Here is a 144,179-nt window from a genome sequence, read left to right on the forward strand (position 1 = left end):
AGAGTGAAGGTGACCCAAAGAAGATCGGAAAGAGAAAAGTATGTGTACCATAACAAAGAAAGAGTAAAAGAAAAATTGAGTAAGATTGTCAGAATGAAATGTTTTGATACTATTGATGAAGAAGAACAGCTGAGGAGCAAGGAGTATTACAATGCTCCTGGCAGTACTGCAGTAAACTGAATTCACACTAATCCCTGGAGTAGTGCAATAGCCTGCTCCAGCCAGGCCTGCAGAGGAACGATCTGACTTGCCAGTCACCACCCATTTCAATTCCCCTTTCCACTGCCTTTCCGACATGACCATCCTTGGCTCATCCATTGTCACGGCAAATCAGAACACAAATTGGAGGAGCAACATTTTATCTATGCTCTGGGCAGCCTACAGCCTGGAGTACTCAACATTGAGTACTCCAGTTTCAAATAACCTCCCCTCCCATCTCCTGACTCCCTTTCCAGCCCCTTCCATTCTTCTGATTAATCTTTCCTTCCAGCTACCAACTGGATTCATTCTCCCATCATACCCTCTACCTGTGTTCACCTATCCCTACCTCCCCGCCCAAAACCTTCCCTCACCCTTCGCTTTATCTGCACTCCCCTTACATCCACCTCCAGTCCTGAAGAAGGGTTTCACTCTAAAACATCAACTTCTCTGCCTTCTGATGCTGCCTGGCTTGCTGTGTTATTCCAGCCTCCTGCTTGTCTACCTCATTCTGATTCCAGCAAAAATGCAATAGTCCACACTCACACTGACACCAACCATTCTGCAGTAATTTGCATTAATTCCGATCTCAGCAGCACTGCAGAAATTTGGACTAACAATGATAGCAGCAACACTTGCACTAACCTGCATTCAATCTGATTTTGCACCGTTGGAACATGCACTCAGTCTGATCTCAGCAACACTGGAATAACGTTTTACTGATTCCAGCAGTAATCTAACATTCTACACTCACACTAATCCAAGCAGCACCAAAATCTGCACTCATACCAACACTGGAACACTGCAGTAATTTGCATCTACCCCATCTGTTAAGTTTTATGTTGGTTTCAATGAGATCACTTTTCATTATTTGTAATTCTTGAGAAAATCAGCCCATTTTTGCCCAATCTCTCTTCAAAGGTCAGATCTTCTATCCCAGGAACCAATTTGGGGAACATTTGTACTCCTTCAAGAACAAGAATATTCTTCTTCAGAGAACAGAAACAAAACTGCACGCAGCACTCTGGGTGCAGTATAACCAATAGCCTTCAGTAATCTGTTATTAAGGACACTCAGGTCCTTTAGCATATTTGCACTTTCTAAACTGTTGCCATTTCAAAAATACTCTGTACATTTGCTCTTCCAAATGAAGAGAATGACTTCTTTTTTTCACATCATGTATCATCCACCAGGTTTTTTGCACAATTACCAAGTTTGTCTAAGCCTTCTTGTATCTGCTTTCCACCTTCTTCATAGTACACATAGCCATCTAATTTTATGTCCTCTGCAAACTTGGAAAAACTTTATTTGTATCCCAAATCCAAAAGATTGACATATTCTGAAAAGTGAAGTGCAAATACTGATCCTCTCAGTATCCCACTAGTAACAATTGGCCAATACAAGAAAGACCCATTACTCCTATTCTCAGATTGGGTACAGATTACTGCATTGCTGCTAGGATCAGAGTGTTTGCAGATTATTGCATTGCTGATGGACTCTGAATAAATGCAGATTAATACATTGATGCTGGGATTAGCATGAGGGCAGATTTTTTCACTTTGCTGGGATTACTGTTAATGCAAATTCCTGTAGTTTAGCTGGGATCAGTGTAAATATTGACTACAACTGGGATCATAGGAATAGGAGTAAGCCATTCAGCCCATCACGACTGCTGTTATTCAATGTGATCATGGCTAATCATCCAGTTCCATATCATATTCCCACACTATCCCACATCCCAGGATGTCATTTGAATTTAGAAATCTGCCAGTCTTGATTGAAAACATCTTCAATGACTAAGCTCCCATAACCCTCAGGTAGTGAATTCCAAATGTTTACCACCTTCTGAGTAAAAATATTTTCCTCATCTTAGCCCTAAATAATTTTCCCATGATTGTGAAATTGTGTCCCCTTACTGTAGAAATCCACTGGAGTAATCTGTGCTCATGCTAATGATCCCTGCAAAGTTGCAGTATTCCCTACAATAATGCTGTAATCTCCAACTGCACAGTTGCCAGCAATTTTGCCGTACTCTGCTCGGTCACTAATCTCAGCAGCACCGCTATCATCTGGATTTATTCTAATCCCAACAGTACTGCAGTAATCACAGTGAATATTGGAGCACTGCAGATTACCATACCCACACTGATCTAGCAGCGTTGCAATCATCCAGATTCAGTTTAATACAGGCCATTATCAGCAGTCACACAGAACGTAGGAGCACTGCAGTTTGATGCCAGCAGTGCTGTAATTAATTACATTCACACTGATCCCTGCAGTTTAGAACTATTCTGAATTTACACTGAGTTATCTTCATTCACGTTGACCCCAGCAACATTACCATATTCAGCAAACGTTCTGATCCTACTAAAATGCAATAACTCCTGATCTCAGCAGGACTGTAGCAATCTGCATATAGAACTCAGCAACAATGCAGTAACTCTCTCTCATCCTGCTACCAACAGCACTGCAATAGATTGTATTCACTTTAAACTCAGCAACAATGCAGTAACCTGTATTCACAATGTTAGTAGCAGCACAGCATTAGTGCACTCAAATTAATCGCAACATTATTGGAGCCTTCTATTCCACTGCAGTTGACCACACTTGCACTAATTCCAACCATGTGCATTTAAAGAAATATCAAACATCCTGAGAGGCAATTTTTTTTTATTGCAGTGGGTGATGCATGTATGGAATGAGATGTCAAAGGAAGTGATGGAGGCTAGCACAATTTCAACATTTAAAGACATCTGGATGGGTACATGAGAAAGAAGGGATAAGAGGGATATGGGCCAAATGCTGCCAAAAGGGACTAGATTAATTCTGGATATTGATTGGCATGGATGAGTTGGACTGAACAGTCTGTTTCCATGTTGTACATCTCTATGATTGTATGACTATGGCTCTTGTTCTGTTGGCATTGACTATTCTTCTTCTCCTCCTCCTCTTTAACCTCAGCAATACAAGTGCAGCTGCTCATTTAAGTTGTTCAAACATTGGCATGGAAGTACCAATATATGAAGAAATATCTGGGATGCATTGGTGTTTTCTATGTGAGGTCTTGGGGCTCTTATTCCTTTCCTAGTACATCTAATTGCCCCATTATTGCCCTCACTCTAAAAATGCAGCTCCCACTCTTCCTTTTCATCCCAATCACCATGACTCTCTGGATTCCAATTTCTTCTCCCCTTTCCCTAGGATTCCTCCAGACAGTGAGCCATTGCAGTGTTTGCACAAAGGAATTATATGGTTATCCCTGGTGGTTTAGTGGTTAGGATTCAGCGCTTTCACCGCCGCGATTGGAGTTTGATTCCCGGTCAGGGAATCTGGGTTTATTGGGGTGGCACGGTGGCTCAGAGGTTAGCACTGCTGCCTCACAGTGCCAGGGACCCAGGTTCGATTCCAGTCTCGGGGGACTGTCTGTGTGGAATTTGTACTTTCTCCCCATGTCTGTGTGGGTTTACTCTGGGTGCTCCAGTTTCTTCCCATAATGCAAAGATGCGCAGGTTTGGTGAATTGGCCATGCTAAATTGTCCATTGTGTTCAGGGATGTGTTGGTTAGGTGCATTAGTCAGGAGTAAATGTAGAGTAATAGGGTAAGGGAATAGGTTTGGATTGGATACTCTTTGGAGAGTCAGTGTGCACTTGTTGGGCCGAAGAGCCTGTTTCCACACTGTAGGGATTCTGTAGGTTATGGAAGGAGCCAGGTTTATGAAGAAGTCTGTACCCACTACAGCTTGGAGGAAGAACTCTAGCCTGCCACATACATGTATACAGCTGGTTTGTGAACACACATGTTTACTGTTCATAACCAAACAAGATTGCTTGTGAACAAATTCCCATGGGCTGGGGTGCTAAAGTGTAGTCATGGAATGCTAATGAAAAGTAAAAAGCTGAGAATTTAATATCAAAATTTTAATCCACCATTGGGAACTGAATTATTGCCTCCTGTCCAATTAGATTCCTCCACCTGTCCTTCTAAAAGCTCCAAGGAGTTCTGGAAGATTCTGTCCATGATCATTATCACTGCGACCAGCTTTATATTCAGATTATTCATTAACAGAATTTAAATGTTACCAGGTGCCATTTAAACCCATGTCTCTGAGCATTAACTGCAGTCTCTTGATTACTAACCAACTGACAATAACACTATCCTACCACTTTCCCTTAAATGGGATGTTCTGTGATTTGGAGCAGACATGGAGTTGGTGATGTTTTCATGCGTATGCCAAGTTTGACCTCTGAGTCAGCAAACATTTGGAATGTGCTGTCAGAGGAGTCTTGTGGAGTCACTGCAGTCCATCTTGTGGACAGTACACTCAGCTCACAAAGGCGGAAGAAGTCAATGTTTAAGGTGGTAAATGAGGTATCAATCAAGCCACTACTTTGTCCGAGATGAAGTCAAATTTCTTGAGTATCGCTGGAGCTGCACCCATCAGCTGTATGATGAGATTTCCATCACACTCCTGACTTGTAACTGAGAGATGGTGGACAGGCTTTGGGGAATAAGGAGATACGTTACCTACTGCAGAATTCTCAGTCTCTGACCTGGTTCTGAAGCCATGATATTTAGATATCTGTTAAGTTAAATTTATGGTCTATGGTGAGCCCCCAGGTTGTTAACACTACTGAAATTCACCAATGGTAATGTTATTGGATGTCAAGAAGTAATTTTTGATCATATTGATATAACTATTGGGAGAACTGGTCAAATGCCTGCTGTTTTGGGCTCCAGTTTGCTGAATAGGATCCTGTAATCTCTGTAAGCTCAAGACAGTGCTCGAAGGCTTTTGAAAAATCAATAGAGTGTTAGGATGTGTTCATGATTACATACAAAAGTGAAGTTTCAACCTATCTATCCAAAAGGTCTTCGTTACATCACATCTAAAGCAATGTGAACTATTTAAAACTCCTCAGTTGGTGTGTGATAAAGATATCTTAGAAAAGACTTTGAGGAAGCAATATATAATCGGCTCACAACCTATTATTACGATCAGCTTCAAGGACTGTGGACTTCTACCCTGGAAAATGTGAAGATTGAGGAGTTAAATGAAAAATGCTGATTGGAAGGAACAGATGAGAGGTAACTGACCTGGGATGTTAAATATGTTTTGCTGTGCACAGCCTGAGCTGCTGAGTAGTTCTAGAATTTTCTGTTTTTATTTCAGATTTTTAGCATTGCAGTCTTTTGCTTTCATAGAATTTAAGGCAGTTTGATTTATGTTTCTGAGGATATGATTTAAGGAATTAGATTTTGCCCATCCATCATAAATTATTGAGTTTGATAGGTTAAGAAGGTTCAAAGGACCAGGGACCCAAGCATCCTTCACTTCTACTCTCAACTTTCTGTCACTCAGCCAAATTTGTATTTATGTTGCCACTTTCCTTTTTTTGCAACTTTGTTGTCAACTTTGATATTCAGTATATGTTATCAAAGGAGTCCTGCAGTGATTGATGATTGGTGGCTCATTTGGGCAGCATTTTCACTTCTGAGTCAACTAGTTTAGGGATTCAAGTCCCACTTAAGTGATTTGAACTCAAAATCTATCCCAAATAAAATGTGAAAGAACTGCGGATGTTGGAAATCAGAACCAAAGCCAGAAATTGCTGGAAAAGCTCAGCAAGGCTGGCAACATCTGTGGAGAGCAATCAGAATTAAGTTTCAGGTCGAGTGACCCTTCATTAGAACCCTGGGAGATGAAGAGATCAGTCTTGAAACATGGACTCTCCTGCTCCTCGGTTGCTGCCTGACCAGCTGTGTTTTACCAGTGCCACACTTTTTGACCCTTCATCAGAACTCTGTTCAGTAAAGTTTGTGTTCGTGTTTAAGGTTCTGAGGAAGGTCACTAGACCCAGAATGTTAACTCTTATTTCTCTCCACAGATGGTACTAGACTTGCTGAGGTTTTTCAGTTATTTCTGTTTTGTTTGAAAATCTAGGCTGACCCTCTGGAACTGTAACAAAGAGGTGCTGCATTGTTGGAGCTGCTGTATAGTGGTTAAAATATTAAATTGAGGCCAGATGTATAATTCAGCTGATTACAAATGATCTTCCAAAGGAATAACAGGAGAACAATTCATCAAATGTTCCTAGCCAATATTTAAACCTCAACCCTTATCACACAGAGAGGTGTACTGTTCATTACCTTATTGCTCCTTGTGGGAGTTTGCTGTGCACAAATGGTTTGCTGTGTTTCCAACATTACATCAGTGATTATACTACAAAAATACTTTATTGGATTTAAAGTGCTTTGGCATGTTGTCAGGTCAACAAAGATGCTGGATACATTCCAGTCCTTTCGTTATGTCAGCATAGAGCCAGTTTAAATGTCAGGGTGGATTTATTTTTATGCAGACTCACTAATCTATGGAACAAGATGGTGCCTCGTGCAGTGAATTTGGACTGGTTGCAAACATGCAGAAGAGAGCTTAATGCATTCCCACGTGTTTCCAATATAACCAAGTACAAGATAGAACTGGGGTTGAATGTTGAGTGATGTGTCTTCCAGCCATTGTGAATGCCTAGAACTTTAAAATTGTTTTTCAAGACAAGAGAGGAAATTTACAAGTTTTTTGTTTAGCCAGCTACAAAAGTATGGCCATAGGGAACTGCTGCACCACCACTTGCAGAAAACGATTGTGTTTTAAATTGGAAAATCTTTCGACTATTATGATGGTTAAATCATTAGTTAGCCATTGCAGATATGATGGGCTGAATGGCCTCCTTCTGAATCATAACAGTTCTGTGATTCTGTTATTCCTTCCTGGTTAAGGAAGCATGAGGGAAAAAAACATTTCTATTGTATTGTGTTTTTCACATTGCCCAAAGGAGTTGGCAGCCGATGAATTGTTTTGGAGTGCAATCACTACATGGAAATGATAAATGTTACGGTATAATTGTGTATTGTAAGACTTAAAAACATTGAAACAGAATTAAGGGATTTTGTGGTGTGGTGTTAGTAGAGCAGGATGTCAGATCCAGATTATTGTCTGCGACATGAGTTGAAACCCAGTAATGTTCTTGAGACCTAGGTTTAAATTCTGCCATGGCAAATGGTGGAATTTAAATTCAATAAAAATCTAGAGTTAAGAGTCTAATGGTGTCCACTGCCAATTGTCGGAAAAAACCCATCTGATTCCCTCTTGTCCTTTCGGCAAGGAAAATGGTCTGGTCTACATATGACTATAGTCCCACAGCAATGTAGTTGACTCTTAATGCTGGCTTAACCAGAGATGCCCTCATCCTGTGAATGAATAAAGTGCAGTTTGTACATCTTAAATGTAATTAATAACTGAAAACTAGTCTTCGTTCTGATGACAGTGAGTCTATTATGTTGTAAAAGCCTATATAGTTCACTAATGTCTTCTAGGAAAGGAAATTTGCTGTCCTGTCCCATTCTGGGACTCCAGACCCACAGCAATAAGGTTATGTCTTTCTGAACTGCTCTTAACTGCTTTCTGAAATGGCTTTGCCAGCAGTCAGTTTAAGGGATGGGCAACAAATGCTAGTGATGCCCACAACCCATGGAGGCACGAAGAAGCATTAAAATGGTCAGTAAAATTGTTAGTGGTGAACTTGGGTTTGGGGATAAATACTGGGCAGAAAACCGAGGAAAACTCCTCGTCTGTACAATTTCCTGACAGACAATAATATCATATACACTTTGCAATAAACAGGGGTTGCTCTGGAAAACGTTGCCCGCGAATGATGTCATTGTGATGGAAAGAAGTGACTGAGCTGAGCTCCCTCTCGCTGCAGATGGGAGGACCGAGGGGCTCCCGTGGGACAAACTTTCCTGAGATTTCCAAAGCGAAATAATGTCGCTCTTTACCGCGACAACTTAGACGTCTCAACGCTACCTGATTGCCACAGATGTACTTTTGAAGTACAGTAATCGAGGAGGGCTTGCTAAGGAAGCCAGAGTTGGGAACATATCCTCAAAATTCCGAGGTGTACTGTTCACAGCCTAATGCAGGAATTGAGAATTCCCCCTTCAAACCCTCCACTTGATTTTGTCTCCATAAATAGCCTCTTGCTGTTGAGGTTATTTCTGTTTTTTTGGAGGGTTTCCCTATTTTGCGTCATTAGAATTGAAGGGAATCCCCTCCCACATCTATTCTCTGTGTGCAATTTGGCGGATCAGAGATGCCCCATTTGTCTGCATCAGGGCGAGCTCGCGGTGGACGGAAGTCGCGGGGACAGATTTGCCGTTGCACAGTTGGGAATAGGTTCTATCCGCGGTGCGGAGCGGAAACCGGACGCGGGGGGGGAACTATATGAGTGCGACGCCAAGCGGGGCGGAAGTGGCTCTTGGCGTGGGTTCCAGGTGGAGGTTTGGAGCGAAACTGTAAGAGTTTTTGAGAAGGGAGAGAAAGGGAGGGAGAGACAGAAAGATAGATTGAAAGAGAGAAGTGGAGTGGAGAGGTGGGAAAGAAAAGCAGAGCGGAGGAGGAAGGAAAGGAGGGGTGGAGAGAGAAATGAGGGAATGGAGATACAGTAAGGAGTGTGGAGATACAAGGAGAGGGGAGTGGGAAGCAGAGATGTGGAATTAGAACAGTGGGTACTGATTGTAAAAGGTTGCAGGGTAAATCTTAACTAATTTGATAACGATGCAAGTGCACAATGACAGCTTTAAATCTGGGAGGATGATGGATTGGGCCATACTTACTCTGGATTAGAGTGGTGCTGGAAATTCAACATTACCTGGTGTTTGTCTGGAGCTTCGCTCTGGCTTTGGCATTCCCACCACATTCTTTTTAGAGGAAGAGGGCGCGTGCTGAGAAAGTTCATGATTTGCTGGCCCCTGTTTTCTCTTGGCCGGCTGACCTTTGTGTTTTTGCCCTTTCAACAGTCACCCCCACCAGGAGGCACGGCTGTGAATGATTGTCTCCAATTGACAGTATCTGCCATCTCACTTGCAAGTATGGACACTCAGGAAGTTGTGACCCAGCGTGGTTGAATCAGCACTGACTTTGTTGCCTTACCACTGAGTGTATGCTTGAGGAATTAGGATACTCCAAAACCTCTTGAGTTGGTGACCTTGTTCTGCCAAAAGATCCAGCATATACATCAGACACAGCAGAAGTGGAAACTATTCAGCCTTTGCTCTGCCAAGTATGTCTTGTCTAGGTTTGATAAATATAGAGGACTGTACTAAGGATATAGATTTAGTAGACTTGAAGTTTCATGTTCTCACGATGCTTTACCACACTATCTCATTCAGATTATACAGAACAGTTGCAGCTTTTGTGATGTGTGTTGATTTCAGCATTAGGTGACAGATTGCTAGTGATCATGGAATCTTGATACTAAAGCTTTAGTACTGCACTGTCAATAGCAGTGTAGCAACGTCTTGGACAGTGGTAGTAGCCTTCCTGATGCTGATGGTCTAACTAAACCCTCACAGGTGTGACAGTATCTACTGACAGGTAGTCACCACCATCCGAAAGTAGAACGTTCCCAGGAAATCTTTCACCAGCCGGAAATGGTGTAAAGCAAAGGTGCATGATTTATATGGGAAAAAGTATTGCTGTTTTTTGTAAAAGCGAAAATCCTCTTTGGATTTACGAAAACAGGTACTAATGTAGCTCTTTCGTAAAAGTGAATTTGTGTAAAGCGAACGTTTGAAAAGCGAGGGATGCCTGTATTTGCTGCTGAGGATGTTTCTCAATATGAAATGCTTATGCAGCATAGTCAGTGTGGGGCAACTCCCTGCTGAAGACTTGGTGTACTTTAGTCTTGGATCTTGGGTGAGGCAGGTTGAACAAATCTCTGTCAGCTCTGGTGTACATACACCCTCTGTAAGTTACCTGGCGACATATGACAGCAGCAAAGAGGAGGCTATGCCAGAAGTGTGAGTGCCAGAACACAATCCTGTTTGAATACACTCGGAATCTTTAAAGTTTCTTTTCTTGATGACGTTTTGTATCATGTTGCAATGCACACAGAAGATCACATTGATGGGTACCCAGTGTTCAGCAATAGCTTACGTCGACCACCTTAACTCATGTAGTTAATTGCCTTTGTGAGCTTACTGTGGAAATGCACACTGGTCTCCTCTGTCCTTGACGTTTCATCTTGCAACTCTGAACTGGAGAGAACATGCCAATTCTATATTTTCTAGTTCTGATACAACACTGGGATTCCGGTTGGATGTCTTCTGCCCTCTGACAACGGCAACATAAACAAATACTTCACCCGTGATGCACAACAAAGGGGACAACTCGATCGTTGTTGGAATCACATGGTTGTCCTTATATAGAGTCATAATTGTTGAAGCATGCAAATTCTTGTGGTATTGCCCCCTCCCTCCAGAAGAGTTTGTACAGATGCTGCAGGAGTGCTGGTTTCTCCTGCTAGATGAGGTTGGATGTTTTGGCATCAGTACCTTGAGCTATGCCAGTGGTAAGTGAGTCAATAATTTTGCTAATTTCTTCAATTGTGGGTTCAATATCCAGTTTCAGTGTCCAAAGCACCCTTTTTTAAAAATGTCAGTCTGGGCTTATCTCTTGTAACTACTGCATCATGTTAATGCTGTGCAGTGAAACTGGAGTGTCCTTTCTGGGACACCATCCAGAGCAAAATCTATGTAGGCCCTAGGCTGCCCAAAATGCCAGGGTACACTTCATGACCTCCCTTAGTTTATTCAGAATTAATGCTTAGCATCAGCTAATTGCAGGAATTGCCAGAAGGCAGCATATCTAGACGTTAATATGGGTTTTTTCCACATTTGTGAGCTCAGCATCAACTCTCCCAAGGTATCCACATCCGGCAGAGTTACTTCCCTGTAGTTGGGGTTTGAGTCATGAATTTCTGGGCCTATCCACATGCAGACCTACAAACTACATCTAGGCGTCAGACCTCCGTCGAGTTTCTCTGAAGATTTCAGCCTGGAGTTGTGAGGGACTCAGTTCCCATGTGTTGCCAGAAGGAGGCACTAGTTAATGGGAGAGGCTGTGTTATTCGTAGGAAATGACAAACACATTTGGCTGACCTTTCACATTACAACTAGGCAGCAGTGTAGGCTGAAAATGAGAAACAAACTAGTATGCACAAGGTGAAAGCATGTTAAATTTCTTCATCCACATACAAGACATCGCGTGCATGCATTGGACACAACTGTAGGAGAGGTAGGCATTTGGAGACTGGAGCAAAGCACAATGGGAACATGCAATACACGGGCCAGGAACAGTACAGAGAGCTGAAACAGGAGAGAGAGACACTGATGTGTGCTGCTGCCTTTAGTTGTGCCTTTTCCATCCTTGACATTTCTTGCTCCACTTTTATTCATACTTGTAATTTTTTTCCTGCCAAAATGAGCTTACCTAAGATGAGGATAGCAGAATGAATGGTCTGGGATGGGTTAGATCAAAGCAAGTGTTTTCTCTCTGAAATGTGCTGATGCTTCTCTTTCTCTCTCCTTAATTGAACATATACATTTGCTCTTGGTACAGATTAGTCATGTTGTATCTTTAAATCGATCCCACTGGCCAGGTAACTACTCATCCCTCCCTCCCTCAGGTGGGTTTTTGATTTTCATGCTGAAAGATTGACTCCTGTCCAGTTCAGGGCTCAGCGTAGGCTGGAAGACCTGACGTGGATCAGGGCTGAATACTGGACTCTGGACTGTGTGTGTGTGTGTCAGTGAGCGACCACTCTCTTTATCAGATGTTGATTTCAGTTGTGGGTTTTGAGCAGTTGCAAAGTCAATGGAATGGACCATTGGTTCCAGAGTGCAGGGATTTCTAAACAAAGTTCCAGATGACCTTCTTTTATGTTTAAAGATTGCAGAGTGATGGTAACAAAGAACAGCTTCCAGTCTTTTATTCAGCAGTTTATAACAGTTAAGAAGAAGGTATTAGTCGTGTCTTATCATTAGGTCTCTTGCCTCAAAATCAAGAAGGTCACAATGCAGAGGTTTGAGTCCAGACTGACACTGCAACGTGGAACTGATACAGTGCTACATTGTTAGAGATACCATTTCTGAGATCAGATGTTAACCCATGGTTCTGCCTGGCCCGTCACATCATCCTATTTCAAAGAAAAGCAGGAGAATACCTAGCTTTGTGGTAAATATTACTGTGCCACACAGATTTAGAAGGTGTTGGTTCTGATCTCTGGTCTCTGCTGAGCTAGTTATTTATGGGTTTTTTTTGGCCTTTTTGCATCCAAGGTGATGAATGGTGAGATGGTAAATGAACCAGTGTTTACTTTGCTCCCACTCACCTGATTGCAGTCAAAGCCACATTCCCTGATGGTTTGGGTGGACAGCAGATTGAGTCGAGAGAAGGTTAGGCAATGGAAACTCATGCAGTGAAAGATCTGTTGCTACTCACAGCTTGGATTAATGGGTAAATAATGGCCAGTGACCCTGGGTCTGCACTTGCCAATGGATGGCACCCAAGGCAGCAGCTGGAAATCAGTAAGTGCTGATCACTGTTCCCTGTGATAAGGGTCGGAAGAATGGGATGTTGGATAACTGGTTAGGCCCCAACTGTTGTGTTGTATGTCCAATTTTAGGCTTTGGAGAGAGTGGAAAGTAGATTCATTGGCCTGAGTGACTGCAATTTTGTGGAGGGATTTGAGAATCTAGGGTTGTTTGCCACAGAGAAGACTGGTGTAAGATTTAGTGAAGGGCTTCAGAATTGAGTGGTTTGATAGAGTAGACATGGTTGAAACCATTTCGTGTGGTGGCAGTGTTGGTAATCAGAAGTAGTTATTGAAAGAACCAGAGGAGGGGAATGATAATTTTATTTTAGGCAGTGACTTGTTTTGATCTGCAAGGGTTCAAAGGGTTGATGAAATAAGTTCAATGGTAACTGTCAAAAAGGAATTGGATCAGTCCTCAAAAAGGAAATGTTTGCAGTACTGTGGAGAAAAAGGCAGCGCATGGGATGAATTGAGAGCTCTTTCAAATAACTCTCATTGGCCTAATGGGTTCCCATGTTGGGCACTTGCTACTCAGTGAAATCGCAGCTTAGAAATGTGTTGTTGGAAATGACTTATCTCTGACATGTACCTTCAAATGCAGTGAGGCTGACTGGACCACTGTCCCATTTACAGGACAACCCAAACCGAGAAGGATGCTGGGTAGGCCGAAGCCTGGAGAATCGGAGGATGATCTCCTTCGGTTCCAGCAACAGTTCCTCGCAGCGGGAACATCTCCAGCTGCCAAGATTGTAAACAAGAGGAAGGTGCAATCACAGAATACTGACGGAGGTCCAGTCAATGCAGGCCCACGGGACACGGTCACATTGGAAGGTTTGAATTGGAATTCGTAATTTAACCTTACTGTGGGAATCAGATGCTTGGATCTAATATAGTGATGTGGGAAATGTAAAGAAGTAAGCCATTTTTTTTTCTCCCCTTCTGTAGGAACCTGGAGTATTGGGACAATTTTGTTTATTAATTGAAATAATAAGAGCAATGAATACAAATTGGGTAGGTGAATCAGTCCTTGCAGCTGTAACACCACTCAATTAAAACATAGCCTATTACCAAATCAAACTCATTGCCCTGTTACAGCTCCACATTCTGTGATTTTGTTGCCTAACAACTAACAATCTATCTCAGCTTTGAAAGCTCCAGTTGATCCATAGTCTTCAGGCGGAGGGTTGAGAATTCCAGATTTCCACTACCCTTTGTGTGTTTCCCCTGAATGACAAACTCATAAGGTTACCTTTCCAACACCTTTGTTCTGGGTTCTCCGACCAGAGGAAATGGTTTCTCTCTATTAAATTGCTTCTAACAGTTGAAGTATCTTGATCAGATTGCCTCTCAATCTTCAAAACCTAAAGGCTAATCAGATGAGATTGAACAAATTGAGGACCAAGGTTGTCAAACTGTTATTGAGTTTGTCTAAAGCAGAATGCTGTGTTGGAACATTATGCTTTGGTTTTGACTTAAGAGATATACTCTCTCTTGTTTTTTTTTAACCCGCTGTTCATAGCAAACCACTCTGGGATTTCTGTGCATTTCCCATTGCTGCAATATTGTTAGTCTTAATAATGGACCTATGCTTTATCTCTGAATATTGGGAATCCCATGCCTGCCCAGGAGTCAAGACAGGCATCAGTCTCTTCAGCTTATGTCCCTTTTGACATTATTATAAGGACATAGAGGCATTGGGGAGGTGTGGAGAAGATTTAAACAATGCATTATATTATAGAAATCGTTACTATTATGAAGAGTTTTAAAAGAAGGTTTAAAGAGAGTGTCTCACTTGTAGGCAAGAACATAACTAGACACTATCAATATGAGATAATTACCTAAAAATCCTTTAGGGAATTCTTTCACCTCAGTGTGATGGGAATGTGGAACTTGCTAATACAGGGGGTGGTTGAAATAAATGGCATTGAGGCATTTATTATGAGACAAACTTATGAAGGAGATGTGACGATTGAGTTACAATGATAAGCTTAGAAGATGGATGTAAGGCAGATTGGCCCCTAAACATCAGCATGGATATGTTGAACTGAGCAGTCTATTCCCGTACAGTGTATCCCATGTAACTCTACATTGTTTATTCCCTTCTCCCAGAGTTCTCCTTTAAATTTTTAGGAAGATGTATATTAGAAGTGATTTCAGTAATTCAGTAACCTCTCCTCACTGTTTACGTACTTTTTACTATTTAAGGTGACGCCAACGCTGTGGGTTCAATTTTCGCACCATCTGAGGTCACCATGAGTGTCCTGCCTTCTCAACCTCATCCCTTACCTGAGACATGGTGACCTCAGGTTAAACTCGTCTCCAGCCATCCATCCCGAATGAGAGAGCAGCCTTTTGGTCTTCTGGGGCCATGGCAACTTTACCTTTTACGGCATACTCCATATTGACATTTTTTTCTATTTCTGATTGGGCACCTTTGAGACGTCAGTTTGAAACATAATAGCAAGATTTTATGAAAGACAACTCTAGTAGGGTAGATAAAGGAGAACTAGTAAACATGGCCCAGTTTTCTATACTTAACACAAATTACTATTCATTACAAATAAATCAATTATAACGACAGGTAAACAGCTATAAACTGGTAAGCCTATCACTTCATTCGTTAAACTCTAACCCCCAGGCTAACTGCCCCAACTAATTGCTCTTTACATGTGCACACAAAACAATTAGTGTTATGGGTGGAAGGATAAAATTCTTGGGAAGCAATTTACTGACTCCTTTTTCTAATAGTTTGTTGAGATGGTCAAATGTTAGTATTACAGGTGTGGTCTAACTAGAACATGGTGTGACTGTGGCGGAGCTTGTTCACCTCTGTATTCTTAACCACTTGTTAAAAAAGGTTAGCATTGCATTCGTATTTTTGATTAGTTTTGGATCTGCCTAGTATACTTTACTATTCTTGTGTATGAATCGTTCCATCTTTTTGACCTTCCTCCACTGTTCCTAGCTTGCCACCAATTAAAACTACTTAGTAGTTTTGGTGACTGAAGGGTCGCCCGACCCGAAACGTTAACTCTGATTTCTCTCCACAGATGCTGCTTGACCTGCTGAGGTTTTCCAGCGATTTCTGTTTTTGTCTCTAAAACTACTTCATGCCTTTTAAAAATCAAAAATGGATGAATTTTGTATTACATTAAGATGACCACATTTCAAAAGGCTTGGTACTCTGACAACACCAATATGAAATCTTGGCACACATTTGAGTGCAGTACTGAGGGAGTGCTGCACTGTTGGATGTGCAGATTTTCGAATCTTAAATTATGTCTCACCTCATGTTGATTAAGTGCTATTGGAAGAAGGGGTTGGGTGTTCTCCTTGACCTTCCAGCCAATACTCAAATCCTCACTAAAGATAATGACCTGAATATGACCTTCAGTGCTGATTGTGGGACCTTGCAGTTACAGACAGAAACCAACAGCCTCTCTATTTTGTTTTAGCTCTTCCTGACCTTCCTCCATCATTAATGCCAGCTCCGCCAAAAAAGTCCAAAGCAGGCCATGTTAAATTCCAAGGAGATGATAGCGAGGAACAGATGGATCTACAGGATCGACATATCACTGCTGTCCTGTCAAAGATCATTGTAAGTTTTAGTACAAATATGAGGTATGCTCACATTTTGATGCTCCTGTGCTTATTTGTGAAAAGGTTGCAGACAGCCTGGATGTCTTATTCTCTGTGTTGTTCTGTTGCTGCATCAGATACACAATCACAGCATGTTAATAAATATTTGACACCACTCAATAGGCTGGTGATCCCTCCACTGTCATTGGGCATTGCATGACCAAGTTCCTTTTGGCTTAGTTGCTGGTACTGTCACCTTTAGAGACAGAAGGTTTTGTGTTCAATCCCAATTCGGAGTCTTGAATATGAAAACTAGGTGTGCCCTCCAGTGTAGCCTCAAAGGAGGTTTTTTGTGGCATTTTGAGCTGTTAAACTAATATGCTGTCCATCCACCTTTTAAGATTGCATGACCCTGATTTTGAAGAACAGTTATTCCAAGGCTGTGCAGGTTAGATGGATTGGCCATGCTAAATTACCCATAGTGTCCAGTGATGTGCGGATGAGGTGGATTAGCCATGGGAAATGCAGGGTAACATGGATAGGTTGAGGGGTGAGGAATGAGTCTGGGTCATTTCTTTAGAGGGTAGATGTGGACTCGGTGGACTGAATGGCCTCCTTCCACACTGTAGAGATTTTATGATTCTGTTCTAAGAATAAGTCAAGTGGCCACTATTTCTCACTCAAGTTGTTATTAAACAAATTATCTAGTCGTTATCACATTGATGTTTTTTGGATCTTGCAGTGTGTGCTCATGGTTGCTGTATTTTCTATCTTAAAACTGATTGATTGTAATTCAAGAAGAATTTATTGGCTGTAATACACTTTGGGTAATTCTGGGGTTGTGAAGTGTGTGATTTAAATGCAATTTCTTTATTTTTGTCATTGTTATGCTGAACAAAGTTTTAATTTTTGGATCAGCACCTTCGAGCACTTCGAGGCTCATCACTCTCCCACAGCTTTTCCTATAGAATCAGTTCATTCAGTAGATCTGTATTGCATGGAACAGGACAATTATAAGATTTTGAATATTGAAACTGAATGGTTGAAGGAACTTTTGTATTTGTTTGGATTGTTTAGATTATGATAATTTCTGTTTCTGTAAAATATCTCATGGCGCCAGTACAGATGATTGGATTGTTATTATCAAGCTAACTTGTAGGAATTTGTGTCCAAATTTGACTGCTGTGGTTTTTACATTAGACTAGAAACAATACTAGAAAAATATTTAAAGTGCTGAGGGAAGTCCTGAAAACCATTAAAAGCAAGACTTTGTCAAAAAGTCCTATAGAACGGATACAGGCTGTTCAGCACTAATTGGTCCATGCCAACGAAATTGTCCATCTACGCTAATCCCATTTCCCTAGGAAAAAGACAGTGTATTCACCCTATCCATTTTTCTCATGATCTTATACACTTCGATAAAGGTCCCCCCTCAGTCTCCTATGCTCTAAAGAAATAAATCCTAGCTTGTCTGACCATTCCTTATAAATGAGACTGTTGAGTTCTGGCAACATGCTTGCAAATTTCTTTTGCACTCTTTCTCATTTAATAACATCCTTCCGATAGCAAGGTGTGTGGCCTCACCAACGTTCTGTACAACTGCAACATAACTTCCCAACTTCTGTACTCAGTGCCCTGACTGATGAAAGCCAGTGTGCCTTCTTCACTGCCCTTTCTACCTGTGACTCCATTTTCAGAGAACCGTGCACCTGAACTCCAGGGTCCCTCTGTTCCACTACACTCCAGATGCTGCTTGTCCTTTTGATTTCCTTCTTTTTTTCTCCTTTCTCCTTTCTCCTGATGGAGCTTGGTCCCACATGATCTTGACCTCCCAGTCATCACCTCCAAATTTCAGGGTTTTCGTCACTGTATTTTCATAAGATTCACAAACAAGTTATTTCGTACGACCAGAAGAGGAAATATATTCAGCCACTTGAAAAGTAGGTAAGAACATTTTGGTGCTGTAACCGCTACAATTTCTATACATTGAATCAGCTGATATCTGATAACAAAACCTTATGTTGATAGCAATAATTTCTTCTTTTTAACCATAATCCTTCTTCATTTTCAGCAGTTCTGTCAATCTCGTGATCGCCTTCTCTGTTGTCAGAACAATCTCACTGCTTCTATATTCTTCACACGAGGGAAGGTCCATTTTAGAAGATTTTTAACAGATTGTGAAGTTTGTCACTTTACTAATTTCTTTGTTGTGTATTTTTCTTGCAGGAGAGAGACACAAGGGCATCTCCAGTATCCCTCCCTGTATCGACAGGTCTAGCCTTCCCAAAGGTCTTTCATAGGTCAGAAGTACAGAGTGAGGTAGTGCTTTGTTTTTACATATTGGTTTTTCTCAATTGTGTGAAAGTAGGGACTTAATAACTCATCTTTTAGCATCTGCTACAGATGAAAAAAAGATTTAAGATGCATCTTGGATTTTTGTGTTGCGAAAAAGGCAATGGAAGTATGGAGAAAGTGCCATAAAGATTTAGTGGAACAATGTCAGAACTGAGAGATTGTCCCCACCAGGACAGATTAAACAGCATGTGTAGATAAAAAAAAATCCAGGAATTTTGATGGATAGGTTAAAGGTTATAAAGGTGTAGAGTGGCCATGGATAAACTGTTTCCACGTGTGGGGTGGGCCCAGATGTAGGGGACCAGATTTATAAGACTGAGGAGACAGTGCCATAATATGATGGACTAGTAACCCAGAGGTGTAGGCTGTATTGTGGAACACAGGTTTAAATCCCACCATAGCAGCTGGTGAAACTTAAATTCAATTAATAAATCTGGAATTGAAAACACAATCATGAAAATATAATCGATTGTTGTTAAAACCCTATCTGGTTCATGGATGTCCTTTAGGCAATTCTGCCATTCCTACCTGAGCTGGCCTTGATGTGACTCCAAAACCACTGGAATGTGTTTGATTCTAAACTCCCTTTGAAATGTCCTAGCAAGTCACTCCGTTCAAGACATTTAGGGATACAATCATAGAATCCCTACAGTGTGGAAACAGGCCCTTCAGCCCAAAAGGTCCACACCGACTGTCTGAAGAGTAACCCACCCAGATCTATTCCCCTATTACTCGACATTTACCCTGACTAATGCTTCTAACCTACACATCCCTGAACACTACAGGACGATTTCCCATGGCCAAGTCACCCGAACCTGCACATTTTTGGACTGTGGAAGGAAACTGGAACACACGGAGGAAACCCATGCAGACACGGGGAGAATGTGCAAACTCCACACAGATAGTTACCTGAAGCTGGAATTGAACCCGAGTCCTGGTGCTGTGAGGCAGCAGTGCTAACCACTGAGCCACCGTGCCATCCCTACAATGTCATTGAGTATCACATGTTGGCTTTGCCAGTGACATCCATATTGCAAGACAGAATGAAGGCAAAATAAAAAGAGCCCCTTTGTTTGGGGTCTATAAGTACTCCTCTGTCAAAGTTATGGTTTTGTTTCTGAGAATTGCCACTTATAAGTGAAAGAACTTAAAGTGGGTCATGAGTTTCTATTGGAATCAATGTTAAACCAGATTCTGCAGGACCTTTCCAAAGCAAAATTAAAACATTATCTCTTAAATAGAAATACTTAACATTGCTCAATTCTTGCATTTCTAAATTAAATAGCTATGAAAATAAAATAAATTTTAAAATGTAAAACAAAAATGCCGTGTTCTACTTACCCCTGAACTTTCACACACCTGAGCTCCAAGAGATGATCTTAACCAAATTGAAGCAGAAAACATTTTCATTTGGTTCTGGTGATGTTTGTTAGGCTAGGATGTCTAATATTAAGAATTAATCATGGGAATTGCCTTCTATGTTAAGAAAATTACATTCTAATGCCTCTTCCTGGGGGTAGGCATCAGGGCTAGGTTTGCGTTTGTCGATTGCACCCCAAATAGGCATTTCCCACTACTGAATCCATTGGCCCCAGCCCCAAATTCTCCTGTCACCCTGTGAGTAACAGGGTTTGACTGATCCTGATCCCCACACACTGTTTCCAGCAGTGATCACTGGATGTGGTCAGAACCCTGCTTCTTTGGCTTTGTTTGTATTATCCATCTCCATGTTTACTATGCGACAACTATTACATCACACACCAGTTGAGAAAATTGCATTTGTGAATTGTTCATGTATATTTTTTTAGATTACTTAGTGTGGAAACAGGCCCTTTGGCCCAACATGTCCACACCGACCCTCCGAAGAGTAACCCACCCAGAACCATTCCTCTACATTTACCCCTTCACCTAACACTACGGGCAATTTAGCATGGCCAATTCACCTAACCTGCACGTTTTTCGACTGTGGGAGGAAACTGGAGTACCCGGTGGAATCCCACACAGACACTGGGAGAATGTGCATACTCCACACAGACAGTTGCCTGAGGTGGGAATTGAACCCGGGTCTCTGGCGCTGTGAGGCAGCAGTGCTAACCACCGTGCCACCTGGCACAATATGGAGGCACATTGATACAGCTGCTGCTGCTGTCCCTCACTGGCACTGCTTATTTCCAGAATCCTTGATCACAATTAGACCTCCAGCATCGCACCAGATCAGGGAAAGGAGTGAGTTGCATCGGAGTGGCTAGCATCTCAACTTGATAAGTACACAGTAAAAAACACCAAGGTTTTGCTGATGGGGTTTGGTGAATGTACACTGGCATTCGCCATTTGCATTGAATGACCGGTTTCAGCACAGAACCAGACCCTTCAGGACAACAAGTCCATGGCAAACATAATTCCAAACTAAACTAATCTCAACTGCCTGTGCTGGCCCATATCCCTCATAATTTGAAACAATAATTTGGGACAAACTTAACAAATCATTTGAGGAAATGGATGTTAATTAAGGAAATAGGGCACAGCTTTGTTCAGGGCAAATGAAGTTTAACTAACTTGGCTGAGATTTCTGATGAGGTAACAGAAGGTTGAAGGTAATGGGGTTGATTTGGTGGAGATGGGCTTCCACAAGAGATTTGATGAAGTGCCACACAAGAGACCTGTGAGTAAAATTCAGTTTAAAAGGACAGTAACATCATGGATACCAAATTGCCTGAGTAACAGGGGATAGAGCAATGGTGAGCGGTTGTTTTATGGACCATTATGCTGGAGCTCTCCAGAGATTGATGTTAGGATTTCTTCTCTTCTTGATATGTATTAATGACCGAGACCTTGGTATACAGGGCACTATTTCAAAATTTGCAGATAATATGAAACTCTGAAGTCCTGAGGCTCCAAAATTTCAGCATGTTCCACTGAGATGAGCAACATCTGTGTTTAACTGTCATTCTATCTGAGATTCCTAAGAAGGACACAGAACAGTCAGTCTCACTGGTGGTCAACATGATGAACAAGCTATATGGACGTTCAGTGGCCAACCAGTTTCAGTTTAACTGCTGGTAACTTAATAACCGCAGGGAGACAGTGAGGTCTGCAGATGCTGGAGATCAGAGTTGAGACTGTGTTGCTGGAAAAGCACAGCAGGTCAGGCAGCATCCGAGGAGCAGGAAAATCGGTGTTTCGGGCTGGAGCCCTTCTTCAAGATTGTGGCCTGACCTGCTGTGCTTTTCCAGCAACACGCTGTCAACCTAAAGAACCACATCTCCGTGCTGCATTGTCAGAATTGAGTATAGTAGTTGGGAAGTCGTGTTGAGGTTGTACAAGACAATGAGGTTTCTTCCGGAGTACCGTGTCCAGTTCTGATCACCCTGTTATAGAAAGGATATTATCAAGCTAGACAGGGTTCAGAAAAGATTTGCCAGGATTTTGATAGAATGGAAGGTTTGAGTTATAAGGAGAAGCTGGATAGGCTGGAACTTTTTCACTGGAGGTTGAGAGTTGACCTTATAGGGTTTTTAAAAAAAATTCTGAGGGATATGGGCCAGCACAGGCAGATGAGATTAGTTTAGTTTGGAATTAGGTTTGCCATGGACTTGTCCTGAAGGGTCTGCTTCTGTGCTGGATGACTGTATAAATGCTGTGTTTTGATGAGCAATTTAACTAAAGCTCCCTTCTACCCTTCCAAATGGTTAAAAATCCAATTGTATTATTTTGCAGGCAACGTGCAAGTCCTCACAGTGTCCTGACCAATGTCTATCCCTCAAACAAAATCTTAATTTAAAAAAAAAGGCAGATTATTACAATATTGATTGTGGGATCTTGCTGTGTACTGATTATTGGCTGTATTTCTCACAACAGTGACCACACTTCAATTAAAAGACTCAGCTGCTTTGGGACATCTGAATTTTCCTGTCTGGACAAGCAACTGGAAAACAATTTGTGTAGCTTTTTAGAAGCTCATTCTACTTTTGCAACATCTAGTGGAGGATCAATAGATACGTTGCTGACATCTCTTGCTCGATACCTCTTATGTCAATATTTGGAATCTGTTGGTTAGGTAGGGGAAAAATCAACACGACTTGAGATTGTGACTGCTGGTGTCCCTGGTCGGATGTGGGTTGGAACAGGACTGGTACATCAAAGTTCTTGCTCAGATTCACAGTTGAACAGGAAGGGGATCCCAGGTGGATGTGGCACCCTAAAATTATTTAAAAGCTAATTAGAATTTAAGGCCAACCTAGATGAATGAATCAGATGAATCCAATGGCCCTTCTCACTTGCCAACATTCTGCAGTCATAGTCATAGAGATGTACAGCATGGAAACAGACCCTTCGGTCCAACTCGTCCATGCCAACCAGATATCCCAACCCAATCTAGTCCCACCTGCCAGCACCCAGCCCATATCCTTCCAAACCCTTCCTATTCATATGCCTCCTAAATGTTGCAATTGTACCAGCCTCCACCACATCCTCTGGCAGCTCATTCCATACACATACCACCCTCTGCATGAAAAATTTGCCCCTTATGTCTCTTTTATATCTTTCCCCTCTCACCCTAAACCTATGCCCTCCAGTTCTGGACTCCCCGACCCCAGGGAAAAGACTTTGTCTATTTATCCTATCCATGCCCCTCATAATTTTGTAAACCTCTATAAGGTCACCCCTCAGCCTCTGACGCTTCGGGGAAAACAGCTCCAGCCTGTTCAGCCTCTCCCTGTAGCTCAGATTCTCCAACCCTGGCAACATCCTTGTAAATCTTTTCTGAACCCTTTCAAGTTTCACAACATCTTTCCAATAGGAAGGAGACCAGAACTGCATGCAATATTTCAACAGTGGCTTAACCAATATCCTGTACAGCCACACACCATGACCTCCCAACTCCTGTACTCAATACTCTGACCAATAAAGGAAAGCATATCAAACGCCACCTTCACTATCCTATCTACCTGCGACTCCACTTTCAAGGAGCTATGAACCTGCACTCCAAGGTCTCTTTGTTCAGCAACACTCCCTAGGACCTTACCATTAAGTGTATGAGTCCTGCTAAGATTTGCTTTCCCAAAATGCAGCACCTCTCATTTATCTGGATTAAACTCCATCTGCCACTTCTCAGCCCGTTGGCCCATCTGGTCCAGATCTTGTTGCAATCTGAGGTAACCCTCTTTGCTGTCCACTACACCTCCAATTTTGGTGTCATCTGCAAACTTACTAACTGTACCTTTTATGCTCGCATCCAAATCATTTCTGTAAATGACAAAAAGTAGAGGACCCAGCACCGATCCTTGTGGCACTGCACTGGCCACAGGCCTCCAGTCTGAAAAACAACCCTCCACCACCACCCTCTGTCTTCAACCTTTGAGCCAGTTCTGTATCCAAATGGCTAGTTCTCCCTGTATTCCGTGAGATCTAACCTTGCTCATCAGTCCCCCATGGGGAACCTTGATTAATTGTGTGTATTGCACAAGTACCTGACATGCTTTTTGTGTGTTTGTCTTTTTATTTTGTAACAGGTGAAGCTGATTTCAGGAAAGAAAAGTATCTTTGCCCAGAAACTTGCTGCAAAGAAGGCATCCGAAGCGACTCGGGCAGTGCCTTCAGTGAGTGGGGTCAGCCCCCCCACTGGGATCCCACAGGAGCAAAGATCAGCTTCGACTCGAGTTATAGAGATATCGGAAAAGGAGCAATCATCAGGTGAATTTGTGGGAAAAGCCTTTATTATTGTAGACATGTTGAGGAATTAAGTAGGAATGGCGAGTGAGTCTGCGCCATTCTCAGCTCTGAATCCTCTCATGGGATGGCAGGGGTGCTTAGACTGCTCCTGAGATTGAATCCTCTGACAGCAACAGCAGGGACAGTCTGTTCTGTGAAAGCCCTATATCTTAGACTGGGCAACTCACCAATATGACTGCTTCAGCAATATGATGAACAGAATTAACAGAGACAGAGTGAGAGAGCTATGCCCCTGGTTGATTACTTAAATTGGAAGTTTAAATTGGAAGTGTGCAGGTACACCTGCTGAACATTTCCGTTAAGTCAAGGTACAGTTTGGTCATGATCTCATGGAATGACAGAACAGACACGTGGGGCTGAATGGAGTGCTTCTAAAACTGATTGTGAAGTTTGTTAGACCCTAATTGAGAGAATTTGTTTTTGTATGGATTATGATATTTCATCTTTAACTGGTTGCAGATAGTAGATCTGGAGGGAGACTGGGTGGGGAATTAAGCCCTCAAGAATTACAAAGGATTCATGAGGAGAATGTCTCCAGACTGCAGGCCATGTCTAAAGAGGAGATTGAGGAGGAGCGCAATAATTTGCTGGCTCGCTTAGGTGAGTAATTGTATCACTGCAATAAACCGCTAAAACTTGGCTTTCTTCATTCCAGTTTCTTTCTCCAGCTTTCTCCTCTCCTCCTGAAGGCCTGAAATCAATAAGTGCTGAGTGTCCAACAATGTCACTGTCTTAGTATTCCCCTGTGAAGGGTATCATTTTCCCTACTATCTGGTATGGATCATCGAATGACAGTCAAAAACAGATGTCTTTTGCTCCTGCCTTTATCTCATCCCTCCTTTGGCCAAATGCAAAGGCCAAACTGCCTGCTGCTGCAACTCACAAACTAAGTTTAGTGAATTCTGGCCCATATTTATGCCTGAACCAATTGTCCAGTCATTATCTCATTGTTGTTTAAGAGCTTGCTTTGCATGCACTGTCTGTTGTGTTTCCTAAATTACAACAGTGATTTTACGTAAAATGCACTTAATTGGCTATAAAATACTTTGAGATATCCTGAGGTAATGAAAAGCATTATATTAATGTAAGTCAATCTTTCCCTCTGTTGCCCTAAGTTCAGTTGTGTTCTACTACTACCTTGTCTGATATTAACCAACTAACTAAGCATGAAAGGAGTCAAATGTGGGGCTTTTTGATGGTGATACCTCATCATGTATGAAAGGCACTGAACAATGATATATGTAATCCTATGTGCTCGCAAAGTTACTTCATGAATACTATGGCCAGGTCAGAGCAGGTCAGAGGGTGGGATTTAGTGATGTGGACCTCCCCTCTTGACTCCCTAAACCCTGTTCCCTATCTACAAGGCTAAAGTCAGGAGTGTGATGGATACTTCCTACTTGCCTGGATGAGTGCAGCTTCAAAAGCACATGAAAAGCTTGCCACCATCCTGGGCAAACAACCCACTTGATCATTACCTCATCCACAAGCTTGAACAGTTGTTCCCTTCACCACTGGCATATAGTGGCAGCAGTGTGTACCGTCTGCAAGATGCTCTGTAATAAATCACCAAGACTCCTTCTAAATTAGTGACCTTTACGATCAAGAAGGACAAAGACAGCAGATACATGGGGACATCCACTGCATCCTCTCCAAGCCATTCACTTTCCTGACTTGGAACTATGTTGTTGCTCCCTTGCTGTTGTTGGATTAAAATCCTGGAACTCTTTCTACAGCAGCAATGTGTATGTCTTTACTGAGGACTGCTGTGGTTCAGCAAGATAGCTTGTCACCACTGTTGCAAGGGCAATCTACATTATAGGAAGGATGTGATAGTGCTAGAGAGGGTTCAAATGAGATTCATCATGATGTTGCCTGGACTGGAGAGTTTCACTTGTGAAGAGAGATTGGACAGACTGGGGTTGTTTTCTTGGTGCAGAGGAGATTGAGAGGGATGTGATTGAGATGTACAAAATAAAGAAGAGCACACATAGTCCCACTGCTTCAGAGGTGTATAATAACATCTCTGAACGGGTCTCTTCAAAATAAACGAAAACAGAAATTGCTGGAGAAAATTGGCAGGTATGGCAGCATCTGTGGAGAGAAAGCAGAGTTAGTTTTGATCCAGTGACCTTTCTCTGGCTAGAAAAACATTGCTATATATTCCTGAAGATGGGGTTGGAGGTAGTAGAGGTGAGATGGACGCCAGAGAGAGAGAGAGTTGTGCAGACAGATGAATGAATAGCTGCTACTGTTTTTCATCATCTACATAAATGATTTGGATGTGAACATAAGAAGTGTAATTAGTAAGTTTGCAGATGACACCAAAATTGGAGGTGTCGTGGACAGTGAAAAAGGTTACCTCAGAGTACAAGGTGTCTTGATCAGGTGGGCCAATGGCTGAGGAGTGGCAGATGGAGTTTAATTTAGATAAATGCGAGGTGCTGCATTTTGGCAAAACAAATCAAAACAGGACTTACTTTTAAGTGTATAAGTCCTGGGGAGTGTTGCTGAACAAAGGGAGCTTGGAGTGCAGATTCATAGTTCCTTGAAAGTAGAGTTGCAGGTAGGTAGGATAGTGAAGAAGACTTTTAGTATGCTCTCCTTTATTGGTTAGGGCATTGAGTATAGAAGTTGGGAGGTCATGTTGCAGCTGTACAGGACATTGGTTAGGACTTCTAAAATATTGTGTGCAATTCTGGTCTTCTTCATATTGAAAGCATGTTGTGAAACTTGAAAGGGTTCAGAACAGATTGACAAGGATGTTTCTGGGGTTGGAGGGTTTGACCTGTAGGAAGAAGTTGAATAGGCTGAGGCTGTTTTCCCTGGAGTGTCAGAGGCTGGGAGGTGACCTTATAGAGGTTTATAAAGTCATAAAGGGCATGAATAGGATAAATAGACAATGTCTTTTCCCTGGGGTATGAGAGTCCAGAACTAGAAGGCATAGATTTAGTGTGAGAGGGGAAAGATTTAAAAGGGACCTAAGGGGCAACTTTTTCACACAGAGCATGGTATGTGTTTGGAATAAGTTGCCAGAGAAAGTGGTAGAGGCTGTTGCAATTACAACACTTAAAAGGCATCTCGATGGGTATATGAATAGGAAGGGTTTAGAGGGATATGGGCCGAGTGCTGGCAAATGGGAGTAGGTTAGGTTAGCATATCTGGTCGGCATGGACGGGTTGGACTGAAGGGTCTGTTTCTATGCTGTACAGCTCTATGACTCTATGATGGGTTTGTAACTGTTGGGTTGGGTAGGAAAATGGGAGAAGATGCTCAAGCTGTGAAACTGTTGAACTCACTATTGGGTTCAGAAGGCTGCAGTGTTCCCTTATTGCTGGTTAATCCTTTCAGAGAGCTGTATGTATAACACTGGCGACACTGATGTTGTTACTTGTTTATTGGACTGGAATTACATGTGGCAATGATAGTTTTTAATATGTAATGACACAAGAACAATTTTTCATTTGTTTATAACTTGTTGAGATTTATTAATTGATTATCATATGTTTCAGCTTCATTGGACATTAGATTTTGTGATGAGCCATCAGTGAACAAATCGCACCAATGTATGTTGTTAGTCATTGAGTTTTACATAAATGATTTGGATGCGAGCATAAGAGGTACAGTTAGTAAGTTTGCAGATGACACCAAAATTGGAGGTGTAGTGGACAGTGAAGAGGGTTACCTCAGATTACAACAGGATCTGGACCAGATGGGCCAATGGGCTGAGAGGTGGCAGATGGAGTTTAATTCAGATAAATGCGAGTTGCTGCATTTTGGGAAAGCAAATCTTAGCAGGACTCATACACTTAATGGTAAGGTCCTAGGGAGTGTTGCTGAACAAAGAGACCTTGAAGTGCAGGTTCATAGCTCCTTGAAAGTGGAGTCACAGGTAGATAGTATAGTGAAGTAGGCATTTGGTATGCTTTCCTTTATTGGTCAGAGTATTGAGTACAGGAGTTGGGAGGTCATGTTGCAGCTGGACAGGACATTGGTTAGGTCACTGTTGGAATATTGCATGCAATTCTGGTCTCCTTCCTATTGGAAAGATGTTGTGAAACTTGAAAGGGTTCAGAAAAGATTTACAAGGATGTTGCCAGGGTTGGAGGATCTGTGCTACAGGGAGAGGCTGACCAGGCTGAAGCTGTTTTCCCTGGAGCATTGGAGGCTGAGGGGTGACTTTATAGAGGTTTACAAAATTAAGAGGGCCATGGATAGGATAAATAGACAAAGTCTTTTCCCTGGGGTCGGGGAGTCCAGAACTAGAGGGCATAGGTTTAGGGTGAGAGGGGAAAGATATAAAAGAGACCTAAGGGGCAACTTCTTTTATGCAGAGAGTGGTACGTGTATGGAATGAGCTGCCAGAGGATGTGATGGAGGCTGGTATAATTGTAACATTTAAGAGGCATTTGGATGGGTATATGAATAGGAAGGGTTTGGAGGGATATGGGCTGTGTGCTGGCAGGTGGGACGAGATTGGGTTGGGATATCTGGTTGGCATGGACGGGTTGGACCGAAGGGTCTGTTTTCATGTTGTACATCTTTATGACTCTATTACATTTTGATGCAGTTTATTAGTGGCAATTGTGTTTGAACACTATTTATTCATTGGACATTACATGATGTTATTTGCTCATTGCAACATTGCTCGTTGATGTTTGGGTACTAATTGTTGTTTATTGTGTATTGGACATGGCCATCTGTAGTTAGTTCATTGAGCTGTGCACTGAGCTATTTCAGTTTTTAACCTTGACACAGTTCATTCGTGAAGATGCTTGGCAGTTTCCGACTGTGACTGCTACAGCTCCCACTTACTGACATTATGTTATGATAAAAACACCAGAAAACACTATCATTTGTTTCATTACAAAAGCAAACAAGTGACTTGTCCTTCCTCCTGCAGGCATGTGTTTAACTTCATTTTGTCTTTCCACTTCCTGTTTAACTAGATCCAAGTTTGGTTGCTTTTCTCAAATCAAGGAAATCTGCAGTGAGTTGCTGTGAAGACACCAAAGATAAAATGGAATCATGTGAAACAGAGAAGCCCCACAAAGAGGATCAGATACATTCTCGTTTAGCTCGAGAATCTAAGACCAACCCAGCCAAGGAAGAACCAATGGATCAGAAGCCTACAGGTAAAAACCCACCTAACCCTGAGCTTGACATTGTCCCTCAGAATGCAGCATCTAAAGGTGGATGTTTTAGATGATGGGGAGTTTGGGATGATACGTCACATATCTGAGAATTGGAGTGATTTATGAGTAATGCAATTGGATGGAAAGGTACTGTAATGTTACTGAATTCCAGGACAAAATTTGAACTCACTTGAAACTCATTCACTTTCACAGAGTTAAAATTAGACACAACATATTTGCCACAGAAACTGAACTCAGCTGATAGCATTATATCAACAGACACCCCGGTGGTCAAATCACAGTCTTAGGATAGTTGGAAACACCCTTCCAACTGCACAGTCAGGAACCAGCTCTGTGTAAAATAATATGAAGAATAAGAAACAATGCAGTAAGTTTATTTTTGTGGAGTAGGATTTTGCAATCTGCTGCTCAATTACATCTCTTCTGAAATGGCCATGTCCCAGTTTTCACATTTGACTATTTGTTCTCAGTTAAATAATTTTTTTGCCAGTTTATACATTCACACGTTCTGAGCAGCACTGGCTGGGCTAGCATTGACGCCCATGGCTAATTGCCTTTAGGAGGATGGGGGTGACCTGCAGCATTGAATTGCTGCACTCTGTTGGGCAACTATGCACACAATGCTGTCTAGGAGTGAGTTTGAGGGTTTTGACATTGCGATAAACGAAGACAGGTTGATACAATTCCAATTCAGGAGGGTGAGTGGCTTGGAGCGGAGCTTGTAGTTGGTGACGTTCCTATGTATCTGCTGCCCATGTCCTTCTAGATGTTAGCAGTCACTGGTTTGGGAGGTGCAGTTGCAGGAGCCTTGATGAGTTGCTGCAGTGCAGTTTGTCAGTGATACACATAGACACTCCTTTGTGCTTGTGGGAAGGGAATGAATACTGAAGGTGGTAATTGGGATGGATAAATGGACTGTTTTTTCCTGGATGCTGTTGGAGCTGCATTCATTCAGGCAGGGTGGCTAATGGTCCTTCTCCATGTATTCCAGTGACTTTACCTGATAGCTTTTACCCGTTTTATGTATTTTAAAATAGTTCCTTTTGACAACATGCTGTATTCCTAATTTTCAACTTGTTTCTTTCACTTGAGCCAGCTCTCTAAAATGCCCTTCATAATCTTGAAAGTTTTATTTCATTTATGTCAAAGTTGCAGCCAAGTGCATAAACTCAACTTGATATCTCTGTGTATATTTAACTCATGCTACTAAGAGAGATGTGATGGCTCAGGTTTGAACACAACCTAGGGCACCAGTGCTACTGTTGTATTGATAAGCAAGACTATAAAAGATATGTGTTTTACATGTAGAAGGAATCACAGATGAGACCTCTTAACTTCTGAGATACCTCGCAGCTAATATCCCAACTCGAATGACCTGCAATTGGTACAAGTAATTGTGGGAGCTTTCAGCTCATAAAAAAGGAAAGTACATGTCTGGAGTGCGCTCAAAATTCTGACAAAATACAGTATGTCCAGAAAAAGCTGTAAAGAGTATTTTCACTACTTATGGGAACTGATAGCCATGAAATGGTCCAAGCCTCAAATTTAATCCATCGTTACTCATTGTGCAGCATTTTATATTTTACTATGTAATCCCTTTCAAGTGTTTTTCCTCCCCATTGAAAACTCTGTCTGAGGTTGCATGGAGTCATGTTTGCCCATCATACTGAGCCTTGTGACATACTTCCACTCAAACATTGTCTTGTTTTTAAAACTCTGCTCCTCATTCACTTGTTTTCATTTTGCTCTCTAATCTCTGAGTCTTACGGCCCTCTGCATCCCTGCATCCATCTGGGCTCGAATGCATTCCCTTTTGTTTTGCTCTGTCATTATGATTCAGCTGCCTTGGACATAATGTCTGGAATTTCCTCATTAAAGCTTTCTTCATGTAAACACCTCTTTTCTCCTTCAAGCTGTTCCACCTATGAACAAGGATTCGTTCACTTCTAATATCTCCTTGTGTGACTCTGCCATATTTTGTCTGATGTTGCTTCTGCACAATGTCTAGAGACATTGTTATCATGTTAAAGATGTTCTGTAAAGGCAAGATTTTGCCATGAGTATTGGTAATTCCTGTTGAAATTCTGCCACTAATGTTTGGTTAAGACATAGCAGAGTTTCCATTCCCAGCAGTGTCTGATTCAAGCAGTAAGGTTGCTGTAGTTTCAGGTTTCTCTATGTCAGTGTTTGCTCATCACCTGCCAGTATTTTGGGGTTCAGACTAATATTTTAAACATTAGCTATAGTGTTATAACCATGTCAAGCCAGTTTGTCCCCAGAGTTGGAACTGTGAGGTTGAGACACTGATGGGTATTGATTGGGCCAGTCTTGCTAAAATCAATTAGAATGAATGATATTGCTGAGGGTATCAAGTAGTTAATAACAATGCTGCAGAAGATCCTGACACTTGGGCATCCAGCCAGCAAGCCTGCAGTCCTGTGCCTGATTTTGTAATGTGACCTGTGCTCAAATTACTTTTTGTTTTGGGAGGCTTTTCTTGAATGTAGACTTTACTTAGCAGTGAGCTCAGTTATAGGGTTCTTGAATTCTACATTATAATTCTCTGGTTCTTGAAGTTTCAGCGAACATCTGTATTCCCAGAGTGGGACTGACCCAGAACACCCAGCAAGATTCCAAATTGACCTGTGCTGGTCTTTCTCAGGGTAGATTGCTACAATAGGTTCCAATGAGTGGAAAAGGGCAATGCCAGCAGCAACCTTATTATAGTAAATATCCCTAGCTGCATAACACATGTATCATCAGACAAAATTTGATAATGAACCACATTATGATACAGTTGGGGCAGGTGGCTGAAAATTTGTCAAAGAACTAGATTCCACAGGGCATCTTAAAAGGGAGAGGCAGAGGGGTTTAGTTGGTGGGAACCTTCAACTCATTTATAAGGATCCTGGCTCTGCGTGTGAAGCACTTTAACTTAGAATGCCACAGACCAGAGGCTGGGAAATGAGATTAAGATGGGTGGCTGGTTTGTTCAGCCACAAAATAAACAAGACCTTTCTGACATGTAACTTTTCTGAGTTTCAAAAGGAAGTTTCCGAAATTGGGGGCAAGGCAACAAAGGGCACATTTATTTAAAATAGTAACATTTATTAATGCTAAAATTGGGAGGAGTGTGGATATCTCAGCTGTTTGTTGGGCTGGAGGAGGTTACAGAGATTGGGAGGGGCAAAGCCGTGGAGGCATTTGTAAACAATGGTCGAAATGTTAACGTTCAGGAAGTGTTGTCAGGGAAGGAGTCTGTGCAGGACACTAAAGCACAGAGTGGGGGTTAGCATTCAGGCAGTGAACAGGCAGCAGAGTTTTGGATGGTTGTGGGTTTATGGGGAGTGGAAGATGGTGATCATGAATCTTTTGGATTAATTAAATCTAGAGGTAACAAAACCAGGGATGAGGGTTTCACCACTGGGCTGAGACAGGACAATATTATACAAGTGGAAGTAGATGATCTTAGCATGGGAATCTGGTCAGGAGTTTTCCTTGGAATTAAAAATGACACCAAGGTGAAGATCAGTCTGTTCGCTCTAATTACTAGGAAGAATTATAGGATTGCTAGCTCTGGAATGTAGTTTGTATGAGGGACTAAAGACAGAGGCTTTGGTCTTCCCCATTTAACTAGAGGCAGTTGCTGCTTATCCTACTAGAAGAAGTCAGAAGTAGTGTGCTCAGTCAGAGTCAGAGAATGAATGAAGGGAGATGGTGATGAAATAGATTTTGGTGTCACCAGCATACATGTGGAAAATGATGCTGTATTTTCAGTTGGGGAGGATGTCGGTGCTGAGCAGGAACAGGAAGAGAAGTCATTAGAAACGGTTCTTTGATTGCAATGATATAAGAATCGAGTCAGGCGAGTGCAGTCCCACCTACCAGAGTCAGGGTGGAGGGAGGAATTGGAATTTAAATTGACTGATGTCATCCGCTGTGTCAAAGACTGCGAGAAGGATGATTTGAGAAGATGATGAAGGACATTTCACGCCATCAGATATAGGATAGAATAATGGGCATCAGATTGGGGGTGGAGGGGGTGAGGGGAGACAGTTGAGAGCAGGAATGGGGAGGGAGCAAACAAGGGGCACAGAGGAGTGTGGCATGGTTGGATTGAAAAGCTAGGATAAGAATTTTAAAATTATGGTGTTATCCAGCAGCCAATGTAGGACAATGAACACCGAGGTTATTGTTAAATGTTCGGACAAACTCAAATGGGGGAGCAGCAGTCACAACTTGTGAGCAGTTGTGAGGTGAGAAATTTCACAGTTGAACATTCCAGTATGAATGAATCCCTGTGATCAGAAGAGGCTGAATTGGGGTTTCTCTAATTTGTATAGATGATGTAAGTCCTATCAAGTGGCCAGTGTCTGCAGGCTCCTGGTACCAGAATGCATGAAGAACCAATAGTGGATAGTGCTGCTTTAATGCTTGAACCTTTCATGGATGACAGCACCTCCCATTGCCTCTGGGAAAGTCCATTGTGTGAGGAGAAGATTGAGGCTTCTGAAAATAAAAATCCACAGAGTACGGGACAGAGAAGAGAAAAGAGATTGCACTATTTTGGAGGTGTACAGAAATCAATCTTGATTTGAAACCTTTGGCTAAGGTCCTGTCCAGTTCCCATCCACCTCTGTACTGGACAGACAGGAGAGTTGTATGTTGTACATCCTTGGATAATTGAGGGTTAATAATCAAACTTCTTTGTACTTTGGAGTTCTGAGCTTTCCAAGATAGGATGACCTTGAGAAAAATCATTGCTTGTCTAAGGCTTTTAGTGTTTGAGCATTATATGTGAAAAGTGGTTGTGCAGGGAAATAAGTGATAGTAATGACTGAGTGATTAAGGCATAACATTAGTAATGAACGTGGGTGGCAGGCTCCATTAATACTGTACGGAAGGTTTGATGGTTAATACATCTACACAGTCACAAAGATGTGCGGTTCAGGTGAATTGGCCATGCTAAATTGCCCGTAGTGTTAGGTAGGGGGTAAATGTATGGGTATGGGTGGGTTGCGCTTCGGCGGGTCGGTGTGGACTTGTTGGGCCGAAGGGCCTGTTTCCACACTGTAAGTAATCTAAAAGAATCTAAAAAACTACATTGGACTTGAGCAATTAAATTTGGAAGACTTTTATTTGAGAAAAGTATGTTTGAAGTAAACAATTACGTCTGTTCACAGATGGATTTTAAAGGATTCTGGAACAGGTATATCTGAAGGCATGTCTTAGCTTTGGAAAAAATAAGGAACATGATGGGGCCTAGTTTTTAACAGTTATCTTGAAGGTTTGAAGGATAAAATCAGAAACCGAAAGCCACTCTCTGTGTATAGTTAGATTGATCATGTGTTGTACCTGAATGAAGTCTGTTCTGTATACTTCTCTATCAAGTGCTTTCTCAAAGAATGCCATTGTGAATCATGAAGGGAAGGAGGTTGACTAACAGTTAATCTTGAACATTCTTGCTTCATTCACTCATCACATCCTGGCTAAGGAAGCTACAAAGAGCCACCCCTCTGCTTAGCTTAGTATTAATGGGAACTTAATTGGGTTTCACCTGATAAATGATTTGGTAGACCACAGTGTGGGGATTTGTGGTTAGTGATCTCTACAGCTGAGCATTATTCTGGTCTTGCTAATTGCCGAATCTGAGATCATTTCAGCATTTATGCGTGTATGATTATAATACACCACTGCCTAAACATCACTGAAATAACTCCACGAAGGCTGGTATCCCATTGCTGAGTCACCTTTTATCTACATATATATACTACAAGATACTGACCCAGTTAACACAGAGCTGGTTCCTAGAGTGAGCAGAATCCCTGACACTCCTGTTTATATATTTTCTTTTGGTTGTTATATACTTCGGGCAATTTAACTGTACAGAGTGTAGTTGCTTCCAAAATAAAAATCAAACAGTCAGCTTCATGAAACAGATTGTCCCAATAGTCAAGTTACTCCTGCACTTTTATGATTGCTTCTTTAATTTCTATCCTAAGCAAGGCCTCTGCCCTTTCTATCTCACTGGATGCTGCTGATAGTTCAGCATTGGCTTTGCCCAGATTAGCCTATGCAGCTGTTAAGTCAAATTCATCCAGAGCCATTGCTTTGTCAGCCAGGAGCATTCACTGTGACAGAATTATGGCACACACAATATTTTGTTTGTACACCTTCTTCATCATACACTGTTAGAACCACAGGTTTTAGTACTTGCAATGTGATTACGTGGGCAAGGAGAATACCAAAGCTTCCAGTCAACTTGTTCACGTTAGCTTCATTATAAAACACCTCAGTGGGATTTGTGAGTGTGAAAGACATCTTGGTGGCTGCAGCTGCACTGCTTTTGCATAGCGCTTGACGAGTAACCCCTGCTGGGGTTACTTGACAGGTGCAGCCTGTCAGGGCAGACTTTGGAACACATAGCTGTGGTGAACTTGGTGCAAATTGACGACTCCCTCAATAACCAACCCGCAACTCGACAAGGACAAGCCAGCACCCAGCCTGTCCTACTGCTCTGTGTATGTGCGGAGACGTGCCCGACATGTTAATCTCCTGTTTATGTCTGTCAGCTAGGACTCCCCTATTGCACCAGGTTAACAGCCCCTCATATTCTGTGAGATCCACCTGGCAAACATTGCTCCGATCACTAAGTGAATAGTTCCCAATTGAAATCCTGTCAAACTTTTTGTCAGCATCTTAGCTCCTTGACCATAATATATGAGAAATTTCCTGGCTTATTGTCCTGTTAGGCAGTTCCATCCTTTTATATTTTGAGCGTATAAAGCACCTACTCCCTTCATTGACTTTGGTTCCCTCCTGCATATGACCACTCATTGTGTGCTCATTTCAAAATTTAAGCACTGGATTTGGTGAAAACCACAATAGTCACCATTTTTCTGCTAGCAATCAGTGCAGGAATTGATTCCATGGATAAATCTCTTGCTGCATTAGAATGTAGTCAAGGCGTTGAATCTTTGAACCTCCTGAAGTTCTGAAAATGGAATATTTCCTATTTATTGCCGATGATGAGATGTCAGTAACGAACAGTGTGGAAATAGCTGTGGTCTGCACTGGATTGCACTATTTGACTGATGCACGCTGCTGTAAAGTGTGATGGAAGTTGAAATGTGATGATGGGCAAGTGTTGTTGAGATGAGGCTACTTGGATTGCAGGTTCCTCTTTCTCAAAGTTACAGGAGATTTGTTGAACATTCCATCCTAACTAGAATGTATGACTCAATGTGTACAGTCACGTAGTGTTTATACAAAGGAAAAACCAAAACAAACCTTTCATTTATGCAGGTAAAAAATGAGGTCTGCAGATGCTGGAGATCACAGCTGAAAATGTGTTGCTGGTCAAAGCACAGCAGGCCAGGCAGCATCTCAGGAATAGGGAATTCGACGTTTCGAGCATAAGCCCTTCATCAGGAATGAGAGAGAGTAGCCAAGCAGGCTAAGATAAAAGGTAGGGAGGAGGGACTTGGGGGAGGGGCGATGGAGGTGGGATAGGTGGAAGGAGGTCAAGGTGAGGGTGATAGGCCGGAGTGGGGTGGGGGCGGAGAGGTCAGGAAGGAGATTGCAGGTTAGGAGGGCGGTGCTGAGTTGAGGGAACCGACTGAGACAAGGTGGGGGGAGGGGAAATGAGGAAACTGGAGAAATCTGAATTCATACCTTGTGGTTGGAGGGTTCCCAGGCGGAAGATGAGGCGCTCCTCCTCCAGCCGTCGTGTTGTTATGTTCTGCCGGTGGAGGAGTCCAAGGACCTGCATGTCCTCGGTGGAGTGGGAGGGAGAGTTAAAGTGTTGAGCCACGGGGTGGTTGGGTTGGTTGGTCCGGGCGGCCTAGAGGTGTTCTCTGAAGCGTTCCGCAAGTAAGCGGCCTGTCTCCTCAATATAGAGGAGGCCACATCGGGTGCAGCGGATGCAATAGATGATGTGTGTGGAGGTACAGGTGAACTTGTGGCAGATATGGAAGGATCCCTTGGGGCCTTGGAGGGAAGTGAGTGTGGAGGTGTGGGCGCAAGTTTTACATTTCCTGCGGTTGCAGGGGAAAGTGCCGGGGGTGGAGGTTGGGTTGGTGGGGGGGTGTGGATCTGACGAGGGAGTCACGAAGGGAGTGGTCCTTGCGGAACGCTAATAGGGGAGGGGAGGGAAATATATCCTTGGTGGTGGGGTCCGTTTGGAGGTGGCGGAAATGACGGCGGATGATACGTTGTATGCGGAGGTTGGTGGGGTGGTAGGTGAGAACCAGTGGGGTTCTGTCTTGGTGGCGGTTGGAGGAGCGGGGCTCAAGGGCGGAGGAGCGGGAAGTGGAGGAGATGCGGTGGAGGGCATCGTCGATCACGTCTGGGGGGAATCTGCGGTCCTTGAAGAAGGAGGCCATCTGGGCTGTGCGGTGTTGGAACTGGTCCTCCTGGGAGCAGATGCGGCGGAGACGAAGGAATTGGGAATATGGGATGGAGTTTTTGCAGGGGGCAGGGTGGGAGGAGGTGTAGTCCAGGTAGCTGTGGGAGTCAGTCGGTTTATAGTAGATGTCTGTGTTGAGTCGGTCGCCCGAGATAGAGATGGAAAGGTCTAGGAAGGGGAGGGAGGAGTCTGAGACAGTCCAGGTGAACTTAAGGTCGGGATGGAAGGTGTTGGTAAAGTTGATGAACTGTTCAACAGCACATTTACAACTTCAGATCATTTCAACAGCTGATGAAATTCATTTGAAGCTTCGATTTTGATGTGATTTCTTCTAGTCAGTTACTGATGTAATATGATAAACTTGACAGCCAATCCTGGTATAGCAAGCTTCCACAGACAGTGGTAATGACCTGATAATCTGATTCAGTGATCTTGATTGGTGTATAAACATTGTCCAAAATATTAGGAAGGAATAATGCCACAAAGTAATTTATGTTCACCTAGGCAGACTGGCAGAGTGTAAGGTTTCAAGTGGAGACTAGCACCTTTAAATGTTCAGCTTTCCCTCTTTGTGCACTGTCATATAAGCATGGATTCAGTTGGCTTCATAGTGATGCAGAGTGACACCAACAGATCGGGTTTGATTCCACATCAGCTGAGGTTACCAAGACGGCTGTCCCTTGCCCAAGACGTGGTGATCCTCAGGTTAAAACTCAACACCAGATGAGAGAGAGACCAGTCCTATGGTGACTTTAACTTGCATTGCTGTATAAATAATGTAAAGGTGCTGCATATTGAAAAGGTGAGTTGCACGTCGTAACTGAAACTTTACAGAAAGCATTTACCACCCCCCCCCCACACCCCCGCCCCCGCCCCGGTTCCATTTCAATTGGACCTCAAGTGTTACAGAGAGTTAAAGAGCAGACATTTCAGTCCTGATAAAAAAGGGTTTGGCCTGAAATGTTGACTTTCCTGGACCTCAGATGCTGTCTGACCTGCTGTGCTTTACCAGCTTGACATCTATTGTCAAGTCCTCACTAACTCCTGCCTTCTTCTTAACATTCTGGCTGCCCCATCTGCATTCTTTGCTGTGCTTAGATCATTACAGCTCATTTAAAGCATTAAGCATGGTCAGTAATTATTTAGAGAGAATCTTCTCTGGAATGAAAAAATAAAGATTGGAAAGACTCCAATCCATATTACCAGGTAATAAAGAACTGTCCATCTACGGCATGAATGCATTGCTGAAATTTTGAAGAACAAAGCTGCAAGCTATTAGTCTCGGGTTTACAAAAAAATGACATCACATAGAAACCATGGTAAACAGGAACCTGGGCTTTCCCTGATCTACAATGAATAAAAACTAACGCAGGCAGAAGGCTAATATTGACATGTGCAGTAAATTCTCAGACAGAAAAGCAGAAATTACTGGAGAAACTCAGGTCTGGCAGAGTCTGTGAAGAGAAAGCAGGGTTAATGTTTTGATTCCAGTAACCCTTTTTCAGTTCTGGACCCGAAACGTTAACTCTGCTTTCTCTCCACAGATGATAGTCAACATGGCTTTGTGCGTGGGAAATCATGTCTCACAAACTTGATTGAGGTTTTTGAAGTAGTAACAAACAGGATTGATGAGGACAAAGCGGCAGATGTGATCTATATGGACTTCAGTAAGGTGTTCGACAAGGTTCCCCATGGGAGACTGGTTAGCAAGGTTATACTTCATAGAATACAGGGAGAACTATCCATTTGGATACAGAACTGGCTCAAAGGTAGAAGACAGGGTGGTGGTGGAGGGTTGTTTTTCAGACTGGAGGCCTGTGACCATTAGTGGGTGGCACAGTGGTTAGCACTGCTGCCTCACAGCGCCTGAGACCCGGGTTCAATTCCCGATTCAGGCGACTGACTGTGTGGAGTTTGCACATTCTCCCCGTGTCTGCGTGGGTTTCCTCCGGGTGCTCCGGTTTCCTCCCACAGTCCAAGGATGTACGGGTCAGGTGAATTGGCCATGCTAAATTGCCCGTAGTGTTAGGTAAGGGGTAAATGTAGGGGTATGGGTGGGTTGCGCTTCGGTGGGTCGGTGTGGACTTGTTGGGCCGAAGGGCCTGTTTCCACACTGTAAGTAATCTAATCTAATTGCAGTGCCACAAGGATAAGGGCTGGGCCCTCTGCTTTTCATCATTTATATAAATGACTTGGATGTGAGCATAAGAGGTATAGTTAGTAAGTTTGCAGATGACTCCAAAATTGGAAGTGTAGTGGACAGCGAAGAAGGTTACCTCACATTACAACGGTGTCTTGATCAGATGGGCCAATGGGCTGAGAAGTGGCAGATGGAGTTTAATTCAGATAAATGCGAGGTGCTGCATTTTGGAAAAGCAAATCTTAGCAGGACTTATACACTTCATGGTCAGGTCCTGGGGAGTGTTGTTGAACCAAGAGACCTTGAAGTACAGGTTCATATCTCCCTGAAAGTGGAGTTGCAGATAGATAGGATAGTGAGGAAGGCTTTTGGTATGCTTTCCTTTCTTGGTGAGAGCATTGAGTACAGGGGTTGGGAGGTCATGTTGTGGCTGTACTGGACATTGGTTCAGCCACTGTTGGAACATTATGTACAATTCTGGTCTCCTTCCTATCAGAAAGATGTTGTGAAACCTGAAAAGATTTACAAGAATGTTTCCAGGATTGGAGGATTTGTGCTATAGGGAGAGGCTGAACAGGCTGGGGCAGTTTTCCCTGGAGTTTCGGAGGTTGAAGGGTGACCTTATAGAGGTTTATAAAATTATCAGGGGCATGGATAGGATAAATAGAAAAGTCTTTTCCCTGGGGTCGGGGAGTTCAGAACGAGAGGGCATAGGTTTAGGGTGAGAGGGGGAAAGATATAAAAGAGAGCTAAGGGGTAATTGTTTCACGCAGAGGGTGGTACATGTATGGAATGAGCTGCAAGAGGACGTGGTGGAGGCTGGTACAATTGCAACATTTAAGAGACATTGGGATGGGAATATTAATAGGAAGGATTTGGAGGGATATGGGTCGGGTGCTGGCAGGTGGGACTAGATTGGGTTGGGATATCTGGTTGGCATGGGCAGGTTAGACTGAAGGGTCTGTTTCCGTGCTGTACATCTCTGACTCTATCTGTGAGATGCTGCCAGACTGCTGAGCGTTTGCAGGATTTCTGATTTTGTGTTAGGTTTCCAGCATCCCAGTTAGTCTTTTTCTTGGTCCTCTGAATAGGGGCAGTTCATGTCCAGATGTTAATCTTTAACCGGTATCCTTGCAGTTTCCCTTCACCCTCTCCTTCTGCAACATACCCAACTGACAGTTAATCTGGTGAGAGTTTAGTCAGTGCAAGCAGCCCATTTGATGGTGCAGAGCATCAGAGTTCATTGCAATCCTTTCCTTGGAACCTTGGATATCAACTAGGATTACAAATGCAGTAAATGTTTCCATTCTTGAGGGTCCTAGATTAATATGCAGCACCACAACCATTGATGTCCATGATCTATTGGGGATGCAATTGGCCTGTTTTGGGCAGAAGTATGTAATTGTGAGATTATGTCAACTCAATATACCAAAACAGGTGTCATCTTTGGTTCAGCTGGGAGTATTAAGTTTTTCTTTTTTTGTGTGTGGCCATCTCAGTTTGAGATAACCATGTTGAACCATTTGTGAGGAGAAAGTGAGGACTGCAGATGCTGGAAATCAGAGCTGAAAAATGTGTTGCTGGAAAAGCACAACAGGTCAGGCAGCATCCAAGGAGCAGGAGAATTGACGTTTCGGGCATGAGCCCTTCTTCAGGAAGCCCTTTTTCGGCTCATGCCCAAAACGTAGATTCTCCTGCGCCTTGGATGCTGCCTGACCTGCTGCGCTTTTCCAGCATCCAAGGCGCAGGAGAATCTACGTTTTGGGCATGAGCCGAAAAAGGGCTTCCTGAAGAAGGGCTCATGCCCGAAACGTCAATTCTCCTGCTCCTTGGATGCTGCCTGACCTGTTGTGCTTTTCCAGCAACACATTTTCAGCTCTGAAACATTTGTTACCCAACTTGTTAGACTTACTGTGTATATTACACACACCATATTATTCAGTTTTGCATTTTGATAGAAATGATCAAAAAACAGATTAATACTTAACCATAAGAGGCCAACTCTGCCATTCAATAGGATCGTGGCTGATCTGACACTCCTCATGCTCACGTACCTACCTTTTCCCCATAACCTCGATTCCCTTGCTGCTCAGGAATCTATCGCAACCTGAAATATACATAAAGACCCTGCCTGCATAGCGCTCTGTGTCAAAGAGTTCTAAAGAAACTCAACCCTTGAGAGAAGAAATTCCTTCTCATTTTGGTCTGAAATTGGCATGTAAAAAATGAGGTCTGCAGATGCTGGAGATCACAGCTGCAAATGTGTTGCTGGTCAAAGCACAGCAGGTTAGGCAGCATCTCAGGAATAGAGAATTCGACGTTTCGAGCATAAGCCCTTCATCAGGAATAAGAGAGAGAGAGCCAAGCAGGCTGAGATAAAAGGTAGGGAGGAGGGACTAGGGGGAGGGGCGATGGAGGTGGGATAGGTGGAAGGAGGTCAAGGTGAGGGTGATAGGCCGGAGTGGGGTGGGGGCGGAGAGGTCAGGAAGCGGATTGCAGGTTAGGCGGGCGGTGCTGAGTTGAGGGAACCGACTGAGACAAGGTGGGGGGAGGGGAAATGAGGAAGCTGGAGAAATCTGAATTCATACCTTGTGGTTGGAGGGTTCCCAGGCGGAAGATGAGGCGCTCCTCCTCCAGCCGTCGTGTAGTTGTGTTCTGCCGGTGGAGGAGTCCAAGGACCTGCATGTCCTCGGTGGAGTGGGAGGGGGAGTTAAAGTGTTGAGCCACGGGGTGATTGGGTTGGTTGGTTCGGGCGGCCCGGAGGTGTTCTCTGAAGCGTTCCGCAAGTAAGCGGCCTGTCTCACCAATATAGAGGAGGCCACATCGGGTGCAGCGGATGCAATAGATGATGTGTGTGGAGGTACAGGTGAACTTGTGGCGGATATGGAAGGATCCCTTGGGGCCTTGGAGGGAAGTGAGTGTGGAGGTGTGGGCGCAAGTTTTACATTTCCTGCGGTTGCAGGGGAAGGTCCTGACCTCTCCGCCCCCACCCCACTCCGGCCTTTCACCCTCACCTTGACCTCCTTCCACCTATCCCACCTCCATCGCCCCTCCCCCTAGTCCCTCCTCCCTACCTTTTATCTCAGCCTGCTTGGCTCTCTCTCTCTTATTCCTGATGAAGGGCTTCTGCTCGAAACGTCGAATTCTCTATTCCTGAGGTGCTTTGACCAGCAACACATTTGCAGCTGAAATTGGCATCCCTATATTCTGAGACTATGCTCTCTGGTCCTAGATTCTCCTGTGGAGGGAAACATTCTCTCCGTATTTACTCTGTCAAGCCCCATAAGAATTCTGTATGTTTCGGTGAGATCACCTCACATTCTAAACTCCAGTGAGGAGGGTCCCAACCTGTTTAATCTCTGTTCATATGTCTCCATACTGGGGATCTTCTTAGTGAGTCTTCTCTGAACTGTTTCTAATGAAATGATATCTTTCTTTAAATAGTACTGAAGATGTGGTCTCACCAGTACCTTGCACTGTTGCACTAAGACTTCCCTACTCTAATACTCCAGTCCTCTTGAACTAAGGGCCAACATTCCATTAGCCTTCCTGATTACCTGCTGTATCTGTGTGCTAGCTTTCTGTGTTTTGTGCATAAGTACCTCCAAGTTCCTTTGTGTTGCAGTTTACTGCAGCTTTTCTTTGTTTAAATAATACTGTTCTTTTGTTCTCCCTTCCAAAATGAACAACTTTGCATTTTCCCACATTATACTCAGTTTGCTAACATTTTGCCCATCAATACATCTCCATACAGCCCCACACTCGTCCACCCAGGAAACAAGAATGTCAAATCTGCTTTGCAACCTCACGAGCTGAGGCTCCTTCAGCACTACCTCCTGGATCTCTCTATTGCCTTCTTGATAGTCACACAGTCCTATACCTGACCACTGACCGAATTCAAGATAATTAATCTAAGGGATGTGATTGCCGCTTGAAACACAGTGTCCAGATAACTCCCTCTCCATGATGTTTGAAGTTCAGACTCCAGCTCATCAAATCTGAGCTGGAGTTCCTCAAAAAACCAACCATTGCAGCAGATGTGGTCTCTGTGAGCTACAGTGGGGCCCATCAGCTCCTATATTGTGCAGGTTCAGCACATTGCTTGGCCTAGACGGAGACTCACTGCAGATTTCCAAGGAGCAGAGGGATCAAGGTGCTCTACTGTATGAGTCACAAAATGGTGGTATGAAATATAGCATGTACATGAGAAGGCTAATCTGACGTTATCCTCTATTACGAGAAGAATTGAATAGAAAATTAAGAAAATTATGCTTCAGTTTTCCAGACTGCCTTTTGAGTGCAGTTTTGCCCTTCTTATTTAAGGAATGATATAAATGCATTAGAGGTGGTTCAGGGGAGGCTTACTAGATTAATATCTGGAATGAAGGAGTTGTTTAATGAGGATTGATTGGACAGGTTTGGGCTTGCTTTCACTGGAGTTTAGAAGAGGGAGGGTGACTTGACTGTAGCATATTAGATCCTAAATGGTCTTGACAAAATTAGATGGAAGCGTTCCTCTTATAGGTGTGTCCAAAACCAGGGGCACTGTTTTACAATAAGAGGTTGCCCTTAAGAATAGAGATGATTTTTGGAGGTCTATGTCAGAAGGTGGTGGAGGTGGGTTCTTTGAATATTTTTAAGGTGGAGATAGATTTTTAGTTGGACAAAGGACTCAAAGAAGTAGATGGGAATGTGGAATTGAAACAAACAGATCAATAATTGTGGAGCAGGCTCAAATGGCCTGTTTCAGTCAATTTGTAACTTTGTAGTGATTGTATTCTGCAATAATCCATCAATTCTCAGTCTGAGGTTTTTTTTAAAGTATATTAGGTTCTAAGCAAATGTTTACATTTATGTAGTATCTTTCAAGATCTCTGGATGGCTTAAAGCACACTATAGCCAGTTCAGTCCTAAAGGATTCTAGTTACAGTTGTAATATAGGAATTGCAGCAGCCAATTTGTGAAAAGCAACTTCCCATCAGTAACAGGAACAGGAATAAGGCTGTTTGGCTCCTCAAGCTTGCTTCATTAGTATGTACAAACTACAACAAATTAATGACTAATCCAACACTCCTCACATCCACTTTCTTGCCTTTTCCCCATAACCCTTGATCCACTATTTATCAAGAATCGATCTACCTCAGCCTTAAATTTATGCAAGGTCTCTGTGGTAAGGAGTGCCAAAGACTCTGAGAGAAGAAGTTTTTTATTTATTCATTTTGTGGGATCTGGGCATCACTGGCCAGCATTTATTGATCTTGTGAAGATGGTAATCATCATAGCGGAAACAAGTCCACAGCTGATCCTCTGAAGACTAACCCATCCAGACCCACTCCTCTGCCCTATTGTTCTACATTTCCTCTAACTAATGCATCTAGCCTATACATCCCTGAACTATGGACAATTTAGGCAATTGGGCAACCGTGACCAATTCACCTAATTTGCGTATCTTTGGACTGTGGGAGGAAACCAGAGCACCCAGAAGAAACCCAGGCAGACGGGGAAAATGTGCAAACTCCACACAGACAGTCGCCCAAGGCTGAAATTGAACCCAGGTCCTTGGTGCTGAGGCAGCAGTGCTAACTACTGAGCCACCGTGCTGCCCTGCTGGTGAGCTGCCTTCTTGAACTGCTGCAGTCCACCTGCTGTGGGTTGACCTATGATGCTATTAGGGAGAGAATTCCAGGATTTTGACCCAATGAAGTGAATGGCAATATATTTCCAGGGACATTCGGCCTTGGACCTTTCGATGACCATCCGCCAAGGTGGACTTCAGGACAGGCAAAGTGGCCGAGCAGAGGCCGATAGTCAAGTTCGGTACCCATGAGCATAGCCTCAACCTGGACCTTTGCTTCATGTCGCACTACAGTGACTCCACTGCAGTATACACTCTCTCTCACACACACACTCTTACATACTGTCTCACTCACACAGAGACCTCCCACGCACGCACCCTCTCTCAGGCTTATGTCCCAACACACGCTCACTCACTCACTCTGTTTCTCTCGCCTGCACATGCACACACACATAAGTTTATAGGGTGAATTTGTATATGCAGATACATTCTATTTTGCTTAAAAAATGCAGAATCTGTAAGCAGTCAGTGCAGGCAGTCAATCCATGTAATATTTGTAAATTCCACTTTTGAAATAGAACCAGTCTGACTCAAGATTGAGATACAGACAGACTCTAACCTCACACCTCTAATACATTGTCTGAGCTGAGATGTCACCTTTTGTGATAAAACCTTAAATTATCTTGAATGTGATTGGGGTTTACATATTAAAGAACTGAAACCAGCAGATCCATTCTAAAAGAAGGAAGAGTTAACAATCTAGGTTTGTTCAATGTATCATTGTATCACTGTAATCTTTTGCAATATATTCTGTGTCTTGTGGTCTTGCTTCACACCCACCTGATGAAGCAGCAGTGCTTCGAAAGTTAGTGCTTCCAAATAAACCTATTGGACTATAACCTTGTGTTGTGTGATTTTTAACTTTGTCCACAACAGTCCAACACCGGCTCCTCCAAATCTATATCTTTCCAAGTCAGTATGAGTGGCTTGGAGGGGAACTTGAAGCTGATGGTGTTCCCACGTATCTGCTGCCCTTATCCTTCTAGATGGAAGTGGCTGTGGGTTTGGAGGGTGCTGTCTCGGGATCTTTGGTGAATTTCTGAGTTCATCTTGTAGAAAGTATATACTAATGCTATTGAGCGTTGGTGGAGGAGGGAGTGAATGCTTGTGGGTGTGGTGTTAATCAAGCATGCTGCTTTGTCCTGGATAGTGTCAAGCTTCTTGAGTATTGTTGAGGCTGCACTCATCCAGGCAAGTGGGGAGTATTCTATCACATGCCTGACTTGTGCCTTATAGACAGCCTTGTAAATTTCTCCTCATCTCAGTCTTAAATTGGCACCCCTTAATTCTGAGACTATGCCCCCTCATCCTAGACTCTCCCATGAGAGGAAACATCCTCTTAGTATTACCCTCTCAAGCCCCTTAAGAATCCTGTATGTTTCAATGAGCTCACCTCTCATTCTTCTAAATTCCAATAAGTAGGGTCCCACCCTGTTTAACCTTTGATCACAGGACAATCCACGCATATCACGGATCATCATAATGAACCATTTCTGAACTGCCTCCAATGAAATGATATCTTTCCTTCAATAATGGGACCAAATCGACTCTCCGTACTCCCAGATGTGGTCTCACCTGCAGCTTGTACAGTTGCATTAAGACTTCCCTACTGTTATACTCCAACCCCTTTGAACTAAGGGCCAGCTTTCCATTAGCCTTCATGATTACCTGCTGTACCTGCGTGCTAGCTTTCTAAGATTTATGCACAACTACCTCCTTCCCCTTGAGTTGCAGTTTTTCTCAATGGGTTTTGATTTCCCTTCCAAAATGAATAACTTGACATTTTCCCACATTATACTCTGTCAACCTACTGTCATGAGTAGAAATAAGATAAGCATCCAATTAGTCTACTTTTTTGTTGTATTTATTGAGGAATGAATGTTGACCAGGATACTATGGAGCAGTTTTCAAATAGTAACTTTGCGGTATTTTGCAAGTGAGTGCCAAGGGTTTGTCCAAAAGCTAGTAGCTGTGATTGTGCTGGATTCAAACCCATTTAAACATCTTGATCAAATCGCCCCTCAATCTTTTATGCTTAAGTGAATATGAACCAAATTAAATATATTTATCTTATAATTTTAAGCTTCTAAGTTCCATTGAACGTGGGCGGCACGGCGGCAGTGGTTAGCACTGCTGCTTCACAGCGCCAGAGACCCGGGTTCAGTTCCCACCTCAGGCTACTGACTGTGTGGAGTTTGCACGTACTCCCCGTGTCTGCGTGGGTTTCCTCCGTGTGCTCCAGTTTCCTCCCACAGTCCAAAGATGTGCAGGTCAAGTGAATTGGCCATGCTAAAGTGCCCGTAGTGTTAGGTAAGGGGTAAATGTAGGGGTATGGGTGGGTTGCGCTCCGGCAGGTCGATGTGGACTTGTTGGGCCGAAGGGCCTGTTTCCACACTGTAAATAATCTAATCTAATGAACGATGCACTGTGTATAAAGAATTACAGTCTTTGGGGTTACTGATGATGTAATGGTTCATGAGATTCTAGTCAACCCAGCCTGAGTTTAACTTAATGACATCAGGGTAAGAAATGACTGCTAAATTAGGTTGGCTAAACAGGAGACCAAATACAGCAGGTTATTTTTATTTGTTCCAGATATACACCTATGCCCAAGAAGGTAATGTTGAGCCACCATGCACTGCTGCTGTCATTCTTCTAAGCTGTGTATATTGGGGTGTGGATGGAGCCTTGGTGAGGTGCTGGAGTGCATCTTGAAAGCGGTACACACTGCTACTACTGTGTGTGTCAATAGTAGATTGTTTAACATGTTGGATGCAGTGCCAATAAATGGTGTTTTGTGTTGGCGTTAAGTGCTTGAGTGTTCTTGTAGTTACACTCATTCAAGCAAGTGGGGAATGTTTCATCCAATCCTTCTAGGCAGTGCACAGGGTTTGGGGATTCAGGTGGTTAGTTGTTTATCACAGATTTCCCAGGCTGCAAAATATTTTAATGGTTGGTCTAGCAAAATTCTGGTAATAATTGGCTCCCCAGAATGTAGATAATGGAGAATTCCAAGTAACACATTGAATGTCAAGGAGACGATGGTTCCCTTCCATGGAAATGGTCATTGCCAAGCACTTTCTGTGGCACAAATGTTACTTGCCACTTAGCCCATGTCTGAGTATTATCCAGGCCTTGCTTAATATGGACATAGGTGACCTCAGTGTTTGATGAGTTGCAAATTAAAACTATGCAGTCATCAGTAAACATCCGCATTTACTGATTGAGGGGAAGTTATTGTTGCAGTAGCTGGAAATGGTTGATCTCGAAACACTACCCTGAGGAACTCCTGCAGCAAAGCAGGGGTAGATTGATAGCCTTGAAATTGCTCCACGACCCACTGGAGTGAAAGGTTTTTTTTTGGGCTAGTCTAACTGTTTAATGGAGAGAACAAAACATAATGGGTCAGGAACATGCTGCTATGTCTTGCATTTATCCCAACATTGACCTTCACACAACAGTTGTGATGTGTTAGACTGGGCACAGACCTCAAAGTTGCAGGGACAAAGACATTGTTCCAATTTGGAAGAAAAGCTGGACCACAAAAACCACTTTTATAATTGGAAAGTGAATTAAGTGTTCCAAGCCAATGCCAGATAGGAGTATACAGTGCTGATGGCATGCATTGATTCAAGGCCATACAGAGGTGGCACCCTGCCATTAACTGTAGAGACGCTCTCCACGGGTTTAGGATAATATTGCTTTCCCACAGATCTGCAACTCTGCTGTCTGAGTAGAAGCAACTTCTCCATCAAGAATCACGCAATCATAATAATGTATGAATAGTACTTGTATCACTAAAATGTGCATCTTTAAACTTTACTAGTCTTTTATAATAGTAAAAAGTAAGGTCTGCAGATGCTGGAGATCAGAGCTGAAAATGTGTTGCTGGTTAAAGCACAGCAGGTCAGGCAGCATCCAAGGAACAGGAAATTCGACGTTTCGGGCCAGAGCCCTTCATGATGAAGGGCTCTGGCCCGAAACGTCGAATTTCCTGTTCCTTGGATGCTGCCTGACCTGCTGTGCTTTAACCAGCAACACATATTCAGCTCTAGTCTTTTATAATGTACTTTGCTGGAGAGGATGTTACCACTGAGAAAGTGTACATCTTACCTTACAGTCATCTTGTGTCAGCATCAAGATATCTTGCAGATTAAATGCACAGTGAAGCTCCCTCTATTTGGCTCCGACAACATTGCTGATTCTTAGCCACAGAGAATTCCACTTAACTCAGCAGTAATTTAGTGAGTAACAACTTCACCTCTGAGGCCAAAAGAAAGTTCTTGGTTTCAAGTCTTGCTCTAGAGCTTTCCATGCATATTCTGGGCGAATGCTGACTATATGGTACTGGGGAAGTGCTATACCATCTGAGGGTACCACCATTCTGGATGTAATATTTAACCAAAGTCCTTTCCATCTAAACCAAAGCAATGTAGTTACTCAAAGAACATCAGGTAAATGCTCCCTAGTATCCTGCCCAATATTTGTCCCTCAGTCAAGATAAGTGTGGCGAGGTCAATTACCTAATCTGATATATTAGATAGTTCTTGTCTCATTGGTTTCTGGGACATTGCTATTGCATTTCCAATACTTCAACATTAGCTAGGCTATGGAACTACAATTGGGGGACAGAGTTTAAAAATAAGAGATCTCCCATAATATTAAGATTCCTCAGGGAGTGGTTGAGATCAGATCATTGAATATCATTGAGAGAGGTATTTTCGAGACTAACAAGAGGGTCGATGGTTACACCTAGGCAGGAATATGGAATGAAGCCACAATCAGATAATCTAATTGAATGGTTGTACAGGCTAGAGGGGCCAAATGGCCTAATTGTGATCCTAATTCATGCTGCTATTCACTGGGGTAGTGCACTGGAAATGAAGCCTTAATATTCCTGGAGTCATCACAGAAGTTAAAGTTTTTTGTAAATGCAAGGCGACCCCATATATGTGGGTCTGGTTACTGCAGTCTCAGTTACCCATTTACCGAACCCTGTGCATATTATAGGGAATATTCCAGAACCAGGGACCAGGAGGCTGCTGGTAAGGTACGGTTCCCATTCAAGTGAACGTTCGTACCTATCCATTGTTTTGGGGTTTCTGCGGTAGGTCTTGGAATGTATCCATGCGGGTACGAGTGGTCTACTGTATGTAATAATTCTGTTTACCTGATTTTCAGTCTCAGGCTGAAAGAAAGCACAAACCAGGTTTCTGTACTTAACTAGAATGATTATTTATTACAAGTAAGTGGACCCGACTACAGCTAACAGTTACAAACTGTCAGCATATTAACATTGCAAATTAAAACATGAATCCCCTTATAAACTCTCCCTTACACATGCAAAGACAGACACAAGGAAAAAAAACATGGATTATGGTCAGAGGGAAAAACACTGGAAAACAATTCAAGGGTTCCTATTCACGAGGGTTGCTGAGATGATTCTTGTGCTGGTCAAAATACTACTTTAGTTGTTCTTCTCCAGATGCTTCCACTGGTTTGCAGAAGGCACAAGGTAACTGGTTCACTTATTACAAAGCTCTCTATCTTATCAGTTAAAATTCTCAGCTTACAGAAAGTGTTGAAGGAACAATAAACTTCAGGTTTGAAGTTGCTTGCTGGAGAGAATAGCAAGAGAGCTCCTGGCTGGTAAAGACCTGATAGTTTCTTTGCATCTTGTTCCTTACTTCAAGCTAATCACTTACATAAGAACCAACCACATGGTTGTTGGCAGGCAGAAAAGGCCTTTTTTCATCGATAACTGGTCACCAGACCACAAACCAGTTAGCTTGTATTTACCAATCAAAGCTCCAACCTTCAGAGCCACTAACTAACACAGCTCTAACCTACAGCTGTACAAACATTGTGCATAATGAGTATCAAATTACTTGCACTCAAGTCATTGGCTTTTAAAAGAGGTCTTTTCTCATATCAGTCATAATTAAGGAGCATAAATAAAGGACACAGTGTTTGCAGTATATTCAGTGAGTGCAATACCTCCGAATTGTACAGCACAGAAGCTCGTTTGACCCATGGTTCTTGTGTCAACTCTTGGTACGGCTACCTAATTGGTCACTTTATCCTCATTACTTTGGCAATATTTTCTCTTAAGGCATTTATCTAATTTTCATTTTGAAGTTATTGCTGAATCTACCCCCAGCCCGCCAAGTCCTTTCAGACACTCTATTCCAGAAAATGATTACTTGCTTTGTGGAAAAATTGTTTCCTGGTGTTGCTCCAGTTCTTTGGCTGATCACCTTTTCATCTGTTCCTTCTGGTTACTTACTCTTCTGCCACATTGGGGTAGTACCTCCTTCCTTACCAAAACAGTGCATGATTTTATAAACTTCAGGCCAATTTCCACTTCACCTTCTTTTCTCTTAAGGAGAAACCCCTCCAGCCTTACTGTTACTGAACCCTGGTACTGTTCCAGTAAACCTTGCTTGTACTCTCTCTATATCCTTGACATCCTTCCTTAAATGTGGTATCCAGAATTGAACGGTTACATATAGCTGAATTAATAACAGCATGTGTAGAAATCAATGGATCAGTTCTAGTCGCCGTTACAGGTATGTAGGGTGGGGATTTCAATTATAACTCAGGAACCAAGCTGCTGGTTCCATTCCAGATCCTAGAAACATAGAATGTAGCAGCAGAAGTAGGCCATTCAGGTCTTCAAGTCAGCTGTGCCATTCAACTCATTACCCTGCTGCCATTTTCTTCCCCTCCCCTTTGACACTTTTATTCCTAAGAACAATATCTACGTGTTTCTTCCCATGGATTTTTTAAAACGCTAAGTAACTTCATGGCAGAGGACTGGGCGACAGGCTAGATTGTGCACTGCTTTCTTCCTCAGTAGTGCTGAAACATGCTGATCATGAATGTTATCAGGCATTCCCTCCATCTTTGATTTTAGCACTCTATTCCAGTGTCTGGTAGCATAATTAAAGTTTTCTGCAGTCAATAGTTTAGTTCTTGCACCATTCTGTAATTTGCCTGTGAATTTGCTTCTCTGTTGTCCTTCCCACTGTTTGGTGGCTGGAAGTGGGTAGCCAGTACTGTAGTAGCTCTTCTATTGATACTTAAATTGACAAATAATATAAATACAATAACAAAATTTATTTGAAAGATTTTTTGATTCATTATTTTCCCATTTTATAATAATTTTTTTTATCAGTACTGCCAATCCACCATCTTTTTTTTCCCTTTATCTATTCTGAGTTGTTTGCAGTCAACAAATCCTGCCCTGCTTTGAGCCAGGCATCTGATATTGCCCCTAAATTATTGTCCCATATGGCTGCAGCTCACCAACCTTATATACCATGCTTAGTCAATGTGAGCATTTGTAATCCAAGGCCATATTGGGCTGATCTCTTAACAAACTATACTTTACTCTTCCTGCTTTTAGCATTTCCTGATTTTGTATGTGACTGATTTTACCCCCTTAGTGTCCACTTCATTAGCTGCAATCCTGACCTCCCTAAGACCAGGTATGGCACTGTATGAAGTATTCCATTTATTTCCTTGCCTCAGTATATGCCATACTCAATAACAGTGAGTTAATGACTTGTGTGGTTGTTGGGTTCTTAATCAGGATTTGATTTCAGTCAGTTTTGTAGTCCCAAGACAACCAGGATGAGATTTGAGATTGAGGAGAAAGTGAGGTCTGCAGATGCTGGAGATCAGAGCTGAAAATGTGTTGCTGGAAAAGCGCAGCAGGTCAGGCAACATCCAAGGAACAAGAAATTCGACGTTTCGGGCATAAGCCCTTCATCAGGATTTGAGATTGACAAGATGCAATTCCATTGGACTGAATGTTCATCTTATTAGTCTGGGTAGAATGTCCACCCAAAAGTCTGAGCTTCGATATCATCAAGGACTTGTACTCCATGTGTGTGGAATTGTAGATTCAATCTGGTAATGGTAAACACAGATTCATATGTAGACCAGAGAACCTAATGTGGGGAGTGCCTGCGCAACAGCTGACACAGTATTTGGGAGGAGAGGGGCACGATTGTGCTGCAGTGATGAGCAGAGTGTGTGTAAGATCATGTGGATGAGGGGTACACGCGAATGCTGATGGCTGCTGGACTGTACATTCTTATGAGATTATTGCTGAATCTCTGCAGAGGCTGATATTCCACTGAAGCCTGAGAAAGGATGGGTCCATATGGATGTCCCAGAATATGAGAAGTTGGAGTGGATGAAAGACCTGCCCAAACCCAGGCGACGGAAAACTAAGGAGGTGAGCAGTGGCAATTTGTGAACATTCTGTATAACTAATTGTAGCTAAGTCAGAGATTGTGGGATGAAGTGACCCTGTCACCAAACCATGAAACTGGCTGTTGTCAGAGCAACAGAAACTGAGTGGCTCTGTGATGGAGCAGGGTGTGATCGAGTGGCTCTGTGATGGACTAGGGAGAGACTGAGTGGCTCTGTAACAGAGAAAGGTGTGACCGAGTGGCTCTGTGACGGAGCCAGAGTGTGACCGAGTGGCTCTGTGACGGAGCGGAGAGATAATGTGGGATTGTGTGGCCAAGTCACAGAATCATAATGGATAGTGAGACTGAGTGCTTCGAGTCCAGTAGAGAAGTTGGAAGCAGTTGGATGAAGTGGGCTTGTTTCGGATCACTCTGGGTTTGAGTTGTGTAGAGTCTGAAATGTCAACGTTGTTTTAAAAGCTTCCATTTTCAAACATTAGAAGCTGCTACCCCAATAGTTATGAATACACAGCAGTCTAATCTGCACCAATGGACAGAAATCTCTTCTGCCTTTCTCTGGAAATGCTATTTAATACTGTATCTATCTTTTCATATTCAGGAGATGCAAGCAAGGTTCAGTTTCCATGGTGACTTAATACCTCCAGATGTCGATCTTCCAACTCACCTAGGACTGCACCACCATGGAGAGCAGCCAGAGGTAATACATTATTACTGTGTATTACAGTATAATGTGTTGGAGCTCCTGCTGAAGTATAAATTGTTGTACGTTATCTTGCACCTCTGCACCACCCTAATGTGCAATTTGTTGTTATGGTGTCTGCATTTTGGGAAAAATATATTAGCCCTTGAGGGGGTATATTAAAAGAGTTAAATAATGAGAACATGGCATGGGCTCGGCTGTATTCCGCTGAGTGAAGAGGATGAAAGGGTGATCTAACTGAGGTGGTTAAGATGGTTAAAGGATTTGTGAGAGTGGATTGAGAGAAGTGATTCCCTCTGAATGTGGGAATCTGGAAGCAAATGAGCTCAGCCTTAAAATTAGGCTGATGCTAGGAAACAGTTTTTCACACAAAAGGTGGCAGAAATTGGCAGCACATGCCTCCCCCTCAAAGTCTGCTGCGGTTGGTGGGAGGGGTTCAATTAGTAATTTCAAAGCTGCAATCAATAGAGTCTTTGGGCGTTTTAAGGGATGAGGTTGATATAGCTCAATCTTTTGTGGTCTTCACAAGTTTGAGCATTTTTCCTGAAATGTCAGAACAACACAAGTAATATGTGTGAAGTTGAAATGCGGGTGCTCACTTTAACACTGCTGTGGAGCCTCTGGTTAGTTGAATTCTAAATTTGGCCTCAAACTGAATGGGCAGTCTCCAATCTTTGAATATATATACAGCCCATCGTGTCTGCCCCAGCTATCCGATTGGCCCCACTACCCTGCTGGTATCTCCGCAGCCTTGAAAGTTTCTCCTGTTCAAGTGTTCATCCAATTTCCTTGGGATAATTAGTTCAAGCACCACATGCCAAATCATAACCATTTCTATCAACCACTTTTCTGCACGACTGCAGTCATGTACAAACCAGGCTGGATAATGACTAATGTTAAGGGCAGGGGTGAGATGGTGTAATGACTCCCCCCTTTACCTTCCCTAATCCTTGACTCACTGTACAAAGCTTTAAAATGACGTTTTAAACCACTGAATGTTGTTGCTCTGGAGCACAGACACAAGCCAGTTTTTCTTTTAAAGTTAACAATCTAAAAGATAAATTCATTCTCACTCCCGCTCTCACCTAAGGCACACATAAGACAAAAGAGATAACATGCACTTAAGGTTTTAAGAAATCCAAACAGATGCTATTCCACGGTCTTTTACGATGGTAACTGGAAAAATTGCAGGCTCATTGATTTATTTTCGGTAGCTGCAGAAAACGGCTGGTAAGTTTCTGATGATAAATTTACACTGGCCTATCCTTTGTAATAAGAAGTATCGGCTTTGCAGATTCAGAGTCCTAGTGGTCAAGATATGGCTTAGTCTGCAAATTTGCAGGTAGCAGATAGCCCCAATTCTTTGTCTGCAGCCAGGATGGAATTGAAGGGTTGCACTGCTAATTTCATACCTCCATATGTCATCATTCCTAGTGTGGCTTGGCCTGAAATTCCATGTTAATACGGTGTGACAAAGAGCAAGCAAGTTCTTTTCTATGTTCTGGTTGATATTTATCCCTCAACCAGCGTGACTAAAGCAGGTTTTTTTGGTCATTATTAGATTGCAGCTTGCGGGAGCTTGCTGAGTGTAAATTGACTGCCACATTTCCCAATTTCTCAACAGTGGTTGCACTTCAGAAGCACTTTGCTGTCTGTAAAAGGTTTTAAACCAGTTCTGATGAAGGGACTCGATGCGTTAACTCTGTTTCTTCCTCCACAGATGCTGCTAGGCAAGATGAGTTTATCTAGCACTTCCTGTTTTCATTTCCGATCTCCAGTATTCATATTACTTTATTCTATTGTGCCTCCTTTCTGTGTAATTTCAGTGGTTCCAAACTGTTGGTCATTGCAAAAGTGCACAATGTTTTGAATTGTTTACTTGAATTACCTTGTACTATTGCCTTGTCTTTTTCAGCAAGCCGGATATTCACTGCAAGAACTCTTCCACTTAGCTCGCAGTCAAGTCATTCAGCAACGAGCCCTGGCACTCCAGACGCTGGCACGTATTATTCAAAAGGTGAGCTTGGCACAGCTCAGAATTGCGTACTGCAAACACTTCGGCCATCTGGAGTACGTGACGAATTGAACTTCTCTGTAGCTCCCACAGTGTTAAGAACATCAGAAATGGCATTACAGCACCTTGAGACTGTCTGTCCATTCAGTAAGATAATTATCATTGGGAGAGGCCTAATGGTTTTATCACTGGATTGTTTATCCAGAGACCCAGGGAACCTACTGTTCTTGGGACCCGGGTTCGAGTCCAGCCATGGCAGGTAGTGGGATTTGAATTTCAGTTATTAAAAAGAAATCTGGAGTTAAGAGTCTAATGACGTCCATGAATCCTCTGTCACTTGTCAGGGAAAAAAAAACATATCCAGTTCACTAATGGCCTACATGTGACTCCAAACCCACTGCAATGTGGTTGACTCTTAACTGCCCTCTGCGTAATTAGGGATGGGCAATAAATGCTAAATAACAAATAAAATCTGCTTTGACTCCACATATCCGCTTAACCCCATATTGCTTGATTCACTTGGTTCCCAAAGTTACTCTATCTCTGTGTTAAACACGGACTAACGTGCACATCTCTTGGGGTTGAGAATTTAAAAGATTCACAACCTTTAAAGTGCAGATATTTGTCCTTGTCTCCGTTCTAAATGGCTTACTTTTTATTTTTGAGACTATGACCTTTAGTTCTAAAGTGTTCTTTTAAGCTCTTTCTAAAGCTTACTTAATTCAAAGCAATTTCCTTGCAGTTTTCAAACTTCTAGAGAGTATAAACCTAATCTCCCGTAGGACAACTGTCTGAAATCAGTCTGAGGCAAGTACATTCTTTCTTGGGTAAGAAGAGCAGAACTGTGCACAGTGTTCCAGAAATGGTCTTATTCACACCCTGTACAGTTGCAACATGACTTCCTTCACTGTAGAACTCCAACTCCCTTGTATGTTAAATTCTTGACATTCACGTACAGGGACATCTCAACATGTAATCGTCTCTCCTCTTTGGACATCAATGTATTCCCTTTTATTTTATTAAAGAAAAGGTGAAAGAACTGGATAAGCACGCTGGATAAGTTGCCTGACTGCGAGTCAGGTTGGGCTGCACGGTGGATCAGTGGTTAGCACTGCTGCCTCACAGCGCCTGGGTTCGATTCCCACCTTGGGCGACTCTCTGTGTGGAGTATGCACATTCTTCCTGTGTCTGCGTGGGTTTCCTCTGGGTGCTCCAGTTTACTCCCACAATCCAAAGATGTGCGGTCATGTGAATTGGCCATACTAAATTGCCCATAATGTGAGATGCATTAGTAAGGGGTAAATATAGGTTAGGAAAATGGGTCTGGGTGGGTTACTCTTCAGAGGGTCAGTGTGGACTTGTTGGGCCGAAGGGCCGGTTTCCATATTGTTGGCAACCTAATCTAATCTTAAAAACCTTTGGATGCTGGAAATGAGAAACAAAAACAGATTTTGCTGGAAAGGTTCAGGCCTGGCTGCATCAGAAATCCGAATGAACGTTTTGGGTGCAGTGACCCTTCTTCAGAACACTGGACCCAAAATGTTGATTTCTCAAAGAAACTTTGATTTCTCTCCATAGATGCTGCCAGATCTGCTGAGCTTTTCCAGCAATTGCCGTTTTACTTTTTATTTACTGAAATGGATAATTTCAGTCTGCCTAACTTTGTGTTCCAGCTTCTACCTTCTAGTGCAATGGTTTAAACAAAGTATGTATCTTTGGAGAGACTTTTTTTCCTCTTGGCAACTAAATTTCCCAACCAATTTTGTACTGTCAGTAGACTTGCCTTATTCCACAGTTTTGTTTTCTAAGTCATTGATATAGATTGTAGATGGCTGTGCCTAAACATTGATCTTTTCCACTGTTATGCCCTGTTATTACAAAAATTACATTTGAATTTCTAATCTGCTTTCTGTTTGGTAACCAGTTCTCAATGCATTTTAATATATTACTCGATACACAAGGGCGGTAAAAATGGTGTTGATTACTGGGGGTGAAGCAGGTATGTGGCAGTAAAGGCATCTGAGAGGGAAGTGCATGTGCTGTGTTTGAGAGAGAGTGTGTTTGCATGTGTGTGTAGGAGAGAGAGGATGTACACACACATGACAGGGAGAGAGAGTAAGAGGGCCTGTGTATGAGAGAGAGAGAGGTTGTTGTCTGAGTCAAAGAAGGTGCAGTGTGTGCGTGGAGAGTTGTGTACGCGCACGCGTGAGAGAGGGGTTCAGGTATGGGAGCAGGAGTGTGTGCACCACATGGATTAGAGAAGGAGAGTAAGTTAGGGTGTGTATATGTGGGGGTGAGGTGGGACACTGTGCATGAGAGGGAGAGGTAGAAAAGGCATGGGTGAGGTAGGGTATGCCTGTGCTTGGGAAAGGAAAGAGGAGGGCATGTGTACATATGGGAGCATGAGAGGGTCTGTGTGGATTGGGGATGGGATAGAGATCTGTGTGGATTGGTGAGGAGGATAGGGGGTGGAGTGGGAGAGCATGCATGGTTATGGGATTGGAATGGGAGGGCATTTCAAAGAAGAGAGAGAGTACGTAAGAAAAGGCATTTGCACCTGCATTTATTGTTGTTGGGGGAGGGTGAATGATGAGCAATTGTGTGTAAGACAGTTTTGCATGGTGCGTAATAGTGAGTGAATTTCCCTGTGTGAGAGAGTGGCATCAAGCGTTTGTGTGGGCAGTGTCATGTGCATTAGAGGAAATAGGGGACATGGGGAGACGTGTAGGGTGTGAGGGGCAATGGACGGTGCCATGCATATATGAGAGAGAGATAAGATGGGAGGGAAGGGGAATGCAGAAGGAGTGAAAGCATTTGCTCTGTCAAAGGAGAGTGTGTTGCCAATGAGATGGGAAACAGAGGGTGTGAAACAGGAATAGAGGGACGGCCTGTGGAGCCACGTGGGGAGTGCCATGTATGGCATGTGTCACAGAGGAGAGGCTGGGAGGTGGCTTAGAGAGTGTGTGAATTGGTAGGAAATGGGATGGTGTGCATGAGGGGAGAGATGCATTGATGGGAGAGTGCAAAAGAGCATGTGTGCAGGAGAGAGGGGTGAGGGTGCATGGTGTAGGAAGAGTAAGGATGTGTATTGGTGCGGGGTAAGAAGGAAGGCATGTAAGAGGGACAGTGTACACATGTATGTTAGAGGGAGAGGAAGGGTGTGTAGGTGGGGAACGACAGATCATGTCCTACTCACAAGGGCACAATGGATTTGATGTGCAATTGGGGACTATTTAGATCTGTAAGTACAGAGGTGAGTGAGACTTAGTCTGGTTTAGAATACCAACAAGATTTTGAATGAGCTGAGGTGAACTGAAATGAGGCCACCTAGGAGAAAGTGTATTGGAATAGTCCAAGTGAAAATTGGCAAAATGAATGAATGAATGAAGGTTTCAGTGGCAGATGAGCCGATTCATGTGGAGAGAGCTGAGGTTACAGAGGTGAAGGTTGGTGAAGTAGTAATGAGGTGGACATGTTTAAGGGTTCTTTGAGAATGGACCCTACAGATTCCTATGCTCCAGGGAAAAAATGTTTGGGGTTGAATAGGATGACAACGTAGCGAACAATGACGCAGATTGTAAATGGTTCAACCTCTCAGAACAGACGGGGAGGGGAATGGAGTTGCTGGTGAGGAAGCTTTGTTCTTCCCAGTATTTGACAGGAGGAAATCGATCCTCATCAACCTCTGGTGAAACAATATGCTGAACTGAAAAAGTTGTGTGCAATAGACAGAGCAAAACAATACCACAACCAGAGTGCTACAGTAAACACTGCTTGTCAGTGATATCCATATGTTGTGAGCAAATAAAAAGAAACTATATGTTAGTTTGGAGAAATCTAACAGCTAGGAAGTGTTAGAATCATCAGTTTAGCAGGGGAAAGCTAGAGGCAGCTGTCTGTCAGCCTTTGTGAAAGTTGGCTGTGCCTTATGATGCAGGCTCTGTGCAAATCAGGCAAAAAAGGTCAATGCTTGAGAGACCCAGATCTGATTGTGTAGACTAGGAAGAGAAGCATTGCTGGAAATCCTCACTTGCAGTCAGAGGGGAAAAGAATGGAGCCAAAGGCTGGTGATTCCACTCAGCCGGACAACAGAGTCATGCAACGTGGAAACAGGCTCTTTGGCCCAACTTGTCCATGCCAACCAGGTTTCCAAAACTGAACGAGCCTCGTTTGCTTGCGTTTGGTCCGTTTCCCTATAAATCTTTCCTATCCATGTAGGTTTCAAATTTTGTTGATACGTTACACTGCAACTTTGATCAAATGTGTCAAACAAACGATTTTTTTTGTGATTTTAGGCATGTACCAAAAAAGAAGTGTTTGCTGCAACAGAATTTTAATTCCAAACTTTCACAAGGCACAACTAGGATTGTTTGTGTTGTTGAGGTGATGGACAGGGTTTGTGATCTGCTTTGCCTCCTCTCCCAAATGTATTTTAAATGTTGTAATTGTTCCCACTTCTACCACTTCCTCTGGCAGCTCGCTCCATACACGCACCACCACCTGTGTGAAAACGTTACTCCTCGGGTCGCTTTTAAATCTTTCCCCTGTCACCTTAAACCTATGCCATCTGGTTTTGGATTCCCCTATCCTGGGGAAAAGACCTTGGCTATTCACCGTATCCTTGCCCCTCATGACTTTATAAACTTGTATAAGGTTACCCCTCAGCCTCCCACGCTGCAGGGAAAAACATCCCATCCTATCCAATGCCCTGACAACTCAAACTCAGAAAAGCATTGGGGGAGGATCTTTTTGTTGACCATGGCAATGTGTAGAGTTATAGAATTCCTACAGTGCAGAAGAAGGCTGTTTGGCCCAGTGGATTTACGCTAACCCTCCAAAAAAATGTCCCACCCAGACCTATCCCCCACCCTATCCCTGTTGGTGGGTGGCACGGTGGCACAGTGGTTAGCACTGCTGCCTCACAGTGCCAGAGACCCGGGTTCAATTCCTGCCTCAGGCGACTGACTGTGTGGAGTTTGCACATTCTCTCCGTGTCTGCGTGGGTTTCCTCCAGGTGCTCCGGTTTCCTCCCACAGTCCAAAGGTGAGCAGGTCAGGTGAATTGGCCATGCTAAATTGCCCATAGTGGTAGGTGAAGGGGTAAATATAGGGGTATGGATGGGTTGCGTTTTGGCGGGTTGGTGTGGACTTGTTGGGCCGAAGGGCCTGTTTCCACACCGTAAGTAATCTAACCTAATCAACCCTGTATTTCCCATGGCTAACCCACCTAGCCTGCACAGCATTGGACTGTGGGAGGAAATTAGAGCACCTGGAAAAACCCATGCAGACACAGGGAGAATGTGCAAACTCCACACAGACAGTCGGCTGAAGGTGGAATCCCTGGCGCTGTGAGGCAGCAGTGCTAACCACTGAACCACCAAGCCGCCTGTTTATGTAGAGGTCAAAGGTGCAGGAGCTGGTCCAGCTAAACTGAGAGAGGACATAAAGGACAATAGGAGGGAAACAAGATTTGGGGATATAACAGAATCAGCAAGGTAATGTTCATCTTTGTGCAAAAGCAGCAGAAGGTGGTGAATTCAGGAGTGGAATTGACAGTCTGTGGAGCGTGTCTGACTCCATTATTCAGTTATTCCACTTACTATTTTAATGAGATTCATAGAAAATATCATTGTTGCCATGGTTACCATGCAATTTGCCAATAAAATTTCAAAGTAGCCGCTTAATTTGATCAAATGTGTCAAAGCAAACAGATATTTTTTGTGATTTTAGGCATTTACCAAAATAGAAGTGTTTCCTGCAGCAGCATTTTAATTTGCTCTTTCACTAGGGACTGTTTGTGCCCTTGAAGTGATTGACAGGCTGTTCACAGGGTTTGGGATCCCATGCACCTTCACTGCTTTGCCTCCTCTTCCACTGCCTTATGTGTGGGTGTTCACACCATAAGTACTTGGTGATTACCCCCTTCTTCTGATGCTTGGGGCTTAACATCCGTTCGTTCCACTTTCTCACTTTCCATCTCATTAGTCACTGTTGTGCACTCTCTCATTTTCTCGCTCAAAGTCATTTACTCCTGCATGTACGCATCTCTTTCTCTCAATTTCTTTCTTGCTCTTACCTCTCACACAAATAACGTAACCTAATTTCCCTGCTTTCTCTCTCTATATCTGCATTTTTTTCTTCAACTCTCTCATACGCTTTCTTCTGTTTCCACGTACTCCTGTTACTATTTCTCTCGCGCTCTCATTTTCTCGCTTGGTCGCTGCCTCTTAGTTTTTTGTTACATCCTGCATACTGTGGGGTGTGTCACCATGACTGAGAGGTGTTTCAGTGACTGTAATACTACAAAGCCAGACTGATTGTCTCAAATTTTGACCTTCAAATGCATCAACCTGTTATGTAGGCATCGCAAAACTCAGTTTAGACATGGCACGATCCCGTAGACAAAAACTTGTGGAGAATGCGGTGGTACAGACATTGGGCAAGAATTGTATTCTGGTCCATCTTGGTGACTCATTATCAAGCAGTGCACAGATGCGTATAGTCACAGTTCACGCCTGAAAAGTGGTTACATGACAAGGTATCACAGGGTCCATACCATAGGCAGTTTTGTGGGAGATTAGACAAGCGAATTGAAAGGGGGTGGCTTCAAAGGAAGCCAAATGAGTGGTTATGAGTTGTGTGGTGCCCTTACATTGGGTTTTTGTTCTGTTTCTTTACCAGGCAAAAGCTGGTGACTTTTCCTCCTCGCTTAAGTACAGTATCTTGCGAATGCTCCTGGATGCTGGTCTCCTGTTTCTCCTGCGGTTCTCACTGGATGACAGTGTGGAAAATGTGATCGCTGCCTGTGTCCAGACCCTGAAAGCACTTCTAGTCTCCCTGTCCGATGAGGTAAGAATCCTGACCCTTCAAGCATGTTTGGTGTTTGAGAACTTGATCGTGTGCATCTTGACTCCTGAGATGTATTTGTACAGCTGTGGCTTGGTGTAGCTTCAACCAGTTACTGGGTATAGAGCTAAGTGAAGGATAACTAATATTCAGATCATGCCCAGTCTGTAACTGACCTGTGTGACTGCATGATTACAGGGTGATCTTCAGACTTCTGGCATCTCTTCTATTGAAGTTCACTCTGTTTACTCAGACAAACAAACCTGCTCTGACATTTCAAATCAATTCCCCAGGAACTGACCTATTTATTATTATTCCCAGAATCACTGACCCCTCTGGGATATTGCTGGCAAAATCATCGAACCTCAGTCAGTCATCCTCTCAGGTATTCGTTTCATTGTCAATGACCCTCTCAGAAATCACTCCCACGACCACCGACACTTTCAGATATAACTCCCACAGTTACTGACCCTCTCAGATAATTGCTCTCACTGACCAATGCCCCCACATAAGTTGTGTGTCTGAGACATGGGGGTTGAAAGCTGAGGCTATCCCTCTGAAACCTCAGTGTTGTCTTACCTGGCCTTTCTGTGCTGGTACATGCTTGCCTTGCTTCTACTAATTGCTTTGGACTGCACTCTGTTGAAGTGGTGCGTCCATTCATTGCATTCAAATGCAGAAAGGAGCTCCTGCAACTCCCCTTTCCTGCTTACATTGAGTAAACCCAGGCCGTTGGATGTTTTGCTTTGCTGCATCTCATTTCCTTATGATGTGCATGCAGCACTTCCATTCTGCAGTTAGAGTTTTTCTCTGGTAGTTTGCTGAATCCCTTTCACACCTTCATAGCTCCAGGCTCTCTCAACATCAGCCACCCTTTGGGTGACGTGTGGGCTTCCAAATCTCCAGGTCTGCCTGTTCGCTGTGCACAGTAACGGCCTGGAGAGGGGCTTCTAATCCACTGCTGATCTCCATTAACCTGAGTTTACACCCCACCAGCTGGATGACTCATAAATTGGGCTCCAGTCTTCCAGGATTGTCAAATCTTTTTTAAACTGCGCTGGATTATCTGTGGGCTTGGTGTCTTGAAAGGCGACAGGCAAATGTGTTCTGTCTCTTTCTGCACTGTCCCTGAGGCATTGGAAGCAAGTGCAGTTTCAGATCAAGCAACATGTGCAGTCAGGAGCTGGGAGAGAGATCACAGAAATACCACAGAGGAGGCTATTTAGTCATTCGTTTCAGCACCGGCTGTCCAAATAACCATTATGAACCAGTGCCAATCTTTTGCCATTTCCACATATCCATGCATATTTAACCTATTTAAATAGTCATCCAGTGCCTTCTTGAATGCCTCAATCATATTTACCTCCACCACCTCCAGGCAGTGCATTGAAGACCCAACTGCTTGAAGTGTGAAAGTATATTTTCTCATCTCACACGTAACTTTGTTTTTGCACTTCACTTTGAATCTGTGCCCTCTCATTTTCGATCTTTTACAAGTGTGAACAGTTTCTCCCTGTCTACTCTGTCCTGGACCCTTTTGTCAGCCAATGTCCTGTCAGCTTTCTTGTCTTCAATGCTATAACCAGACCGTTGAAAGAAGGTGGCTAGTTGGAAGAGGAGAGGCAGCTGTTGAGCGAGGCGCTGAGGGGGGAGGAGGCTTCAAGGAAAAGAGGCTGGAGTGTTTGGAGCAAGACAGACAGAAAGGGAAGAAAGGGTAATTCAGAAGGAGGCTTACCTGAGAGAGAGATGGGGATGGAAGTGAGAATGGAAGTAGTTGGTATGGAAGGAGAGCAAAGGGAAGGCTGGAGGAAAGAAGTATTGAGGAAGGAAACCAAGTGGATGGAGGAAGTTGAAGAAAGAGGTGGAAGAGGAATGATCTGTAACAAAGGCAGAGAAATTAGATCAGTTTGGAGGGTAGTTCCAGAATTAGGAGTTGTGAGGGGCAGCTTCAATTTCCTTCAAAAGAAACTGAAGTGCAGTTGTCATATACTCAGAGTCATAGAGATGTGCATCACGGAAACAGATCCTTTGGTTCAACTCATCCATGCCAACCAGATATCATAAACTAATCTAGTCCCATTTGCCAACATTTGGCCCATATCCCTTTAAACCCTTCCTATTCATATACCCATCCAGATGCCTTTTAAATGTTTTAATTGCATCAGCCTCCACCACTTCATCTGGCGGCTGATTTCCATACACGTACCACCCCTTTGAGTGAAAAAATTGCCCCTTAGGTCTCTCTTAAATCTTTTGCCCTCACCCTAAATTTATGCTGTCTAGTCCTAGATTCCCCCAACTCAGGGAAAACACCTTGTCTATTTACCCTATCCATGTCCCTCATGGTTTCAGTTTGTGAGAGAGGGCCACACCCGTGTTTCTCCTCCCTGGTAATTGTTTACCTCATGCTGTCACTTTAAATGGCAGTCACTCAATCTCTTGCAACGCTCCTCCAAGACTGGGCTGGTGACTTGGCTTTAAAATAAGATTGTGAAGCAATATGTGTCACATATTCTGTTCTCCTCAGAGTCTGCAAAATATTCATTTTTTTTGCACCAGTCGCAGAATGTGTGGAAAAGTTAAATAGACTGACCCAATTGCTGCCAATAAACATGAGCTCTTTCCCTGCAGGAATATCTCGACAGGACCTTCTGTTGGTACTTGGGAGCTTCAGTATTTCCCCTTCGACCTAATGAAGCAGAGGATGATGATGAGGACGATGATGATGAGGAGGAGGAGGAGCTGAAGGCGAAGGAAAATGAAAAATCCAAGTCCAAGGAGGATAAGAAAGCAGACCCAGATGTTGCTCGTGCTGATGCAGTGAAAGTAATGTCTTTTAAACATCTTGCATTGCTTTTAAGAGACATTTCGGTGTTTCATATGGTACAGAATAATTCATTTAAGGCCACTAGACCAGGGTCTTGACTTGCGTTTTTATCACACCCTTATCCATTCACAGGTGGCTATGTCCATTTGAACTTGTTACCCACTGCACTCCACCATCCTTGACCTGCATCATGTTGGATTGTGTATAATTAACAGGGTTGTATCACAGAGCTTATAGAAAAAGAACTCCTTTGAAGTTGTTGGAGCGGAGAGGCCTGTGAGCAAGCTGATTTTCGGGCTAGATTGTAGGGAGAGGAGTTGGTCTTTTAACAATTAATCATGTGCTACAGGTTCAACCTTTTGGTTAATTCTCAGCCTTAATTGCATTATGGATTTGAATTATCTGGTTTACACGAGATTTGTTATTTGATAGTGTCTTTCACACCCTTAGGACATGTAAAAGATCTTTATGGCCAATTCAGTCACTTCCAAGTATGGTCGCTTTGTTGTCATGTCAGAGGCGTAACAGTGAATTTGCACAAAGCCAGCTCCCACAAACATCTTATGCAGCATGGACAGGCAGCATCTGTGCATTGACCTGGGAACAGTAGTTTAATGAATAACAGAATTGTTATGATGCAATTTGATCCATTGTATTTGTAACAGCTGTCCAAACAAACAAACAATAATTTTGTGCTGTTCTCCTGCTTTTTCCCCATAGCTCTCTGCACGTAGTTTCCACATTTGGAGAAGCATCCAATGCTGTCTTGAATGATCTAAGTGAATTTGCCTCCACCACACTGCCAGGCAGGGCATTTTAGACTCAAAACTATTTGCTGCAAGACATTGCATTTACCTCTTGTGAAAGTTATTTCAAAATTTGTGTCACTTTTGCTAGAGATGCTGCTGAGTGTTCATAGAATTTCCCTGATAATTTCAAAAAAAACACAAAACTGGATGAAGGCACTGAGGACATTATTGGGAAGAGTGTAGGTGACACAAGTATAGGTGGAGGGACTGGTACTGCTGAAGAATTGGGGAGACTGCAGAAGGACTTGGATAGCTAGGGGAGTGGGCAAAGAAGTGGCAGATGGAATACAATGTGGGAAAGTGTGAGGCTATGGATGGTAGGAAGAATAAGGACATAGACTACTTTCTAAATAAGGAAAAGTGTCAGAAATCTGAAGCATAAAGGGACTTTTGGAGTTCTAGGCCAGGATCTTCTCAACATGCAGGTTCATTTGGCAGTTAGGACGGCAAATGCAATGGTAGCCATCATTTCAAGAATACAAGAGCAGAGATGTACTATGGAGGCTGTATAAGGCTCTGGTCAGACCATATTTGGAATATTTTGCCCTGTATCTGAGGGAGGATGTGCTGACCTTGGAGGAAGTTCAGAAGAGGTTCACAGGAATAATCCTGGGGATGAAGGGCTTATAATATGAGGAGTCTGGGTCTGTACTTGGAGTGTAGAAGGATGGGAGGGAGTCTCATTGAAACTTACAGAATAAAGAGGATGGTGTTTCCACTGGTAGGAGAGAATAGGACCTGAGGGCTCAGCCTCAGATTGAAGGACAATCCTTTAGAAATGAGACAAGGAGGAATTTCTTCAGCCAGTCAATGGGGAATCTATGAAACCCATTGCTGCAGACGGCTGTGGAGGCCAGGTCAGATAGAGATGGATAGTTTATTGATTAGAACGATGGTCAATAGTTATGTGAAGCAAGCAGGAGAATGGAGTTGAGAAATAGGTCAGTAATGATTGAATGACCTAATTCTGCTTCCTTATCTTATGGTTTTATGGTCTAAATTTCACTTCTTAAACTGTGCCAGTTTGCCAACTATGCTCAAAGTAGAATCTCGATTGTCTGATGTCCAATATTTCTCTGTTATTCTTTGCCCTGAATCAGGGTTTGTTGAAGATGAAGGTGCTTCAGCGTTTACGTTATATCCTCGAGGTTGTTCGACCGGTCGCCTCGGTCACTCTTGATATATTGGAGATCTTGACTCGTATAGCAAGGCACTCCTCTGAGGCTTGTAATCAGGTAAGCAACTTACTGTCAGTAATTGTTATCGTTAGTCAACAGCTCTGCAAGTGACAATTCTGAAGTACAAGGTTGCATTTCTAGAATGCCTTTTGTATATCAAAACATCCCAAAACACTTTAAAGCCACTGAATTGCTTTTGAAGCATATTCCCTGTTGTAATGTAGCAATTGCAGCAGCCAATTTGTCCCTTGCAAACTCCCATGATCACCACGTTTATCAATGACGCTAAAATATAGTGATGCAGATTGAGGGAAATATGTAGACTGAGACATCAGGAGAATTTCCCTGAGGTTGTTTGAAACTAAGTTCTGAAGTTACATGTGTCCAAGTACATGTTGGAAATTCAACACCAGAATGATCTCCTGGCTCCCAAGCTCAGACGAAAAGGAGATTCTCCGATCTCCCTCCTTCCCTTTGATACCTCTCCCCTCCTCTCCAAGTTGGCCTGGACTTGTATATAGTTTCCCATTTCTCTCTGGAAGTCTCATGGTTTGAATTGGAAAGGAGAATTTATGTTGTGACATGCACATGGTGTTTAAATTGTATGAGATGGGCTGCATTGATCAGAGTCGCTTTACTGTCTTCAAAGTGTCTCTGTAAAGACTATTAAAGGGTTCAAAGGTTGTTTATAGAAGATTGTTTCTTTGATCTCCAGCTGTCTGCCTTTCTTCTTCACCCAGATTCTGGGGTGCCCGAGGTTGCTGGAGACTATCATTTCGGAATTTCTGCCATCCACCTGGAACATCCAGACCCGGAGATCAGGCGAGCTGATAACTAATACCCACGGTGTGCCAGTTGCAGCTGCCATGAAACTTACCCGTGTCCTGGCATCTGCTGGAAGGAATATGTCAGCTATTTTGGTGAGGGCCATCTTAGTTTAACCCACTTTTTCTTTGCCACACTTCAACAACAACTGAAGGGAATTATCTTCGAAAATCCCTTTCAGATTGTTTTTGTTTGGATTGACTTTGTTGATGCTGGTGTTTTTCACCATGAAGTCTAATTTTACTTTCTTGTGTTTTTTACTTCATACCTTCTAATGTGTCTCACTTTCACGAGATGATGTCACTGTTTAATGGCGGAATCGATGAACATTGCTTCAGTTATGGACAATAGCTGCAACTTTCATGTTATAACTGCTGTCTGCATGAAAACAGTTCTAACCTTAATTTTAATTCTCGTGATGTTGTTACCTTGGCCAGCCCACATCACTTCTAATCTGTCAGTATTTTCCTTATCATCACCAGAATTATGAAGAATATACAGGTCTTTTGGCCCAACTGGTCTTTGGTAGTATTTATTCTGCACACAAATCTGTATATTTCCAAGTCTGGGAATACTTAATGGGGCAGTGTAGAATGAGTTTTAGGATCTATTTCACCTGACCGTCCTTGCCCTTCGAGTGTGCGAGTCAACTCTGAGGGCCTGAGCAAAAAATTGTTGTTTTTTGAAGCATTGTTATTTCTGACTTCAGCTCACAAACACATTGTTCCCCCAGTCAACATTAAAAACAATTGGGGGAAAAAATAGTCTGTTTAGGAGAAATAATTCAATAGGGAACCAAATACAACATTTGCAAGTTTGCTGATGATGCAAAACAAGACAGAGTTGTGAGGAGGATGCAAGGAGATGTGAAGGTCTTTTAGACAAGTTTAGTGAGTGGGCAGCACATGGCAGATGCAGCACCGTGAGGCTCAGTGTGAAATTATGCACTTCAGTGTGGAAAGCAGAAAGGCAGTGTACTGTTTAATTGGTGATATATTGGGAAGTGTGGATGAACCAAGAGATCTGGATGTCCTGATACACTAGTCAATGAAAGTAGGTCGGCAAGTGGAGCAATTAGAAAAGCAGAATAGCCTTCATTGCAAAAGGATTTGAGTTCAGAAGTAGGCATGTCTTGCGGCAGTTATACAGGGCTTTGGTGAGACCACATCTGGAGTATTGTGTGCAGTTTTGGTCTTCTTCAGAAAGGATATACTTGTCATATGCGGAGTGCAGTGGATGTTTATAAGGCTGATACTAGAGATGACAAGACTGTCCTGTGAGGAGAGATTACTTTGACTGGGGCCCTATTCACTAGAGTTTAGAAGGATGAGTAGACCTTTGATTGAGATATATGAATTCTAACAGGGTTGATCAGACGAGATGCAGGGAGGATCTTTACCCTGGTTGGTGAGTGTAGAACCAGGGACCATAATTTCAGGATAAAGGGTAGACCACTTCGGACTGAGACGAGAAATATCTTCTTCACTCAGAGGATCGTGAGCCTGTGGAATTCTCAATCTCGGAAGGCTGTTGAAATCAAGTCACCGAATGTATTCAAGAAAGAGAGAGATGCATTTTTAAATAATAAAGGCATCGAGGATATTGTGAGAAAGTAGGAATATGTCATTGAGATAAAGGATCGGCCATTATTCTATTAAATGGTGGAGCAGGCCTCAAAGGATCAAATGGCCTACTTCTAGTTTTTAATGTTTCTATAATAAGTGGTTTATAATTGTGGACTGCACACCCTTGCCATTTCTAACTTGCTCAAATGTATGAATTATGTTATGATAATTTATGAAGCAACAGACTGCTTAATGACCTATGTTTGCTGTTGTGTGTATTTTTATACAGTTAAACAAATACAACATGAAGGAGCGAATTGGGAGGTTTGTAGCAGAGGACCCTTGTGATCTGCCATTGGAGCGACAAGAGGCCTTTGCGTTGAGCATTGAGGCCTTGCGTTTATGGGCTGTTGCAGCGAACTATGGGCAAGCATGTGATCTGTACAAGTGAGTGTGAGGAGATAGAGATCAGACAGAGGCATTGATCTGAAGATGTGCTGAATGAACGTGGGTTTAAGTGGTGGGGCTAAATATGTTTGGAAGGGTTTTGCATATGCTGAGCGAGTGGTTGGGTACGATGAAATCGGAAGATTGGTAGGCATGCATGGTACAGTATTTGAAATGTAGGGTGTGCTGTGTGGGTACATTCTGGGGTCGGAGGATGGGGGTGTGCTGTTTTTCAATTTCTGCATGGTCCTGGGAGTTGTGTTACCAGAATGGAGGATGAAGGTCTGGTGATGACACTGAAGGCAAAATGGACAAACTGTTTTCTTTTTCTGACCTGCCGTTCCCATATATTTGCAGCTTTTGTGAATTCAGGGGCATTTGCAGTACTTGTGAAGTTCTGTTTTCACACAACAAATGGCAATGTAAACCTGTTTTAGTTTTGCTACTTGTGGATTAAGTGTTGGGACCTCCCTTTCTTTGAGGAGAAAGTGAGGTCTGCAGATGCTGGAGATCAAAGCTGAAAATGTGTTGCTGGAAAAGCGCAGCAGGTCAGGCAGCATCCAAGGAACAGGAATTCGACGTTTCGGGCATAAGCCCTTCATTAGGATGAAGGGCTTATGCCCGAAACATCGAATTTCCTGTTCCTTGGATGCTGCCTGACCTGCTGCGCTTTTCCAGCAACACATTTTCAACCTCCCTTTCTTTCCTTTGATTTTGTTTTCAAATCTCTGGATTACAGACAAGTCTGCTTCCCACTGAGTTCTGGCTAGTGCAGGCCAAATGAGTATATAGTTTCTCCTCCCTATGGGAGGAGGGCTGTGCGAGTTGCCCCAAAATAGTTTTTGCATCGATTTGAAGAGAGAGCAGTTATCCTCTTCTCATGTGACTCATTTCTGTTTGTGTTCCAGAGACTTATATCCTGCATTGATGAAGATGCTTCAGACACTACCAAAGCTTACCTCCCAGCCAATGGAGGACGACGAGTTGTATGGTTTTTACATGCAGAGAGCTGAAGTGTTGGTTTGCCTCTTGACCAACGTTACTAGCAGTGCAGGCTGTACTGCTGAACTGCAGGCCCAGCTCACCCATAGGTACCTCTTTGAGTATCTCCTCTTTGAAGCACCAGTTTGAACTAAATGCCTTTCTTTTCTGCATGTGCATCTGTACCAAGGCCCCAGATCAAACTCCTCTCGCGTCTGCGCTGGAACGTTGTGCACCCTGGCACGATCATCACTGACTCCTCATACCCAATTATATTTTGATGACTCTGGTGGAAACCCTTTGCAATGTTTAGTCTCCAATTTACTGAGAAACCCACATAGAATTTGGGGTAATCCTACAGGGAGTGCAGGCTTTAGTACAAACTCAAAATTGGGGCCCTTCCCTGCATTGGTATGCTTTTTTGTTTTGCAACTAACCTACTTTGGTACCCTGCTTCGTTATACATTGTGGGACACTATTGAGTTTGAAGCTATTGCTGAGCAGGTATCGTTGAGAGTCAGGTCAGCAAAGATTGCCCCTTATGTTAACCAAGTAACCTTTGACAGTCCTTGATGAGACATACTCGCAGGGTGGCTGAAACCATGTTGTATTTGTCACCCCATCTCAGTCAGTTAAGAGAACCTTGAAATTCAAATTTGGTAACTGCACCAAGTTAGAAAGTTGCAAAGGGATATCCATTTTCTGTAAGCTTGGTCAAGGATTTACAGAGGATTGGTGAGGCCAATTAGTGACCAAAATGACAGAGGGTGAGGCGTGGTATCAAATGAGGGCTTTGAATTGACTTTTATCAGGGAAGAGAACTGTATCACAACTACTGTAAATGAGCGTGTTGACATCCTGGATGTAGGGAAAATAGACAGAATAGGTGTTTGTACTCAGTGCCAATACATCCTATCCATACAGGTAATCTATTATGATTTTTTGCTGGAAGTAAGGGTAAATATTACAGAGATGTTGGCCTCTGCGTTCCAGTCCCCTTTAGCTGAAGGGGTAATCCCAAAGGACTGGATGATTTCAAATGCCAGCACACTTACTCGGAAAAGAAGAGAAGGCTAAACCTGGCAATTAAAAGTATTTAGAACTTTCTGAAACAACAATCTAGGAGGAAATATTCTGAATTGGTTGGACAGGAGACTTGTTCGTCTGCATTATATTCTGTGTGAAAAATAATAGGCACTTTGACAAACATGGAATAATTGTGAGTTTTGATCATGTAACGGAAGATGGATTAGGGCAGCATTAATGCTGTTATCTCTATGGATTTTCAAAAGGGGTTTGATAAAGTAATACACATTAGGCTGCTTTGGAGATTGAAGCCAGTGGGATAAAAGGTGCAGTGGAAGCATGGATATGAAGTTGACTGAGGAGCAAGAAAACAGCTGTGGTAAATGGAGGGAACTTAAAGTATACAGTGGAGCTTCCTAAGGATTGCTGCTCAGTTCATTGCTGTTTCTATGTAATTTACTGACTTGGTTTTGAGGATACGGGGTAATATTTTGAAATTTGTAAATGTAGTTTCCATCGAGGAGTAATGCGTGGCTGGTGGAACAGACAGACATATAGCAGACGCAATTCAGGGCCAAAAGGTGTGACATGATGCATTTTGTAGGAAGAATAAGCAAGATTGCAAGCTCACTGGAAATTTGCTAAAAGGGCTTTACGAAGAGAGAAGGAAGGGACAGAGCTACCATTGAAAATGGTTAACAAACCAGTTACGGTAAATTATTTCATAAGTTAGAGTCATGGAGATGTACAGCATGGAAACACCCTTCGGTCCAACCCGTCCATGCCGACCAGATATCCTAACCCAATCTAGTCCCACCTGCCAATACCCGTCCCCATGTCCCTCCAAACCTTTCTTATCATATACCCATCCAAATGCTTTTTAAATGTTGCAATTGTACCAGCCTCCACCACTTCCTCTGGCAGCTCACTCCATACATGTACCACCCTCTGTGTGAAAAAGTTGCCCCTTAGGTCTCTTTTATATCTTTCCCCTCTAACCCTAAGCCTATGCCCTCTCGTTCTGAACTCCCCGACCCCAGGGAAAAGACTTTGCCTATTTATCCTATCCATGCCCCTCAAAATTTTATAAACCTCTGTAAGGTCACCTCTCAGCCTCCGATGCTCCAGGGAAAACAGCCCCAGCCTGTTCAGCCTCTCCATACAGCTGAAATTCTCCAACCCTGGCAACATCCTTGTAGATCTTTTCTGAACCCTTTCAAGTTTCACAACATCTTTCCAACAGGAAGGAGACCAGAATTGCACGCAATATTCCAACAGTGGCCTAACCAATGTCCTGTACAGCCATAACATGACCTCCCAACTCCTGTAATCAATACTCTGACCAATAAAAGAAAGCATACCAAACGCCTTCTTCACTATCCAATCTACCTGCGACTCCGTTTTCAAGGAGCTATGAACCTGTACTCCAAAGTCTCTGTTTTTCAGCAACATTCCCTAGAACCTTACCATTAAGTGTATAAGTCCTGCTAAGATTTGCTTTCCCAAAATGCAGCACCTCGCATTTATCTGAATTAAACTCCATCTGCCACTTCTCAGCCCATTAGCCCAAGTGGTCCAGATCCTGTTGTAATCTGAGGTGACCCTCTTCGCTGTCCACTACACCTCCAATTTTGGTGTCATCTGCAAACTTACTAACTGTTCCTCTTATGCTCACATCCAACTCATTTATATAAATGACAAAAAGTAGAGGACCCAGCACTGATCCTTGTAGCACTGCACTGGTCACAGGCCTCCAGTCTGAAAAACAACCCTCCACCACCACCCTCTGTCTTCTACCTTGAGCCAGTTCTGTATCCAAATGGCTAGTTCTCCCTATATTCTGTGAGATCTAACCTTGCTAATAAGTCTCCTGTGGGGAACCTTGTTGAACGCCTTCCTGAAGTCCATATAGATCACATCTACCGCTCTGCCCGCATCAATCGTCTTTGTTACTTCCTCAAAAAACTCAATCAAGTTTGTGAGACATGGTTTCCCACGTATAAAACCATGTTGACTATCCCTAATCAGTCCTTGCCAGTTAACCTGCTATTTAAGATATTCATTTTTGCATTTGCTCTGCATTTAGGTTGACTCTCCTTTTCAGGTAAAATATGCTGTATGTGCATTAGTAGTTTAGTTCAATGCATGTTTTACAGACTGGTATCTTTAGGATTGGAGATCAAACAGGTGATATTGGCTTGTTTTGCTGAGGGAGTTTAAGGCACGCCTATTCTTTGTATGGGACATCAATAACATGGTCACTACCCACTCCTATGCCAGTAGTTCACTTTTGTGTTCAGAGTTAAATTGCACCCCTGTTTTTGGAGAGGTTTTCAAGGCTTCAGAGCTTGACTTGTATGTGGACATCTGTGGTAGTAAAACACGGGATCCTGGGTTTTGTAAGGAGAGGCCTAGACTGCAAAAGGTCTGCATGCTAACTTGAGAATTAAAGCATGATTTAGGTCCACCTGGGTTTTGTGTCCAACACTTCAGGAAGGGCATGAAGCTTCAGGGAGGGTGCAGAAGAGATTTGATGGAATAGTTCCAGGGATGAGATTCTACAGTTATATTGACATAAGAGTTGGGGTTGATTTCCTTTTAACAGAGAAAACTAAGAGGAGATTTACACATAATGAAATTCATGATGCGCAACTAATAAAGAGTAACTGATTCTATTGGCTGAATAATGAGAGGGCACAGATTTTAAACGGATTGGTGAAAGAACCAGAGAAAACGTGGGGGGTGGACACTTTTTTGCATGACGTGGTTATGGTTTGAAATTTGAAACTTGTGATGGGATGGAGGATGCAGAAGGAATAGTAGTATTGAAAAGAGCAGGTGTTTGGAGGAGAAAACATTCCAGAGCTGTGATGGTGTGATGAACTCGATTGCTTTCTGTAAGAGCCAGTGCAGACCTGTTGTTGCATTATTCTGTCTTTCCAGGTCAAGGGGAAGAGAATGGAATGATATGTTGACAGGATTAGTTAAAGAAGGGGAGGAGGAGGCCTTTGCATTGGATAAAGTTAAATTGAATGGCTCAATTCTGTTGCTGCAAATTCTGAAAAAAATATTGAAGGCATATCTCTTTGACACTGCTTGACATCATCTCTCTTAATTTTGCCTCCGTTTCCTTCTCCCTGCTGTGGTGGAGCACCCTGGAGCTTTAACAGTACAATTTGAATGTGTTATAACAACATAAGAATTTGTCCCATGCCTAATCTCATATTATTATCACCCTGCTGTACACCACAGTCCTGCTGGGCAGCTTGGCGCCACAGCTCATGATTGAAGCAGGTCTTATACTGACATAAGGCGGCTGTGGTAGATTTGCAGACAGATGTAACATGACTGGAGTTTGATAGTGGGCATGCGGAGTGGGGGGAGGGGGCAATTGTGTCAGGGTCGATGACTGTTGCTAAGCAACTGTTCTATACAGCAACAAAGGCTGGTTTTGTTTTCCATGGCAGGACACTTTTTTTGAATTAATGCTACCTATTTTTGAATGCTTCCCGGCAGTACTTACTGGCAATTACACAGTCAGTATTAAAGTGATTGACACCTCCGTAGTGTGCCCAGCATTTTAGTGTGGGGAATTAAAGGAAACACAAAGATACACATTAAATGTCAGTAATGTGATTAAGGGTTATAGTGGAGAGCACCTTTGTCAATCACATTAGGTCATCAGTGATTCCAAGTGAAACGCATTTCAGTGCCTTTGTGATTGACACTGCAGCAATTCCCTCATGTATTCTCAGAGCTTGTGATCAGGCTGTTTCCAAGGTTACCACTGCTGCTCATGTTTCTGAAATGCTGTCTGCTTTAATTCAGAACCCATTGAAAGATTTAGACAGCCTGTTCGATGCAGTAGCTCTTTCCCATTTGAGTCACAAGGTCATGGGTTTGACAGACCTGAGCACAAAATCTCGGCTGACACACCAGTGGAGAACTGTGGAATTGCTGCATTGTCAGAGATGCTGCCTCTCTGATGAGACATTAAACTGAAGCCTTGTTTGCCACATTGGGTGGATGTAATAAATCTCTCTGTGCTGTCTCAAAGAAAAGCAGAGGCACTCTCTTGGCATTCTGGCTGTTATTACTCTCCCATTCCACCAACATTGCTGTGTAAAAGGTAAAATATCTGGTCATTTATGTCCCAAATGAAACAAAGTTACTAGTAACTACTCCATTTATGTCCTACAATAGCAAGGACCAAGTGGAACATATTCCCCCTCCTCCACTGGACTGGAGCCATGTGGCAGGTATCAAACCCTTCCTGGAGGCCTGTGTCAAAAGGTGCCTTAAGGAAGTCAGCTGTCCAGCAACATGGAATAAAGTGAGACAACTGACAGCAACGTATATTATTTACCTGGCAACATACTACAGTAAACTCATCCAACAGGTACGTAATTGTTGTCTTTATCCACATTTGTTCTCATGCTTTATGTCACGTGATACTTGCTCCTTTTAACACTACACATTCTCACATTTTCCTTTCCTTTCCGTGTCACTGTCACATTCATCTCATGACTTCTGTTAGTTTTTTTTTTGTTTTGTGGGGTCTGGTTGTGTTGCTGATTATGATCATGGCCTGGTGCTGCTCTCAGGATTAGTATTGCAGTGTTTATATCCGATGCTTGGAAAGCTGGAATTTGGTTTTGACAAAGTTGAAAGAGGTTCTCACATTTAAATGAGGAACTGTTGTAAAAACTCAACTGGTTCACTGACATCTTTTAGAGAAAGAAATCTGCCTTTCTCAAATGGTCTAGCCTGTCTGTTCCTGTTCCAACCCAACCAGCAAGACCATCATCTGTATCACACTGCTCAGACCCACCATCCCTTCCTGAGGATAGCTAAGATGGGCAATATATGTCACTATTTTCCACATCCTGAGAACGATTTTTGAAAATTACCTCTGGAAAGAACTTACATTTATGTAAAGTCTTTCATGACAAATTTTCAATAGCCAGCAATCAGTCAAACAGCTCATTTTACTTTGGTGGCAATAGTTGTGGGATAAATATTGGCCAGGGCACTGGAGAAAATTGCCCTGGTTTTGTCACAAGTACGGCCATGGCTTCTTCACATCCACTTGAAAGAACAAATCAGGCTTGGTTTAAGGTCACAGTTGAAAGTTGGAATCTTCAACAGTGCATCCCTCCCTATTACTGTTGTGGAGAATCATCCTGGATCATGTATCTTTGAAATGGGTGTTGAGCTCTGACCCAGAGGTGAGAGTGCTGTTAATCTGATTGAAACCTCTGCATCTGGTAAGCATGATAATTGGCTTGCCTATTTGGAGTTCTAGATTTTCTCCTCTAACCTAATTGATCATATTAGCAATCATGATTCTACTGCTTCCTGATCACTTGCTGGAAGTCTACATTTTAAATAATTATTTGTAGCATTGTCTGCAGTGTCTTATCACAGCTGTTTTTCATGGTCTCCTACTTTTTTGCCCCTGTCCCTCCGCTTCTTCTCAACCTCTGGCCAACTACTTCTGTGGGTAATTTTTATATATCAAGTATGTTGGCACCATGGTGGCTCAGTGGTTAGCACTGCTGCCTCAAATCACCAGGGACCCACACTTGGTGACTGTGCAGTTTGCACATTTTCCCTGTGGCTGTGTGGGTTTCCTCAGGGTACTCTGGTTTCCTCCCACAGTCCAAAGATGAACAGGTTAAGGGATTGGCCATGCTCAATTGCCTGTGGTCTCGAGGGATGTGCAGGCACAATGGGTTAGCCATGTGAAATGCAGGGTTATAGGGATAGGGGAGGGGGTGTGTCTAGGTGGGATCCTCTTCAGAGGGTTGGTGTGGACTCGATAGGCTGAATGGCCTGCTTCCACACTGTAGGGATTCTATGATTCTCAGAGATACAGCGATCAGAGTAGCACAAATCCATTTTAACACATGGATCATACTGTCTCCAGCTATATGCAAATTAAGTAGTATGTTCTGGTTACTTCCTTGTGTAGGTCTGACATGGAATGATATGCTCTGACTTATATTTAATTTGAGTTATACACATGATAATGACACCTTACGTAGGTCAGGCACAGGCAAGTGGGATGCTGTAATGTTCTCCTTGTCTGAGTTGTGGACACATCGATAACTTCACTATATTCTAATGCTGTTCTCTCTTGAATTTTCCACAGCCGTCCTGTAGATCGGTTGAGTGTTTAGAAGAACTGGAGCAGTTTTGCTCAGGGACCTTTTTCCCATTCCTTAGCCTGCCAGTATTAGAGAGCATGTTTGAGGATCTCAGGTAAGATCCTGTTTCTTTTGGGGCTGTGAATCCCTACCATTTGTGCTGTTGGATGATCATTGTTTAAGGTCTAATTTGGCTGAAGCTAAAGATTAGATTAGATTAGACTTACAGTGTGGAAACAGGCCCTTCGGCCCAACAAGTCCACACCGACCCGCCGAAGCGCAACCCACCCATACCCCTACATTTATCCCTTACCTAACACTACGGGCAATTTAGCTTGGCCAATTCACCTGACCCGCACATCTTTGGACTGTGGGAGGAAACCGGAGCACCCGGAGGAAACCCACGCAGACACAGGGAGAACGTGCAAACTCCACACAGTCAGTCGCCTGAGTCGGGAATTGAACCCGGGTCTACAGGCGCTGTGAGGCAGCAGTGCTAACCACTGTGCCACCGTGCCGCCCACTAGATTGGAAGACAGATCAGAAATTGAAGTTTTCAGAGAGCATCAGTTTTGAATACATGTTGGGGATGGAGTGACAGCATTTCATGATTCACACATGACTCAGCAATGGGGCAACCATCTAAGTTCAACTTAGCATGTCATTGTGTCTCAGAATGTAGCATCCTCCATGTATTTTGAAACCAATAAATTTTCCCCTCCATCATTGAGTTGCACTAGCTCAGTTGGGCAGTCATGTTTTCATACTGGCCTTGAATGACATTCATGAACAGTCATGTGCCAGCTACAGCAGGAGGATGAAGTAATTTTCTTGCAGTATTCTTCTGGGATACCCAGCAGAGTATGTTCTACCTTCAGAATGCTCGTTCCAGGCCAGATTCTGGCTCCTAGTCGAACGATTGCTGAAAAGCAGTATATCTGTGAGGGGCAGGTATCTTCTTTTTTTATTCCTAGTTGTTGACTTCATATGCAGCCACTTTCACCAAATTTCCTCAGTTATTGACTTCCTTTCTGCTCCCTTCCACCCACAACAAAAATGCTATTTCTCAACAAGTCCAGACCTGATGGATCTTTCGACATGCAAAGACATGAATATGCAAATCAGATGCAGAACATTCAGCCCCTGAACTTCCTCCATTGTTCAATACAACGGCAGCTAATCTAATTGTAACCTAAATTCTACCCTGATAACCTTTCACTTTCTTGGTCATCAACAATCTGTCCTGTGTTACGAGTATTCAAAGACTCTGCTTTCACCACCTTGTAAGCCCAAAGACTTGGAATACTCTGATAGAAAATGTTCTGCCTCACTTCTGCTTTAAATAGTGACAATGTATTTTTAAACATAACTCTTATTTCTAGATTCTTTACAGCAGAGACTTCCTTTCCACATGCATCCAGTCAAGACTTCTCAGAGTCTTATGTTTTATCAAAACAGAAGAACCTAGAAACTAGGAGAAAATAGAAATCATTTGGCCCATCAAACCTGTTCACCATTTAACATGTCCATGGCTTATCCTCCATCTCAGTCCCACTCTTTCCCCATAGCCCTTGACACCACTAATTTTTAGAAATCTATCTGTTTCTTTCTTAGACCTATTCACTGACTTGGCCTTCAGAGCCTAATGCGGTAGAGAATTTCACAGGTTCGCCAACCTCTGGGTGAAGAAAGTCTTCTCATATAAATCCACAATGTCCAATCATGTTTCCTGACACTGTGACCCCTTGATCTGGATATTCCATCCAGGGGAAACATCATCCTTGCATCCATTTTGCCAAGACTTATCAGAATTATGTACAATTCAATGGGATTTCCTCTCAGAGTCTTTTAAACTTCAATGAAACAGGCCCATTTGACACTCAGACTTTACAACATACTTGCCATCCTTAAATGAAGAGACTAATAATGTACACTGTATCCTAGATGTGGTTTTATTAATAAAGGGAAGCATTTATGTTAATTCCTTCCACAGCAAACAATCGCGTGCTATTTACTTGCTGTAGCTGAATAATAGCCTTTTGTAATTCATATATGCTAGGATGTCCAGATCTTTCTGTATCTCTCACCATGTAGACAATATGTTTCCTTTCTGTTCTCCCTATCAAAATGGACAAATTCTTTTTTCCCAACTTATACTCCTTTGCCAGATTTTTGCCCACTTATCTATCTCCCTTTGTAACCTACCTATGTCCTTTTCACAACTTACTTTTCTATCTTCTTTAGTCAGCAAATATGTCAACCATACTTTCAGTCTGTTCATCCAAATAAATACTAAAAGGCTGAAGCCCCAGTATTGTTGTGTGGAATACCACTTGTTAAACCTTGGCAATCAGAAGAAGACCCATTTATGCTAACACTGTTTCCTATTAGCTTGTCAATTTTCTATCCATGCTAATGTTACCCTTCATGCCATAGCTCTTATTTTTAAATAGTACCCTTCCATGAGACAGCTTATGATCTTCCTTCTGGAAATCCAAGTACAATACGTCTCCCAATCCTTTACCCAAGCACTTGCTTACTTCCTCAAAGAACTCTAGTTGGTTAAACATGACTTCACAAAACCATATTGATTCCACCCGATTATTTTGAACATCTCGAAATGCTCTGCTGTAACTTCTTTGATAATGGCTTCCAACATCTTCCAATATCTTCCCACTGACCGATTTTAAGCTAGAAAGCCTGGTTACCTGCTGTCTGTCCCCCTCCCTTTTGAATAAGGTAGTCACATTCACTATCTTCCAATCTAATGGTAACCTTCCCTGAGTCTTGGGAATTTAGGAAAATTAAAACTTATGCTAATTAATTTGCCAACATGATTGAAGTCCATCAGGATATGGGGACATTTTAGCTTGCAGCGCCACTGGTTTGCTTAGAACCATTCCCCTGGTGATTGTAATTTTCTTGAGTTCTTCTCTCCCTCCATTTCCTGATTTCCAGCTAATTCTGGGATATTACTTGTATTCTTTACAGTGAAGGCTGATATAAATACCTATTCAATTTATCTGTCATCTCCTAATTTTCCATTATTAATTCCCTGACTCACTTCCTATAGGATTATTACTTCCTTTTTTCTAGTTCTTTTTAACATATTTATATGTATTCTTGTTATCTATTATTTATATTTCCAGGTCTTGTGTATTAAATTTACTCCCCTTATTAACCATTCAGTTTTTCTTTGCTTTTTTAAAATCTTCCGTCCAATCTTCTGACCTGCCACTGGTCTCTACACAATTTACACGCTTTTCTTTTAGGCTTCATACTATGTTTAACTTTTCAATTTAACCACAGATGCTGGGTACACTCCTTGGAATTTTTCTTTCTCACTGGACTTTTCTTTTCTGAAATATCATCTTAAATGTCTGCCATTCTGATCCATCCCTTAACCTAAATTGTCAATTCACTTTAGCTACCTCTGCTTTCATGACCTCATAATTGCTCCTCTTTAAGTTTAAAATAGTAATTTTGAACCCACTGCTCTCTTCCAAACTGTACGTAAAATTAATTGATATTACGATTATTGCTATTTTCTATCAATGCACAGTACCAGCTCTGTTCTCCAGTCAGCTCCAGAATATACTGTTCAGAACTAGCTCAAAAAAAGCTACAAACTCCTCAGCTGAGATCCCTTTGTCCATCTGATATTTCCAGCCTTGTGTGAAGGTTAAAGTCCCTCCATGATTTAGTTTTCTGATAAGCTCCCATTTTTTCTTCCTTTTATACTCTGCTGTACTGTTACACAGGAGGCTCTACACTCTCCCACAAGTGGCATCTTACCTCTGTAATTTCTCAGCTCTACCAAAACTGTTTCTACAACTTGATTTCCTGAACATAAGTCATCTGTATCTATTGGACCAACGTGATCATGAATTAACAGAGACTGCCTCCACCTTTTCCTGGTTTTCTGTCATTCCTAAAAATCGTGTATCGTTCTGTATTCAGGTCTCAGTCTTTGTCATCTTGCAGCCATGTCCCTTTCTTGGCTTTCAAGTCATGCTTGCTTACTAGTATTTCCATTTGCATTCTAAGTTCATCTGTCTTGTTTTGAATGCTGCATGCATTTGGATTTAGTTTTGTCTTTTTACTAGCTTTGTAACTTCTAGCTTTATCTATTGATTTAACCTCTTAGATTTGTGCTCTCTATCCTTTCCTGTCACAATCTGTTTATCATTTCACATGTTAATTCCTTTTTCTATCTTGTTATCTCTATTCTTTCAGTTACCATATCTTCCAAAACTAATCCCTTGTCCCTACTATTTATTTTAAAATCCACTCCCTTTTTATGCATGCTCACTGGAACACTGGCCCCAGTATGGTTCAGGTGGAGACTATCCCAATCTTGCAGATCCTACAGGACAGGTGCCAGTCCCCTACTTTCAGAACCCACTTCTCCCACATCAGTCATCCATTTATTTCTCTAGTCTTACTTGTTAGTGTCAATTTGCACGTGGCTAAGGTAATAATCCAGATTTTGTGGCCTTTAATGATTTTGCTTTGTAATTTGGTGCCTAGCTCCCCATTCTGATTCTATGCAGAATCTCTACCCTTACCCTGCTATATCATTGGTACCTCCATGGACCACAATGAGTGGATCCTCCCCCTTTCACTGCATTTTCACTCTAGGCGTGGGCAAACGTCCTGAAGCCAGACAGACAGTGCAGCCTTGGACTTATGCTCTTTGCTGCAGGTAGTTCACAGTTCAATGTTGTGAGTGCAGCCAGAATGTGTGTTCGGGACATGTTTGAAAGTTGGGGGCAACTATATTTGAGTGATATCTCACTGGATCTTGTATCCCCTTTGCCCACAATCTACAGCTGGCACAGTATCAATTTGTGACTAATTGCTGTTGCCTCTCCTCAGGTCACACTCTGCTCTGTGCAACCCGAGGTCCTGTAACCCAGGGCCTGAGACCATCCACAGTCTGGTATCACTGGGATTCGCTGGGAGAGAGACTCCCCTTAGCCTCCTGGGGTCCAAATCCCCCTTTGCATTCCTGACTGCAGTGCTTTATATGTTGAACACGATCAGCAGCGTGCACAAGGGCTTGACGGAAAAGGTAAGGCATTTTTATACTCTGAGAGTAAATAACAGCTAGGAGATGGGTTTCTCTTCCATTCCTCTTAGAACACCATTAAGGTTGGAGTTTTTGAGAGTTTAGATGTATAAAACATGCCAAACAGCTTTTCTTTACCTAATCTTGATCTATTTTTAAAATTGGTCTATTTGTCCCCCACAACCTCCATGGTTGGGTACTATGTCCTTGCCTCTAGGATAATCAAGTTTTGTTTAGTTCACTGATCACAGTCAGGGCAGCGGTGAAGATTTTCACATCCTTTGGCTCAGGAGGGGAATAGGACCCTTCTCCTGATGCTATCCAGGAATATTAACTGGAAGTTTTTGTCAATAATTAGTCTTGTGCTTATTGGCCTACATTGGTTCCTGGTTTCACAATGTCTTGATTTTAACATGGTTAGGGTTGAAGAGTGATACAGCACAGCGTGAGGTCACTTTGGCTCAGTGTGCTTGTGTTAGTTCTTTGAATAAGCTAGTTCAATGATCTCACTGTTTAGCCCCTTTCCTATCAATCTGTAATTTCTCCTCTTGTTTGTTGTGTTCAAATATCTCTGTAGCCTCATCCTCTTGATCTCCCACATATGTTCCAGCCTTGCAGCTCTTCGAGATCTCTGGGTGCCTCTCCAGTTTTCACTGTGCTGTCCTGGATTGCATGCCTATAGCTGGCAAAGGCGAAAGCTCTGCAGTTCATAAATCTGAGTCTTTCCCATTCTCTCCTTAAGAGGCTCCTTAAAATTTAGCCGCTCCTCCAAACATTTGGTCAATTTCTTTAAATAATGTTCTGATGGAATGTTTTACTGTGTTAAATATGTGAAATAAGTCTGAGTTGTTGTCTGAATGTAGCCCTTGTCCAGAGGATGTAGCCGTCAAGGTTACAGATTTGATTCTTTCTACTCGGTCCAGACCATTCAAGATCTTTTGCACCCTTATCAAATCTCCTCTCAATGTTTCCTTCTTTAAGGAGAACAATACCAGCTTCTCTAATTAAGTGACAAAACTAAGTCTCTCATCCCTGGAACTGTTCTCTGAAATCTTGCCTGTGCCCTCTCTAAAGCCTTCACCCTTCCTTCTGATCGTGTGGACACAGCGCTTTATTTGAGAATGTAGCCCCATTGTTAGACTGGGTTAGAACAACATTACAGCAAGGCCCCTTGATTGGCACTACATCCACAAACATCCACTCCTTCCATCTCCGGTGCTCAGTAGCAGCAGTGTGTACTATCTACAAGATGCACTATAGAAATTCACCAAAGATCCCAGACAGCACCCTCCAAACCACGACCACTTCCATGTAGAAGGACAAGGGCAACAGATACATGGGAACACCATCACCTTCAAGTTCCCCGCCAAGCCACTCACCGTCCGGATTTGGAAATATATCGCCATACCTTCACTGTCGCTGGGTCAAAACCCTGGAATTCCCTCCCTAAGGGCATTGTGGGTCAACCGACAGCAGATGGACTGCAGTGGTTCAAGAAGGCCTTCTCAAGGGCAACTAGGGATGGGCGATAAATGATGGCACATCCAGTGATGCTCATGTCCCATGAATGAATAAAAAAAATGGTTTTGTTGTCATGTGGCTTTGAATAATTCGCTAACATCCATTGCCACAGTGAATAATGTACAAGAGTTGTATCTCGTGAGTCATTGTGAAAGGACAGGATGGAATGGTATTTCCACAGGCAACTTCTGTTTATACTACTTATGGCCACATCGTTAAGTACAAGTCTGAGGGATGGGGGGAAACTGTTTTGTCGTTCTGAAGGCAACCTGGCTGGTGGTGGTGAATGAAAGCTATTTGAGGGAATGATTTTAGTGGGGAGTACTTTGTAGGGAAGCATTCGAAATTGAACAATCTCCAGCTGTAGCTGGACCTACCGGTTGTCGAGATGTTGTAATTTTGAAGTCAGTCACTGAGAAAATCATCATAACAGTAAGTCCTCATTTAAAGTTGCGACTTTAATTGAAATGACTTCAAGTGAATCACTTTTTAAGCGAATTCTACCCAACAGAACTAATATAAAGGCTGTGGTTAGATTCTGTAGGACCTTCATTCTCAGAAAAAAAGAATTCTGCCTTGTAAATTCAAACAATTTGCAATGCTAACTTCCTGTATTGGTAAATGAAATAATTTTAAAAATAAAATAAATCTAAAAACATATGAGAAGTTCAGTATGGTAACTTTCCTTTTAAACCCTCTTGCCAGTAATACTGCTCTCAAGCTTCCTGCTTGTCACTTGTCCTGGTCAATGTGGACCCTGACTCTCACTGATCCTCTGGTTTACCAGGCTGTCCTGCTCCATAGCCCACCCATGAGCTGCCCTGTTTCTGACTCACAGTTGAAGATACTCCTTCCTCTTACTGCTCAGTTCTCAAACAATTGAGGTCTTCGACAAAGTGGGAGACCTGATGAGAGCTTAGATCAGTGAGACACTGAGTCAGGGAGAGGAAGAGGCTAGAGGGTCAGCAAAGAGGGCTAGAGAATGGGTAAGGAGCATGTTAGACAATTTGCAGTGAGAGGAAGGCTCGTGGGGCTTGAGGGACTGCACAAAATGGTGCTACAGGTTATGCAGCCTTGTGTCAGATCAGATGCAGATTGCTTTAAGATAAAATTTGCAATGCTAGGGAAGATTCCAGGCCCCATTAACTCACCCTGAAAGTGAAACAACATCAAATGGACTTATAGTCGCCAGCCATTTTTCTGACATTTCATATGGTTGAACTTGGTGATGTGCAATCGATTAGCTTTCAGGAATGACTTAGAGTCACTTCCTGTATAAATTTACAGTGCTTCATCAGTAAGCATTAATATTAATGAATGCCACTGGTAGCACTTAGATTAACACGAGTGGCAATGCTTAATAGATCTCCCTCTTGTCTAATCACGTGATGAATAGGTGAATTAGTACTGGTTTGCAGTTCTGGCTGTCTTTCCCTCCCCTGAATATATTTATAATTGTTTGTCTCATCCTCGATAGTCAGTCAGATTCTGGATAAATGCAGTTGGACATACTCTGCAAACTGTGCCCTCATCTGGTCAGGACATTCTCTGATTAGACCCCATCTCAAATACTTTGTCGGTTCTGGGCCCTGAACCTCATGGTGAAAATATTGACTTTGGGAGGGGGTGCAGCACAGATTCACCTGGACTAAAAGCGGTAAGTTATACGTACAGGTGGAAAAGATCAGGCTTGCATTGCATTGAATATATAAGACTAAAGGGGTAATTTAATTGAGATGTTTAAGATAATTAAATGAGTTGCTAGGGTAGAAACAAGAGACGGAAAGTCCAGAATGATAGAAGCAATGTCAGAATCAGAGCTGGGTCATTCAGGGTGAAGGTCAGGAAGCAGTTCCTCACACACAGGCTTGTGGAGATCTCAGACTCTTGCCCAGGAAACTTGTTCAAAAAGTTCATGACCCAAACAGACTCAAAAAGTCAAGTGGCCTCATCTGATCCCATTAGCTGGTCACTCCCCACACCCCTTGCTATTAATCTGTTTCTTCACACGGTTTGTTTGCAGTGCTCGTCTGTTCTGTACAGCAAAGGTCTGCGAGATTACCTGGTCCACAGTTGCAGAGAAAGCCCACCGATACACCACCGGTCTGCCTGGCTGCTGCGTCACGAGTTTCACTTTCAGCACTTTGTACTTCAACTGGCTTCCAAGGCAGTAAGTCGTTCCCCTCATCACTTCAGACACTTAGGCTTGTTTAACCCACTTGTATTAATGTACTTCAGCTGGAGGCTGTGGATTCAAGCCCATGCCCCACTCCTCCTCACGCCCACCTCTCCACTCTCCACCCCTCCCTCTGGAGATCTGAGCCCATTATCCAGGCTGGCAATGTAGTGCAGTACAGAATAAAATACTGTACCAAAGAGACATCCCCTTGAGCAGACGTAAAAGATGTCATGGGATTATTTTGAATAAAAATAAGGAGTCCAATATTTATCCCTCAAATTCTCCCAAAGAAAACTAATCATTAATATCTGCTGTTTTGGCATCCAGTTGAGTGCAGATTGGTGGCCATTTTTATCAACATGACAGCAATAACTGTGTCATGTTTTGAGGTAATATATAAGTAAATGTTTTTCATCTGAATAGGTACGATTTAGAGAGATATGGGCCAATTACAGGTAAATGGGACTAGTTTAGTTTAGGAATCTTGGTTGGCATGGATGAGCTGAACTGAAGTGTCTATTTCTGTGCTGTATGACTCAATGAGATCATGACTAGAGTTAATAGATGTTAATGCCGTGGCCAATCCATTGCTTTGAATTACTTGTGAAAGACCTATAACTATCAGGTCTTACTAGCTCCAAATTCTCCCTTCAGCCACAACCACATTTGCAGGAACAATCTTGGTGATTAGACTGCCAGATGCTTTGCATATTTAACTGGATGTGGTGTGAAGTTGTCACGCTCACATTAATGTTCGTAATGCACGTTGAGTCACCTGTGAACACTCATTTCCAACAGTATCAAAAGATTGTGTGTTAAGTATGAGGTCCAACAGGTAAATTCTCCCAAGTCAGATAAACCTTCCTTTACTCCTCAATGCTAGCCAACGTTACTCCTCAACTCCTTACACCTAGACTTGCTCCCCCATCACTCCAGATCCCAACCTATAAGCCTCAAAGCAGTTGTGTACCCTCCTCGTCCATGTCCTGACTTCAAAACTCCAGCCTTCTCCTTTTCCAATTATTATGCTGCATTTTTCAAGACCCTGTAAGCCTTTTTTGCACCTTCCAGATCACTATCAGTCCTCACGTTACACGGCAAGCTCCACTCTATCACTATGTTGCTGTCACTTTGCTAAGTCGGCTGCTACCGGGGAGTGAGCATTTGGCCCATGAACTCGTGTCGAGGTTGGCCTTTAATCAAGATATGATTCCGTAAGTACCTTGATGGGAAAATGTGCTCGTTGTTTTTAGTAAATCAAATAGAAGTTTTTTTTTCTCTTGTGTCACTGGTTTTATGTCTGAGTTGTCTGATGAAAGCTTTCCCTCCCTGGTCACAAGCTGAAATGAGTGAGGGGTGTTGAGTCTACTCTACAGAACTAGCCATAACGTAAAGGAAGGAATTATTGAATTTCTGTGGGGCGTTCCGGAACTATGAATCATCGCAAAGCACTTTGTAGCCAAATATTTTGAAACGTAGCCATGTGCAGTGTAGAAAATATGGCAGTCAATTTGTACACAGCAAACTCCTACAAACATCCATGAGATAATGACCAGATAATATACTTATACTGATGTCAGTTGGGCATACTGAGGTGAGCGCTACAACTCTTTTTTTTTAATAATTCCATGTGATCTTTTATTTCCAAGTGAAAACGATCAGATTCATCCTCCATTTAAAAGGCTGATTTGAAGCTTTACTCTGTTGCTGTTTGACCAGAGTACCCGGCAGAGATGTTCCCCAATGTAAACATCTTCGAGTAAAAAGTGAGGTCTGCAGATGCTGGAGATCAGAGCTGAAAATGTGTTGCTGGTTAAAGCAAGGATGCTGCCTGACCTGCTGTGCTTTAACCAGCAGCACATTTTCAGCCCCAATGTAAACATTCCTTGTCTCAATTATCACCAAATTTTAACAATCGTTGTATTTTACATTTTGCTGCATTCGCAGTGTTTATGGTGTGGTCCTCATGTGTTTGTGGGCATAGTATGGGGCAAATATGCAATGTTTATGGTGTATACGTAATTGGGTTTGGTATGGGACATATATGCAGTGTTCATAATCTGGGGCATATGTGAAGTGCGTAGATTAGATTACTTACAGTGTGGAAACAGGCCCTTCGGCCCAACAAGTCCACACTGACCCGCCGAAGCGAAACCCACCCATACCCCTACATTTGTCCCTTACCTAACACTAGGGGCAATTTAGCGCGGCCAATTCACCTGGATTGTGGGAGGAAACCCATACAGACACGGGGAGAACGTGCAAACTCCACACAGTCAGTCGCCTGAGGTGGGAATTGAACCCGGGTCTCTGGCGCTGTGAGGCAGCAGTGCTAACCACTGTGCCACCGTGCTGCCTATATGTGTATAGTGTGCGGAGGGGGTGCATGTGCTTGTTTTGGAGTGTGGGACATGCAGTGTTAACATTGTGGTTTGGGAAAGCATTATTTACTGTGTGGTATGAATGCTGTATTGACAGAGAAGGTAAATCTGGTGGCCCTGAAGCCGAAGACCTCTCCTACATTCTCCAGCTTCGAACAGATGGGGGCACTGCGGAACAAGTTCACTCCAACCCGACTCGGGGAACACTGCTGGGAGCAGCCTTCAAACAGCTTCCCACCATCCGTACCCACTACCTGGCTCACTTCGCTCACATCCAGTCTGCTGTCTTGCGGTCCAAGGCTTCCTACACTGGGCAGAATCACTTGGTTCAATCTGTCCTGCTCCCCGACATGACAGGCTCTCTTCTGCCAGCTGATTGGGCCTTCCTGCCCCTGATCAACCTTTATGACCAGGTGAACCGAGAGGAAATGAAGGGCAAGATGGTAGAGTCGCTTGCTGCCAACTTAGTGGAAATGGTGACCAGCTGCCTCCAGTGGGCGCTCTTGCTGGAGACCTGGCGAAGTGAGCTCTTGCAGGGCCTCCCGCTGGCTGCCAAACTGGCAAGACTCACGTGTGTGTTCCTCACGGGCAATAACCTGTTTCTGGAACCGGGCATTCACAACAACCTGACAGCCCTCCTGCTGATCTACTGTCAGAGCAAGAAAATGGACTCCCTGGACCTGAGTGCCCCACTGCCAGGACTGACCTCCTTTCAGGATCTGTATATTCGGCTCCTCGAGCAGTTTGAGAGCGTCTCATTCGGCGATCAGCTCTTTGGCTGCTTTCTCCTGCTGCCCTTACAGAGGAGGTTCAGTACCCAACTTCGCCAGGCTGTCTTTGGGGAGCATGTTAGTGTATTACGGACACTGGGAGTGCAGTTGAAGCAGGTATGTGAACCTGTTTTTAACATATTGAATAGGTGGCTGTCCCCAACATTTTTTTGCCGAGTAGACTGGGATTTGGTTGCCAAGTCGGCCAGCACTGGGTCCCTCAACTGGGCAGAATGGGCTTGATAAACCAATGGTTGTATCGTCTAACCAGCAAAAGCTTATCTATGTCTAAGAGATTGGCCTGAGAGCCCTTGGTGCTGTGGGTGTGGGGTGGGAAGAGATGTTTGTTGGACCCTTCGTCTGTAATTAACTGTCATTACTCCTTTAGGATTGGGGTTAAAGTTGGAATAATTTAGATTTAGGTATTATGGTCACAAGTACAATGAAGGTCAGGAGTATATAAGAGTTGCAGTTGTATAAGACTCTGGTGAGGCCTCATCTGGAGTATTGTGTGCAGTTTTGGTCGCCATACTATAGGAAGGATGTGGAAGCTTTAGAACGAGTGCAGAGGAGGTTTACCAGGATGTTGCCTGGAATGGTAGGAAGATCTCATGAGGAAAGGCTGAGGCACTTGGGGCTGTTCTCATTGGAGAAAAGAAGGTTTAGGGGAGATCTGATAGAAGTGTATAAGATGATTAGGGGTTTAGATAGGGTAGATACTAAGAACCTTTTACCGCTAATGGAGTCAGGTGTTACTAGGGGACATAGCTTTAAATTAAGGGGTGGTAGGTATAGGACAGATGTTAGGGGTAGATTCTTCACACAGCGGGTTGTGAGTTCATGGAATGCCCTGCCCGTATCAGTGGTGAACTCTCCTTCTTTATGGTCATTTAAGCGGGCATTGGATAGGCATTTGGAAGTTATTGGGCTAGTATAGGTTAGGTAGGATTCGGTCGGCGCAACATCGAGGGCCGAAGGGCCTGTACTGCGCTGTATCCTTCTATGTTCTATGTTCTATAATGAAAAGTGTTTAATGTCACCACACAGCACACCATCTTAAATACAAAGGTAACAGATACAAAAAAAAACTTAGGTACAAAGTCATAAAAGAAACAAAGTTAAAAAATGTTAAGCATTATCTTTATAGCCTAAGTCAGAAAATATATAAATAAGGTAATAATGAGCCGAGGGGTGCATTGTCTGACACGCACATAGTTTATCCTGGAAGATTGGTGTCAATACTGGGTACCTGATTTGATAGTCCCCATCCCACCCACAAAACTTAACAAAGGGAAAGTTCAGATGCTGTTTTGCGCGAAATCCTTGTTACATAATGGGCACTGTGGGTGTACCTACACCACGTGGACTGCAACAGTTCAACGAGATAGTTCACCATCCCATTCTGGTCAACTGGGGATAGGCAATAATGAATTAATTAAAAACAAGTCTCCTTTGCTGTGTCATTCTATAGGAAACAAAAGAAAAACTTGCTTTGTAGAACACCTTGAATACAAATAATAAATTACAGGAACATGAACAGACAAAAAAATGACAAAGGGCCACACTAGGGGAGATTATAAAAATTGAGCAAAAACTTGGCCCAAGAGGGAAGTTTTAAGGAACATCTTAAAGGAACAATGAACTCTGAAGATTGAAAGCTTAAAATAAGGATTTTCAGAGCCGAGTGAGCTGAAGGGTAGATTTTAGTTGTGGAGCAAGCGAAATCTGGATTCTCAGGGAAGGGTTATGCAGCTGGAGAATGTCAGAAACCTGGAGTACCAGCCACCATGAGATCTGAACATTAGAGTCGGGTAGGTAAAGTAAGGTCCTGCTGAAGTTGAGCAAAGGGGTGATTTGTGAAACTTCAGAGATCACTCCCACAGAAAGCACTCTGCTGACAGTTTACAACCTGCACAATCTCTTGTGTATCAAAATAGCTGCCAGTTCCGTTGGAAAATTACATCCATCCTGCTGAGACCTGCCTGGACCTGTTGCGGCAGTACTTCAAGACCTTGGTGACAGGGACTCTCCGTCTCAGCTGGTGCCCCGTGCTCTATGCGGTGGCCGTAGCTCACGTCAACAGCTTCATCTTTTCTCAGGAGGCTGTGGATGAGGTAAGACATTGTCTGTCTACAAATTCTCTTTGGTCAGTGGGAATATTGGGAGGTGATGCATTTTCACAGTTAAGGTATAGAGAGAAGAACATGTTTACTTGATGACACAGTTTGAAAAAATGTGCAGGAATAGGGGAGACCTGGAGGGGTTAATGGGGTGTGTTCATGTGCACGGATCTTTGGAAGTGGTAGAGCATTTCAGAGTAGTTGTTAAAGCACATGGCATTTTGGACTTCATAATAGAGGTATTGGGTACAAAAGCAAGGAGGTTATGGTGAACCTGTATGGTGGTCTGATTAGACCCCATTAGAGTGTAACATTTAGTTCCGGTCAGGAAGGATAGGAAGTCCATGAGACATTGTAGAGGAGACTTATTATTTCAGCGATGGAGTATTTTAGCTACAAGGTTTGGTTGGAGACGTTGGGTTGCTCATGTTGAACCAGGGCAATTTGGTAGAGGTGTAGAATATTATGACAGGCTGGCAAAAAAGGTAGAGCAATGGAAGCTTTTCCCCATTAGGGTACAAGAGTTAGGGAGAGCAGATTGAAAGTGTTTGGGCAACACATACAGGCAGTATGTGAGGAAGATGTTTTTGACACAATAAATGGAATTTGCTGCCTGTGAGAGTGGCAGAATGGAGATGGTTGATAATTTCAAAAGGAAATTAGATGGACACTTGAGAGAAATGAATTTGTCAGTGGTGTGGGGGGAATGGGACTGACTGGATTGCTCTGGAGAGCCAGAGTGGCCTTTGTGAGCTGAACGGCCTCCTGCGCCCAAGACCTATATTCATTCCTCACACGTGGGTGCATCATTTAGTAGTTTTTTTAGATTACATTACATTGTGTGGAAACAGGCACTTCGGCCCAACAAGTCAACACTGACCCTCTGAAGAGCAACTCACTCAGACCCATTCCCCTACATTTACCCCTTCACCTGACACTGTGGGCAATTTAGCACAGCCAATTCGCCTAACTTGCACAACTTTTGACTATGGGAGGAAACTGGAGCACCCGAAGGAAACCCATGCAGACACAGGGAGAATGTGCAAACTCCACACAAACAGTTGTTGAAAGCGGGAATTGAACCCAGGTCTCTGACGCTGTGAGGCAGCAGTGCTAACCACTGTGCCACCGTGCCACCCACTTCTGCTTAAGATACCACAGGGAAGTTAAATGTAACATTTAATTCGGCAATTCTATTAAATTTTATTCAGCAAAGTGTTTGTATTTTTCTTACCCCCTCTCTTTTACTTACAAACGCAAGCTGATTTAAGTCCAGTCTAAATGATATAAAATGGAGAGGAGCTGGAAAACCTCAGCAGGACTGGCAGCATCTAAAGTCAGAGAAATGAGTTTAAGTTTCAGGCTAGAGTTCAGAAGAAGAGTCTTTTATGACCTGAAATATTAACTGCATTTCTCTCCCTCCAAAGAAACTGCTGAGTTTCTCCAGCGCTTTCTGTTTGTCTCAGATTTGCAACATCCCATGGTATATTGATTTTAGCCTTAGTGATGATAGCTATTGTTGTTTTATCCTTCAAAAGATTGCATATTGTAAAGAAGGGAACTTTTGGATAGGACATTATATACATTGGTCCCCTTGGGTGAATTTGTCCCATTGTCCCATTGGCACAATTTTGTTAAAGCATGGGACAAATTCTCCCCTTGCCAATATTCAACTCTCAATCATCACCTCAGATTGGTTGATCATTATTGCACAGCTATTGGCAGGATTCTTGATGTTCGCAGATTGACCGTTGTGGTTCTCACATCTTAGCAGTTAGCCCACTTTGAAGATAATGTTGTTGATGTTTTGATCTTGATAATGGTTGACAGCTGGCTATTGTAATTTAAGTGCCTGTCAGATTGACCTAGCCTGGACCTCAGGCACTTTGGATAGAAGGTAAAAATTGTAACTCCTGTCTCATTTATTTTAGACTTCCCTGTTCCGATGTCTCTGTCTTCCACACTTACCACCATTAATATATCTGAGATGATTGGTGTCATTGGCTGCGAACCCAGTTTGATCGCATACTGAGCACACTGCTGGAATAATTTGTGGAGGATTTGAGCTATAGGGAGAGGCTGAACACACTGAGGCTGTTTTCCCTGGAGTGTCGGAGGCTGAAGGGTGACCTTATAGAGGTTTACAAAATTATGAGGAATATGGATAGGATAAATAGACAAAGTCTTTTCCCTGGAGTCGGGAGTCCAGAACGAGAAGGTATAGGTTTAGGTTGAGAGGGGAAAGATATAAAAGAGACCTAAGGGGCAACGTTTTCATGCAAAGGGTGGTACGTGTATGGAATGAGCTGCCAGAGGAAGTGGTTGAAGTTGGTACAATTGTAACATTTAAGAGGCTTTTGGATGGGTATGTGAATAGGAAGGATTTGGAGGGATATGGGCCAGGTACTGGCAGATGGGACTAGATTGGGTTGGGATATCTGGTCGGTACGGACAGGTTGGACTGAAGGGCCTGTTTCCATGCTGAACATCTCTATGGCTCTATGACTCTGAGTAATGCAAAATTTGGAATTAAAGCTGGGGCTGAATTGGGACTGCAGTGAACTCAGTGTAAGCTGACTGCTAATGGTGTCTGCTTGAGTTAGGTAGGGGATGCAGTAGGATTTATAGGATTTGCAGTAGCTTTCTGCATTTATTTAGCAGTTTTAATGTAGTGAGATGTCCTGAGGTACTCACAGAACTGTTGTTAAACTATTTGACTGTGAGTCCACGTAGTTAGGTATGAGGACTGTGACCAAAGAAAAGGGAGAGATTGATGAAGGGCATTTTGAAGTTGAGAATCCAGCCACATGAAAGAATTGGACTAGAGCTCAGAGTTCGAGGAACACAAAATTGTCAAGGGTTTGTAGGAGAGGAAGGAAGCTACTGCAAAAGGGAGAGACAAGACCAAGAGGGTAGGGGTGCAATTCAAGCAGGGGAATTTTGAATTCAAACTGAAGTTGTTGCAAAAACAAAGCAGGTCTGCCAGCATCCGTGGAGAGAAATCTGTGGAGAGAAGGTTCTGAGGAAGGGTCACCAGACGTGAAGTGTTAAGTCTGATTCCTCGCCACAGATGTTGCCAGACCTGCTGAGCTTTTCCAGCAGTTTCGATTTTAAGTTCAAGCCTTTGCTGGACTGGGAGTCAATTTGGATGACCAAGCTTAGAAATGGAGGGTAAACATCACTTCACTTACTATTCAGCCTGGAGCTTGAGAAGTTATTGATGCATTAGGTGTGGTGGGGGGGGGGGGGGGGGGGCGTGGTTCATTCAGTGGTAGATCAATTGCTCAAGTGTTAGCTTTAGATTTGCAAATAAGGTAGCAATTAATCTTTGAAGGTGTCCTTCTGAAAGTCAGAAGTGTTTATGGCTGTCAATTTCCAAGGCACACAGCGGCAAATTCTACAAAGTAACACTTGTTGGTTGCTCTTGAGTATGAAGATTCCCAAGAGACGGGCTAGATTCTCTTCCCTTCACACTTCCATTCTCTCACCCCCACAACCTCTTCTGGTGTTGGTTCAATGGCGATAATTAATTTTTAATAAATGGTTTGTGGAAAAATGATAACACAGTGGTACCTGGTAGTCAGATTGTGCAACCACTGTATGTGGTGCCAAATCCACTCAGGAGAAATGAAACTCTAAAATGAAATAGCTAGACCAATAATGTGACAAATTGTAAAGCATAAACGAGAAGAAATCTTTTTTAGACAGGGAGTACAGATGTATACAGATAGTCTTTGTTAGGGTTAATTGGTAAGTGGATAGATAAATGACACAAATAAAATACTATTACCATTATCAATACTATAATGGAAAGTATCAAGCGAACTTGATCTACTTCGTATGACATCACACAGTTATCCGTGTCCTCCTGAACCAAGTTCAATGATCATCACCCTGACTTGATTTTTTTTCAAACTGAGAAATTGATGCGTGTCTTGTACAGGATGCTATTGAGGTTGCAATCTGGTGGTAATGACTAGCAGACTCTGTCCAGAAGTAGAAGCACTTGTCATAGAAGGGAAACAAAGGCATGCACTAATACATGTATCTTTCCTTGCTGAAGGGCATTTTCAGCATTTCACAACCATTTAAGTGATTTCTGAGGTGGTGCCACTATGGTAAAATGGGAAGTGTAGCCATCAATTTGCCCACGCAGAGTTCACACAGCAGCAATCTCATAATGATCAGTTAATCTATTTTAGCAATGTTGGTTGAGAGCTGAGGGAAAACCTCCCTTCCTGCCTTCAAAATAATATCATGAGATCTTCTAGTTCCACCCAAGAGGGAGAACAAACAGAACCTCGGTATAACATCTCATTTACAAGACGGCATCACTGACAGTGCAGCACTCCTTCATAACTGAAGTCCAGAATTTGTGCTTAAGTCTCTAGAGTGTGTGTGAACTGAAGTACAAGATTTTGTTTTCTGCTATATGTGAGCTACAATGGGCGTTGTACCTTAACTAAAAAAATTGAAATAGACTTTTAGAATGTTATCCCGTAGTTGTTGTGGTTATAAGTACATAAAGTGCCATATTTCATATGTTGGAGCTGTAACTGCATTCTTTAGCTGACTTGATGGCTGAAATGGCAGCTTTCCATTACCCAGCCCTAACTGTCATAATATATAACCGATAGAGGTCTTTCAGACTAAAGAGGGTTTTGTAGGGACAGCATAGAGAATATGTTCCTCTTTGTGGAACCTTTCAAAGCCAAGAGCTGTAAAAATTTCCAATAAATTCAATACAAAATTCAGGAGAAATTTACATCTAACAAGTACGTTGGAATTTGAAACCCAGTATTGCAAGTTTTACTGCAAAGATACCATGAAGGGTACACTAGATAAACACATGAAAGAGGAAGGATTAGATGAACATGTTAGTTGGACTGGCCCAATTTCTTGTATATTTGTGCTTGGGATGTTGTTGGCAAGGCGTTGTTCATTGTCCATATTGAACCATGGTGTAGTTACACCCAAAATGCTGTTTGGAAGGGAGTTACCGGATTTTAACCCAGAAACACTGAAGAAATGGGGATAAAGTTCCAAGTCAGGAGGGGAACTTGCATTTGGAGGTGTTCCCATGTTCTGCTGCTCTTGTCTGTCTTGGTAGGTCTGCAAGTTTGGAAGGTGCTATTGAAATGCCTTAGTTGACATTGCTGCACTTTGTATGGGCTACTCACTACTGCCACTGTGTGCCAGTGACAGACAGATGGAATGAATGTGTGCAGTGGTGAGTAGGGTGCCATTCAAGCTGGATGGGTTAGAACTGGGGTAGAGTGTTGTTGGGGTTGCATTTGGATTGGTGGAGAGCATTCCATCGCACTCGTGACTTGTGCCTTTTGATCATGAAGAGACTTTGAGGGAACTGGAGGTGATTGCTCACTGAAGGATTCTCAGTCTCTGACCTGCTGTTGTGATCTAATGAATAGTGCAGTTGAGTTTCTGGTCAATGCTAACCCTCAGGTTGTTGATACTAGGGGATTCAATTTGTATTTCTATTAAATGTTGAGAGAAGGTGGTTATTGCCTGGCATTTCTATGGTGCAGATATTACTTGCCAGTTATCAGTTCAATGTGATAGGTCTTGTTGCTGGTGTGCTTCTGTGTATGTGGATGGAAATGGTGTTGCAAACTGCAATTATCAGCAAACATCCCCATATGATTGAAGGAAGGTCATTGATGAAGCAGTTGAAGATGGTTGGGCCTGGAACACGACCCTGAGGAAATGTAGTGATGTCCTGTGTCTGAAGTGATTGAGGTCCAACAACCGCAGTCATCCTCGTTTCTGCCTGGTCTGACTCTAAGCAGAGAGTTGTCCCTGTGACTCCCATTGACTTCATTGCCAGGGCTCCTTGACAACACCGTCAATGAAATGCTGTTCTGATGTTGGGGGCAGTTGCCCTCCCCTCATCTAGAACTTGGCTGTTTTGTTCATGCTTGGAGTAAGGCTGCAATGAGATCTGCAACTGAGCATCCTGTCAGAACACAAACTGAGCATCGGAAAGCTGGTTATTGTTGAGTATATGCTGTTTTGTAGCATTGATGACTTCTGTGACTCTGAGGATTGAGAGTGTGGGAGTATCAGTTGCCTAGATTGGATTTGTCTTGCTTTCCATGGGCAGAGCAATTTTTCACCTTGTTGATTATAGATTCGTAGAGATGTACAACACAGAAACAGATCCTTCAGTCCAACTTGTCAACCAGATATCCTGAATTAATCTAGTCCCATTTGCCAGCATTTGACCCATATCACTCTAAACCCTCTCTATTCATGTACCCATCCATATGCCTTTTAAATGTTGTAATTGTACTGGCCGCCTCCATTTCCTCTGGCAGCTTATTCCACACATGCAGATGAAAATGTACATCTTGGCTAAGCTTGGAATAGCTTCGGTGAGGGGCATGGTTACTTTTGGAACACAGTTCTCCACACTGAAACGAGAATGTTGTCAGTGCTCTTAATCTTTCGAGATGTCTTAATTTCTTGATATCGTGTATAGTGAATCAAACTGGCTGAGGATTGGTGCCTATGCTCTTATAGATCGCAGGAGAAGTCTGAGGTAGATCACTCAGTATGTCCAGCTAAAGACAGTCATGAATGCTTGGGGCATGTGTTTCACACTGATTTGCGGAGCATCATATTGACTGAGGATGGAGTTGTTTGTGGAGCCTTCTCCTCCACTTAGTTTTTGATTTCTGCTCTCCATTCATGATTGAATATAGAAGACAGGTTGGATGCCTATTTTTGTCCTGTACATTTTATGTAATCAGTCACATTGAGCTCAAAGTTATTAGCTAATGGGAAATTTTGTTAAACTGCTGGTCTGTTCAATGGAACAATACTTTGGCCTTGAAAGGATTGAGAACGAAATGTAATCTTTGCAAACCAGAAGTGCTGGCGTACTATCAGGGTGAGATTCAGCAATCCACAGGGATTAGATGTCTTGCATCATCTCTAATGCAAGATTAAATTTGATACTCATGTGGCTGAAACTGAAAAATGCACAGTGCTTTAGCAAGATATGTGATGTTTAGGTCAGGGTTCCTGCATTTTCCAGATAAAGCAATCTATTTGAAACACCAGTCACAACCCATCAGTCAATCTTTTAGGTTAAATCAGCATGGCACAGAAACACTTGACAAAGAAGTTTCAACTCTGTCAAAAGCGATTAGCTTTCTAAAGTGTACACTGTTGCATATGCAAAGTATAGAGAAAGTGTGTTGAGAGTATAAGGATTTTGCTCTGAAATTAACATAACTTATGCCATAGCTAATTTGCAAACTGATGGACTTTATCCACATCATTTGAGCTTCATTTTAGTCACTGATTTAGAATGATCTGTTTGTTTGTCCAGTCATCATGCAGATTAAAGTCCAAAAGACAAGCAATTTATTTGTAATATGCCATTGAAGTGCTTGAGTGTTTAGTTATAGTAAATTAAAGCAGTTAGCACAAAGCAATATTTCAATGTTGATAGTGCGCATCACCTTTTCCACATTTTTTGTACGATGTTTTCTTGTTTTGCAGGTGTTTGATGCTGCCAGGAAGAGCATGCTTCGGAAATCTTACCTATTAACAGATGAGGTGGGTTTTTTTCTGTTTTCATTTCATTTTACCAAAATCTGTATTACTTTGCTGTAGCACTCTGAGGGCTATTAAGTGCAGATTATGCTCCCCACCCACACCAAACACACATGTCCTTGTCCTTGTACAAATATGCCTGTCCTCTTCTGTCCTCGTATAAGACTTAGGCCATGTCTCACTGTTTCCTGTAATAGTCTCTTCTTGGGATTGGTAATGTTGAGGGTCTGGAGTGGGTGCTGGTGAGAGCCACTGCACCCATTCCCAGTATGAAGCATTGCAGTTATCATGACAGGGCTAACTTGGACTGTACACTTCAGAGAAACAAGGCGGAGGGGAGGTTTATCTGAGGTTTATTAGAGATTAAAGGGAGTAGATCATTTGCTCCATTTAAATCAGTTCAGGAAAATGGGATCACAATTTTAAGTTGTATAAGATGGGATCCAGGCTCGGTGACCAGGAGCTTGTTATTTTCTTAAAGAATCCTGGAGTTTTGGGAGTGTGAGTGTGAGTGTGAGTGTGAGTGTGAGTGTGAGTGTGAGTGTGAGTGTGAGTGTGAGTGTGAGTGTGAGTGTGAGTGTGAGTGTGAGTGTGAGTGTGAGTGTCGCATGCACATTTTGGCGGGCAGGAGGATGCAGATTTGACAAATTCCTCGGGCAGCTATCATCTCTTTTTTTGTCTATTCCCAGAGATCATGAGGCTTTTGACTGGGGTTAAGATACTTGTATATTGAGAGGCACACAAGGCATCATCTTTGTGTGAGACGAAATGGATGGATCAGGGTTTCTGTTTCTGCTTGGAACTCCTGCCCTGTTATCTCAGCATGCCCAAAGGCAGTCCTTCAACAAGGCTGTGTGGAAAATGGGGCCCTCTGATCTTGAGTAACATTGCTGGAGCCTCTGAGCAAGCTAGTTGTAAGTTGGTGTCCCTCTTCTGTGACAAGATGATGAAATCACAGCTGACATTCCAGTGCTGAAATGCCACTGTAGTTAGGGTGGAATGGTAGCTCAGTGGTTAGCCCTGCTGTCTTACAGCACTTGGGGAAATGGGTTCGATTCCAGTCTTGGGCGACTATCTGTGTAGAGTTTGCACATTCTCCCCGTGTCTGCGTGGGTTTCCACTGGGCGCCCTGATTTCCTCCCATAGTCCAAAGATGTGCAGGTTAGATGGAGTGTTCATACTAAATTGCCTCGTAGTGTGCAGAGAAAGTTCAGGCTGGGTGAATTAGCCATGGGAAAAGCAGGGTTACTAGGGATAGGGTAGAGTACTGGGTCTGTGTGGAGTGGTCTTTGGATGCTCGGTGCAGACTCGATGGGCAGAATGGCCTCTTTCTGCATTGTAGGGATGCTTTGGGCTGTGCCGTCATTCAAAGGGATTTTAAATCTCGATACTGTTTGCTCTCTCTGATGGTTTTAAAAGGCACTATTTGGAGCAGCAGGGAAGACGTGCTCTTCATTTGAGATTCTCAAGGGAGATTACAGAGAGTTAGGCAGAAATTTAAAAAGGAGGTCCTCAAGGGTAGTAATATCTGGATTACTCCCAGTGCTATGAGCTAGTGAGGGCAGGAATAGGAGTGCATTTATTTCAATGCAAGGGGCCGAACAGGGAAGGCAGATGAACTCAGGGCATGGTTAGGAACATGGGACTGGGATATCATAGCAATTACGGAAACATGGCTCAGGGATGGGCAGGACTGGCAGCTTAATATTCCAGGATACAAATGCTACAGAAAGGATAGAAAGGGAGGCAAGAGAGGAGGGGGAGTGGCATTTTTGATAAAGGATAGCATTACAGCTGTGCTGAGGGAGGATATTCCCGGAAATACATCCAGGGAAGTTATTTGGGTGGAATTGAGATATAAGAAAGAGATGATCACGTTATTGGGATTGTATTATAGAGCCCCCAGTAGTCAGAGGGAAATTGAGAAACAAACTTGTAAGGAGATCTCAGCTATCTGTAAGAATAATAGGGTAGTTATGGTAGGGGATTTTAACTTTCCAAACATTGACTGGGACTGCCATAGTGTTAAAGATTTAGATGGAGAGTGTTAGGCCGGAACCTCGGGATTCTGGTCTTTGCGAGTTCTTTGGAAGGAGAGACTGCACCAGCTTCTTTAGTTTGGAGCAGAGCACCGTTTATTTTACAGAATCAAAACTGGCAAACTATACAACGAATTCTACAGCGTGCAATTTGTTGGAGAAGGCGTTCTGTCTTCCCCTTCGGACCTGGCTCAATTATACTTCGCGCCGCCAGGAGTTCCCGGTCAGTTCTCCCTCGTTCGTCCCCCTCATTGGTCGGTACACCTGAGAGCGAGGGGGTCTGCGCCTCTATTGGCCGTATCGAGGTGCCTGTCCAGCTCCCGCTGTGCCGGACAATGGTCCAGCCATCCTGGGGTCGGCAGTTCCGACCCTGCAATCAATAGTCCATTGTTCAGAGTATCGATCTCATTACTATGTGTCTGACAGAGTCAATGGTTTTCCGCAAGCGAATTAACAATCATTATTATTTATCATGGGTTTCGATGGGAATCCATTCTAGTAGGTATATTAACAGATGCTTTAACAATCATGTACTCCGATAGCGCAATTCACACCGTTCGACAGTTACCGGTTCCTTTATTAGTCATGAGTTCTCAATGGGGCAGTCTGATACTGGCTGACATGATCTAATCAGCGAGGAATGTTACTTCAGACAGGTAGCCCTGCAGTTGCTAGGTTCTCCCCCATGGCTGTGATTAACTGTTTGGGGACTGGAACTGGTAATGTCTGCTGTAGCAATAGTGCTACCCTCCCTAGCCCCACTCTAGGCAATCTGATGGTGTGTTCTCCCCAACATTCCCTCCCTTGGCCTCTTTTAGAGGCCACACACCCCCCATCGCGACGCCCGCGTAACAAGGTACATACAGAGGATTTAAACAAAAGCATGTAAGTCTAAACTAAGGTGTTGCTCCTGGAGGGTTCTTCTGCAAAGGGAACAAAAGGACAAAGTAATCAGTTATGGTAAAATGACAGAGAGAGGTCGGAAAAATGGTGAAGGTATGCAGGTATCACGGATTAGTATAATAATGGGCGGAAGAGTTCTAGAGGGGAGAAAGAAGAGCAATAAACCGGCTGAGGGCTTAGGTCTGCAGTCCACGGAACACCCAAGTGTAAATTTGTGAGGGATACGAAATGGGACACTAGCAGCTGTGTTGTTCTCGGCAGTAATCAAAACGCAGCGAACAGGTGTACTGTGGCCCGGGAATGGTGCAGCGGAGAATATGTCATAAAACCATCATGAGTCGCCGACATCGATGCGAGCGTTGAGTACGACTCGAACGTAGGGCCCCACAGTTTGACTGTGCCTGCTTTAGGTAGCCTCTCATCCGAGGAGGCCCACCCGTCCTTGGCTAACCAGTCATCAATCCTTACAGCGAAGGGTGGTGGCCAGTGGCTGTTCGTCGTGGTCGTTAGGCGAATCCGTTGATAGAGGTCGTGCGCTATGATGGTTAGGCGAGTCGCCGGGGCACACAGTGTTCCCTGATGCTGGCATGTAGCGGACAGTGCTAGTGTGCACGTTGCCAATGATGGAAGGGGTACCTGGACAGCAGACCGACCCACCCCAGGGTTAGTACGGGGTAGGAGGAGTAGGAGTAGGCACATACAGATGGAACCCTGCTATTCTGATCGGAACAGAGGAGCATGAAAGATAGTCGCAGCTGTGTGTACTGTAGTCAAGGCAAGAGCATTGCTCCCGAGGTAGTACAACAACAGTCCCCCCTTGGCATTAGAGAGAGCGACCAATCGGCAGAGGTTAGCAGGATGCAAAAAAGTGTTGAAAACGCCAAGGTTAAGCCGAGCCGAGGAGTGTGCACAGAAGCAACCGCGAGTGCGTGAAGTAAGTCCCCGCCCCCCCGCCAGGCAGCAGTCAGTGGGGTATGGTTGCAGGGCAACGCGACGGATGTTACGATCGGGGCCCCGCCAGATGCCAGACTCACACCAGGGGGTAGAATGGGGAACATGCAGGGTCACAGCGGAAAATCTTAGACTGTATTGTGCGGCGCCTGCGGTGGTGCGGCCAGTGGTGTACGGGGATCTAGGGAAACGTGGTCCTGGGGGGACGTAGCGGGCTGCCGGTGTAGCACCACCGCCTGGTAGGCGGGTGTGGGAGTGCTCGTTCACGAGAGGGTACGATCAATAGTGCGTGACACAAGCGCCTTGAGACACGGAATGCAGCAACAGGCACAAGTGACAACAATAGCTACAGAGATGCACAACCCCATGGTCACCTGCCCTAGCAGGGACCCCCATCCGCCGAATGTGGCGTTAAGCTAGTTGAGAACTGGATTTGAGACTCCCGATTGATGCTTCAATTGTGCAGCTAGGGCCCGGAGTTTGACAAGGGTGGTAGTGAGTTTGCCATCTGGGCCTGTGTTGTTAGCTATAGCTGTACAGCATGTGGCCCCAAAGAGAGCACAAACACCTCCCTTTTCGGCAAGCAACATGTCTAAAGCCATTCTGTTTTGCAAGGTCATGAGGGAAGACTGTGCAAGCTGTTCATGGATGGCATCGACTGCGTCCCGGGTCAGATTTGTGAGCCTCTGCATATTATAGTGGAGGAGGTTGATTCTGTTAACGTTCTTATTAACCGTGATTGGAAAAATGGCAGAGAAGAGGGGAAAACTTTCGAACCCCACAGCGATCTCATTCACTAATTTGAATTAATCGGGGATGTTCCTTGCCTGACCAATGGCATCAATCCAGACCCCATCATAATTTGTCAGATCCAACAGTGGGTCTGTCGCGCGTTTGTGCCGAACCGGAGAGGCGGGCTGTGGCGGAGGGTCAAGGAAGGTATAGTCCCCCGGGGCCCGTGGGGAGATGAAGAGTGGAATATTAAGGGTTATCAGAACACAACACCCTTCCCAATTTAGGGGCAACCAATTGTACAGAATCTTCCCTCCGCAGTACCACCACAAATCTGCGCGGCTCACCGTTAATGCTGCCGCTTGGTTCCCTGTGAGTACCCAGGTTCTGCTACAGGTGGCACGGTCAACTGTGCCGACTGGGTATCCCTGGACGAGTGGTCGGGGGTTGATGAAGCAAGTGTAGTTCAGTAGGGGATGTAGAACAAAGTTAGGAGGGGTAACATTCGCCGGTGCCATTGGGAAGTACTGTTCCCACGACCTGCACTCTGACGCAGGTATTGTGTTGGACATGAGGTCGAGCGTGCAGCCGATGTGGCCGTCCTCAAATGGGGTCCTACTCATTATCAATCCGGGCCTTCCCCCCCCCCCCCCCGCGCATACCCAGCAGTGGTCGTGGCCTGCCTGCCGCGAAAACTGGATGACCCGGTCTAGCCAGGTGTTTGTCTCTATGTATCCCATGGCGAGAGCAATTTGCTGCCGGGGATCAATCAGCTTATTGAGGGTACGTGAATCAAACCCCGCAACCGCGCCTGGTACAGGCTGTGGGGGATGGGCGTCCCAATGGAAGGATGGTAGATGGTTCTGTGAGGTGTCAGGCGTAACGAAATTTATCCTGATGACCCCCTCCGGATCTGTGCCTGTAACCGCAACCCCGAGTGCCAGATAGAGGACCGTAGTATGGCCGGCAGGCAGTCGGTCGGGAACGTGCCCCTGTGCCCAACAGGTGTCGGCTGACCACCCTGCCATGATCATGGGATTATAGAGGCCAGGCTTGATTCGGAGGAGTAAAGGGTTCTTATGAGCTTGTGAGACAGAGACTCGCCCCCTCCGCAGGGAGAGTTTTTTACTAAAGTCCAGGTATTCTGGGCGTTTGGGGGCGGTGGTGTGAGACTGCCCCCACCAAACATCATCCCAGGAGGCACACATGCAGCGTGTATGGATATCTTTAGGGTATCCGTAGCACTTGCGCAAGATGCGGGGAGAGCATGAGCAGGGGCACATGTAGACACTGTAAGCAGCCCATCCCGCTTCCGAGTCAGTCCCCCCACAGTTTATTACGTCACAAAGATCGAATTGGAAGGTCATATCCCGCATGGGGTCTGTGTCAATGACCACAGTTGCCCCACATGGATCCCTTGGACCCTGCACAGACAGTCTTACCACCATGCAGAAACCCAGGCACCTCAGGAGTGTGTTATTTCCCGTCATTGTCATGCTCCTTGTCGGGCGCGACCTCCACAATCGGAGTCAGCGTAGTGTTAGGTTTGTCTGACCTGGAGCAATGAGAGAAATGGTGCCAGTTATTGTCCCCCTCCCGTCTCACCCTGAGGGCGTTGGCGGCGATCCCCCTGACTGGATAGGGGCCATGCCAGCGCTTCTCGTCCCAGGTAGTACGACCCATCTGTCGGAGGTAAACCGTGTCTCCCTCCTTAAGGGGTTGGGGACCCTCGGGGGTGTCCTGTCGGGCGGCCTCGATCTGCTTGGATATCAACCGGACCATTTCACCCAAGACCTGCATGTATTTGGTCATGTCCTGATTCATAGCATCCCAATTTGTCTCCCAATGTGGCGATGATCGGGGGCCGGGCATAGAACGGCCCGTCAGGATTTCGTGGGGGGATAGGAAAGTGTCGCCGCTCCTCTCCTGTCTCATAAAGAGCAATGCTAAGGGGAGTGCCTGCACCCATGTCAGAGCCGTACCAGCCATGACCTTTTCGATTTTCTCTTTAAGAGTGCGATTGGCCCTTTCCACCAACCCTTGGCTTTCAGGGTGGTAGACACTACCGTAGCGGTGGACTATCCCCAGAGTGGACTCCACCCGAGAAAGATGTTCGTTTTTGAAATGCGTGCCATTGTCCGTGCAAATCTTGAGGGGTACACCGTAACGAGGGATCAGGTCCCTTGTGAGCCATTTTACGACCACGTCAGCGTCTTCCGTCTTGGTAGGGGTCGCCTCTATCCATCGGGAGAACCTGTCCACAACCACCAGCATGTACCTATATTTGTCTGGGGTTCTCCATTTAACCCCCATGTCAGTAAAGTCCATGCAGATCTCTTGCCATGGCCCTGTCGGGGTTGGGAATTTTAGCATCGGGTGGGGGAGAACTTTCCTGGTGTTGTACTCGTTGCACACCCTGCACTCAGCTCTTAGATTCTTTATGTGCTCCCGGAGTCGGGGTGCCCACCAGTGTCTTTGGATGGTCTTAACGACTTGGGCCACCCCCACGTGTGTTGGTCCATGTGTCTCTGCGAAAAGGACGGGCAGGAGTGCCCGTGGGGCCACTACCTCTCCTCTCGGGGATCGCCAAAGGGGCCGTTTAGACCCGTCTTTCTCTAAATACTGTCGGACTGCGCCTTTGTTCTCCAGTTCCCTAACCTCGGCGCTGGTCGCCCGCTCCTGCATTTCACAGAGGTGTCTCAGGGCATCGACCCTAGCCACCTCCCTGGGGGAGTCACTGGACCGCTCAGCCGTGCCCGGTTGCGGTTGCGTGTTTCGTCCTGACCTGAGGGTGACCATCTGCACTGCGAGCTTGGCTGCCCTATTAGCTGCATTGTTTCCCAGCGCTTCCCTGGTACGTAAGGTAGAGTGTCCCTGCACCTTCACTACTGCTACCTCCGCTGGGCGATGGACCGCTCGGAGTAACCTCCGCAGACTCTGGTCATGCTTTACTGGCCGACCAGTGGTTGTTTTAAAATCGCGCCTGATCCACGCTGTGCCCTCTATGTGGACTGCGGCCCATGCATAGTTGGAATCGGTGTAGATGTTAACGCGGTGTCCCTCACTAAGTTCTAATGCTCTAGTTAGGGCTGTGATCTCCGCTAACTGTGCAGACGCAGCCTGTGGGATTTCCCCAGATTCTACAGTGTCATAGGCACCCCCTATGTCCCTGACCACGGCATACGAAGCTCGTACGCCATCTATTTCCCGACGGCTACTGCCATCGGTATAGAGGTCCCAGTCTGCGTCGGCTAGAGGCTCTGTGTGCAAGCTGCTGCGTATCCTTCGTTCCTCGGCTACTCTGGCTACACAGTCGTGAGGTACCAAGGACCCCCCATTCACTCCCACCATCATATTTCTAGTACAGCCCCTTCCAGGTTTAAAGGTAATGTGGGGTGCTAAGAGGGCATCCTCAATCTTGACCTGCCGGCCAGCCGAGAAGCTGAACGAGTTGGAGGCTAGGAAAGTACCTATGCTGTGATCAGTGTTAATGGTCAATGGATGGCAGAGTACCAAGTGGGCGGTATTGGTGACTGCTTTCGTTACGGCTGCCACAAACCTGGCGCAGCCTGGCTGTCCTTGTTCAGTTGGCTCTAACCTGCAGCTGTAATACCCTAACACCCTTCTACAGCCCCGGTCCTTTTGGTATAGGACAGCATTCACTATCCCCTCGGTCTCAGCGACATCTAAGTGGAAATCTTTTTGATAGTTGGGGTGCGCTAGAGTGGCTGCAGCTGCCAACGCTTGCTTCACTTCTCTGAATGATTGCTCCCTCTCCCTATTCCACCGTAATTGACTTTTGAGCCTCTTAGCTCCAACCTCTGTGATCATTTCCCTGAGTGGAGAAGTTATAGTCACGAAATCTGGGACGTAAGTCCGGGAGTAGCCACAAAGGCCCAGGAAGGCCATCATGTCCTGTACAGTGGTAGGGGTGCCATAGGAGAGGATCGCCTCCCTATGCGCCGTTGAAAGGGTGGTGCCCCCTTTCCCTATTAACCGCCCCATGAAGGATACTGACCTACGGGCTATTTGGCATTTCTCGCATTTGACTTTGAAACCTGCCACAACGAGGGTATCCAACAAGGTGCGGACTGCATCTAGATTTTGGGTGTCTGTCTCACTGGCCACTAGTAAGTCATCCACGTACTGGATAATGGTGGTGCAGTTAGGAAGCAACATTTGTTGAAGTATGGGGGTTAGAGCTGCACTGAACAGGCCCGGGGAGTCTTTGTAGCCTTGTGGGAGGCGATTGTATGTATATCGCTCCCCATCAAAGGTAAAGGCAAACCACTCCTGACAGTCTGGGTGGAGCGGGAGGCAAAAGAAAGCGTTGGCCAGGTCTATAACTGAGAAAAACCGGTAGGCGGGTGTGAGCGCGTGTAGCGCAACATAGGGGTCTGGAACTTTCAAGTTTAGGGTTTCAGTGGCCTCGTTTATTTTGCAGAGGTCATGGACCATACGCCAGCCTTTGCCTATTCCCTTGGAGACGGGGAGGATTGGGGTGTTCCAGCCTCCCCCCTTGATCTTCCTGAGAACCCCCACCTCTAGCAGCCCCTTGATTGTTGGGCGAATCCCTTCTCTCTGTTCAGCGGTGAGGGGGTATTGTGTTATCCAAATGCCGTGTTGCACAGATGGCTTTAGTTGTAGATGAACTGCCCCTTTCAACCGACCAGTGTCCTGTGGGTGCACCGTCCAGAGGGCGGGGTCCGTGTCCTGCAGCAGTTGTGCCGCTTTCCAGTGGTCGGTGTTGTCTAACAGGAGGGACCTGTCTACAGTTATCTTTTCATAAATGCCTTCCTCTGACATATCAACAGGTCGCCTCTGAAACCGTCCGTCAAGGGACACTTCATCGGGGCCTTCCCCTATCTTTTGGTACTCACATTGTAGTGAGGCAAGGACCATAGGTCCCAGGTTGCGGGCCTCGGACGTGGGTGCTACTGCGAGTGTGATATGCGGGGCAGCCCGCTCTCCTAGCTGATACCATTCCGTCTGGTCCGGATGCAAACGGACCGCAGCGGCAATCCCCTCATTGCCGGCAATGAGATATGTGACATTAACCATGTCCCTTCTATCCTTCAGGTGGGCATTGAAACAATCGTCATACTCAAGGTCATAATGGGTGACATAATTTAACGTAACGTGGTAGGGGTCTTTGGGGGGGGTGGTAAGCCTGGGAGGCTGGGATGGACGGGAGCCAGTCCTCAAATTCTGCAATTATGCCTTTGCCCTGCGAAGCGTAGAGCAGGCGAATCCAATATATGTCTACAGATGTGGAACGCGAGTCCTCTGATGTGGGGGTGAGCAAAAATTGTCCCACTTCCCCCAGATCCGGGGAGTGGTCCCCAGGCCAGAGGAGTCGCAACCCCCCGGTTGAACAGTGGATGTAGACCCCTAACTTAGTGAGAGCATCTCGCGCCAGCAGGTTCACTGGGCATTTTGGGGCTAGGAGTAGGGGCAGGGTGATCCTTTGTTCCCCTATGGTTTTTGTGGCTGGCACTGTATAAGGCTGTCGCTCAATCGTCCCCGAGAATCCCACAGTCTCCTGCACCCTGCCTGACGGGGTCAGGCCCTTCGGCAATTTATTAATCGTGGACGCAGATGCGCCTGTGTCAACTAGAAATTGGAAGGTATCCCTACACACCAATACTCGAATCATAGGGGGCATATTGGGAGGTGTTGGTTCGGAGGCCAGGGGACTGCAAGATTCTCGTGGGCACCGTCAGTAGTCTTCCCCGTACCACTGGGTGTAGCCGTACCCCCCGTCGTGTCTTGCCAATACGCCCTGTGCTACCCCTTGCATCCTTCTGTCTCTGGTCTGAACCCAGCCCCCCCTTCTACCTGTGTCCCTGAGTCCGTCATCATGGTCATGTCTGTCTCTTTCCCCGGAAGGACGTGCTGGGTATCGAGTCATACTGTGGTTCCCCCCGAGCGTACGACCCTCTCGGGCAAAATGTCCAGGTTTGTTACAGGACCAGCACCTCACCCTATGATCGCAGTCAGTGGAGTGATGGTCAGTTTCTTTACATATCCAGCAACGATCAGGCTGCTGGCCCCTCCGGGATCTCCTAGGTGCGCCTGGAGGTAGCTGCGCTTGCCTATCGTGGGGTAACATATCGTAGGCCCCTAAATCTGCCTTGTCAGGGGTGGTATGTGGCAGGGCCCTTTGTGAACTAGGTCGCTGAGAGCTGTACATCTGGGTGGCGGGCGAGACGAGGTCTCGCGCCGCGGTCTTTGCCCCCACCTGCTCTAAAATCTTCCCAAATTGTTCTATGAGCTGCACCGTCGTCTTGGAGGCTTGCCCCTCGGTTTTCATTTTTTCAGACGTACGGTGTCTTGTCAGGAAATGATGGACTTGTTTCCTCCATAAGTCATCTTTCATTGAGTCCACCCCTACCAGGTCCCGCAATTTGCTTTGCACTGGTGCGGGGAGTCCCTCGGTGACACCCTTCCGAAAGTGCGCCGTGGCCAACGGGGAGCTATCTGGCCTTTCACCCGTCCCAGTCTCCCACAGGTCCCAGGCCCTTGTTAGGTATTCATGCACGTCCTCATCGTCCTTTAGCCTGAGGGTCCCGAGCGCATCGAGGGAAAAAGTAGTGGGGAAGCTGTCCCGCAGGGAGCGCCAGATTATGTTTCGGAAAAGGTCAAAAGAGGCAGTCTCGTCTGACCTAGAGCACCTGGCTAATCTCTCTGCCCTTATCAGCGCCTCCTCGGCTCGGATGCGCACCATGATGGTCCTGAAATCGGCTAGAGCCAGTTTCTCATGACAGGTTTCCCTTTCGAAAGTGGCTATCCAAGCAGACGCTCCGTTAGTAATCGGGGGAAGCCTTCTGACCAAGGCGTCTAGGTCTGTTCGTGACCAAGGGACGTACTTCTCTACCCCCACACTAGTGGCGAAGTGGGGCAGTGTCAGCGGTTGTTGGCAATGGGCTACAGTGTGCGCGTGGGAATGAGGTGTAGGACCCTTCATCGAGATCCCCCAGGATCTCACCCTCGTCCTCCGAGGAGGTAGTGTCGGGTGGGGAGGCGAGCGAGCTTCCCCCCTTCACAAGTTTGCCCTGGAGGTGGGCTCCTGTGACAATAAAAGTGTCGTCTTCAGCAGTGAGGGGGGACCCCCCCGTCGGGGTTTGTGAACTCTATGGGGCAGCAGTTCGGGCCTGATGGAGTGATTTTTCATGATGGTCAGTTCGTCATGTCTTCCTAAAGAAGGGAATTGGGACGCCGGGGAGCCGCCTTGACCTAGGGCAGGAGTGTACCCGTCCCCCTGGACTTTCACTGGCCGGACTTCCCATTTTTGTGGCAAGGTATCTGGCTGGCCAAGGTCTCACAGGTCGGCGCCTGGCTGTACTATCCCTGTCCCGGCTGCAACCGTTCTGGTGAGGGTGTTTAATTTCTGTCCATGGCTGTTGAGTACGCTCTCTAACCGTTCCGTCATGCGGTCGGCGACCGGGTCCTCGTATGTGTAATTCCCTTCTAATACCTTGACGACAGGGGCTTGTAGAGTCGGCCCCCTGTAACATGGCGAAAATGGAGCCGCTGGTGCGGTGCTCACTGCAGGCAGGGTCATGGGGGGTACTTCGGGACCAGGTGTCCCTGTCTGTGGACTGGTGTAGGGGGGCGGCGGGCTTCCCTTGTGGCTGTCGTTTTGGATCGTCTCCGGAATAGGGGGTGTATAGTGGGAAGGGGGGCGGAGGGGAGTCTGGTTGAGAACCCATTCGGGTTCGTTTTCTGGGAGGGGATCCTGTTCACCTGTAACTGGTGTGTCAGCAGGCGGGGTTGGCAAATGGGTTTGGAACCTTACTAAGAGCTCCCGTAGGTAAACGGTTTCGTCTTCTATTTTAGTGGACGGCTTGGACAGATTGAAAACCCCTTTCTTTGCTGCGTCCTTTCTTTGTTTTAGACAGGACTGAATGTTGGTCCGGAATTTTTCAAAATCCCGGGCTGCAAAGTAGGGTTGGTCATCCTGAGGGAACCAGTCCTTGCTCCGCCACAGCCTGAGACTGCTGTCCAGGTTGCGGAATTTTCTCTGAGCCTCTTTGGCAGTGTTATTTTCCCTAACTGAGCCCTAATCTCCTCTAAAACCTTCCCAGTAAGTGGTGGTGATTCTGGTGCCTTTGGGACTGCATTATGCAGGTCTCGAGTGGAGGTATCCGAGACGGCTGTGCCAGTGGGGGAGGCGAACTGGCCGTCTTGCCAGTGCGGGGTAAGGGTCACGAGCAGTTTGGTTTTCCACCCTAGGGAGTTGTCGGTGTGCGGGGGCGCCCAGCCAATAGGGGGCTTTCCTAGCGCAATTGTTTGACGGACCGAATATTGTGGTGACCCATGGAGACCGTTTAGTATTGTGACCATTAATGCGGTATTTGTGAAGGTCTCCTTTAGTCTTGTTGGTATAAGTTCTTTTTGACCTGGTGCTTGGTTAAACACCTGGTCTAGGCTTGCTTTCTGTACGGCTACACTGTCCAACAGCAATTGACCATGCAGAGTTACGTCTGTACCCACCCTGAGGTGCCACCAGGGCACTCCGGGACGTGCCGTCCTGAGGTGAGTTAGTTTTGGTGGTCCAAAATTCAAGTCCCCTATGCCGGATCTCCCCTAGTGGGTGCTGCTGTAAATACAGAGCGTCTTTTCAAAGCCTGACCTTCGCGTGGCAGATCTCTGCTCTTAACAACCGGTCTAAGGCAGACGTCTGTGCGGACAAACCCTGTCCAGAAGATGAGATCCGACCTCTGTCACCCCAGGGTTTGGTAGATGCTAGCAGCAAGTGTGTATAGCAAGGTTCGTCGGTCTTAAGTGCTTTGTAACGTGGATCCAAGCAGTCAAGTACGGTCAGCGCTGCAATAGGTAATCTCAGGGACGCGCTCGGCTCCGAAAGCCACGCGATTAAAAGGCAACTTGTGACGCGCTCAGCTCCGAAAGCCACGCGAACAAAAGGCAACTAGGGACGCGCTCAGCTCCGAAAGCCACGTGGTTAAAAAGCAACAAGGGACGCGCTCAGCTCCGAAAGCAACGCGAAATCAAACCAGTTACAAATTAAAAGATTAGTAATAGCTTACCAGTCAGGATTCTGCGATGCTGCTGCCAAACTGATCAGTTTTTTGGGTTGGTGAGGGTCAGAGAGCAGACAAGAGACTAACTAAAGAAATTTAACTACTGGAAGCCTTAGGCTTAACAGGCGCTTCCTCACCTTAGAAAGTTTCGGCCGAAGGTTCTCTGCCCCCTGACCCGCCAACGTGGCCAACTTGCCGTTGTCTCTTCCCTTCCCGCGACAGGCTCACCAGATGTTAGGCCAGAACCTCGGGATTCCGGTCTTTGCGAGTTCTTTGGAAGGAGAGACCGCACCAGCTTCTTTAGTTTGGAGCAGAGCACCGTTTATTTTACAGAATCAAAACTGGCAAACTATACAACGAATTCTACAGCGTGCAATTCGTTGGAGAAGGCGTTCCGTCTTCTCCTTCGGACCTGGCTCAATTATACCTCGCGCCGCCAGGAGTTCCCGGTCAGTTCTCCCTCGTTCGTCCCCCTCATTGGTCGGTACACCTGAGAGCGAGGGGGTCTGCGCCTCTATTGGCCGTATCGAGGTGCCTGTCCAGCTCCCGCTGTGCCGGACAATGGTCCAGCCATCCTGGGGTCGGCAGTTCTGACCCTGCAATCAATAGTCCATTGTTCAGAGTATCGATCTCATTACTGTGTGTCTGACAGAGTCAATGGTTTTCCGCAAACGAATTAACAATCATTATTATTTATCATGGGTTTCGATGGGAATCCATTCTAGTAGGTATACTAACAGATGCTTTAACAATCATGTACTCCGATAGCGCAATTCACACCGTTCGACAGTTACCGGTTCCTTTATTAGTCATGAGTTCTCAATGGGGCAGTCTGATACTGGCTGACATGATCTAATCAGCGAGGAATGTTACTTCAGACAGGTAGCCCTGCAGTTGCTAGGTTCTCCCCCATGGCTGTGATTAACTGTTTGGGGACTGGAACTGGTAATGTCTGCTGTAGCAATAGTGCTACCCTCCCTAGCCCCACTCTAGGCAATCTGATGGTGTATTCTCCCCAACAAGAGGAATTTCTTAAGTGTGTACAAGACAATTTTCTGATTCAGTATGTGGATGTACCAACTAGAGAAGGTGCAAAACTTGACCTACTCTTGGGAAATAAGGCAGGGGAGTCAGTGGGGGAGCACTTTGGGGCCAGCAACCATAATTCTATTAGATTTAAAATAGTGATGGAAAAGATAGACCAGGTCTAAAAGTTGAAGTTCTAAATTGGAGAAAGGCCAATTTTGACATTATTAGGCAAGATGAGTGCCATGCCTCTAGGAATTCCCTGGCTGTTCTCTGTTTGGCTTGTCCCAGTCAAACTCATGTTGCTTGTCATCTGAGTATGTACTAAGGATAGCTGGTCATGTCGTTTTGTGGCTAGTTGGTGTTCATGGATGCAGATCGTTAGCTGTCTTCCTGTTTGTCCTATGTAGTGTTTTGTGCAGTCCTTGCATGGGATTTTGTACACCACATTGGTTTTGCTAGAGGCATGACACTCATCCACTGATTCAATCAACAAGCACATCGACCTGAACCCAATATACTGGCCACTGCAGCGGACAGCTGGAACTGACAACCGGAAGCGACAGATACAAATCACTATAAATGCCGGAGGAAACATCACAGAAGCGCTTCACAGGAGGCTCCCAAGCACTGAGGATGTCACCTAGACAGGGGACAAAACGTCTGCAACACAAATTCCCAGCTCGGTGAACAGAACCACAACACAGGATGTATATGTATTTGGAAAGGCAAGGACTGATCAGGGATAGTCAACATGCTTTGTGCATGGGAAATCATGTCTCACAAACTTGATTGAGTTTTTTGAAGAAGTAACAAAGAGGATTGATGAGGGCAGAACGGTAGATGTGATCTATGTGGACTTCAGTAAGGCGTTCGACAAGGTTCCCCATGGGAGACTGATTAGCAAGGTTAGATCTCATGGAATACAGGGAGAACTAGCCATTTGGATACAGAACTGGCTCAAAGGTAGAAGACAGAGGGTGATGGAGGGTTGTTTTTCAGACTGGAGGCCTGTGACCAGTGGAGTGCCATAAGGATCGGTGATGGGTCCACTACGTTTTGTCATTTACATAAATGATTTGGATGTGAGCATAAGAGGAACAGTTAGTAAGTTTGCAGATGACACCAAAATTGGAGGTGTAGTGGACAACGAAGAGGATTACCTCAGGTTACAACAGGATCTGGATCAGATGGGCCAATGGGCTGAGAAGTGGCAGATGGAGTTTAATTCAGATAGATGCGAGGTGCTGCATTTTGGGAAAGCAGATCTTAGCAGGAATTATATACTTAATGGTAAGGTCCTAGGGAGTGAACAAAGAGACCTTGGAGAGCAGGTTCATAGCTCCTTAAAAGTGGAATCACAGGTAGATATGATAGTGAAGAAGGCGTTGGTATGCTTTCCTTTATTGATCAGAGTACTGAGTACAGGAGTTGGGAGGTCATGTTGTGGCTGTACAAGACATTGGTTAGGCCACTGTTGCAATATTGTGTGCAATTCTGGTCTCCTTCCTATCGGAAAAATGTGAAACTTGAAAGTATTCAGAAAAGATTTACAAGGATGTTGCCAGGTTTGGAGGATTTGAGCTATAGGGAGAGGCTGAACAGGCTGGGGCTGTTTTCCCTGGAGCGTCGGAGTCTGAGGGGTGACCTTACAGAGGTTTATAAAATTGTGAGGAACATGGATAGGATAAATTACTTAAGGTCTTTTCCCTTGGGTCGGGGAGTCCAGAACTAGAGGGCATAGGTTTAGGGTGAGAGGGGAAAGATATAAAAGAGACCTGAGGGGCAACTTTTTCACGCAGTGGGTGGTACGTGTACGGAATGAGCTGCCAGAGGAAGTGATGAAAGCTGGTACAATTGCAACATTTGATAGGCATTTGGATGGGTATATGAATAAGAAGGGTATGGAGGGATATGGGCCGGGTGCTGGCAGGTGGGACTGGATTGGGTTGGGATAGCTGGTCGGCATGGATCGGTTGGACCAAAGGGTCTGTTTCCATGCTGTACATCTCTATGACTCTAAAACAAAATCAGAATTACGTAGCCATTATAATTTGTTGTTTTGGCTCTTACATTTTACCCATTGAAACAGCAATCACACTTCAACATTAACTGTAACGCCCTTTTGAGATACTGAAGCTATTAATGAATTAAGCTCAAATTTCTTTCTCTTCTCTATCTAGGCACTGAGAAGACATCTGCTTCACTTTAAGTTGCCCAATGTGGAGTCACCTTGTGGCTTTGATTTGTACGAGGAGCTGCCTCCAATCAGACGCAGGTGGATGCAAAAAGTCCTTGGGGACCTTCTACCTCCAGAGGTTGGGTTGGAGGCAAAGTAACAGGCGAGAAGCTGACACCAGGGAAGTGGGGTGACGTAGCTACTTACGGGGAGGGGGTGTGGGGGGGTGTGGGGGGAGAGTCCCAGTCCAGAGGGTATCTTTCCATTCAGCAAATGAATCCCCAGAAGAACTGAGGTGAATCCACGTGTCCTGAGATCTGAAACTGAGTGAAATGCCTTAGAATTGTCTACCTGAGCAAATCGACAAAAGTTATTTTATCATCTGAGAACTTTTTGTATGTTTATAAAAGCGAGTTTTAATTCGCAGTCAGCCTAGGCCCCAATGACAGAGCCCTGGACAAAGCAGGTCATACAGGATGACACCACTGCCATCCCAAACGCCCTTCTACCAGAGCAGTTTTACCTTGATGATCAGAAGCTCATTCACAACTCAGTGCTGGGTGTATTTTAACTGTACCATGAGATTGGATGCCTGGGCCCATATTACTGTGTTAACCTGAAGAGCCGATTTCCTATCTTGACACTGAGAGGCGAATTTCTGGAGAGTCCAGGTGAACATTGTGGCTGTATCTTCACAGAGGAAGATTAGGACATCTTGGAATGGCCTAGCTTGACATGAATCGTACAAGAAATTCTTGTTCCATCTTCCATGGGTTGCAATTGCTTGCTGCTGAAGCAGTTTGCACAGGTGAGATTTTATATCGGGTGTCTGAACTGTGAGCCACAGATCCAATGTACTAATGTTTGAATAAATTATACAACCTTACCTTTCATATTGATGTGCGTATGTGTTTGGGATATGATGGAGGATGACCTGGGAAGTGTTTGGATCAGTTCAAAACAGAGTAGATGGAGGTTTCCACTGAACTATTGTTACATGTTGGCCGGAGACTTCTATTCTATTCTAGGCGGCAAGCTTAAAGCTGGATGTCAAAGTATTAGAGAGGGTGCAGATGAGATTTACTGGATTGGGAGTTGCTCGAGAAATGAGGTTAATTCGGTTAAATGCTGAGAGTGGAGAACTTTATTCTGTGCCTTAAAGCAGAGAAGGTTAAGTGGAGAGTTCAAGGCAGTGTCTCCATCGTGAAGCTGGGGAAGAGCGAGCTCTCCTGATAGTTGTTTGATAATTCGAGGACTTGCCTTTTAGAAAGTTGGCAATAAAAGCAGAAGAGGCGAATGTTAGGATGTGGAACACACTGCTTGAAAAGGTGGCAGGAGGAGAATCATTAATAACCTTCAAAATAAAACTGAATCAATACGCGATAATAAAATAAAATTGGCTGGGCTGGTTAGTGAGGATTAATTGGATAGCTTATAGAGTCATAGAGATGTTCAACATGGAAACAGACCCTTCGGTCCAACCCGTCCATGCCGACCAGATATCCCAACTCAATCTAGTCCCACCTGCCAGCACCCGGCCCATATCCCTCCAAACCCTTCCTATTCATATACCGATCCAAATGCCTCTTAAATGTTGCAATTGTATCAGCCTCCACCACTTCCTCTGGCAGCTCATTCCATACGCGCATCACCCTCTGTGTGAAAAAGTTGCCCTGTAGGTCTCTTTTATATCTTTCCCCTCTCACCCTAAACCTATGCCCTCTAGTTCTGGACTCCCCCACTTTGTCTATTTATCCTATCCATGCCCCTCATGATTTTATAAACCTCCATAAGGTCACCCTTCAGCCTCCAACGCTCCAGGGAAAACAGCCCCAGCCTGTACCAGCATAGATATGAATGGTCTCTTTTAGGCTGTACAATTTTATGAGATGGAGGAGTACGGTGTTCATTAAGACCCTTCAGCTGATTTACAATATCCACATTAGAGTGGCTATCATGGTATGGCCTAACCAGGCTTTTTAAACCATTTCCAAGTTGGTCAGCTGGCACGCTAGTAAAGAATTTCTAAGTAACCATCAGCTTCTGCTCCTTGCCAACTTACATTAAGCAATGCCTTCACAGGAGCATAATTACATTAAAAATCAACACCAACTGAAAGATGAGTGATCAAACTTGCGGCTAGGCAAATGAATTGGTTTAGAGTGGGAATCCAAAAGTCAGGATTGAAGGTGTGGGGATGCCACTGGCAGAGTGATGAGTGGAAAGTGAAGAAAAAGTGGAAGAACTTGGAAAGTTGGTTGGGGGCCATGGGAGCAGGAGGAGAATTCAGGGATCGGGAGGGCCTAGACCACGAAGAGACATGACACTGTGAGCCAGTGGTGCTCCTTTCAATGCATGTCAGTGCCATAAATACTGTAGGTGACTGAACTTGCTTTACTTGTCCTGCCTTATTTTGTTGGCTGGCATGATTTATTGTGCTTCCCATACGCGTGTACAGTTGCTGACTAATCAGAGTTAAAGTTGATGAATGTTTCTTGTCAAAGATTAAAATGAAGAGCTTGGAGTAACTTTTCAATTTTTAAATGTGAAATCAGTTTGAATCTTCTCTGCTCAGTGTAAAAGCTAACTTGATTGCTGCATCATTCTGCAATTGCACTTGATGCCCAGAAGATGACTTGTACAAGAAAGGGAAAGAAATTATTTGTGTAAAACATGAGGCTGTGTTTCTTAATTTGGTGCTGAGGTGCTCAAGGAATTATGTATCTGACCTTTGACCTCTTTGTGCTAACACAGGTTTCTAACTGACTGGTTATCATTCACCGGCATTAACATACCTCCAAAAGCAAAACACAATGTCCTACATTACAATTGTTCAAACACTTAAAAGGGATTTTATATAGCACCTTTCACAACCTGAGGATGTCACAAAGCACTGCTGTAAGGAGTACTCTTCTGAAGTTTCGTAATTGTGTCATGCTAGAAGAGTGACAGCTAATTTGTATACAGCAAATTGCCACGAACAGCAGTCTACAATTGACATGGTAATTTGTGCTGTTGATGTTGGTTGTGTCGTTGATGAGGGTAGATATTGGTCAGGACACTGAGGAGAACTCTTCTGCCTGTTTCATATACCCTAGAAAGCAGGTCGGACCTTGGATTAATATTTTAGTGAAAAGACAGTGTCTCCAACTGTACATTGCTATCTGACCAAGGCATTCACATTTCAGAATTGAATCTTGTGTTCACGTCTCTGGGATCGGACTGGAACACAACCTGAGATGAGTGTTACAATCTCAGCTGATGGTTGTACTGGACAAGTCAGAACCTATCGGTTTTATTTTTACATTTTGTTAGCGTGGTGGTCAGCCACTGGACATATCCAAAAGAGGCTGTCAGTGTACTTTTGATAAAGGCAGATGGGTTTATTATACAAAAGAAAAATAAAAAAAAATGACAATTTGGAAAAATCGCATACACACAGCACTGAGATCCTGACCTGTATAATGACTTAAATTTTCAGACTTCCTGTGATCATCAGCGGTTCTGCATCGGATTTGCATTCGGATTCAGCTGCAATACCAATCCTTGTTCAAATCACTTTGCTCGGTGTGGGTTCTGTGACACTTGCAGAACCAATAGCTGATGATTGCTCTATTGGTAGTGTATTTACGTGGTAAAAGTTCACAGTGTGTTATTATTTCAGAAATTTTGATTCTGTGGCAAAAGGGGTTTTGGTTTCCAGGGGAAAAAAGGACAGTTTTATTTCTAATGATTGCACCTCACTGTAGCAAGCACTGGAGATTTATTAAGGTGGGAACTCTGACTCATTTGCCACACAACTCCCAATACCAATTACCAATGAGAATGGTGAGGCATCCAGGCTTTTTCAGGTCTTTGGCCATTATAGTGATCTCCTGAATGGCCTCCTGTTGTAACCCTTCGTAACCTGCCCATACGTAAACTCTCACCATGAGCCGCCTTTAGGTGCAGTATGCATTCTCTAGCTTATGTTCAAGTGTCTCTGTAGCCTCATCTCTCCCTGCTTCTGGACTTCCCGCAGCCTTTGGGCTCTCTGTGTTGCTCTGACTGTGTCCTTTTGTATATTCCCTATTGTAATCATTCTACCATAGGTGACTGTGGCGTCAGCTGCCCGGGCTCTAAGTTGTGAAGTTCCCAAAGTAAACCCCTCTGATTCTTTCGCTGTCTTGTAAGATGTTCTTTAAGACTTCGTTCTTTAAATCCAAAGTTTGTCTGATTGCTATGCTGGATAGTGGGCAAAGTTTTTTAAAAAAAATCACGCAACACCAGGTTGTAGTCCTCCATCTCCATGATTGGGGCACTATTGTGGTATGGCTCATTTCCTCAGTGAGCAGTACTGTTTATCTTGGGTAGGGCAGGGTGTCATGTAGCCAGTGCTTTAAAACATTGTGCCCTGGAGACAAGGGACTATGTTATTCAATGATATGAATGTGTAGCAGATTAAAATCATGATTAAAAAATAGGCACCATTTTTCAAGAAAATATATTGCCCGACCTTACTTCTCTGAATTAAATGGATTTCAAGCTAGCTGCGTTGACTAACAAAGTGAATAAGCAAAGCTGGTTTCCCTTAATATAGTCTCCTATTAGCTGGACGCTTTATTCTCTCTAACCATGTCACTATCCCGATGTCTTGTTTAAATAAGTGTCCTGAACGCATCTGTCATGTCAAACCCCTGCTCTTCCCCTGAACCTCTGTATCTGTAGCCCAAAGTAAAGACTCGTTGTCTGACACATTGGAGGAGACTGTACCAGTGTGGTGTGGAGCTATTGTGCTCTTTTAATAGCAAGGATTTGCTGACCTCTGGTGGAACTTAGAAGGATTTCTCAGCCAATTTTTTTTTACTGGGCATTGTTTTAAATCAGAATACCCACAAAGTGTATGTCTCTGTGTTTATAGGCTCTCTCTTTCCCTATAACGTATGAGTGAATATGTGATATGTGCATTTGGTATTTAATGGAAAGAATAACATCTCTCAAATCAAATTGTCTGTCATCAAATAGAACAATTGCAGAAAGATTAATTCAGACACAAAGTACTGTGCAAAGGTGCTTTTCCAATTGTACTTTTCTTATTATTCACTCATGAGATGTAGGTGTTGCTTTATTGTCCATTTCTAATTACCTAGAAGGAATTTAAGAATCAGCAACATTGCTGCAGAATATATCGGGTAAGGATGGCAGATAGTGAACCAGATGGATACTTTTTTTTAAAACAATCACAGTCACCATTAGGCTAATTTTAAAATGAATTTTGTTGAATTCCGATTTCACCATCTGTCGTAGTGGGATCTGAAAGCATGTTCCTATAACATTAGCCTGGGGTTCTGGATAACTAGACATTACTACTACATCACTGCCTCCTTTGGCTCTAGAGGATTTTCATTGTTTCACTATTGGTGGCTGTAGCTATCTCAGCCCTTAGCTCTAGATTTACTTGCACAAAACCTGACCACCTTTTATTCCTCATTCCTCATTCAAAACTCTCCTTTAAAATAGTTCTGAGACCAAATCTCTGGCTACTTGACCTCACATTTCCGGATGTGACTTTGTACGTTAATGCTTCTAAGTTGTGTTGGGATATTTTGCTGAATTAAAGGAACTAATTTAAATGCAGATTGTTGCTTAGCACAGCTAGTACAATTTGTACTTATGCATCTTATGAGGTGTCTCATTGCTATTGTTCAGGTTTCCAGTTACTGTTTAGAAAATAGAACAGTACAGGCCCTTTGGCTCTCGATATTGTGCTGCCCTTTTATCCTACTCTAAGATCAAACCAACCTATATACCCTTCATTGTACTATAATCCATATACCTATCCAAGAGTCACTAAATGTCCCTAATGTATCTGACTCTACTACCACTGCTGGCAGTGCATTCCATGAACCCACCACCCTCTGTAAGGAACTTGCCTTTGATATCTCCCTTAAACCTTCCTCCAATCACCTTAAAATTATGCCCCTTTGTGATAGCCATTTCCATCCTGGGGAAAATAGTCTCTGATTATTCACTCTCTCTGCCTCTCATCATCTTGTACACCTCTATCAAGTCACCTCTCATCCTCCTTTGCTCCAATGAGAAAAGCCCTAGCTCCCTCAACCTTTCTTCATAAGACTTGCCCTCCAGTCCAGGCAGCATCCTGGTAAATCTCCTCTGCACGCTCTCTAAAGCTTCCACATTCTTCCTATAATGAGGCGACCACAACTGAACACAATATTCCAAATGTATTCTAACCAGGGCTTTATACAGCTGCAGCATAACCTCGCGGCTCTTAAACTCAATTCCCCTGCTAATGAAAGCCAACACACCATACGCCTTCTTCACAACCCTATTAACTTTGGTGACGACTTTGAGGGATCTATGCACATGGACCCAAGATCCCTCCTCCACACTGCCAAGAATCCTGTCTTTAACCCTGTATTCTGCATTCAAATTTGGCCTTCCAAAATGAATCACTTCACACTTTTCCAGGTTGAACTCCATCTACCACTTATCAGCCGAGCTCTGCATCCTGTCAATGTCCCATTGCAACCTACAAATGCCCTCCACACTATCTACCACTCCAGTAACCTTTGTGTCATTGGCAAACTTACTAATCTATCTTTCCACGTTCTCATTTAAATCATTTATAAAAATGATAAAGAGCAGGTGACCCAGAACAGATCCCTGAAGAACACCACTGGTCACTGAGCTCCAGACTGAATATTTTCCATCTACTCCCACCCTCTGTCTACTATGGGCCAGCCAATTTTGTATCCAGACAGCCAAATTTCCCTGTATCCCATGTCTCCTCACTTTCTGAATGATCCTACTAGAGGGAATCTTATCAAATGTCTTGCTAAAATCCATGTACACCATATTCGCTGCTCTACCTTCATCAATGTGTTTTGTCACATCCCCAAAGAATTCAATAAGGTTTGTGAGGCATGATCTGCCCCTCTCAAAGCCATGCTGACTATCTCTAATCAAAATTTGCTTTTCCAAATAATCATAAATCCTATCTCTCAGAATCCTCTCCAATAATTTGCCCACCGCAGACATGAGACTGACTGGTCTGTAATTCCCAGGGTTATTCCTATTCCTTTTCTTGAACAAAGGAATAACATTTGCCACCTTCCAATCATCTGGTGCTACTCCAGTGGACAGTGAGGACGCAAGGATCATTGCCAAAGGTGCAACAACCTCTTCCCTCGCTTCCTGTTGTAACCTTGGGCTTATCCCATCTGGCCCAGGGGACTTATCAATCCTTGTTTTTCAAAATTTCCAGCACATCCTCCTCCTAAACTTGTTTGGATGTATCACAGTGTCATCGCAAATGACAAGGTCACTCTCACTAGTGAATACTGAGGCAAAGTATTCTTTAAGGACATTCCCTACCTCCTCCAACTCCAGGCACAAGTTGCCTCCACTATCCCTGATTGGCCCTACCCTCACTCTGGCCATCCTCTTGTTCCTTGTGTAGAAGGCTTGAGGGTTTTCCTTATTCCTACCCAACAAGGCTTTTTCTTGCCCCCTTCTAGCTCTCGTAAGTCCATTCTTCAGTTCTTGCCTGACTACTTGTAATCCTTCTGCATCAGTGGTGCTGGAAGAGCGCAGCAGTTCAGGCAGCATCAAACGAACAGCGAAATCGATGTTTCGGGCAAAAGCCCTTCATCAGGAATAAAGGCAGAGAGACTGAAGCGTGGAGAGATAAGCTTGGGGAGGTTGGGGGTGGGGAGAGAGTAGCATAGAGTACAACGGGTGAGTGGGGGAGGAGATGAAGGTGATAGGTCAGGGAGGAAAGGGTGGAGTGGATAGGTGGAAAATGAGCTAGGCAGGTTGGACAAGTCCGGACAAGTCATGGTGACAGTGCTGAGCTGGAAGTTTGAAACTAGGATGAGGTGGGGGAAGGGGAAATGAGGAAACTGGTGAAGTCTACATTAATGCCCTGGGGTTGAAGTATTCCGAGGCGGAAGATGAGGCGTTCTTCCTCCAGGCGTCAGGTGGTGAGGGAGCGGCGGTGAAGGAGGCCCAGGACCTCCATGTCCTCGGCAGAGTGGGAGGGGGAGTTGAAATGTTGGGCCATGGGGCGGTGTGGTTGATTGGTGCGGGTGTCCCGGAGATGTTCCCTAAAGCGCTGTGCTAGGAGGCGCCCAGTCTCCCCAATGTAGAGGAGACTGCATCGGGAGCAACGGATACAATAAATGATATTAGTGGATGTGCAGGTAAAACTTTGATGGATGTGGAAGGCTCCTTTAGGGCCTTGGATAGAGGTGAGGGAGGAGGGGTGGGCACAGGTTTTACAGTTCTTGCGGTGGCAGGGGAAAGTGCCAGGATGGGAGGGTGGGTTGTAGGGGGGCATGGACCTGACCAGGTAGTCACGGAGGGAACAGTCTTTGCGGAAGGCGCAAAGGGGTGGGGAGGGAAATATATCCCTGGTGGTGGGGTCTTTTTGGAGGTGGCGGAAATGTCGGCAGATGATTTGGTTTATGCGAAGGTTGGTAGGGTGGAAGGTGAGCACCAGGGGCATTCTGTCCTTGTTACAGTTGAAGGGGTGGGGTCTGAGGGCGGAGGTGCGGGATGTGGACGAGATGCGTTGGAGGACATCTTTAACTACATGGGAAGGGAAATTGCAGTCTCTAAAGAAGGAGGCCATCTGTTGTGTTCTTTGGTGGAACTGGTCCTCCTGGGAGTAGATACGGCGGAGGCGGAGGAATTGGGAATACGGGATGGCATTTTTGCAAGAGGTAGGGTGGGAAGAGGTGTAATCCAGGTAGCTATGGGAGTCGGTGGGTTTGTAAAAAAAAAATGTCAGTGTCAAGTTGGTTGTCATTAATGGAGATGGAGAGGTCCAGGAAGGGGAGGCAGGTGTCAGAGATGGTCCAGGTAAATTTAAGGTCAGGGTGGAATGTGTTGGTGAAGTTGATGAATTGCTCAACCTCCTCGCGGTAGCACGAGGTGGCGCCAATGCAGTCATCAATGTAACGGAGGAAGAGGTGGGGAGTGGTGCCGGTGTAATTACGGAAGATCAACTGTTCTACGTAGCCAACAAAGAGACAGGCCTAGCTGGGGCCCATACGTGTGCCCATGGCTACCCCTTTGGTCTGGAGGAAGTGGGAGGATTCAAAGGAGAAATTGTTAAGGGTGAGGACCAGTTCGGCCAAACGAATGAGTGTGTCGGTGGAAGGGTACTGTTGGGGACGTCTGGAGAGGAAAAAACGGAGGGCTTGGAGGCCCTGGTCATAGTTTTAGCGAAATCGATGTTTCGGGCAAAAGCCCTTCATCAGGAATAAAGGCAGAGAGACTGAAGTGTGGAGAGATAAGCTTTAGCGAAATCGAACCCTTCCAGAGTCCTGTCTGATACGTGTTTCCTCAACCTTAAGTAAGCTTCCTTCTTCCACTTTACTGCATGTTCCATATCTCAACCAAGGTTCCTTCACCCTACCAGTAAAGGTCAGCGAGTTGTGATCATCACCGAAATGTTCTCCCACCGAGAGATCTGACACGTTTCCCTTCTAGTTAGCCTATTTACTTATTGAGTCAGAAACCCCTGTTGGGCATACCTGACAAAATCTGTTCCATCCAAATTATTTGCACTAAGGAGGTTCCACTCAATATTAGGGAAGCTGAAGTCACCCATGACAACAACCCTGTTACTCCTGCACTTTTCCAAACTCTGTCCCCCAATCTGCTCCTCAGTGTCTCTATAGAAAACTCCCAATAAAGTGGCTATGCCTTTCCTGTTTCTGACTTCATCCCATACTGACTCTGTAGACAAACCCACCTCGATGACCTCCCTTTCTGCAGCTATGATTAGCAATGCCGTTCCTCCACCTCATTTACCTCCATCCCTATTCCTTTTGAAACATCAAAACCCTGGAACATCCAACAACCATTCCTGCCCCTGTGATATCCAGGTCTCTGTAATGGCCACATCGTAGCTCCAAGTACAGATCCATGCTCTAAGTTCATCACCCTTATTCCTGACACTTCTTGTGTTAAAAGAGACAATACTTCAACCCATCACACTGATTGCAACTTTGCCCTATCAACTATCTATCTTTCCTCACAGACCCAGCATTCTGTATCTACCTGTTTACCAGCTACTCCATTCTCTGATCTGTGCCTCTGATTCCCAGCCCCCCCTTGCCAATCTAGTTTAAACGCTCCCAAGCAGCTCTAGCAAACCTAAATATTGGTGCCTCCAGTTCAGAGCAACATCCTCCTCGTGCGGGTCCCACTTTCCCCAGAAGACATCCCAATGATCCATGTATCTGAAGCCCTCCCTCCTGCACCAGCTCTGCAAACTTATGTTCAGCTGCACTCACTCTCTGTTTCTAATCTCACGATCCTGCGAATTCTAGACAATAGGTGCAGGAGTAGGCCATTCTGCCCTTTGAGCCTGCACCACTATTCAATTTAATCATGGCTGATCATCCTTAGTCAGTATCCTGTTCCTGCCTTATCTCCATAACCCTTGATTCCACTATCCTTGAGAGCTCTATCCAACTCTTTCTTAAATGAATCCAGAGACTGGGCCTCCACTGCCCTCTGGGGCAGTGCATTCCACACAGCCACCACTCTCTGGGTGAAGAAGTTTCTCCTCATCTCTAGCCTAAACGGACTACCCTGTATTTTTAAGCTGTGTCCTCTGGTTCGGCACTCACCCTCAGCGGAAACATGTTTCCTGCCTCCAGAGTGTCAAATCCTTTAATAATCGTATACGTCTCAATCAGATCCCCTCTCAGTCTTCTAAACTCAAGGGTATACAAGCCCAGTTGCTCCAGTCTTTCAGCATAAGGTAGTCCCGCCATTCCAGGAATTGACCTCATGAACCTACGCTGCACTCCCTCAATAGCCAGAATGTCTTTCCTCAAATTTGGAGACCAGAACTGCGCACAGTACTCCCGGTGTGGTCTCACCAGGGCCCTGTACAGCTGCAGAAGAACCTCTTTGCTTCTATACTCAACCCTAACCCTAACCCTAACCCTCTTGTTATGAAGGCCAGCATGCTATTAGCCTTCTTCACTACCTGCTGTACCTGCATGCTTACTGGTGTATTGTTGACTGGTGTACAAGAACACCCAGATCTCTTTGTACTGCCCCTTTACCTAAATTGATTCCATTTAGGTAGTAATCTGCCTTCCTATTCTTGCCACCAAAGTGGATAACCATACATTTATCCACATTAAACTGCATCTGCCATGCATCTGACCACTCACCTAACCTGTCCAGGTCACCCTGTAATCTCCTAACATCCTCCTCACATTTCACCCTGCCACCCAGCTTAATATTATCAGCAAATTTGCTAATGTTATTACTAATACCATCTTCTATATCATGAACATATATTATAAAAAGCTGCGGTCCCAGTACTGATCCCTGCGGTATCCCACTGGTCACTGCCTGCCATTCTGAAATGGAGCCATTTATCACTACTCTTTGTTTCCTATCAGCCAACCAACTTTCAATCCAAGTTAGTAACTTGCCCCCAATACCATGCACCCTAATTTTGCTCACTAACCTCCTATGTGGGACTTTATCAAAAGCTTTCTGTAAGTCCAGGTACACTACATCTACTGGATCTCCCTCATCCATCTTCACAGTTACATCTTCAAAGAAGTCCAGAAGATTAGTCAAGCATGATTTCCCCTTCATAAATCCATGCTGACTCTGACCTATCCTGTTACTACTATCCAGATGTGTCGTAATTTCATCCTTTATAATAGACTCCAGCATTTTTCCCACCACTGAGGTCAGACTAACTGGTCTATAATTTCCTGCTTTCTCTCTCCCATCTTTCTTAAAATGTGGTACAACATTAGCCACTCTCCAATCCACATTCCCGAATCTATCGAACTCTGGAAAATAATCACCAACGCATCCACGATTTCTCGAGCCACCTCCTTTAGTACCCTGGGATGTAGACCATCAGGCCCTGGGGACTTATCAATCTTCAGACCTAACAGTCTCTCCAACACCAATTCCTGGCAAATATAAATTCCCTTCGGTTCAGGTCCTTCAGCCACTGTTACCTCAGGGAGATTGCTTGTGTCTTCCCCAGTGAACACAAATCTGAAGTACCGATTCAATTCTTCTGCCATTTCTTTGTTCCCTGTAATATATTCCCCTGTTTCTGTCTTCAAGGGCCCAATTTTAGTCTTAACCTTTTTTTTTGCCTTTCACCTACCTAAAAAAAACTTTTACTATCCTCCTTTATATTTTTGGCCAGTTTACCTTCGTACATCATTTTTTCTCTGCGTATTTCCTTCTTAGTAACCCTCTGTTGTTATTTAAAAGCTTCCCAGTCCTCCATTTTCCCACTTATCTTTGCTATGTTATACTTTTTCTCTTTTAACTTTATATGTTCCTTAACTTCCCTCGTCAGACACGGCCAACCATGCCTCCTCCTAGGATCTTTCTTCCTTTTTGGAATGAACTGATCCTGCATCTTCTGCATTAGACACAGAAATATCCGTCATTGTTCCTCCACTGTCATCCCTGCTAAAGTATTGCACCATTGAACTTTGGCCAGCGCCTCCCTCATAGCGCCATATTTCCTTTTATTCAACAGAAATATTGTCACTTCTGATTGTACCTTCTCCTTCTCAAATTGCAGATTGAAGCTTATTGTATTATGGTCGCTACTTCCCAATGGCTCCTTCACCTCGAGGTCCCTGATCGATTCTGGTTCGTTGCACTATACCAGATCCAGAATTGCCTTCTCCCTGGTCAGCTCCAGCACCAGCACCAGCTGTTCTAAGAATCCATCTCGGAGGTACTCCACAAAGTCTCTTTCTTGAGGTCCAATACCATCCTGATTCTCCCAGTCTACCTGCATGTTGAAATCCCCCATAACAACTGTAGTAACATCTTTGCGACAGGCCAATTTCAGCTCCTGATTCAACTCGCATCCGACATCCAGATTACTGTTTGGGGGCCTGTAGGTAACTCTCAAGAGGGTCTTTTTACCCTTAGAATTTCACAGCTCTATCCACACTGACTCTACATCTCCTGATTCTAGGTCCCCCCGCACAAGGGACTGAATATCATCCCTTACCAACATGGTCACCCCACCCCCTCTGCCCATCAGTCTGTCCTTACGATAGCACCTTTAGCCTTGAATATTCATTTCCCAGGCCCTGTCCACTTGAAGCCACGTCTCAGTTATCCCCACAATATCGTATCTGCCAATTTCCAAAAGAGCCTCAAGCTCATCCATCTTATTTCTAATGCTTCATGCATTCATGTATAGTATTTTTAATTTGTTACTGCCCTCACCCTTCCCATCAACTCCTAATTCACTCCACCTTACAGCATGATCCCTTTTAGCCTCATTGATACAGTTGTCTTTCTTGACTTCCCTTGTTCTAACTTTCCCTTCAATTTCCTTCTTAAACATCCAGTTTGTAAACCCCCCCCCCCCCCCCCCCCGCTACTTAGTTTAATCGGAGCGGTGTTGCAGTAGCAAACCTGCCTGCCAGAACGCTGGTCCCTAACCTATTAAGGTGCAAACCGTCTCTCTTGTATAATTTATGCTTACATAAATATACCCCAGTGATCCTAGAATTTAAATCCTTGCTTCCTGCACCAGTTCCCCAGCCACACGGTCGAGTCCATTATCTCTCTGTTTCTGGCCACACCAGCCAGAGGAACTGGAAGCAAACCGGAGATAACCACCCTGGACGTCCTGCTTTTCAGGCTTCTTCCTAGTTCTCTGAAGTCCCGCTGTAGTATGTTCCTCCTCTTCTTCCTGACATCATTTGTGCCGACATGTACCACCACCTCTGGCTTTTCACCCTCGTCCTTGAGGATTTCCTGCGCTCTGTCTGTGATGTCTTTAACCCTGGCACCAGGAAGGCAACACACCATCCTTAAGTCCCGCCTGCTGCCACAAAAACCCCGGTCTGTTCCTCTCACTATGGAGTCCCCATTCCCACGGCTCTGTGCGATGTCCGACTCTTCCGCTCTGCCTCCACGCCAACCTTTGATTGACAGACCTGGCCGCCTCGCGGACTGGCAGTGTCATCTGTCTCTACTGTTTCCAAACGATTCAACCTGTTCCTGACAGGTACTTACCCCCAGGGTCTCTTGCACCTGTCTCCTCTCTGCCTTCCTCATCGTCTGCTCTCTTCTGCTCTTTTCTGGTATGGTCGGTGTAATAACCTCGCTGAAGGTCTTGTTCAGAAAGATCTTGTTCTCTCAGATGAGCCTAAGATCCTCGTGTTCTTTCATCAGTGCTGCAATATGCTCTGTCAGTAGCTGAACGTGTACACACTTCCCACACTTATACGAGACAGACACACCAGAATTGTTGACCTCCCACATCAAGCATGTAGCACACTGAACCAGCTGGGCAGTCATTTCTTCATCCTCTTCAACTGTGGCGTACTCACTTCATTCAACCTCCTGGTCAAAGACTCCTGAGCTAAAGCCTCATGCTTCAATCCACAGGAACTTCCTTGGACCCTCTTTTTGGGGCAAGTCTGTGGACTTTTAATTTAGGTTAGAGGAGGAGGGAGGGAGGGAGGGAGAGAGGCACTACTTTGTAGAACCTGGGGTCTAGAACACACCAACTCAAATAACAATCACTTACCTTCCCGACCGGCTTGGCGCTCTGACTTCAATTCCGCCCAGCTCCCGCTACTCTCTGCTGCAAAAAGACCGTTGGCGTCGAGGTAAGTGCTTAAATAACAATCACTTACCTTCCCGACTGGCTCAACTTCACTTCCGCCCAGCTCCCGCCACTCTCTGCTGCCTTTTTAGCTTCCAACCTAACATCCTACATTCACTTTTCAGGTCTTCATCCCTTTTCTGAATTATTTCATTGGTACCAGTGTGCACCTCAACTTCTGGCTGATGTCCCTTCCCCTTAAGAATCCTGTAGACTCGATCCGAGGCACCTCTGACCCTAACAGCCGGGTGGCAACATACCGGGGGTCTTGTTCGCGACGACAGAACCTCCTGTCTGTTCCTCTAAACATTGACCTCCTATCACTCTTGCTCTCCTATTCTCTCCCTCCCCATTTCCATTCTGAGCCACAGAGCCAGACTCAGTGCCAGAGACCTGGCTGCGGTGGCTTCCCCCTGGTCAGCCTGGTTTGGTCCTTTATGACCAAAGCAGTAATTCATTGAAATGTTTTCTCTCCTCTTTATCTAAGGAAGAGCATGTCATAATCAGTCTGGTCGATGGTAACCCGCAAGGTGTAGATTGTGGGGAATGCAGTGAGGGCAATGCCATTGAGTGTTTAGGAGATGATGGTTAGGTTCTCTTGTTAAAATTGGTCATTTACACGGCCCTTGAGTGGCACAGAAGTTACTGAGGTCATGGACCATGTGAATGTAAGTTCGGTTCTTCTATATTCTGCTTTTTAAAATAACTTGTGCAACTTTGCTTTTGTGGTTACTAAAGCAACTTTCCTCAAATTAAGCTGCAGATGTCACTGTTGAACACAGAATGCAGCACAGCTCCACAGAGCAATTAGTCACAACAGCAAACTTCCCCCATTGAGAATTCCTATCTAACGGTGTTGAAAATCATACAACACACTTCTAACTTTGTCCACCCCAGTCTAACACTGGCACAGCCACATCATATCGAGTGTGTATATAATAGATTCAGAACTGTTTTTTGAAATTGGAACTGAAAATGCTTTGAAACACTCGCAGGCAAACTATCAATGACATTTCAATGCAACCTGTAGAAATTTAGCAATTCTTGAGTGAGTATGGAGGCTGGAAAGCTAGAGGAAACAAAGCAGTGACACTTGGAAATGTCAGTCCTGGATGTGCTAGAGCTCCATTTTGAAGAGTCTACGATGAGTCAAAGCATTTTCCTCATTTTCAAATTTAACTAGGGTTTCCTTTTGGGGAGGGAGGGAGAGGAGCAAACGAAAGGGTCAGGATCAGATGGAAAAGATTGTGACAAAGGAGTGCTGGGATGCAGTAAACAAGCGGGGCAAGTAAAGCAACAACAAAAAAAAATTGCATTTATACGGCAACTTTGATGCAGGAGAATAACACAAGGCATTTCACAGGAGTGTGCAGCAGCGCCTCCTGGCTGCAAAAGCACAGATTGCTAACTTGGCCAATGGCAAGGGATGCTGGTTACATTGGCCAAGTAAAACCCTGAAATCACAAAACCCACACACCAGGCACACTGCAAACATAGTCGCCAGGTCCTAATGACATTAAAATAATGTCAAAGGCAGTAGTTATCCTGAACAGACACTCCCCAACAACTTATTCACTAAACAAAGGAGGACCCAAGCTGAAAGGTACCGAGTCCTTGTTACACAAAGAAACAAACGGTGGCAAGTCATTCAAATGATTGACTGTGTTTCAAACAATTAAGTGTATCTCCTTGATTGGCCAGAACCATAGAAAGCTCCAGAAAACCGTCAAACGGGTACAAAAACAAGTTTCATCTGCAGACCTCACTTTTGGAATCTTCTGGAGGCTTTATGAGCTGACCAGCCAGAGGGAGAGTGACTGTGGACTCTACAAGAGACTCGGGAAATATTGTATCTTTAAGGTGCCAAATAGTATTAGCGATAGTATGTTTAGTGTTAAATGTTGTTGTAGCTTTCTTCCTAATAAAGTTGGGACTGTTTTGCGTTGGTACCAGCTTGTGTTTGTATTGATTTGACCACTTCAGTATTGTGGGACACCTGAGCAAATTTATTCGTAACATTTTGGTTGGAGTTTCTAAATTGTTTTAAAGAGATATTAGACAACGTGTTATCAGAAGTAGAATTAGAGAGGTTTAGATAGGAATTGCAGAGCTTAGGCCTAGGCATGAGAAAGCATAAACACCAAGAATTTTTAGATTATGAATTTTTCAAAAAAATCCAAAATTAGAGGAGGTTATGGATGAAGAAAGTTTGAGCATTTTAAAATTGGAAAGTGTTGCTGGTTCAGGAGCCTGTGTAGCTCATGTGGGTAATAGGCCTTGGCATGAGTTAGGAGACAGGTAGAAAGTGTGGTGCTGGAAAAGTCTGCGATGTTGCGGGCAAAAGTCTGAAAAGTCGATTTTCCTGCTCCTCAGATGCTGCCTGACCTGCTGTGCTTTTCCAGCACCACTCTAATCTCTAGCATCTGCAGTACCCACTTCCGCCTTTAGAATTCTATCATCTAGCACTATCTGATATTCCTTTGCTTGGTCATTTTAATGTTCCCTGACCCCTCTGTCAGTCAATTTCCTGCAAACTGGATAAATTAATGGCATGTCACCTTTATTTCAACGAATGCATCCAAACGACAGGAAACTCATCAGCTCATCCACCCTAATCTGGGAAATTCTATCAGTCCCTGCTCCTCAAAAAGGGATCTTCTCTACTTTGTAGAATCTTGCAGCATAGAAGGAGAACATACAGCCTATTATGACTGTACTGTCTAGCTATCCAATTACCACCACCACCTCTTTCCCTACAACCTATCTATCTGATTGCTTTTAATTATCTCCTGCAGTTTGCTGTGAATTCAGTAAATTTGTTGTTAATCCACCCATGAGCCATTGTCCCGTTTATTAGGAGACAGGAGACCCATACCTCGTAGTTTGGGGTGGAGGGAAGGTGAAAGAGAGCTTCGAGAGGGTGGGGACTGGATTTGAGAGTGAACCATGTGTGTCGCCATCTCTAGTTTGCAGGTTGTAAAACAGCCAGCTTTACAAAAGAAATAGCCGGGTGGATGATGTCATTGACTGTGCGGCAGGGTGAGGAGAAGATGTGTGGACTGGGGGGGAGCGGTATCAGTGACCACGGGGCAGAGTAGGGGTGCTGGTGACGGTGGGGGCAGTATTGGGTGATCGTGGAACAGCATCGGGGTGTGAGTGGGGGCTAAGGGAAGCTGTGTTGGTGGAGCAAGGTGGGGTGGGGGAGATCTTGAAGTTAGGGAGGGGTTGTGCAGGGTGGGAGTGTATGTGGGGCGGTGCTAGTGACTGTGGGATGGGGGTGGTGTTGTGACTCTTATGCTCACAGAAACAGATAAAGGTGTGAGGAGCCTCCATGGCTCTAGCTCTGGCTCCAGCAGGTTGACCTGCAATGGCTCGCTCAAACAGCTTTCCTTTTCCATCTTCAACGTTTTCATTGATAAGTGGAAAAAGTGCTCAAACAAAACATTAAAGGAAAACAACGATTTCAATACTGTCTTTCCATTCTCCTCCCGAGAATGCATCCAAACTCACTGCAATGTCTGGAAGATTCATTTTGGTTCTTGGTGACTCATGGACAAATTTTGAATCTTTGCAATCTAAGGTAGAGAGGGCTTGAGGGAAAGTTTTCTATGGCATGTTTAGGAGAATTTTCTTGATAAATATTTTTTCTGATAAGAAAGGAAAGAGGTATTGCTGGGCTTGTTTTTGGGAGAGTGAGGTTAATCAGATACATCAAATGTCATTAGAGGAACGTTGGGGGGATATTGATTATTATTTCAAAAAAATTAAAACTACTGCACTTCAAAAAAGGAGGAAGGCAGACAAAGGTAGTGGCAGTGACCACATGGGAAGTGATCTAAATGAGAAAGAAACCACACTGCTATCCGACTAAGAAGTAAGTCTGCACAGTTACTGCTTCTGCTGTTTGATACCAAATAACTCCAGACACTGGCAGTTCATCTGAGAAAAACTAACAAACAGTGAAATTCACAGCTGACCTTGGAGAAACCTGTGTAGGAAAGTCATAGCAGGGGAACAGCTCAGTGGCTTTTTAAAGTGTAACCTTACTGTGTGTTTTATAAAGCCACAATAGTGAATAGAGAGGGCTCTTTATTTGATTATATGTTTTACTGAGATCTGTCTCTTGAGTAAACTTTTAAAAATATAGAACGTAAGTGCTAAGTTAGCCTGGAGCAATGTTTTTTAGAGCAGTAAGACTGTGCTATTTTCTAGGTCTGTAGTTAATTAAGATGAGCTTTAGTAGAGCAATATGCTCTTCCTGGCGGATGTGGGAGTTTAGGGAGACTTTTCATGTTATTGATGATTTTATCTGTGGGAAGTGTGTTTGGTTGTGAATCCTAGCATATCGCATTGATCAGTTGGGACTGTAGTTAGAGGCAATGAGGAATTTATAAGAGCTAGGGGGCAGCTGTAGGAAGAGAAAAGCCACAGATGCAGTCAGGAAGATGGGTTAACTCCAGGAAAGGTAAGAGGGGTGGCCAGGTAGTGCAGGAGTCTATTGTGGCTATCCCCATCTCAAACAAGTATGCTGTTCTGGAAAATGTAGGGGATCAGGGACTCCCAGGGGAATGTACCATGAACAGGCAAATTTCTGGGACCGGGACTATCTCTAATGTAATGAGAGGTATGTCAGGTTTCAGGCAATCAATGGTGCTGAGGGACTGTCTAGTCAGTGGCACAGACAGATGTTTCTATGGCGGACAGCAAGAAATCAGAATGGTGTGTTGCCTTCCTGGTGCCAGGATCAAGGATGTCTAAGAGAGAGTGCAGAATGTTCTCAAAGGGGAGACGGACCAGCAGTAGGTCATTGTACAAATTTGAGGAGACAATTTAGCAAGGTAGGCAATGATTTAAAAGGAGGTCCTTGAGGGTTGTATTATTTGGATTACTCCAGGTGCTATGAGCTAGTGAGGGCAGGAATAGGAGGATAGAGCAGATGAATGCATGGCTGAGGAGCTGGTGCAGGGGAGAAGGGTTCATAGTTTGGATTATTAGAATCTCTTCTGGGGTAGAAGTTACCTATACAAGAAGAACATATTGCACATAAACACACTGGCAGGGAGATTTGCTAGAGCTGTGCAGGAGGATTTAAACTAGTAAGTGGAGGAGCAAGGAGATAGTGAGAAAACACGTCAGTCTGAGACTGGTACAGTTGAGAAAAGGAGCAAGTCAAACAGTCAGGGCAGAAGCAGAAAACAAGGTAGAACTGATAAACTGCATTTCTTTCAATGCAAGAGGCTCAGCGAGGAAAGCAGATGAACTCAGGGCATGGTTGGGAACATGGAACTGTGATATCATATCAATTATGGAGACAGGGCTCAGTGATGGACAAGACAGGCAACTTAATATTCCAGGGTATGTATACTATTCGAAAAATAGAAAGGTTTCAAGAGAGGAGGGTGAGTGGCATTTTTGATTAGGGCTAACATTATGGCTGTACTTAAGGAGGATATTCCTGGGAATATGTCCAGAGAAGTTATTTGAGTGGAACTGAGAAATAAGAAAGGGATGTTTACCTTATTGTATAGACCCCCCCCCCCCCCCCCCCCCCCCACCCCCACAGCAGTCAGCGGGAAATTGAGAAACAAATTTGTAATGAGATCTCATTATCTGGAAAAGTAATAGGATGGTTATGGGAGCAGATTTTAACTTTCCAAACATCAACTGAGACTTCCACAGTGTTAAGGGTTCAGATGGAGAGGGATTTATTAAATGCATACAGGAAAACTTTCTGATTCCGTATGTGGAAGTACCTGTCAGAGAAGGTGCAAAACCTGACCCACTCTTGAGAAATAAGGCCGGGTAGGTGACTGAGGTGTCAGTGAGGGAGTACTTTGGGGCCAGCGACCATAATTGTATTAATTTTAAAATAGTATTGGAAAAGGACAGACCGGATCTAAAAGTTAAAGTTTGAAATTGGAGGAAGGCTAATTTTGATGGTATTAGGCAAGAACTTTCAGAAGCTGATGGGGGGCAGGCATTTGCAGATAAAGGGATGGCTGGAAAATGGGAAGCCTTCGGGAATGAGATAATAAGAGTTTGGGGACAGCATATTCCTGTTGGGGCAAGGCTGGTAGGTGTAGGGCATGCTGGATGACTAGAGAAATTGAGGTTTCGGTCAAGAAAGAGAAGCATCTATCAGGAACAGACAACAGAGATAGAGTGAATCCTTAGAAGAGTATAAAGACAGTAGGATTATACTTAGGAGGGAACTCAGGAGGGCAAAAAGGGGACATGAGATAGCTTTGGCAAATATGGTTAAGGAGAATCCAAAGGGATTTTATAAATACATGGAGGACAAAAGGGTAACTAGGAAGAGAATAGGATCCGTCAAAGATCAGCAAGAAAGCCTTTGCTACAGGAGATGGAGGAGATACTAAATGAGTATTTTGCATCAGTGTTTACTGTGGAGAAGGAGATGGAAGATATAGAACATGGAGAAATAAATAGCGATATCTTGAAAAATGTCCGTATTACAGAGGAGGTGGTGCTGTATGGCTTAAAACGCACAAAGGTGGATAAATCCCTGGGACCTGGTCAGGTTTATCCTAGAATTCTGTGGAAAGCTAGGAAAGTGATCGGTAGGCCCCTTTCTAAGGTATTTGTATAATCGATAACCACAGAGAAAGTGCCAGTAGACTGGCTAATGTGGTGCCACTATTTAAGAAAGATGATAAGGAAAAGCCAGGGAGCTATAGACCGGTGGGCCTGACATCGGTGGTGGGCAAATTGTTGGAGGAATCCTGAGGGATCGGCTTTACACGTATTTGGAAAGACAAGGACTGATTAGGGATAGTCAACATAACTTTGTGCGTGGGAAATTGCATCTCACTAACGTGATTGAGTTTTTTTGAAGAAGTAACAAGAGGATTGATGAGGGCAGAGCTGTGGACGTTATCTATATGGATTTTAGCAAGGCATTTGACAAGGTCCCTCATGGTAGACTGGTTAGCAAGGTTCGATCACATGAAATACAGGGAGAACTAACCATTTGGATACAAAATTGGCTTGAAGGTTGAAGACAGAAGGTTGGGATGGAGGGTTGCTTTTCAGACTGGAGGCCAATGACTAATGGTGTGTCACAAGAATCGGTGCTGTGTCCACTGTTTTTCAAATTGGACGTGTAGTGGACAGTGAAGAAGGGAGCCTCAGATTACAACAGGATCTTGATCAGATGAGCCAATGTGCCAAGGACTGGCAGATGGAGTTTAATTTGGATAAATGTGAGGTGCTGCATTTTGGAAAGGCGTATCAGAGCAGGACTTATGCACTTAATGGTAATGTTCTGGGAGTTTTGCTCAACAAAGAGACCTTGGAGTGCAGGTTCATAGTTCCTTGAAAGTGGAGTCACAGGTAGATAGGATAGTAGAAGTATGCTGGCCTTTATTGGTCAGTGCATTGAGTATAGCAGTCATTACTGATGAAGGGCTTGTGCCCGAAACATCAATTTTCCTGCTTCTTGGATACTGCCTGACATGCTGTGCTTTTCCAGTGCCACACATTTTGATTCTGATCTCCAGCAGCTGTACTCCTCACTTTCTCCTGTATGAGTTGGGAGGTCATGTTGCGGGCATACAGTACATTGGTTTGGCCACTTTGGAATGCTGCACTCCATTCTGGTCTCCTTGTTATAGGAAAGATGTTGTGAAACTTTAAAGGGTTCAGGAAATATTTAAAAAGATGTTGCCCAGACTGGGACTGAGCAGGCTGGGGCTGTTTTACCTGGAGCGTTGGAGGCTGAGGGTTAATCTCAGAGAGGTTTATAAAATTATGAGGGGCATAGTTAGGGTAAATAGACAAGGTCTTTTCCCTGGGGTGGGGGAATCCAGAGGGCATAGGTTTAGGGTGAGAAGGGAAAGATATAAAAAGCACCGAAGGAACAACTTTTTCACACAGAGGATGCTGTGTGTATGAAAGAGGAGCTGGAGGCTGGTACAATTGCAACATATTAAAAGGCATCTGGGTGGGTATACAAATAGGAAGGGTTTAGAGGGTTATGGGCCAAATGCACATGGGACTAGATTAATTTAGGATATCTGGTAGTCATGGACAAGTTGGATGCAAGGGTTTGTTTCTGTGCCGTACAGCTCTATGGCTTATATCCTAAAGCTGAGGTTTGCTTTGTAAAGGGATGCAAAACAAATCAGAGTAAAATTACTTGATTGGGGAGAGCCACTAATGCTGAGGTGAGAACTGATCTGCCTTCAGTAAATTGACAATCAAACATTGGCAAGCAAAACTGTAATGAGACAATAGGCTTTAAAAGATGACGAGAGAGAATATAGCTGAGGTATATTCCCACAAGAGGGATGATAGTGCAATTGAAGTCAAAGCTCCCTGGATGCTGAAAGAGTGGGGTGTTAGAGGAGTACATGTATACTAGATGTCAGTTTGGTAATGCAAGTGTAAAGCAGGCAGAATATACAATCTTTAAAGAGAAAGACAGAGAATGTGAGAAGAGACTGGCAGCCAACATAAAAGGGAATCCCAAAATCTTCTGTATAAGTAATAAAAGGAGGAACTCAACTGATGAGGAATGAAAAAGTGGATCTACGCAGAGGGAAATAGTTGTGCTACTAAATGAATACTTTGCATCTGCCTTCACCAAAGGAGAAAATACTTTCAAAGTTATAGTGGAAAAGAAAACAGATGAGTCACAAGGTGGACTAAATATTGATACAGAAGATATGTTAAAAAGATTGTTTTCGAGGCATAAATAAGCCTGGGAATGCATCTGAAGAACCTGAGGGAAATAAGGGTCAAACACATTGGTCATAATGTTCCAATCCTTCTTTGACAGGGAAATGTTGTTAGAGGTCTGGAGAATTGCAGATGTTACACATTTGGTTTAAAAAGGGTGCAAATATAATCCCAAAACTGCAGTGCAGTTATTTCAATCTGGATGGTGGGAAAGCTTCTAAGAAACAATAATGTAGATGAAGTTGACAGCCACTTGAACAAGTGTGGATTAAGTAAGGAAAGCCAGCGTGTGGATTCATTGAAAATGTAGAAGGGGTTGATAAGGGTAATGCAGTTGATGAAATGACTTCCAAAACACATTTGATAAAATGGTACATAACATTTTCAGCAAAGTTAAAACACATGGAATAAAAGTAGCAGTCAGCAGATTGCATTTGCAAGTTGATGACTGAAAAGAAGCAGATAGTAGTGGTGAACAGTTGTTTTGTGGATTGGAAAAGCTGTGGTGTTTTCTAAGGAATAGCAGTGGGAACACTGCATTCTGGATATGTTTTGGATATACATCAATGACCTTGACTTGGCTGTAGAAGGCATGACTTCAACATTTGCAGATGACAAATTACTTGGAAGTAATGACAGACTTCAAGAATACACAGCCTGGTGGAATGGGTGCGTATATGGAAGATACAATTTAATGCAGAAAAGTGTGAAGTGATTAATTTAAGAAAGGTGAATCAGCATATAATTATAAAGGGGGTGTAGGAACCGGGATACAGGTATGTGCAACAAATCATGGAAGGTGACAGGATAAGTTGGGAAAATGCTAAAACAGTCATATGGTGAATACGGGGGCGTGTAAAACAGAGGCATAGAGAGCAAAATCAAGGAAGGTATGTTGAACCTTTTATAAATGAATTCATTCATTGGAGTACTGCATCACTTCCTGGACATCACACTTTCAGAAGAATGCATAAAGGCTTTTGACAGGGTGCAGAATAGGTTTGGGGGCACAAATCCAAGGATGAGGGATTTGGTGACGTGGCTAGATTGCAGTAGCTGGAGTTGTTTCCCTTTAATGGATCCAAAGTCGAGAGGAGATTGAGTTGCGAGGTTTTCAAAATTTTGAGGAGCCCGGCTAGAGGAGGTAGAGTAAAACTATTCCCATTGAACAAACAACAGAGACCCAGAAATAACGCAAATAGCGAAGGAAGTAATGGATTGTTTTTCACATATGTGATAAATGGTTAGGATCTGGAATGGTTTGTCTGAAAGGATGGTGGAGGCAGTCACTTGGGACTCTTGGAAAGGAACTTGAAAAGGGAAAATGTTTGCAGAACTACAGGGAAAAAGACGGATGGAGAAGTCTTGCAGAGAGCTGGCATAGAAATGTCAGTCTGGATGGCTCCCTTCTGTGTTGCAACCATTTTATGACTTTTTGATTCTATTCAAGTCCTGGGAACATCTGCATCCATCCTCAGTGTTCATGCTGGGACAATCCATTATATACTTTTTTTTCCAAATTGCCTGAATCCACCAACTGATCAGCTGCTCATAAGAAAAGGAATAAGGGACTTGATTGTTTGTATTGATGACATCTGTTCCTGAGTTGGATTGAGCCTATTGTGCCCATTGAGTCCATTCCTCTAACCTTCCTTCATACTTTTTAAGTGTATTTCCAGTTGGTTTTCTGATTTAGTCAGAGAACAAAAGAGAAGCACAGCACAGTAACAGGCCCTTCGGCCCTCCAAGCCTGTGCCAATCATCATGCCTGAACTAAACTAAAAAACAAACCTTCTGCCTTTATTTGGTCCACCATCCATCTATTCCCTCCCTTTTCATGTAACCATCCAGGTGCCTCTTAAATGTTCCCAATGTGCCTACTTCTGGCAGTGTGTTCCAGGCTCCTACCACTCTTTGCATGAAAAACTTCCCTCACACATCTTTCTTAAACTTTCCCCCTCTCACCTTGAACCTATGTCCCCTTGTAATAGAAACTCCAACCCCAGGAAAAAGCCTCTGACTGTCTACCCTTTCTATGCCTCTCATAATTTTGTAGACCACTATCAGGCATCCACTCAGCCGCCATCTTTCCAGTGAAAACAATCCTAGTCTTTTTAACCTTTCCTCACAGCCAATGCCCTTGAGACCAGGCAACATCCTGGTACTCCAAATGTAGCCTAACAAGGGCCTTATACAGCTGCAACATGGCTAGCCAACTCTTGTACTCCATGTCCTGGTCGATGAAAGCAAGCATGCCATATGCCTTCTTAACCATCTTGGCCACCTGTGTTGCCATTTGTAGGGTACTGTGGACCTGTACACCTGTCCATCTGTATGTTATTGTTCCCTCAGAGTTCTGCCACCTACATTTGATCATCCTAAATGCATCAGCTTGCATTTGTCTGGATTAAACTCCAGCTGCCATTTCTGTGCCCAAGTCACTATTTTCTGATGTATTCTTTCACAATCATTGGCACTATCAGCAACTCCACCAATCTTCGTCTCGTCTGCAAATATACGAATCAGACCACCCACACCCACTCCAGATCATTTATATATGTTACAAACAACAGAGGACCTAAGACTGATCCCATTGGAACACCACTAGTTACCGGTTTCCATTCTGAAAAACACCCTTCCTCTACTACCCTCTATCTTCTATGAACAAGCCAGTTTTGTATCCATCTAGCCAGCCCATGCCGAATCCTTTGTGATTTTAGTTTTTGCAGAAATGCCTTACAAACGTCTGTATAAACTGCATCCACAGCCCTTCCCTCATCAATTATCTTTGTCACCTCTTCAAAAAAATCAATCAGGTTGGTGAGACGTAACCTTTCCCATACAAAACCATGCTGCATGTCAGTAACCCAGTCCATTTTCTTCCAAATGTACATATATCTTGTCCTTTGGTATCTTCACCAAGATTTTCCCCACCATCTCTTGTTTTGATTTCCATGGCACCTACAGGCAGGATTAACTCGACCTTTGCTAAACCATGACAAATTACTGTTTGTCAGATGCTGCAACCAGGTAATGTCTATAACTTTAGCCTGTCTTACTGCTGGGCTGCTTCTGCAACACCTCCTGGCACTGCCCCAGTCTCACAGTC

General features: G+C 44.1%; 1 protein-coding gene across 1 annotated transcript; it reads left to right on the forward strand.

The window, feature by feature from the left end:
• The first annotated feature begins 8,498 nt into the window (after window positions 1-8,498).
• On the forward strand, window positions 8,499-118,594 carry rpap1 (RNA polymerase II associated protein 1). The gene is made up of 25 exons (XM_060828322.1): window positions 8,499-8,548; window positions 13,264-13,461; window positions 16,086-16,228; window positions 18,436-18,528; window positions 24,075-24,255; window positions 24,754-24,894; window positions 29,244-29,429; window positions 53,762-53,877; window positions 54,453-54,551; window positions 56,470-56,571; window positions 63,249-63,416; window positions 66,045-66,239; window positions 68,150-68,284; window positions 68,968-69,147; window positions 70,907-71,064; window positions 71,973-72,155; window positions 77,275-77,470; window positions 79,226-79,335; window positions 84,099-84,294; window positions 87,836-87,982; window positions 89,063-89,205; window positions 90,470-91,259; window positions 93,080-93,256; window positions 100,790-100,846; window positions 117,722-118,594. The coding sequence occupies exons 2-25, from the start codon at window positions 13,284-13,286 to the stop codon at window positions 117,875-117,877; spliced, it is 4,230 nt and encodes a 1,409-aa protein (XP_060684305.1). The 5' UTR covers window positions 8,499-8,548; window positions 13,264-13,283; the 3' UTR covers window positions 117,878-118,594.
• The last annotated feature ends 25,585 nt before the right edge of the window (window positions 118,595-144,179 follow it).

The sequence above is a fragment of the Hemiscyllium ocellatum genome, chromosome 8 (assembly GCF_020745735.1).
Source record: "Hemiscyllium ocellatum isolate sHemOce1 chromosome 8, sHemOce1.pat.X.cur, whole genome shotgun sequence".
In the NCBI taxonomy this organism is placed as follows: domain Eukaryota; kingdom Metazoa; phylum Chordata; class Chondrichthyes; order Orectolobiformes; family Hemiscylliidae; genus Hemiscyllium; species Hemiscyllium ocellatum.

Excerpts from the sequence above, each read along its gene's own strand:
- rpap1 (XM_060828322.1), top strand. The coding sequence starts at position 13,284 with ATGCTGGGTAGGCCGAAGCCTGGAGAATCGGAGGATGATCTCCTTCGG. Across the intron at positions 63,417-66,044 it reads TAGTCTCCCTGTCCGATGAG|GAATATCTCGACAGGACCTT; the intron begins GTAAGAATCCTG and ends CTTTCCCTGCAG. Across the intron at positions 77,471-79,225 it reads ACAGTAAACTCATCCAACAG|CCGTCCTGTAGATCGGTTGA; the intron begins GTACGTAATTGT and ends AATTTTCCACAG.